The sequence below is a fragment of the Dermacentor albipictus genome, chromosome 1, assembly GCF_038994185.2.
Source record: "Dermacentor albipictus isolate Rhodes 1998 colony chromosome 1, USDA_Dalb.pri_finalv2, whole genome shotgun sequence".
In the NCBI taxonomy this organism is placed as follows: domain Eukaryota; kingdom Metazoa; phylum Arthropoda; class Arachnida; order Ixodida; family Ixodidae; genus Dermacentor; species Dermacentor albipictus.
The window spans coordinates 204035825-204157720 of record NC_091821.1 but is presented as its reverse complement, the minus strand read 5'-3'; the positions used below and the strand labels follow the sequence as shown (position 1 = coordinate 204157720).

At 45.1% G+C, this 121896-nt stretch overlaps 2 protein-coding genes and 2 pseudogenes across 4 annotated transcripts in view; 1 reads left to right on the top strand and 3 right to left on the bottom strand.

Annotated features, from left to right (window-relative positions):
* Positions 1 to 4949: 4949 nt before the first annotated feature.
* On the bottom strand, positions 4950 to 67597 carry LOC135896942 (pseudouridylate synthase RPUSD2-like). 2 transcript variants are annotated; one of them, XM_065425484.2, is made up of 13 exons: positions 67191 to 67597; positions 66768 to 66846; positions 66572 to 66693; positions 60520 to 60620; positions 56755 to 56842; positions 56543 to 56621; positions 43919 to 44060; positions 41831 to 41967; positions 39547 to 39600; positions 35386 to 35477; positions 35232 to 35301; positions 22936 to 23207; positions 4950 to 5101 (listed from the first exon to the last, which is right to left on the bottom strand). In XM_065425484.2, the coding sequence occupies exons 1-13, from the start codon at positions 67371 to 67373 to the stop codon at positions 5036 to 5038; spliced, it is 1485 nt and encodes a 494-aa protein (XP_065281556.1). In that variant the 5' UTR covers positions 67374 to 67597; the 3' UTR covers positions 4950 to 5035. The 2 variants fall into 2 exon arrangements, with proteins under 2 accessions (XP_065281556.1, XP_065281555.1); XM_065425483.2 differs by lacking the exon at positions 4950 to 5101 and adding an exon at positions 10759 to 11444.
* LOC139054940 (piggyBac transposable element-derived protein 4-like) lies at positions 17142 to 18479 on the top strand (annotated as a pseudogene).
* Positions 67598 to 76276: 8679 nt separating the features above from the next.
* On the bottom strand, positions 76277 to 77104 carry LOC139056293 (uncharacterized; annotated as a pseudogene).
* A 44449-nt stretch (positions 77105 to 121553) lies between these two features.
* LOC135896929 (zinc finger protein 236-like) overlaps positions 121554 to 121896 on the bottom strand; it is a 159735-nt gene continuing 159392 nt past the window's right edge. Inside the window, exon 23 of one of the 2 annotated variants that reach the window (XM_070530766.1) lies at positions 121554 to 121615. In XM_070530766.1, the coding sequence (XP_070386867.1) occupies positions 121569 to 121615 (47 nt within the window). In that variant the 3' untranslated portion in view covers positions 121554 to 121568. The remainder of the gene's footprint in view (positions 121616 to 121896) is intronic. The other variant, XM_070530768.1, reaches the window with a different exon arrangement.

The following is a 121896-nucleotide window of genomic DNA, read 5'->3' as shown; positions in this document are numbered from 1 at the left end:
AGCAAACTCCCATTAAGTTGACTTTGGCAGGACATACTAAATGTCTATGAAAGTTCACATTCAGAATTAAATTCAACATCTGTTTAGCAGAAAGTGGAAATATCTTTTTTGATGATGATGTACAGTTAAACGTTAATATAATGAAGTATTTAACTTTTCATAACCTCTTGTCCTGAACACCATGTATTTAGAATCTCAATATAACGAAGTGTGTTTGCATGCGATTTCAATACAACGAAATTTCACTGCCACGGCAAAGGAATGCCGAGACATTAACTAAAAACTTCCAGAAACGCAGATGGTCAGATGATGGAATTACAAGCAGCTGCTTGCAAATGCACCTTTCAAATCACATGCGGCGCGACACAAGCGACGGCCGAAGTAGAGCTGCATCATGTTCAAAATAAAATCTAAGTGCGATAAGATCCTATCGTGTCCTGCACACTGTGTGCTTTAGGTGCGAGTGAAATGGTATAAAATCCAAGTGCAATAAGAACCAATAGTGCCCTGGGCACTGTGTGCTTTAGGTGCGAGTGAAAGTGTGCGATGTTGAGACAAGATGGTGGCTTCACGAGGGCCCCCTTCCCACCTGAGCAAACGGAAAGACGGGAAGGGAGCAAGCTTGTGGTAACGTGATCAAGCACGCGCTAGGGGGCGGAAAGGCGCTAAGTTGGCGCACGTCTCGGCAGTGGCTGTGCATGGCTGTAAGTGCGGCTGAGCACATACGCAGCCACGCAGTGGTTTTATTTAGGCATTAAATGAATGACATAATTTGTGTATACAGAAGAAAGTTTCATGATCCAAAACTGAATCAGGACCTCCTATACTAGTGAATGTAGAAAAATTTAGGCAGCAAACAGCAATAGCAATCACAAACAATACCATACATCACAGGCAAAAAAATAAATAAATAAAAATGAGAAAATTAATAAACTGCAGCAGCGAAAACAAACAATAAAATACAGCGCAGGCAAAAAAGAAAAACAAAGAACAGCAAACCAAGGAACCAAAGTCAAAATTAGACAGGGTAAGAAACAATGGTAATTCAACACTTCTAAGCAGTCGTCGGATGGTTACAGGATGAAAAATAGTAAAAACAAACTACAAAAAGCAAACAAAAAGAAGTCGCATCTCTAGTCAGCAATGTCAAACAACCCCTGATGAGATGCTTCATCAACAAAAGGTTGTGGACAGGTAGGTATGATAGGGAGAGGGACAACAAAATGAAGTGAAAAAAAAAAAAACAAACAAACAAACAAAAAACTAAAAAAGTGAACAAAATGAAAATAATTGAACAGCAATTATGTACTCAGGGCATCTTTGTTGATTATTCGAAAGCATTTGATTGTATAAATCATTCCACACTACTCAACAAACTTGAACATTATGGATGGAAAAAAATGGGTGAAAACTCCACATAGGCAATTTGTGGATCATCTAATGGTATTGTTGAGGACCAATAGTGCGTATAACAGCAAAAGTGAATGATTCTTTGTCTGAAGCAGCGTTACACTTGAAGTGCAGAAAAATCGGGTAATGATCAGTGATGTCGACATTAAGAACCCCTACATCCAGGGCTGGTGATAGATTAGAAAGTTACATTTAACTCAATGTCTTGTCATCGTTTATAGTATGTGTTAGACTTGATATAAATAGCTACACCTCTATGACTGCTGCTTGCTCTATGCAAGTATTCAGACTTATATGAAGGGAGACAAAACAGATTTTTGTCGTCGTCACAAAGCCAGGTTTCAGAGATACTGATAAGTGAAAAAGGATTGTCAAGAGCAGAGAGAAGATGCTGTATGTCGTCAAAATGTTTACGGACGCTTCTTGCATTATTATGAGTAGCAGAGCAGGAGCAGGAGACAGGCGTAAGAAAGCTGTTGAGTTGGTCTATTGAGAAGTAGATAGCCATAAGTGGATGGACTTTAGAGCTGCAACAGATGGAGAATTTCAGATTGAATGTGGTCTGCTAACAGATTTTGGATAGGTCAGCTTCGAAAGCGATGCGGAGCACTTTGCTCTCTGTAGTCCTTCTGGCTTTGATTTGACAGTTGTCAGTTAATAAGAACTTCCAGTTATTCGTCTTTTTTAGGGAGAGTGCCTGAGAAAAAAGTGCCTTGTTTTCAGATGGAAGGTGGTCGTTAATGTAGACAGGGCTATTGGTGGCTCCAGACAATCCAATGTCTTCTAGGCATAGTTTAGCCTTCCGAGCCTTGCTCACGAAATTTGCCTTTTTCATCCAGGAGCAGAAGCAAGCAAGCAGATTCTTTGTACCAGCTTTTCAGGGTGCCAGTTTGCAATCAATCATATCACCTATAGTCTGCATATCTGCACTTAATGAGATAGCATCACATTTTGTGCTTTTAATGCCTTGTTCTCCGCAATCAGAGAGGCGTTTTCCTATTGCAAGCTTTCCACGAGGTCATTCATGTGCTCAGCGCTAACTACCAGCTCAGTCATTTGTTTTTTGATGTCAGTGAAGTTCACACTAGATAGCTGTGCTTTGACGATGAATTCGTTAAAGATAGCGTCAACCAAATCATCAGAACACTTGTAGAGTCTGGCTTCAAGCTCAAGAACTTCTTTTGTTCAGCTTAGCAACAGTAGACACCGCGCAGAATTCAGCTAAGTGTACAGATATGCGCAACATGATCAGTCGCAGCAAGCAACAACCCAACATGCGCTGCCCGCTGCCGGCGCTTTTCATGATAGTGTCGTCCCAGTGCGGGTGGATGCTATCAGCCGCGGGAGCGGAGTGCACGCAAAAGTGCGGCTGGCTTTGCTTAATTCGTGCCGCCAAGAAGATATTGTCGACGACTTCCAAATTTATCAAAATGAATTCCTTTGTGGTTGAAATTGGCTTTCTTTGATTGCTTGATAATTCTGAAAATTTTGCGGCTCCTTTCCGAGTAAAAAAAAATCTATCGGCGACTGTACCTATTTGCATAAAAAACGGTCGAATTTCAATAGAACAAAATTTCAATATAACAAAGTAAATTGCCGATTTTACAAATTTTGTTATATCGAGGTTTAACTGTATAGCACTTTATGGTGCAAGGGTCAGATAAGGCCAGAAAGTGCCATGCACATGGTGATGAGTTTTCAATGAATTGCTTATGAAATGGTGAAATGAACTGTGAACGTTGGATGTACATGGCTGTAAAGAGGGCTAAAATCAGTCGCTGTAACTTGCATAAAATATATCAGTATTAAAATAATGACAATGACTAAAGATTTGTGCCATGAATATAAATGTTTGGTTACAAATTGATGATGCAGAAATAGCTCGTTTTGCTTGTCACAAATGGGCACTGTATATAGAATGAGGCAAGAGCGACAAGCACTGTAAAGTGTGGTTGCCATTGTCCATTTCGTGTAATTGAAAAATTGTCCTGTAAAGCAAATTGCCATTTCTTATAGGTGGCACCAATACTCTCTTCCTTGATTGTTAATCCAACTATCTACAAAGAAAATTTTCCAACTTAATGGTGGAGTAGCAATTTTTTAAACCATTGAATGGGTGGCACTACTAGTATGTTTGATAAATTGGAAGGTGCAGACACAGTTCTGACTCTATTATATTTATGTACAACAGCCAAGACAATGGCATTCAAAGTTTTCAGTTATTTTGAACACTGATCAGAGCCTCGATTAGCTGTGCAAAATAATACAGTGAATTCCCCTTTAAAAAATGTTTTATGATGCTTGTCATACATATATATATTGTGAGTGGTTTTGGCATACCTTATCTTTCTCATCTGTAAGCAATTAAACCTAAATATAACGAAGTAGGTAAAATCAACAACTTGCTTCATTATATTGAAATTTCATTGTATTGAAATTCAACCTTTTTGCAAATAAGTACAGTCGTCGATCGATTTTTTTACACAAAAAACGGCAGCAGAATTTTCAGAATTATTGGGCAATCGAAAAAAGCAAATTTGAATGAGAAAACAATTCATTTTGATGAATTTGGGAGTTGGTGATGAATGATATGGTTTCATGCCATGCCGACGATGTCTTCACATAGGTGGTACGAATTAAGCGAAGCCAGCCACACTTTTGCGTGCACTCTGCCCCCGCAGCTGATAGCGTCGTCCCCACTGGGACGACACTATCGTGAAAAGCGCCGGTAGCGAGGAGCGAATGCTTCATCTGCCTCTCGCTCCAACAAGTCACCGAAACTCACGATTATGCAACTTTTAATACTAAACGCGTGGGAAGACAGCTTAGATGCTGCCACGCTGTCTTGGCACACCCACTCATTGCACATGCGGCAGATTACCTTTTAAGCAGGGTGTGCAGCTGCGTATGCGCTCAGCTGTGCTTACAGCCATACGCAGCCACAGCCGAGACACGCGCCAGAAATCCAGAAATCGCGAAGACCCCCCCCCCCCCCCCGTCCTGGCTCTCGAGCGCGCTTTCTTGTGTTACTGCGAGCGAGCTCACCTCCCCCTCTTTTCCTTTTCTGGTGCAAGAAGGCGGCACTTGTGCATGAAGCCTCCATCTTTCCTTCTCACCCTCACACTCTCATTCACACCTAAAGCACAAAGTGTGTGGGGAGCGATAGGATTTTATCACACTTGGACTTGATACGAAACACGATGAGGCTCCACTTCGGCAGTTGCTCTTGTCGCACCCCGGGCGATTTGAGAGGTGCGTTAGCAAGCAACCGCTTGTAATTCAATCATTACACAATCTGCATCCACGGAATATTCTATTTATTGTCTTGGCATTCCTTTGCTACGGACGCAAAATTTAGTTATATTGAAATCGAATACAAACACACTTCGTAATATTGACATTCTAATTACATGGTGTTCTATGGACAAGATATTATGAAAAGTTAAATACCTTGTTATATCGAGGATGCATAATCATCATTCCAGATCTTTTTGGTGGCTGCTCTCTGTGACCTCGCCTAATAAAAGCATTCATTCTGCTTCCATCCTTTCAACATAATTATTTATGAACGACAACTTCCTTGCAATAAAGACAAAGGCCTGGTAGAACACAGCAGTGACGTTTATCAGTCATCAGTCCAGTTCTCCCTTGCCCATGATGGCCATGCGGCTTCATACACCCAGTTTGATCCCTGTAAAGGTAACATGAATAACTTATTAAACATTCGTGCAAGCAGCAACCATAAAAAGGCAAGTGAGCATACATTTTTTTGTCGGTACTGTTATTAGGCTATTGTTGAAATTTCTTACTCGGGGGACGATCAGATCATAGATTGTTGCCACAAAAATCTGTCACCACAGACGGGCATTTCTAGTTTACAGTATAGTATTCGACTTGTGGTTCCTCTCCTCTGACTCTCAGCAGCCAGATCAAAAGCCACTCTCAGTCTAAAAGAGCTGAAGCACCTCAGTTGAATGCTTGTCGAGAGCACAAACAATGGGCACTGCTGGGCAACTTTCATGACAGCCTGATGGCAGGCTGCTATAGACTGGCTAATTGCGTAGATTCTGGCCACTGTTCAGCTTCTTCATCACAATTAAAACCTGTTTCATACATAACAGGCAACGTTATGAAAGCTAGAAAGAATTCTCCAACTGCCCGCACTCACGATAAAAAATTAGTGCATAACATATGAATCAAAGTCATGCAATTTGATGCAGCATACTTTTATGTCACAATATATGATGCAATCAACTGCATGAAAGGCATTACAGGTCTGAACCTATTTACCCCTGAATGAGCAGAGTGACATGTTTCTGTAAACAGCGGCCACAGAGCAACATTTTTGCTCACGACCCAAACACAGTATGTCATATACTGGCAGCAGAAAGGTGCATTAATAATGTGTGATTTGATGTAACCTTGTGTTTACAAGTTGGAATATATTTAGTTAGCAATACCTTAGAGGTCAAGACAGGCATTAAGTAAGGGGAGCATGCAGTACAATTAAAAATATAATGACAATTGCAATACAAAACATCGGCAAGGAGAGAACAGTAGTACATTTAAGGAAGATGGCAAGGCCAACCATGAAGAAAAAGGAAGATAAGTGCTGCATAAGAACAAAAAAAGCAAGCAAGGGAGCGAGACAAGGAAATAACACTACATAATCACATTGACTCATGTTGTTTTGATGAAGTGGTTCAAGAAGGTGTAAAGGTATGCAAAGGGCTTTTCATGCCAAGGACCTCATAAACATAGTGAAATGATGGCAACAGGAATGAGTGGTTATTCCGTAGAGTGTTGCAGATAATAAACAGCTGCATTATGAAATGGCAAAATGCGTAAAGTGAGATTTCTATTTCTATTGTCTATGAGACCTCTGCAATTCCAGTGTACAATGAAAGCCATGGTTGTAAAATGAAAAATGTACTGATGTGTGTGAACTTAAAAATTGAAGGTGACATGCGTTAGGAAACAATACGCGTTTGATGCACAGTAACCATTAGGTTACCTGTCCCTTTTTAGATGCAGTTACAAGGAGCTTGTCCCTCTTGGAGCGCTCAAAAGAACGCTATTCCTTTGGCGTCGATGCCGCTGAGGTTTTGGAATCGACCTCCATCACCTTCTCTGAGGCACTGGATAATCAAGAGCCAGGCGCCGAGACATGCATCTCGGGCCTTGGCGTTCGGTTCAGTCTTAAGACCTGCAGAACAGCTGTCTGCAGGGCCGTCTTGGATGATGGTGGAGCAGCACTAGCTGCTGCCAGCAAGGGGGCGGATGGAGTTGCTACAGATGTGGCGCTACCCCCTGCTGTGCCATATTGGCATAGCTTATTTGAGGTAAGAGTGAAGGCCTCTTCCTTGCTTCGAAAAATGAAATCTTCTCTTTTGCTGTGAGGGCGATCACCTCCTTCCAACAGGGTCATCATTGTGGATATGCTGGATGATCCCCTCTGCAGTTTACACAGCATGGGGAGCGTTACAGTTTTCAGATGGATGGTCGCTGGCACTGCACTTCACGCATGTTTCTTTGCCCCTACATGATTGTGATTGTGAACAAGGGGATGCTACAGGTTGTGAGAAACCTGCAGATGCTAGCTATGCACCGCCACTATAACCTAATGTACATACCCAAGACTGGATACATTACACATGGTTATCTCTTGCTGCCAGGAAATTTGGAAGTAAGAAGTGAAAAGAAGACAGGAAAGATGAAAAGGGGAAAGAGAGAGACAAAGATTGGACAGGCGAAGGTGACTGCCAATTTGCTCCAGGTGGGTCAGTCTGGAGGCGCCGTCTATGTGAAGCAGAGGCCAAAGAGGTGTGTTAACTCCCCCAAGGGGTCTTAAAGGTCCGAACATCCGGCATCGGCTGAACCCCCAGAGAACAAGTTAAGAACCGCGCAAAGAGCGATGGAACGAAAAATGACAGGCAAAGCATTCAGAAACAGCAAGAGATTGGTGTGGATCAGAGAGCAAAAAGAGGGGGGGAGGACCATTAGAATTACAGGATGGGTGCAAGGAGAAGGTAAGTGCAGTCGAGGACGGCAGAAAACTAGGTGGTGTGATGATATGAGGAAATTTGCAGGCGCAAGTCGGAGTCGACTGGCGCAGGACAAGGGTAATTGGAGATCGCAGGAAAAGGCCTTTGTCCTGCAGTGGACATAAATAGGCTGCTGCTGCTGATGATGATGAGAAAGCCAACAAATTATTAACGCGATAGCGTTAAGGAGCTCGTGTCGCAGAAAAGCCGGTGTCGTCGGCGGCTTTGGCCGTGAGCGATAAATCACGGCAGGCACTTCATAAATAAAAAGCAACTTCCAAGATGGGCTGGGTGGGAATCGAACCAGGGTCTCCGGAGTGTGAGACGGAGACGCTACCACTCAGCCACGAGTTCGATGCTTGAAAGCAGTACAAAAGCGCTCCTAGTGAATGCAGTGTTGCCTTAGAAATGTGCCGTAGAAAGTTATACTGCGGTGTATATCGATAATTATGAGCATGTAACTTATAGAAGTCCCAGTTACACGAGTAGCGAAGTACGTTTCCGCTACATTTCTTCTGCGCTTACCGCACACGCAGAGCCATCTTGCAGCAAACACAGAAGACCCCCTCCTCTCTATGTACGGCGCTGCCCCGACAGGTTGCACACGGGTTGCAGAATCAAGCGCCGTTCCTTTCGTTAGATTTCCATCCATCCATCCATCCATCCATCCATCCACCCATCCATCCATCCATCCATCCACCCACCCACCCACCCACCCACCCATCCATCCATCCATCCCCCCGCCCGCCCGCCCGCCCGCCCGCCCGCCCGCCCGTCCGTCCGTCCATCCATCCATCCATCCATCCATCTGCCTGTACTGATCACGACGTTTGGCTGGCCTAGATCGTTTCCCCCGCGCACGCAAAACGCACAATTTGCGTGCGCGTTAGAATTGAGTACGACCCTAAATCTGCATTATCATATCACCATCAGCATTTCAAAATGGCCGCTTCGCCTGTGCTTCGAGTGCACTGTCCGTATTCCCAGTCTTCCCGTTTTCCACATTTGCTGTTTCAGCCCAGAAGTGCCGACTGCAAAGACATGCCGAGTTCATCACAATGCTGCAATTAAAAGGAAAGTGATCACGTGTGCGGAGACAGACAGAGATCGGGCCACACTACGGGCGTTCCGAGTTCCTGAAACTTGTGCGTGGAACTGGCACAAACAGGAGAAGCATTCTACTTTGGCGGCTGCTACGTACGGCGCAGCCGCGTGGTCCCTATCTTGAAAGCGATATGCGATGGACATAAGAGTCTACGCATCTAGGCACGCCGTGCTGTGTTCTCGTCGCTTAGTGCGCGTTGAAGTGAGAGGTTGCACAAAGGTCAATTCACTTGCTCCTGCTACCGCACTTCTCCACTCCAGCATTTTGAGAGAGTTTCCGTGGTCTTTCCGCGAGACATGTTCATGTTTGATTTTGCGTACATGACACCATGCTTGTTAATTTAGTTAGTAAGCAAATGTTTAAAAGTTTATACGGCCGATAAAAGTACTATCGTTGCTTTTCATATAGCTGTCTGCTAATTTGCTATCATAACCGATGCTTCGCCTTTCGAGCGAAACTGCGACTTTATTTATTGCAACTTTGGTGTATTGGGAGTAAATCTTTGTTCTTCCAAATGAGAGAAAGTTGTATTCCTGTACGAAAGAATCAGGTGCGTGGTTTTGTAAAGGACCTTTCTTTTTTTAAGTCGCAGCAAACGGGTGCGCGTTACAATAGAGGGCGCATTAGGATCGAGTAAATACGGTAACGCATGTCCTTTACTGACCTTAAGGGCTAAAATCGCCACAGGCACGTCCAAAAAAGCTCTGAAGGTGACAGGAGACGGCAGGTGCATGTGTGTATAATTAAGGAATACCGTATTTACTCGCATAGTGATCACACTTCTTTGTCAGAAAAATTGATGCAAAATCAGGGGTACGATCATTACACGGGTTAAATTTCCTGCGAAAAGAAAAACTTTTTTTTTTAATCCCGCATTTGCTGCGGGACACCACAAAAATGGCGGCTGGCGGAGCAAGCAGAATGCGCTGAACGCAATTTTTTTTCTTCTCGTGAGTACATATGTGCATTGAAACAGTTTCTTCCGTATCAGTAATGAATAATATTAGTATCAACAAGTTTGCAGCAATAACGTAGCCATGTCCACTTTGAGTGGACAGAAATAGATGGGTGCACTTAGCTTCCTGTGACATAGAAACACATGGCCGGCATGCTGCGGCTACTGCGGCATCTGTCTTCACTACTATCCTAATATGGCACGTTTCCGCTAAGGGTGGGTGAATATCTTAGCTGTGTTACAAGCATCGGCTTATGAATAGGGTACACATTTAACGTATCAGTGCAAATGTGGCTACTACCGTTGCCGCTCGAGATTTGTTGCATGCCCACGAGTGCAGATGAGAAGAATCGAAAGGCGCCTTTTTTGTTGTTGTTGACCACAACCATTCTAAAGTTTACACATAATAAAAGCAAGTTTGGTTGCAGCTTTCTTTTTAGTCATGGAAGTGCGGAAAGTGATGAAAGTAATGAAATGAGGCATTTACTTAAGAATGTTTGGTGCGTGCAGACCGCTTGGTTTGTCTTGAGTCGTTCACGTAGCATTCGACAGAAGGTAAGCGCGATCAATATTAGCTCGACTTGGCACACGACATATCGCTGCGCCAAGTTCGGGGTGCGATCATTACACGGGAAATTAAAAAAATCTAATTTTGACAACAAAATTTAGGGGTGCGGTCATTATGCGAGTAAATAGGGTACTAACTGCGGCCCGTGACAATTGCCCTTTACCACGCTTAAGCTTCACATCAATACTTCACATATGCTTCACCGCATAACACTTGTATTGAGGCGAAGATGACTTTCAGGAAAATGGCATTATACAACGGGCTATGCTTTCCGAACTTTGAAGCCAATCACGAGGATTGCAATGGCGGAGTCGGTGCCATATCTGACAGCGCCGAATTCTTTCAATGAAAACCCCGGAACCCAACAGCAAGAAGCTTAATAGAGAATGTTGAAGCAGCTCGGCCTAGCGTTGCTGCGGTGGTGGCTACGGCTGCCAGCAGATCTACGTGCTAGAGCACCGGTTCGAGGCGACGAGATAATCAAAATGGCAGTGGCGGTGATATTGATTCATGCCGTTTTGGACCTGCAGTCACGGCAAGAAGTCCGGAAAATTGGACGGTGAAGGGTTCTTGCGTCCGAAATTTCAGACATTCTTATAAATTGACTCTACAGGGTACGTTGTCAGGTTTGGAGATGAACGTGTAAGACAATCGGAGGAACTTGGGGGGACAGGACTAGGTGAGCAGGGTTTATTTACATATTAACATTTTGAACAAGAGATACATTTAAACAGTCTATGCGTGACTCCCAAATGGAGCCCGCAAGACGAACATACAGCAAACGAGCACACAGCTCACGAGTACATTTCGAGCATAGAGCACGACGACGAGCACACTCTAGCAGCCGACAATCGCTGCTTATAAGCGCTTGGTCCCCCCTTGATTCCAAGGGGATGGAAACGTTCGTCCAGTCATTGTAAAAAGGCCGCCTCTCCCCGGGACGGGTTACACACACACACACACACACACACAGGTCCAATGGTCCGGAGCCGATGTCAGAGGGGCTTCGTAGAACTCCAAGCCGTCCCGGGTAGCGCGCCCGGGTAGCACACTGTCTTGCGTCTTGCTCGGCGTGTGGGAAGGAGCCTACAACGACATTCCCACGGCAACTCCCCTACCTGTAGCAGATCAGGTCCGCGTTGGGGAGTTGGGTAACAATAGTTGGCCCGCCGAACTCATTCGGCGCCTCTACATTCCAGAGCTGCCTTTCTCCTTGGTCGCCTCGTGTGTCGGCAGACTGTGACGAATCCTGGGGCCCCCATACTGCAAACACCCTTTTGCCAAGGCGACGCATGGTCGGTTAGCATTGTCGTCCTCGCTCGTTCTCCGAAGGGCACTGCCACCCCGGATTGATCGACGCACCTGCAGCAGGTTGAAATAGCTGCAGGCCAATCCTAACAATGTACATGATGCTGTGAAGCCGTCCTAATTATCGGGCATGTCCCAAAAATCGGGTGTCCGGAAAATTTGTCGTTGACTGTACACTGGCAACTTCTCCAGCCGACGAAGCAGTGTCAAAGACGATTCGTTACGATTCCTCCCTGTTACTCAAGCTAGCGTTTGCGCGACTTATGCTTGCTTTCTATAAAATTACAGCTAATTTTCCCTGATAGAAGCACAAATTCCCTGAGTTTTCCCTGAGTATTTCCAGACTATGCAAAATCCCTTCCTGTTTTTCACTGTTTTTCTCAGGATATTCGATTTGACAATGTAGGTAATGTTGCCTGTCTCTTCTGCTTTGTCAGCAAGGGTATCAGCTGGAGACATTAGATCAGCAACCGTTGATGCAAGTGTTGCTTTCTTTCTTCTCATGTTGTCAATCTCCTCCTTAACAACGCGTTTTTTTTACTACCTTGATCCTTCAAGCTGCTCCTTTCTCTGCGATTCCAGATATGCTTGATAGTGGTGCCTTGCTGCTGACACTGAGGTCCTCAACTCCTTTGTTATCGGAACATTCAGGATACCGCATACCTTGTTGACAGTGTCACATATTGACACTTGTACTTATCTTTATCGGGTGACCATGTTTCACTGCCTAACAAATGTTATCGCACAGCGCAGGACGCACCTGCATGTATCGGAAGTTTCTGGAATGTTATCAGTGGTTGCATCCGCTGTCTCTGTCGCCGAACCTTGTGAATGACACACGGGTCCAAGTGATTACTCTGGAGCATTCAATGACTGATGTATAAAAAGCCAACACACTTGACCCGCTGATCAGATTTCCGACGATCGCCGACTGTGTTCCCCGTTATCATTGTGCTTTAAGTGTAACTCGCTTTTGTGGGCACAAGTTCGCCCAATAAAACGCTAGTTTCACTATTCACTGTTTTGCTGTCTTCACCGTCACTACCACGTGACATCTGGTGGTGGTGCTAGTATGTTAGCACCACCAAAGCCATGATCCAAGCCCGAACCACGAAGACAACACCACCGTTGCCAACGGCCAGCGAGCGAGCCACAGCTTTAAAGGACTGCCCCCGGAGCACGGACGTTTGTCTGAGACGACCAACAAGATTGTTACTAAGTCAACGACCCCAATGGCAGCACCAGCATCCCCTATCGTGCTTCAACAGCCTACAGAGCCACCTACCTTCCGTGGAGCTTCGTCAGAGGATCCAAAAACCTGGCTGGGGACTTTCGAAAGGTAAGGGCAAAATTTTGCTGTAGCCCAAGTGATGGCAGGCCATTCAAAGTCGTTAGCGACCATCACGCGTTGTGTTGGCTAGCAAATTTAAAGGATTCTTCAGGACGGCTCGTGCAGTGGAGTCTCAGACTACAAGAATACAACACCACTGTAACCTACAAGTCCGGAAGAAAGCACTCTGACGCCGACTTCCTATCACGTGCCCCCATTGACCCGCCGTCGCAAGATGACGACGCCTTCCTTGGAATAATAAGCGCAGAAGACTTAGCTGAACAGCAATGAGCAGACCCAGAGCTATAAAGCCTCAATGAGTATTTGGAAGGGCACACCGACATTGCCCCTAAGGCATTTAAGCGAGGATTGTCTTTGTTCTTGCTACAAAACAACCTGCTCGTGAAAAAGAACTTCTCACCAGTCTGCGCCAACTACCTTCTTGTTGTTCCGTCAGTGCTGCATCCAGAAGTACTGCACGCCCTACATGATAATCCGATCGCTAGGCACCTCGGATTCTCCCGGACGCTGTTGAGGATACAGGAAAAGCATTGCTGGCCGCGCCTGACTGCCAACGTCACCCATTCTGTCAAGACATGTCGGGACTGTAAGCGACACAAAACACGACCAACAAGGCCAGCAGGATTGCTACAACAAATTGAGCCTCCTTGCCGACCATTTCCGCAAATCAGGATGGACTTGTTGGGACCCTTTCCGACGTCAACATCCGGAAATAAGTGGATTGTTGTGGCGACGGACTACCTCACCCACTTCGGTGAAACAAAAGCTCTGCTGAAAGGTAGCACAGCCGAAGTGGCGAAATTCTTCGTAAAGAACATCCTGCTGTGACAGGGTGCCCCAGAATTCCTCATCACCGTCACCGACACAGGAACGGCCTTTACGGCAGAGCTCACCCAAGCCATTCTGCAATACATCCAGACAAACCACAGGAAGACAACTGCGTACCACCCACAGATGAATGGTCTTACAGAGCACCTGAAAAGACCCTCGCCGACATGCTAGTAATGTACGTCGACGTCGCGCACAAGACCTGGGATGCCGTCCTGCCGTACGTAACCTTCGCTTAAAACACGGCAGTCCAAGAAACAACAGACATCATGGCATTTAATCTGGTTTACAGCAGGAACCCGACAACAACTTTTGACGCCATGCTGCTGCACGCCACCAACGAAGAGAATCTTGATGTCGCCACCTATCTCCAGCGTGCCGAAGAAGTGCGACAGCTTGCCCGCCTGCGGATCAAGAACAAGCAGAAAACTGACAGCCGACACTACAACCTTCGACGACGCTATGTCGAGTACCAGCCCAGTGACCGTGTTTGGGTCTGGACCCCAATTTGCCGACGAGGATTTAGCGAGAAGCTTTTACGCCGCTATTTCGGATCCTACAAGATCACCCGACACATTGGTGCACTCGTCTTTTCGGCATTTCACTATCACAGCGGCGCCACTCATGACCTGAAATAGTCCACGTTGCGCGACTCAAGCCATTCTACCAGCGCTATAGAAATTTGGGACTTTGCGTAGCTGAAGCAATGCGTGTTGCGTGTTGAAGCAATGAACGACAATCTTGTGGGCATCATTAAGGAGCGTGCAATGGAAGTCGGTGGTAACTCCGTTAGGCAGGATACCAGCAAACTATCGCAGGAGACGAAAGATCTGATCAAGAAACGCCAATGTATGAAAGCCTCTAACCCTACAGCTAGAATAGAACTGGCAGAACTTTCGAAGTTAATCAACAAGGGTAAGACAGCTGACATAAGGAAGTATAATATGGATAGAATTGAACATGCTCTCAGGAACGGAGGAAGCCTAAAAACAGTGAAGAAGAAACTAGGAATTCGCAAGAATCAGATATATGCGTTAAGAGACAAAGCCGGCAATATCATTACTAATATGGATGAGATAGTTCAAGTGGCTGAGGAGTTCTATAGAGATTTATAGAGTACCAGTGGCACCCACGACGATAATGGAAGAGAAAATAGTCTAGAGGAATTCGAAATCCCAAAGGTAACGCCGGAAGAAGTAAAGAAAGCCTTGGGAGATATGCAAAGGGGGAAGGCAGCTGGGGAGGATCAGCTAACAGCAGATTTGTTGAAGGATGGTGGACAGATTGTTCTAGAGAAACTGGCCACCCTGTATACACAATGCCTCATGACCTCGAGCGTACCGGAATCTTGGAAGAACGCTAACATAATCCTAATCCATAAGAAAGGGGACGCCAAAGACTTGAAAAATTATAGACCGATCAGCTTACTGTCCGTTGCCTACAAACTATTTACTAAGGTAATCGCAAATAGAATCAGGAACACCTTAGACTTCTGTCAAGCAAAGGACCAGGCAGGATTCCGTAAAGGCTACTCAACAATAGATCATATTCACGCTGTCAATCAGGTGATAGAGAAATGTGCGGAATATAACCAACCCTTATATATAGCTTTCATTGATTACGAGAAAGCGTTTGATTCTGTCGAAACCTCAGCAGTCATGGAGGCATTACGGAATCAGGGTGTAGACGAGCCGTATGTAAAAATACTGAAAGATATCTATAGCGTCTCCACAGCCACCGTAGTCCTCCATAAAGCAAGCAACAAAATCCGAATAAAGAAAGGCGTCAGGCAGGGAGATACGATCTCTCCAATGCTATTCACAGCGTGTTTACAGGAGGTATTCAGAGACCTGGATTGGGAAGAATTGGGGATAAAAGTTAATGGAGAATACCTTAGTAACTTGCGATTCGCTGATGATATCGCCTTGCTTATTAACTCAGGGGACCAATCGCAATGCATGCTCACTGACCTGGAGAGGCAAAGCAGAAGAGTGGGTCTAAAAATTAATCTGCAGAAAACTAAAGTAATGTTTAACAGTCTCGGAAAAGAGCAGCAATTTACAATAGGCAGCGAGGCACTGGAAGTCGTAAGGGAATACATCTACTTAGGGCAGGTAGTGACGGCGGATCCGGATCATGAGACGGAAATAATCAGAAGAATAAGAATGGGCTGGGGTGCGTTTGGCAGGCATTCTCAGATCATGAACAGCAGGTTGCCATTATCCCTCAAGAGAAAAGTATATAATAGCTGTGTCTTACCAGTACTCACCTACGGGGCAGAAACCTGGAGGCTTACGAAAAGGGTTCTACTCAAATTGAGGACGACGCAACGAGCTATGGAAAGAAGAATGATAGGTGTAACGTTAAGGGATAAGAAAAGAGCAGATTGGGTGAGGGAACAAACGCGAGTTAATGACATCTTAGTTGAAATCAAGAAAAAGAAATGGGCATGGGCAGGACATGTAATGAGGAGGGAAGATAACCGATGGTCATTAAGGGTTACGGAGTGGATCCCAAGGGAAGGGAAGCGTAGCAGGGGGCGGCAGACGCTTGTACTTATCTTTATCGGGTGACCATGTTTCACCGCCTAACAAATGTTATCACAGTGCAGGACGTGCCTGCATGTATCAGAAGTTTCTGAAATGTTATCGATGGTTCCATCCGCTGTCTCTGTCGCCGTACCTCATGTAATCTGATTTTATGTTTGCGCGACGCGAATGGCGCAGAATTTCGTGGAAAACATGTAGGTCCCAGTGATTACTCTGGAACATTTGAAGACTGATGTATAAAAAGCCGACGCACTTGACAAGCTGATCAGATTTCTGATGATCGCCGACTGTGTTCCGCGCTATCGTTGCGCTTTAACTCTTTCACTACCGTGCCTATTCAAATGGATCAGTTTGATCGACGCATTTCAAGTTCAAATTCTCGCGCTCTTGCGCGGCATGCGAGCGCCTAGCGCCATCTAGGTTAGAAAGTGGGAAACACACAACGTGATCCACTATGTTTTGTTGGTTTATTGCTTTCCGGTGCGTCTCCCCGTGCCACAAGAAGTTTCAGATGATCAGGCAAGTGCGTTGATCATGGCGTCATCGCGCGCAGATGCTTCTAAAAGACGTGTTTCTCGCCAATCGAGCGCTTCTGTAGCTGATTTTGTGGATTAAATCAGTAGTAGTGAGCCTGAAGAAGATGTGGAGACATCAGAGTTCAGTACCGAGAACGAGGATGCATCAAATGAAGCCGGAACATCCAGCGGGTGAGTGTCGGCTCCATGTGCGGTGCACATTTCGATTACTAATAAATAGTTATGGGCGGTGCAGCATGTACTCAAAGCTATATTACATATTTTCAGGGTCTCAATGTCATACAGACACGATTCCTTGCCAGCAGCTGTAAAATGCGTACAGTTTTTTCCAAGAAGAAACCCGGGGGTCGAAGTTGGCGGCACGCTCTGGAGTAATGCACGGCACTTCATACGGGCCGTCGATGTCTTCCAACTATTTTTTACTGCAAAGCTAATCAACATTATCTGCGAAAACACAAACAAATATGCGTGGACACATATTTTAGAGATGCAGACATACACAGAAAAGGACGGCTCATGGAAAAATTTCAGTCCCGGTGAAGTAATGCAGTGCATAGGAATTCTGATCTACATGGTAATTGTGGAACTGCCTCACCTCCATCTATACTGGAATACTTCGGAGTTATTTTCGGGTCTCATTCCTCCAAAGATTATGCGCAGGAGCCGATTTTTTTATTCCTTGCTTTTCTCGGTGTCATGGACCCGGAGAAGACTGACCCTGTCCGCGATGGCAAGCTGCACAGTATCGCATATGTACTGCAGCATATGAATGACGTGCCAGGTCAGCTTTTTCAGCCATACCGAAATTTGTGCGTGGACGAACAAATGGTTAAATCAAAAGGACGATCGGGAATTCGGCAGTATATGCGTGAAAAGGGGGTCAAATGGGGGTATAAGCTATAGGTCCTCGCAGACTCAAGAACAGGCTACGCTGTTCAATTCAGTGTTTACACCGGGAAGTCAGAAATACCTAGCTCAAAGGGATTGGCTTATGACGTTGTAACCCACCTGTGTGATGCATATTTGGATCAAGACTAAAACAACTACCTTGACAACTTCTACATGTCCACCTTCCTCTTTGAACATCTTCTTGAAAGGAAAACTCTCTCTTGCGGAAACAACGCGCAAAGATCGTCGTGGATTTCCCTCCCAGTCGAAAGACTCCACTTGGGAAAAAAGAGCAACTCGAGGGGACATTCGCTGGCTGCAGTGCCGTAATGTGCTGTACTTGCAGTGGAAAGACAAGTGCGCTGTAAACATGATAAGCACAGTACATACTGCAAACAATCACGTCACTGCAATGCGAAAAGTGAAGAGAGGAGATCAATGGAAAAAGCTCCCCATCAGGAAGCCACTTTTGATAGAAGACTACAATGAGGGCATGCTTGATGTTGACAAGTTTGATCAACTTATTGCTTCTTATAATGTCTTGATGAAGTGTGTCAGGTGGTGGAAGACACTGTTCTTCCACTGCATTGACATTGCTGTCGTCAACAGCTTCATCATTTTCCAGGAACACAGGGAACATCACCCCGAGACAGAGGAGCTCTCTAGAAAGACTGGCTTTGACCAGCTTGCATTTCAAATTGAGCTGGTAAACCAGATTTTTGGGATGGACGACAGACATAACCACCCTACACGTTTTCCAAAGAAGTCTGAGCACAAGCCCCAGGTCCAAAAAAAGCGCCGTAACTGCAAGCTCTGCTACAAGAAAAACAAAGTAGAGATGAAGACGGCAGTTTATTGTGAGCCATGCGGTATGTATCTGTGTTTCACCCCGACGAGGGACTGCTTTGGAGAATGGCACGCCACTCAACCACGCTAACTTTTTTTTTTTTGAAAACACAGTTTTCTGCAAGACTTTCTGAAACTTGTGTCATCTCTTTAGGACATAATAGGCTACAAAATGAATATCTTCAAACTTTTTCACTATTAATATTTTTTAAAGTAGTACACCTTTTTCAAGCAGAATGGCAACCACACTGTATAAATTTTGACATTACATTCATTTTTTCATTAATTTGTGTAATAAATATATATGCAACATTTGTGTTATTGAATAGGAAATTCTCTTAGCTACATTTTGATACCAAACAATATAAATAAGGCATTAGTGCAAAGCCACCAAAAAATATTTTCTTCCACATAGTAAAAACTGCCCTTTTTCCCTGGTAGCCAAAGAGTTAAGTGCAAATTGCTTTTGTGGGCACAAGTTCGCCCAATAAAACACTAGTTCCGCCATTCACCATTTTGGTTTCTTCACCGTCACTACCACGTGAATCCTCTGTGAGATGTAGCATCCTTTAGGTTCTCCACAGAGACTTGGCCGTTCACGCTGAACCCTCTCTCCACAATAGCCTGGCTATGGCTAAGGGAAAGGAGGTGAACCACCTTCCATATCTCAGTATGGGATGAACTGAACTTGAGCCGTTCCGAGAAAAATTCCTCCAATCTGTCTACACTCTTATCAAACAGTCTCAGCTTGTGTTTCTCTTCTTGCAGCTGCCCAGCATATTCAGCAAGAATAGAGACTCGCTGGTGACTACACAACCTTTTTGCAACGATAAGGGCATCCAAAATTTTCTTGATAACTGCTAGGCACTGCTCTAGCGTGGCGCACATCTGCTGTGGGTCCAGTGAGGAAAGGTTTCTAACAAAGGGGAACCTCAGCGGGCTCTTCTCAAGGATCTTCTTTGTCACACCAACCAAGAGCTTCTTGCAGTGCATCTTAACAGTAAATGAATCTTTCGGGCTGACCTTGGAGTTCTTGAGAATTCTTCTACTGCATGGCTGATACCCATCTTTTCAAGCGCACAGCGGTTGCTAGGGTCTTCAATGTTGATTTTCAACAAGCCTGTGATTCCAGTCGAGGCAGACAGAACTGAAAACTTCACAAACTTTGTGAGCAGCATTTTGACAACAGTTTCAAGGTCCTTTGCTAGAAAGAACACTAGTGGCTTGTCTGCTTGGTATTCCGTCAGGAAAGGCGTGAAGATCTTTGCTATTCTAAGAACAAAGTTCAGTTTTGCTGGAACCAGCAGGTCAGTGCAGAAGTTACACAAGTTCTGGAACCAGGCACATTTCGGCAGGTTCACTTCCTTCTTCTTCTTTTTTTTTTTTTTCAGACTCAATGCATTTTTTCAAATCAGACCACAAAGAAAGGGCTCGCTCAGTCACGGGGTCGTTGTCTACCCAGCGATGGGCAACATACTTAGAGGGATTGACAACCGATATTCAAGGACCTTGCCTTTTTATGGCCCAACACATAGCTCACCCTCGGTAGTGTTTATATTTGCAGCGGTTATTTCCAAAAGCACATGGATATTTATTAAGCAGAATTTTTTTACCTGAGCAGCCTCTAAAGAAGTAACAGTCCCTCCTCCAGCAATGCTAAGAAGTGAGAGCAATGTTGATAGCCGGCCTCACAAACTGTGAAAGCCGCCCATCGTTCTGCTTTCACAGGAGCGAGTGTAACTGTGGTTAAGCACCTATGTTTTGACCTTTTCAACCACATTTGAAAATAAACAGCTGGTGCAATAAGCTTGTGTTGTTGTACAGGCATTTGTTATATTTGTACTACTTTTTTCCCCAAGTACACGCCTACGTCGTGGCTGGCTGGCCCCCATTGTCGTCGTTCTGTCACGAGACAAGCCAAGCCAACGCATTGAAAACGAAGTCGAAGGCAGTGCCACTTTTCTACTTGCTACAAAAGAAGGCTTATCTGCACATTGTAAGTCAGGAAAAACTTATGATAATAAAACGTATACTCGTTTCAATACTAATAATAGGACCAGGAACCGCATACACTAGCAGAAGGTCACATGGTGGACCTCTTATGTAGCTTCACGTTTTTGTTGCGTGGGGCGACAAAGGTCATTTTTTGCTACCTTTAGTGACAAATTAAAGATATAAATCCACGTTGAATGAGAAAAACACGGCTCATTTTAGTCGCTATGATAGGGAATCGTTCCATCATCGGGGTTATCTTGATTCATGTTCCGAGCGGTTGTCTGTCCCTTTAAGGGGAAATGTTGCCTGACCGTTCACTGCTGAGAAGTCTTCGCATTTCACTGGGGAGTCTTCAAACAGTGCACTCAGGCTTGACAGTAGTGTGTCCATGCCCCAATTGTTGGCAGTTACACCTGACCTGTAGGCATTGTGCACAATGTGCAGTTCACAAGTGCTCAAATCGAGACACTGCACCTGATAGTTTTTTTGCAGATGCTCCTGCAGACGTTTGAAAAACTTGACATTGGGTCTATCCATAGAAACTTGCAGGCTCTTCGACAGCGCTAACAGCTTCAGTGCATTCAATAGTTTTTCTTGAATTTCATCCATTGTTGTGTGGCCTATAAAAACCGACGAGAAGTATCTTGTTGCGACTCTTTATGAAGCATCCCAGTACTGGATGTGAATATCCATTTGCTTCTGGTGTAAGTAATCATTAGTGGACTCATCAAACAGGACAAAGTAACAATCACATTTCTCCATCTCCTGTTGCATGGATGAAAGAAAAATGGCCCCAGACCATGGCACACCATGTAATTGCACTTCTTTTCCCCACAAAAGAAGGACTTCGCAACTTCGCTATCTGGGAACATCTTTTTTTAAGAGGTCATTTGTGCAGGATAATGAACTACAGGGGAAGTGAATTGTTACAACCTTTAGCGTCCACAAAATCTCTGCATCTGTCACCAACTTGTGTGCTTTGCATGTGGAATTCAAGTCCGATAACTGCTGGGACCGCATGGACGGGTTGGGCACTCACGCATGGCACCACGTAACTCTTTAAGGAGCTACCACCTGCTGTCTTCATGTTGCCATGGTGTTTCCCACTCTACTGATGACTTTTTTGTGCAGGTTCACCCATTCACGAAATGTCAGAAGTTCTTCCACATGGTCAGCATTTCACGCGATTCGCGCTCGTTAGGTCTGGCGCAGCCCAGTCTTTAGATGAGTCCTTGCTCAGCCACGAATACTAAATGAGCACTTCCTGGGCATGATGGACTTCAACTATGTCCATGTCCACCATTTTCCGTGTAAAAGCAAATGCAGAAGGACCAAATTAGGCACAGCAAACAAGCAACATGTGAGCATCCACAAACTATGACGGAAAAAAACGCAAGATGGCGAACAGAAGGCAGATTCTAGTGGATTGTATGGTGACGTAGATTGGGTTGACAAGTTCCTGCTCCCAACGTTGTCTTGTGCTTAATGAAAACTCGCTAAACGTGTTGTAACTTTGCACAATACATTAAAATGTTTGTTTGTTACAATTAAATATTTATTTACATTAGCTAAAACTTAAAATTCATGATAAACATTTTGAATTCTTGTGAATAGACAAAGCCATTTATTATCACTGCAAAAATCAAGGGTTTTCAAGCACCGCTAAAAAATTCCAGGCCTTTCAAGGCCTTGAAAATGACACTTCTAAATTCAAGGGTTTTCAAGGACCTGTGCGAACCCTGCTTGTGGTTGGTTCCCTTTAGTGAGATTCTAGTGCTAAGTTCATAAGAATACTTTCGAAAGATTGTGCTGTTTGCGAATGGTAGTGCTCGAATGAATCCCATTTACCCTGAAAGAACCCTCAACTGCCACTTCTGCGGCTGCCATTTTTTTTTTCGAGTTCCTTTTTGTTCTTAGTATACATATCTTGACATCAGTAGCCACAAGGTGGCCAGTTAAAATGTCCTGCTTAACAATACAGAAGCCAACCTTTAAATTTGTGAGAAAACTAATCCATGCACCTTCCCACGAAGACCACGAGTCCTAGAACATAGAAATTACATATAAGATGGGTGAAGTTTTATATCAAGACTGCAGAGCTGCCCAATGAAAGAGGCTACAACAGTTCTTTCAAACTTTCACTCATACTGTGGGAATCTTAATATGATGCACTCCTATAGGCATTAGTTAAAGCTCTTCACACATTTTCACTTGTAGTTCTTAGACGACCAACAAAGATGCCACGTTCATTAACGAAGCATTGATTTGCCAAGTGCTTGCTAAGCAGCGATTGCTTGTGCGCCCTGAACAATTTAGAGGCTCAAATTTTTGTGTGTGTATTATAAAAGTAATAGTGTACTTATTATTGCATGTTTGCAACCTAAACTTTTTTGCTTTATTTTAGGAAATCCGCTTACTGTAAATGCTCAAATAAGAGGAATGAGTCCTGTGTCATGGTGAATATTATTATAAGCGGGCATGACGGTAGTATACCATCATACCACACAGCGGTTACTTCAGTGAGTATGGTATATTTACTAAATGACAGTTACCTTGTAGCGCAGGCAGTGCAGATATATAAGAAGATCCTTGGGCTCAGGGTCTTTGTACTTGCAACGACACTCCAAGCATTCTTGGCGACGCACAAATTTCGCCTTGTCAAAAGCTTGCTTCTCCGTCATGGCACGAAATGTCACAGACTCTGCACCTTCCAAGTAGTGATTTAGGCTTTCTGGGAAATGGCTGGTGGCAGGCTTCTCCAAGAGTTCACATCTATCCATTGTGTCACCACCACCACAGCCCTCATCTTCTGGCAAACAGCCATCTTTTTAGAAAGAAAGGAGACAGTATCAGTTAAAAGCAGGGGTGCTACTGCTCAGTTTCACTAGCAAGCAACTTTTTATCCTATATTAATGCAGGTTCCATTTAATTTGAGAAAAATAACATTGACAGTTTTTGGATATATAGCGAAACAGCTAATCTTTGCTACTTTTAAGAGATGCTTGCTAAGGAATGCTAGGAAAGACCAAATGATGCTCTCATCTGGACCTCATTCACATGTTGGTGGTCCAAACATGTTCCACTAGGCCAATGACTCGCACATACAGTGCAATGATGTATTCGAAGTATTGTGCCATATTGAAACCAAGCACGGTTTTAAACCTGCTTCCATCTTTAGAGTCACAAAAAATGCTCATCTTGTATTTAAATTAAAGCCTACAAAAACTAATCTTAACACCATTTCACATTCTGCTTAGTTACTCCTGGGCATTTGCATGCATGCTGCGGTTAAGAAGTTATGCCTTCATATATCACCTGATCTCTTGATCTATGTAAGCACTAACTTTTACATCATTTTGGACTTTGTTTGGCTTAATGCTGGGTGCTCATCTGCATTAAGGAAGAAGTTTAGGTGCACACTATGGTATGAATATGGCTGTGTGCATCATACACACCACATCTGTGCAAATACTCTGATGCCCAAAGCAGAGAAGTGACAATACGTATACATATGCCAAGTGCTACGAGGAGGGGTGGGACTGCCCAGTCATTTTGGAACAATTTTTGAAGCAAGTAAAATTGCATTTTAGAGCAGCTTGGAGCACACAAAATTGCATTCTGGAGCAGCTTGGAGAAGACTAAATTTCATTTTGAGCAATTTAGAGCACATAAGATGTAATTTAGAAGCAGTTTGGAGCAGGCCAACTTGAATTTTGGTGGAATAACAGAATATGGAATATGGCAGCACACTTCAAAACCCTGACGGAACACAGAATAAACCAACACGAGCGCAGTGCTGCAACATCTTAAGCTGAATTTTGAAGCAGATTACCCTGATACTGAAACTGTCTAGTGCACGTAAATTTTGGTAAAAGTGCCTGTAGATTTTTTATTAGTTGTAGCAATCACAAAAGACATGCATTCTGGAATAGTGAGTCCAAAATTTCGAAAAGCAGCCAGAGACATATCTATAAATACATTTTTCTTTAATGTCTCGACAGTGTTGGTAAAGTGGCTGGAAATCCGCTTGACCAATAGACCATACGGAGAAGCCAGAGTTATGAACTACTGTGGTTAATAGAAATCCATTTCCACATAACAGAAATAGTTTCACCTTGCTGCAAGCCAATCAGAATTCAGTGCGGTAGAAGCACGCTTTGTAGCTATAGCGTGGTAGAATATGGAAGAGTGGGTGGAGTGGTGGCATGGCACATGCTTCCCGGTAAAGTCAAAAGCATCAGTGCCATTGCGATTTAATGAATATATTTCCGTGTCGATGCTCATGATGATAGCAGAAAATGCTGTCAAATTATGCGGTCCAACTGACGTGGTAACCCAATTTCTAGGTCACCATATCTCACCACAGGCCCAGAGAGCCGCAGTCGAGCCTGGGCTGATATACATATAGTAAAACTATCCCAATCCGTTTTTATTTCAAATGCGCCATTAGCCATTCGTGATAGGTCGAAATGGCTGAGGCCTCGCCCATATGAATACAAAAACAGATTGGAATAGTTTTATGTTATACCGGCCCTGAGGACAGAGATGCCTGCCCACTGAACCCACTGCAGCATGTGCCTCCCTGATATGTACCTCACTCGCAATGCCCTCAGCCTACTTTTCATTGTTTTGCATCTCAGCTAGGAAACGCTGTGCCACTCGGCCCACTCAACCATATTCTAGTAAAATCTAAATACAGCTGCCCTAGCCATTCTGAGAGCAGTAACGACAGCTGGGACTGGTCATGAGCATGCCGACCACTTGCTGGAAGCACCGAAAAGTCCAGCGTTACAAGCACATAAACTATGAGAAACTGTGCAGGAGGCGCAGTCATGCGGTGTGCGGAACGTGAACGGCTGTACTCTTTGTGGGAGAACGAATCCGCTCGCTGTTCGTGGCCACTGCAGGATCACACATGCTGAAGACGTTCTGGCGCAGTGTGGCACAACTTCGGTCATTTTTCTGTGTTTGGCACAGTTTGGCAAAGGAGTCCCACCCCTGTACAAGGCATGAATTGTAGAGGTTTACTTAACTCTTTCGTTACCCTGCCTATGAAAATCGATCAATCTGATTGGACAATTATTGGCAGATTGGGGCACCTGGAAAAATAAAACTTCGAGTGGAGGTATTGTCGAAGCCAACCTCTAGTGCTCCTAGAGGTTAAGCAGAATGACGCAAAATGTGCGCTTCGGTCGACTTGGCAACATTTTTAAATACCAGCAGTTGTGAAGATAAACAAACTTCTCTTGGTTTGTCAGTTTTTTTATCCAACATATAGGCTGTTTAAAGATGTCTCAAACAATGGTAGGTGCTCATGAGCGCATGCTATTTTGATAATTGTGTTTGACTAACATAAAGTAAAACTTTGTTTTCCCTTATGTGGGCTGCCTTTATCCCTGTGCTTCGACAGCGTATGTAAAAATTATTAGTACAAGGAGTCCTTCCCATCGCGTGAGGTTTTCACTCACACAAGAGCACATAGTCCATTTCACACCAAGCTTCAACCAAAGCTTCACTAGCTGTCTAATCTCTTGCATTTTTTACACCACCTGTGCAAGTGCTCTTATTTATAGTGTAAAATATTGTGCAACATTCCACATTTCTGTACAGCACTGTACAGTACCCCAATAAAGCGTGGGGAGGCTCCAGCGCCAATTGAATGCACACTAGTCCACCTTGCTTGCACAGAAAAATTTATCAAATGCAATAATCAATTATAAGGAGGCTACTGCATGCTCCTCGACTTGACAACCATTGCTTCGTGAGCTTAAACAATTTAGTAACGCACAAACCAGGTGCCCGCTGTAATGAGTAAAAAACAAATGCTCCCTCTACAATAGGAACTTATGCATTTTCAAATCTTTTGGTATGATCAGACTCAGAAAAGCTGGGAACTAGAAACCAGGTGCATGTTTTGCATATTTCAGATTATTTTAACTCTCAGTACTTACAATAAAAATAGCAAATTATTACTTTCATTTGTGCTCCTTGAGATGCTTCTCTGAAGTTTCACATAAGAATTCTCAAAAATTGCCTGAGCAATTATTACTGTTACACATCCATTCAAAACACCATTGATCAGGCTATACGTTCATGTATAACAGTAGAATAAAATGTTAAGACATAAAATCAATGAAAATGAGCACAGTTTAGTCATAACCATAGTGTTAAAGGTACATTACCTAACAAAACATTACCAAAACATAATCTTGATAATTCATGATCACCAGTAAGCCTCTCGAGTCTTTGCAGGAGTATGTTTACCTAGGTCAATTACTCACAAGGGACCCTGATCATAGTAAGAAAATTTACAGAAGAATGAAAATGTTTTGGAGTGCCTGCAGCAGGCATTACCAAACATTAACTGGGAGGGAGCTTACCACTGTTGTTTAAAAGTGTACGATTGGATTCTACTGGTGCTAATATACGAGGCAGAAACTTCAACGTTAACAAAGAAGCTCGAGAACAAGTTAAAGGGTCCCTGAAATGGTTCGGACAAATTTTGTAGGTGCATAGTGTACAACTACAATAAAACATCTGCGCCACAATTTGAGTGAAGCGTCTCAAATTAAAGAAGCTACGGACAATTAGAAGTTACCCTCCTCCCTAGTCATGCTTTTCCTCCTCAACTTGTTCGCCGAGCGATCTGGGCTAAGCACTGCCTTCACTGGCTCTCTGTCACGATATGAAGTCCTATCGTCTACTTCCGGTGTCTTGGAGTCAGTGCGCGAAGCCTCTTTAACCTCTCCGCTAAAACCCCTGCAAGAGCTATCCAAGCAGCATGTGTTGAGAGCGTTCGGTGACAGCATCGAGCATGTCCGGTATTCTGGTAAACAGGCAATCTGTGTGTTTTAAGGGATGGGCGGAGGCCTAAATGTGAGTGGCCTGCATGATGTAGCCACCTGGTGGTGCAGAGATTAACCAGGCGTACACAGATCTAATATTGCTGTAACCAAGTGTAAAAAATTTTAAACATCTAAGATGTTTTCACGATTACACTGCTGCCAAAAATTTACATCAGCAGCAAAGCAGAATACACTTGGTCATTGCTATTCTACCTCTTTGTTTGTCTGGTTCAGCTCTGTGGCACCAGGTGGTTGCACCTTGAAGGCCGCTCATGTTTGCACTTCCGCCCATCTGCCAAAATGCCCAGTCCATCTGTGTTTACCAGAATGCCAGACATGCTAAAACTCTATTGTGGCAGTAATCCTCAGGCGTAAAGTGACAGCTGCAAACATGTAGGTCCTGGTGCTGATTAGATACCAACAGCCTGATGAGCTGCAGCCACACTGCTCGCCTGTTGCTTTGTAGATGGACACAATGCCACAGCTTGACATGTCGCCGATTGCTAGATTTTCAGCCCTTAACGTAATGAGGGCAATCCATGGTGCTTGCAAAAAGAAAGCTCGAGACAAACACTGACTGCACAGCTTGCGTCAACACGAAGCACGTTGCAACACAAGTAGATGACACTTGCTGGGTGCCAGAAGTGCTTCAGTGTAGTGATAAATAGTCGTGTATTCTTTCTGTTACATTTTGTGTTATAGAAACAAATTAACCAGTCTTCCGACTATTATGGCCATAAAGTTGCAAAAATTATCAATCACACACCATGGGTAGCCAATCAGATAGCTCGTCCAACTGACGTCACGTGCGCCAGCTATGTAGCATGTAACAGGGTGGCTGAAAACTCAGCGGTGCCACTGCAATCGGAAGCAATGCACAAATTTAAAATCTTAGATTAAATTACATACTTACAGAAGCACTTAAATGTGTCAAGGATCACAAGGACCTACCCTAATGACTCAGTACATCTGTGCAAAATCGGTAAAATCGTTTCAGGGTCCCTTTAAAGGGCCCCTCACCAGGTCTGGCCATTTTAAGCTGACAAGCGCCATGCATACAATGCATGCTAACAGTCGTGTCTGCTAAGTATTACATCGCTACGCGCCATGAGAAGAGCTGAAATTTCAAACCGAACACCGTTTGCCCTTCTCCTCACAGGCACTGCGCTCCCAGCCGGAGAGTAGACGTATATCGTGCAAGTGCGTTTACATACATCGCACTGCTGTGGCATCGTTCATAGTGACACGTGACTTCGTGAATTATTCAAAGCAACATCTGTTATCTGTTTGTGATCTGTTGCTTCAAGAGATGAATTAAAGTTAAGAGAAATAATAAAATACAGAAACCGAATGTCTGCATGTTATTGTTTTGCTCTGCAACGCAGCAAGAGAGATGTACTTCAGTTTTGTCTGCTTGTTCCCACATTGAGCAGTCCCGCGTGCGCACACAAAAAAAGTATGTCATTTTCTACTGTGTTCCAGCGCGCAATGATGCTCCATGAACTGCTTGTGTATGCCTTATCATAAGAAGCCAACAAACACGTTCATATCCTTATGATACAACTAATAAAAATCGGGCCCCCCCGTTAACCCCCTTTCTTCTCATTTGTGTCTGCCTTAGTATTTATATAGCACTCGCTTAAATCCCTAGTCAGATGTTCTCTTTCACAACGTGCAAAATCGTGTGCTGTGCGAAATGAGACAAACGCAACAGCTCGCGCGTGACTCCATTAACAAAAGTGCGCCGCACAGCAAAAAAACAAGGAAAAAAAGAATAGAAGGAGGGGCCTATGACGTATGTGTCACGCGATCCTCAAGTTCCAGTATGTGAGAACGCAGGGAAGGAATTTCGCTTGTGGAGGCTAGACTGGGCAAGTGGAAGAGTGTCTCTTGACAGTGGCCCTCGCCTTCTGAAATTATGGGTTCATGGCACTGAAATATTTCTATCTTGGCTATTAATTAACCAATGTGAAAAATTTTTGCGGCAGAATGCTCCCTAGAGGGCACGTAATAACCTCTAGTGTATAAGCGAAATTTTCTACGTGGTCTGGTGACGGGCCCTTTAAAGGGCCGCTCACCAGGTCTGGCCATTTTGAGTTGACAAGCAGAGAGCACACAATCGAGCCAACGACTGTGTTTGCAAGGAATTACATCGCTACGCGTTGCAGAAAGGTCTGAAATTTCAATCCAAACGCCGTTTTCCCTTTCCCTCGCGGTGACCGTGCTCCAAGTCGGACGGTGACGTACTCGTGCCCCTGCGCCTACGTACTCGTGTCTGCAGTGCGACGTCACTCGTGGTGACACGCGACTTCGAGAATGATTCAAGGCAACATCTGTTACTTGCGTGATCTGCTGCTTGAATTGACGAAATGAAGTTTAGAGCAATAATAAAACACACGAACGGAATGTTTGAGTGTTTTTTGTTTTACTTCGCATTGAATCAAGAGATGTACTTCCGCTTCGTCTACTTGTTCCCATGGTCATGCACTCACATGCACAAAGTACCAGAACTATGCAATTTTCTACCGTGTTCGAGCGCATGATCATGCTCTGCGATCCACTTGTTCTGCCTCAGTATTCGTGTAGCACTGAATTATACTACTAGTCATGTGTTCTTGTGCACAGTGCCCAAAATCGTACGCTGCACAAAACAAGACAACAGCTCGCGCACAACGGCGTCAGCAAAAGTGTGCAGCGCCGCAAAAAGAAACGAGGAAAAAAAAAATGAAGGCGGGGCTCGTGACGTATGCGTCACATGATCCTCGAGGTCCGGTATGGGAGAATGCAGGGAAGGAATTTCGCTTGCGGAGGCTAAACGGGGCAAGTGGAGAGAGTGTCTCACTTGGCAGTGGAGCCCGCCTGCTGAAATCATCAGTTTGCGGCACTGAAATATTTCTATCTCGGCTATTAATGAGCTGACTTGAATAATTTTTGCGGCAGAATGCTACCCCCCCCCCCCCCCCCCCCAGAGGACATGTAACAACTTCCAGCGTGTAACCAACATTTGCTATGGGGCCTGGTGAGGGGCCCTTTAAGGACCACACAAAGAGCGAGGGAATGAAAGGTGTTATGTGTAACTTTATGAGATAAGAAGACAGCGGTGTGGATCAGAGAGCAAACGGGGTTAACCAATATTGTAGTTGACATAAAGAGGAAAAAAAAAGAAAGAAAAATGGAGCTGGGCAGGCCATGTAATGCGTAGGGCAGATAACCAGAGGGCCATTAGCGTTACAGAACATGTACCAAGGGAATGGAAGCACAGCTGAGCATGGTAGAAAATTAGGCAGGGTGATGGTATCAGGAATTAGCAGGCACCAGTTGGAATCAGATAGAGCAAGAAAGGGTAATAAGAGATCACTGGGAGAGACCTTCGTCCTGGAGGTGGACATAAAAATAGGTTGATCATGAAGATGAGCCTTTCGATTTAACTAAAGCCAGCGTCAAAGCTATAAAATCCAGAGTGTTTCCAAGATTGGAATACTGTTTATATAGATGTTTTACATCCCTATGAAGGAAGAAGTTCTGTGCCATTAATTATCTTGTGTTTCAGCTCTCTTCTGTAACAGCCATGCTGCAAGAGCCCTGTGCTCTGCCTGGCTCTACTTAAACCATGAAAGTGGACACACAGTGGGACACAGTACTAATGATATGATGGGCAGTATCACGAGTTTTCATTAGAATCAATGGGTTGTTGTACACACGTTTTTATGCATCTTTGGTGGGGCCGTACCAATGAATCTGAATTATTCAGAAATTTTATTTATTAAGACTTGAATTATCAAGCTTTGACTAGACTCAACAAATCAACAGCAGCATGATCCATAGCAAACGCCTGTAATACAAAATTAGTTATAAAATCAGGGCTGCTGCAAGGGTATGATGTAGGACCACCTTTGTCTAGTACCTGCACCAATAAAGCTGCTTGACTGACATTAAATGAGGAAATTTATTTATGCACCTGCAACATGGTATTAGTCTTTCCTAGCACATCCCATGAGGCCATTAGCACCCTACCACCTGTGGGCATCAATTGCTATACTGGTTTGCCAGAAAGATAAATTTCGTTACTATATAAAAGGAAGACTGTTTGTTTTCATTGTGTGTACAAATACTAAAATACTAACTAATTTGTTTTCACACTAGTGACTACTGACAATGTTTGTGTCCTCTGGTAATGTTGGCAAAAAGTAAACAACACCTGGATCTGAACCTGGATGCACTGTGTTGGATGGAGCATGCATGCTAATTTTCTAGCAAAGCATTTCTCAGTCTGCACCTATTTGTGTGCTCTGTAATCCCTATGCAGTGCAACTATCAGGAAAATGGTACAAAAAGTCTTGGAGAGTCCAATGCTACTATTTAAGATAATTTACAACCTAACGCTTTTAGCAACAATTTCAATGGGATGCTTGTACAGACACTACCTTTCCAGTAACATTTAGAACAAGACTGTTACATTATGCCCTTTACAATGCAGAGGAAAGTATGTTTTTTTTTCTTTCAGTGCACAAATTATGGCATGAAACTTGCACTATGTGCCCATTAAGTTTTTTTTAGTTAAAAATTCACAGAAACCTAATTCACAAAGTCTTGAGTACTGTATTATGCATGCAATTTGATTATACTGCTATTCATCCAAGTTACTTTGTTTGTAAGTGTTATTCGACGTAATAAATACAATTTCTTAAAAATCTCATGTGCCTCATGACAATGCAACTCGATCTATGTTCGCCTCTGTATACAAACAGAATCGCCTATGTTAGTTATGTACATAGTAGCTGAAAAATTAATGTGATATGATGATTACACCTAGTTGGAGCAACAAGAGCCAAGGCACAGTGCCAGGCCAGTAATGACTGAATCTCGTGTTTTCAGTGGCAAACAAAAACTTGAAATTTTGTTCATTGAATTGCAGAAGTCCTTGTTATAATTCAATGGGTTATAACAAAGTATAATCATAATTTCCCTTGAAATTCCCCTAGAAATCCAAGCATTTAAAATACCCATTTTAAAGAAGTGAAAATTTTAATAGGACATACCGAATCTTTCTCATTTCAGACAAGATTTTCTGATAATTTTGTGTGGATTAAGCTGCAACCTGGAGGCATGCAATTCTATTTGTAAGTTGTCTGAATAAGCCGTTCAAATCACCTGGTAACGTGCCAATCTGGCTACACTGCTGTGTGGGCTCCGTAGCCGGGTTGCACTCTACCATTGTTGCCTTATAACGTCCACTGGTCAATGCAGCCTTAGCCAAAGGAGTGTATGGCTTTCGTAACAAAGGTAGATGCACTATACATGCTGCGCCTTCTAACCATGGCCGTGATAATCCGCTGTACAAGCACAGTCCAGGGAATTCGACAATAATCCACTTAGTGGCTCGTGCTAGTCTCATTTTCTTGGTGAACACTCAGCTTATCTGCACCTTGAACGTGCTGGTGAAGTGCTGCTATAGTTTCTGATTGAGTGCAATGCCACAGTCAGTGGACACCAGCTTAAATAAACACATTTTTGTTGTTTACAAGCGTCCACTTGTGTACGGCGATGATGATTGTACGAAATCAAAGGCTTGCAGCACTCTGCTGGCATACTCACAAAACAGTGCAAGACTTATTGTGCCACTACATGAGCACACATGGCAGTTATGAAGATGGATGAGCATTGACAGCTGCATTAGAGGAAGGTCATCTCACTGACAAAGTTGCAAAAATCTGTCACAATCCTTCAGTGGTGCCCAGATAGATTTTGCGTCGGGTTACTGAGTGGTAACTAACAAGACAGCTTTGCCTTTCCTGGCTGCCAATATAGGGCATGAATGCAGACAATTGTTAAAATGAAATATGGTCCCCCTTCAACTTTGTTAATAGCAAGGTATTAGTGTAATTTTAAAAATGTTGAATAACTGATCATCACTGGTCCTTGCTACCTTGCTATCAAATTTGTTAATAGTAAGGTATTAGTGTAATTTTTAAAAGATTAAATAACTGATCATCACTAACTAGTTAGCTAGCATAAGAAATACTCGTGACTTCTCTACAGGACTGCTGGAAAATAAATTGGTTTAAAAAAAGAAGGCCTCAGTATATATTGTCGGACCTCGATATAACAAAAGTTGCAATCTAACAAACTATTTTCATTTCCCAGTCTTAGTTTAATTGAAAAGAGTATACTTTCTTATGTAAGTTAATGAAGTTATGCAAGTTGCCGAGAATGCTGGGAAGTGGGTGCCAGGAGGCCTAGGATTTGTCGCCTTCCGATGTGCTCCCTACTGACACCAAAAATGTTCTGCTGAGACCTGCGCAGTGGTTGCATTACGATTCCGGACACCATCTTATTTGACAGTTTTACAGGTGCTGACACTGCTGTACTGACATGCGCAGAACTTCACGACGGCGAGATCATTCGTCAGGTTTCTGCTGCACCGCCGGACAATGACTCCCAGTCGAAAGATGACGCACCATGTGCTACGCTGCCGTCGCATGTAGAGCGCGTACAAGCAGTGACTGTGCTTTCAGCTGCCTATAGTAACCATACGACCCTCTCCGAGATTAAGGCTTATCTGATTGCGTGTAAACAAAACAGCGTGCAACGGCGCATTCACGATTTTTTCAAGCCTACTGCCGAGCCCGAATAAGTGCGTGGAAATAAAGGATTTCTTTTTTTTTTCTTAAACTGCTTTTTCGGACACCTGTTTACTCAAACATTTTCGCAGTCCCCTTAGGTCCGAATAAACGGTTGGGGACTGTATATCCCATAAGCCACCAGCAGCACCACATGAGGTGTAGGTTGGAAACCTTCCCTACTAACAGTAATGGGTAAGCTTCCCCTAGTACAGTTTCCTTGAAGCTCTGCAAGTTAAACTACCGTATTTACTCGCCTAATGATCGCACTTGCGTAATGATTGCACCCCTGAATTTTGTCAAAATTCTATTTTTTTTTCTTTGCCGTGTAATGATTGCACCCTGAACTTGTCGCAGCGATATGTTGTATGCCAAGTCTAGCTAGTGATGATCGTGCTTACCATATGTCAAATGCTATGTGAATGACTCTTGAAGACATACCAGGCAGTCTGCACGCACCCAACATTCTTAAGCAGATGCCCCATTTCATTGCTTTCATCACTTTCCGCACTTTAATGAAAAAAAAAAAAAAAGCTACACCCAAACTTGCCTCGGCTTTATTATTTGTAGGCTTCATAATGGTGTTGGTCAACAACATAAAAGGCGCCTTTCGATTCTTCTCGTCTGCACTTGTGGGCATGCAACAAATTGCGAGCAGCAATGATAGTGGTAACATTTACACTGATACGTTAGAAGTGTACTCTATTCATACACCAACGCTTGTAACACAGCTAAGATATTCACCCACCCTTAGCAGAAACGTGCAATATTAGGATAGCAGTGAAGACAAATACCACAGTTTCAGCAGCACGCACGCCATGTGTTTTTATGTCATTGGTAGCTAAGTGCACCCATCTCTGCTTCTGTCCCCTCAAAGTGGACATGGCTACGTTACTGTCGCAAACTTGCCAATATTAACAGTATTATTCATTACTGATACGGAAGAAACTGTTTCAATGCGCGTAATGTACTCACGAGAAAAAAAATAATCGCATTCAGCGCTTTCAAATTGCTCTGCCAGCCGCCATTTTTGTTTTGCTGTCCCGCACTACCAGCGGCAGCTGCCTGCTTGTTGACCCGTTGTCATCCCGCAGCAAACGCGGGATGAAAGATGAAAATTTTTCTTTTCGCAGGAAATTTAACTTGTGTAATGATCGCACCCCTGAATTTGCGTCAATTTTTTTGACAAAAAAGTGCGATCATTATCCAAGTAAATACGGTATCGATTTGAAAGTACTGAAGATAGACCTGTACTCTGGAAGGTAAAGGTTTTACAGTTACATTTCAGAACTGCTTAAGGACATTAAAGTGTGTTACATGTCCATCTGCTCCAGGGTCACTTCTTATACTAATGCAAAGGATCATGCGAAAATTTCTTTTTACCTGAAGTCAAATCCATTTCAGGGCCCAGCCACTTTTTAAGGTTATGTACTTCCAAAAGGTCCTCCACCAACTGAAAATTACATCACAAAACGTCAAAGTGCCACAGAATGTGATCTAAAGAATACAGTTCTCTTGACATGATCGCTAGCAATACCTGTTCTTTCGTTTTCTCTGTGAGGCCACCTTTAGCTTTTTGAGATCCAAAAACTGTGTGATTGTAGAGTGGATCATTAACAATTGGGTAACCTGCAAGAATAAAATCAATCAAAGCAATAAATGTGTGAAAGGTGCAACCACACGTGCCTATCTATATTTTCAACTACCAATTGTCCTTAATGTGTCAACTCTCACCTATGAACAACTCAGTGGTCACCCATCTTATTTTTCTTTGTCTGCCAATTTTAACTTTTATTGGACACATATAAAGCTTTGTCCTTTGAATAACCTCCCTGTCATGCACACGCACTATAAAGATCTGACAAACAAAAATCTGAGGTATCAGTGCATTGTATTTACCAGAAGACTGTAATAATCATGTACAGTGGAATCTCGATGATACGAATCTCACGGGGTCACGAAAAATATTCGTATCAGCCGAAATTCGTATCATCGAAACAATTAAAACTAGCTAAATCAAAGTCATAGGTGAACTCACTCAGACACAAGTACGTAAAAAGGATTTATTTCTTGTAGAAAATTCTCTAATGTCCTCTGCCTCTTTTTCTTTGTCAGGTCAATTAGCAGACTTTGTTCAAATCCATAAAAACGCGTGCACGTGTCGTCGCTGATTTCGTTCGCGCACGCCTCAGAACTTAGCGCGCATGCAGCGTTTCAGCCGCCGGTGGTGGGTCCTTCGCCGTCGCCCACGTCTAACACAATGAACGCAGCCCGAAGCACAGCAGCCACTCCGTCCAATGGCACGCGGAAAATGAAGAAAAGCACAAAAGCAACACAAGTGCCACCGCTTCGAACTCTTCGCGCCCAGTCGCGGCCTCCGCGCTGTCCGGCGCCGCGTCCGCGCCTCCGCACCAAAAGAGAGAGGGAGAAATCGCGTAACTGCGTGCTGTTATCTTTCACTGCCATCGGTGGGACTCATTAGAGAGTTTTAGCCCAGCGGGTTTACGGCCAGCGGAGCGGAGCGGTCTTCGCCGTTGCGCCAGCGGAGCGGCTCGTGAAAAAAGAATTTTAGCCCAGCGGATCACCCGCTCGAGCGGGGTAAAGAGCGGGGCGCTTTGCTGCCCCACCTAGTGGTTCGAATAGGAGTTACTGAGAAATGAAATTGAATCACGCTTGCTTTTATTATGCAAGAAATGTTGAATAAAGATATATTACAAGTTCTCAGTGCATTATTTGTTAACAATGTACTGAGTACTAATGTACGGGTCAGCGCGGCAGTCGCCGTTTTCGATGCAGAACTGCCGGCGTTCATGTTCGCGGCTGCCGTCTTGCATTTCCCATACACGCCCGCGCGCGCTTACGCACGCTCGCGCGCTGCGTATACCCTCCGCTGGGGAGTGCTTTCCAGCGGGCGTAAACGCATCTCCGTAAAACCGCTGGCCGCCTCAGCGTGGTGCGCATGCGCAGTGGCGTCTCCGCTCGCCCGCTCCGCTCCGCTGGCCGTAAACCCGCTGGGCTAAAGCGGGAGACACACGGTCCGATTTGGTGTCCGATCAGGCGTCCGACGCGCCGGAACGGCAGCCGGAATCGAGGTGTTTTGCCGTGCCGAAGCGCCGGATCGGACGTCCGGCGTGCGACAAACCAGGCAGATTTTCATCGTCCGACGCGTCCGACAACCGCACCGTCGTCTGGCCGCAGCCAATGACAGCGCGGCTGGCATGTGACGTTCCCTCCACGGAGGCGGCGCTGGCTGGCCGGTTTCTCGCAGTGTTTTTTTTTTTTTTCCTTGCCTGCTGCAGTTTGTTTCCGACACGAAATAGTTACCAGTTCAGTAAAATTATCTCGACGTGTGCCTGTTATTCAAAGCAACGCCTAGTACATTAGGACTAAGATACTGACGAGATCAGGAGACGCGACGCGAGGGCATTTCGCGGGCAGACAGCACACACCGACCGTCTGAACGAGGCTGCTCGCTTTGCTTGCACGTTTGCCCTTCGCAACGACTGCGTCGAGTAAACCAATCATATTTAATTACGGGCGACCTAAGTGCACAGTATTAATTGTTTTGGCAAACATAAGCGCTCTTCGACGAGCTCGGGTTGGATCGTAAGCGCCGTCGGCCGCGGCGTCTGCCTAGCTAGGCCTACCGGCCATATCGCTGGCTGTTAGCGGAGTCGTCAGTGGACGACGCGCCGTCGTGAAGTGTTTTGTCACTCGTAGGGGCATAACGTTATTGGCAGTGTTCGCGTAAAGCGACGCAGTGTTGTGGAGAGTTGTTTATATTGCGTTTCTCGACGTGGCTCTGAAGTCAAGCTGGAGTGCTGGATCTGGGCGGAGCTTACGCGCCGCTAAATCTTTCGGATGCACGCACCGTGTGTCCCGAATCATCGTATGCCGCATGCCGGAGCATGCGGGGCCGCACGTCGGATCGGACGCCGAATCGTACCGTGTGTCTCCTGCTTAAAACTCTCTATTCTCGCGGTCGCGTCCATCCGTGCGCTGGAATCGTGCCAACTGTGGTCTCTCCTCCGCGCAGCGGCGCAACCTCCTCCCCTCCTTAGCAACCGGCGCGCCGGTCAGGGGCGCAGCTGCGCATAGCAACCGTGACGTCACACAGTAGCGGTAGAACGGGCGCGCGCGCGTCGGCGGTGGCACCGCCGCTCCTTCGCCAGCCGTTTCGTTGCAGTCGAGTGAGAGGCCCGTGTTTGGGCGCCATGCGGTTCGGGGAAGCGCCAGCGGACGCCGGATTCCCCCAACTCCAAACGCCAGAAGAACAAGGAGCGAATGCGCATGCCACGAATGAACATGTCACCAGATGCGAAAGCAAGGGAGGCAGAAAAGAAACGCCAACAGCGACTGATTAGATCGCCGGGTACCAAAGGCAGGGAAGCAGAACGAAAGCGGCAGCAGCGACAGGCGATATCGCCGAACACCAAAGCGAATGAATTGGAGCGCAGACGGCAGCAGCGTCTGGCTTTCGCCAAGAACACTTTCAAATTTCCAATGTCTTCGGTAATTTTCGTATCAACCGACGCGGGTCGAAAATTGATTCGTAACAACCATTCTCCAACACGTTGCAAAGTAATGGGGCTCGGCCGGGACCACAGAAAAATTCGTATCATCCAGAAATTCGTATCAGCCGTGATCGTATCATCGAGATTCCACTGCAATGTCTGTAAGAGGGAGAAACAAAATCTTTAAACAGACCTGCTTGTACTGCCCATCAAAAATATTGCCTCAGGATAGTTTGGCACTACTGCAACAAAAATAAAGACAAAAAGCACTCCCCAAAGATAGGCTTGCACAAAAACACACCCTGCACAATCAGAGAATCTGCGAAAAAATGGCAACCTGTCAGTGCAGAAGCTTTATGGAAGAGCATCCTGCATTCCAAAAACATTAGTATTAACCTGTATAATTAATCTTGTTCTTTTTCGTACTACAAGCATTCAGCTTCAGGAAAATTTGTAACTGCTTGTTCTTTTTATATGTACCCAAACAGGATAGTATTGCAATCATTGCTATTACTACTTCACTTCTGCAATTGGTGTAGGGTTGCCACTTGGCCTGTTTTCCTCTAGTGCAGATGGTTCTTTCCTCACAGTGCCAGCTGCTGGTTCAACCCTTACACATGCCATTTGCTGGTCTTATGGTTCTCCCTAAATCAAAACATTACTTGCGTTGCAAGTGTTCTGTCAGGCATTCATACATGCCAAGCAACTGAATTGTTGCAACCAGATTACTGTTCGGTGACATGAAATTGTTGTGCTATCCGAGGCTGCGAGACTGAGCGGCTTGGCCCGTCCTTTCGCATTTTTCTCCTGAGCTTTCTCTTATGAGCCCTAGCGCAACTTATGTTTCTCTCCGATACATCTTCTCAGCAGCCATCTGATGTTGGTGCTTATCACATCAGCTGGCACGACCAGTCCGGGTTGCGAGAACCAAATGGGTGCAAATTGTTCATTCTCCTGCCTCTCAATAAATTTTAATTAAACAATGTTTGTACTCAACGTTTTACAACATTATATTGTTTCTATTTGGTTTTATATTTTTGCATACAATACTTCTTGCAGAAAACACACCTCCTCCCCTTCTCAGTGCAGTTTTTTGTTTTTTCCTCGGCAAAGGGTGCAATCCTAAACTTATGCAGCTCTAGGGATGACCAGCCTATAAAGTCAATGCATGTATCTTTACTTGCCTAAATACTGCAGGTGCACACGGATTTGATGCATGCGGCCGGTGAATGGCTTGCCTGAGGCAGAGAAAAATAATTACATACTTTCATTACTGCAGTCAAATGCCACTTGAGCAACCTTAAATTCTACAATAGCCAACTATGAGTCGTAACTTAGAAGTTGCACAAGTAAACACAACACCAGTAACATTTCCCACAAGTAATCGCAGCTACCATGCCAGCCTTGTAAACAAGAACTCTCTGTACAATCCTTTACAGGAGTTTACACTCAAGAGCTACTACAGGTTTTCCTGCTCACTTTAATCCAAGTGCCACGGAAATAATGTGGGTGCCAGACTATGTAATGCAAGTGCCAAACAATTAATCCTGACATCATTGCATTTATTAACCTCAGTGCCAGCACAAATAGGTTGCGTGCTATGGTCGGATACAACTTAAGTCTGCAGTGAAGCCCTGCCCATTCCCTTATAATCGCCAGCCACTGTTCCTCCGCGAGGCTGCATATAGTTCATACTTCAATCTTTCCCTGTTACCTAAATAAGGCAGTAACCACAAAAATGAAATGATAAGCAGCTAATTTTATACCTTTTCACTTGTCTATTATAGCGGAACAGCAAAAGCCTAATTCTTTATTGAACTGGAATAAAGTGCTTGCTTCGCTGCAACTATTTATTGTCAAGTTTCACTTCAGTTGGCAGTGAAGTTTCATGAGTAAACCTGGCTCAGAAATAAAATGAACTGTACCACAGACTTTTGAAGAGTGAAATGCTCAGAGTTTGTCCATGTCTGTTGCACACTTCATCGCTCCCGCTGATGAAAACTCTTCAAGAACAGCAGACACTCCGGAGGTACCAAGCACGACGCCATTTTAAGAATGTCACATGACAATGATGTTGTTTGCTTCTGTGATTGGCTGGCAGACTAACACAACCCCACGCGGTTTGTGCACCTTGGTTGCCAACTGCTGTTTTTTCAACTTGTATCCTACTATAGTGAATTTAGTCCAAGCGCCTGCAGCTTCAACCCAAGTGACAGTCAATTTAATCCATGCAAAAAAAAAAAAACAAAAAAAAATCAAGACTGCGAATCAAAATGGCTGAAACACTGATATACAGTTTCTGGAAGATGACCCCACTAAATTTTGTGGTTGCTGCTAACCTTTATCAAATGAGTGACTGCGGTATTGTGCATAGAAATAAATGCGATGTAATGACCCAACTTATTGGTGTAAAGCGGTAAGAGTTTTAAAAAGTGAATAATTTACATGTTTAGAGACTGAATAAAGGCTAAAAGCACATCTGGTTAGAACTTTACTGAACAATTGAGCACCTGTCAGTTTAGTTATTCATTGGTATCACAGAATTTTGGCTAATCATGTGCGCAGCTGTTTGCATTCTGGCACAAATTTACTGTTGTCTGCTAGCCGACGGCTTTCGGGACTTTCTTGCAGATGCATCAAAAATCATCTGCTGGGCTGGAGAAGTGGGATGGTGTAAGATGCCTTCACACTTCAGACCAGGAAAAAAACTTAAAACCACAAATTAAAAGGTTCCTTCTTTTTATTTTGTATTATTTACACAAAAAAATTTATACAACCATACCTTTCCATTTGCATGTTGCAGAAAAGACAAGCAACTACCTTTACGCATAAGACTCTTTACCCAACCAACTCAGCACTGTCTTTTTTTATAACTGCAGACTGATACCTCGAATGCAGAGCATGACATTATTGGTGCAATCTAGTTTTAGTATAAGTGCTCCATGCATGTCTATCGGCCTCAAGCAAAAAGCTAGAGTCATTCATTTTATAAATGTCAGCAGTGACACCAAAAATTAGTGCTGCCATCTTCTGGTAACTGTATTTCAGTGTTTCAGCCATTTCAATTCGTATTTTTGATGTTTTTCTAGCATGGATTAAATTGATTAGCACTTGTATTAAATTAGCTTTGCATAATCTATTTGCGTTTCAGATGAAATACGTTGGCAATAGGATTAAATGTTAGGCACCCAGAATAAAAAGTCTGACATTCAGATTATTTCCATGGCGGTGGGATTATATCAGATGGTGCTTGGATTAAAGTGAGCACGAAAACCTGCAGAAACATAAATAATTGCATCAAAAGATTAGGGGGAAAGAAAACAACTAACTGGGCCATAAGCAACGGCTCACCCTAGCAACACCATAGCACCTGTGAGGCGTCAACTAATCAAGGCTTGTGCCTGCCATGTCGCCAGGATTTAATAGCACTAAAACACACAAAAATGCAACAATTTCTCATCAACTTACACAGCACAACACTGGACTTTCCGTTGTAACTGAGCCTCTTAAACTCTGTCTTGCACTCCTTCCCATGAGCGCTCACACCACAGACTCCAATCTTGTGAGAGATAACCTCTATGGGCTCACAGCAGGTTACTGTGTCACTGCAGAGCATTTGAAAATAGAGTAGCGCTAAGAACACTGCCACAAACTTGCATTATGGCAAAGTGGAGAGGAAAAAAACTACAATAGTAAAGCAGCCTAAAAGAAAACTAATTCAGCCAGTAACCCTGTGCTATTCAACAAAACACCGAAGCCACTTTGCCAATGTAGCAGGGAGACAAAAAGAAAAGGAGCGTCATTTATGCATAACTGCATGTTTTATCGTAATAGAAGGTTGTGTGCAATAAAATACAAATACATGTACCACTTATCAAGCTCTCAAATCAATCTTTTCATGCCTCCCCCAGCAGCTCGCATTACAAAAATGGGATGTCAACTATTTGTGCGTTAACATAAAAGGGAATCATTACTTTCTGCAAATATGCGACTAATGTAGTACACTAATGGAACTCCTGTACAGGTCAGTCCACTGTTAGAGGGAACAAGCAAGCACATGGCTCATGCTTCACACAGCACCATGTAAGGGAAGCAGCAAAATCCAAGCACATGTGCGAAATGGCACTCGTTGAGTCAATCGCCACGGTACATCACCGAAGTGAATGTCTTTCAATCTGCCATGCAATAACACATGAATGCGAAGCTTCCTCCAGAAAAACAGCGTTTCATGTCGCCTGTAATGTTCTGAAAGCTCGATCATTCTTATGCTCTTAGCATCCATATGGCTGGCAAGTCAAGTGCAAGTTTACTCCTTTAAATTAGTTTTCTGTAACCGCGGCTCAAGACGTGTGGTTGCCCAACCGCACGCAGGAGAAGCGACGGGGGACAGCAGACGATGCGTGGCATGCACCGCCCATGCGCCATTTTGTGCATGCGCTTGGTTTTCACTGCTTCCCGTATATGGCACTGCGTGGAAAATGAGTCACATGCTCGTTTGTTCCCTCTGACAGCGGACTGACCTGTAAATACAAGCATCTTGAATTGTACATACTACAAGCATCAAATGGAACATTTTACAGCTGTTTTAAAAAAAGCACTAATTAGGATACTATTTTATTTTAAAAATACAAAATATATAGACAAAACACTATGTTAGGACATTTATGTGCAACCTAAGTTACAGATATGAAATCTTGCATGCACGATGAACAGGGGGCAGCTGCACTTTTATGTCCTAAAGGTGGCCTGCATGTTCAACAATACACTCTCAATTTAAAGTGTTTCCATCGCTTTTTCCTATCAGCCAAAGAATAGTGCACAAGTAGTGTTCAATAAATTTGAAGCTTAACACAGAATCGAAAACTCCAGCACAGAGACATTTTATTATTCAACCCAGGTTCCTTCAAATGTTGCTGCATATCAAAACATCACTTTTCGATATCTTTGATTAGTATAAAGAAACTCTTGATGGACTCCAGCAAATACTCCAGACTCTTGAGCTCATTATCACTGAAACCTTGACATCATCCAAGATCCTTCATGAAATGTCAGTTTAGAAAAAAAGACACTCGAGGCAAGATCCACAGAACAGACTGGGTGTCTGGTAAATTTGAACATTCACTTCTCTGCAGCATCTTCTTGGCCATAGGATGTGTGGACTCTAGCATCGTGATGAAAGAATTAAATTTCTTGATAAACTGTTCCCATTTTTCCTCGGTGGCCATGCTACTTCTAAAAACATTTTCCTTTCGACCGACCATGATATTTGAGGTCAGGTAGTCTACAGCATTCGCTTGTGGCCAATTTAATTTATTTAAAGGCACTAACAGTATTTGAAGATATCACATTGATCCTGTGGGGCCCGAGGTGCCTTCCCGTGCCTCATCCCCCAGTTATGCAAACCTATCTCCACAAAAACTGGACAGCAATGACCAAATATATGAACTATGACTTGCTTCTGTACTTCATAATCTTCAAGGTGCCTCGCTGCTAAACACTAGGCCTGTTAAATGAGAAGATAGTTCTCCAGGCAACAAATATGCAGAAAGAACTCACTCTGGAAAACAGCCTTCAACTCGACACAGGTACTCCTTGGCGACCAGCCGGCCCTTGATCTCATTCTCCAGCTCCCGGGCTCTGTCCACTGAGCGGCTCATAAGCAGCAGTCCAGACGTGAGCCTGTCCAGCCTGTGTACAGCTGCCACCAATACACCACCACTCATGGAAAAGCACTACTGGCACTAAACGAGAAACCACACTCAGAATAAGCTAGAATATGCCTACAATTCACAATTAGTACATTTTCTAGGTTTGCAAGTGCTTGTGCGTATGTGTGTAATTGGCATGATTCAGCCTTGGGCATGAAGAGTGCATTTAGTTAACACTTGTGCAGCAATGCCCCATGATGCTCTTAACCCCTTAAGTGGTTTTATTATATATTTTTACATATATGTGCAGCATGACACAGACGGGGGGCAATGAACGGACAATATGCTTATGTCATCCACTCTTTGTCCCTTGTCTGTGTTGCGCTGCACATATGCGTAAAAAAAATGTTAACTTATCAACTCACCAAACTTGGTGTGTTCGTTTTATAATTTTGACGAAAAGTGACCTTATTTTGCTAGCTTTATTATGGTTTATTTTCAAGCCATAAAGCCTTTTCAACTAATTTGCTTCATGTTTGTAGCGTGAAAACCTCATTTTACCCCTTCACTTGTTATTCACTTCACTTGTGTGTACTTGTTATTGCCACAAACGGTACAGTTGGAAATGAAGAAAAACGCTATTTTACCCTGCGTCGCTTTCGCTCTCACTTTCACTACCAGAGTCTAGCAGCAGATTTCTTTTGCATGTGCGACTCATGCGAGAGCTGTCAGTAGCAGACGCCATCGTTACAAATCTGCGAAAAGGTGATGAAAAGCATGCAATTCCAAAAAAGCGGTCTTTGAATGCTGATAAAGTGCTGCAATCTATGTAGCAAAAAACAAAAACCACAATAAACATGCCTCTGCAGCGCTGACGAAGTGGCTGCCATCTATGTTGTAAAACGCGAAGACTGAATCAAGGCGACTTTCAAGGCCCCAAAACAGTGCTGACCTCTAGTAGTAAAAACAGAAAAGAGCGAAATAATAGTGGATTTCAAATGCTGACACTGCGACAATCTATGTAGTAGTTTGCAAAGTTCGTCCAAATCACTTTGAAAATGGGATTACTTTTGTTCATGAGCTAAGCTCATCCAAAGCAAATTTAATCAGGGTCACGTTGACAGGATCACTGTTTTGGAATGGGTGCTTAGACCTAATTTGAACGACCTGCTGTGGTTGCCTAGTGGGTATGGTATTGTGCTGCTAAGCACGAGGTCGCAGGATTGAATCCCGGACACGGCGGCTGATTTTTTAGGAGAGCAAAATACGAAAACACCCATGGATTTAGATTTAGGTATGCATTAAAGAACCCCAGGTGGCCAAAATTTCCGAAGTAACCCACTACGGCGGGCCTCATAATCAGATCTGGTTTTGGCAAGTAAAACCTCATAACAAAACAAAAACGACCTAATTTGAATGCTCTACATGTAAATGTGACTATCTGAAGCTTATTCATCCAAGTACTGTACAAGACTACATCCTGCCTTCTAGCATATTATAACATTGAATGCTAACACTGTTTCATTATTTTGCAGAAATTACTTTTTACATCAATATGTTGAGGCTCAAAGAAAACTGGATCAAAGGGAGGCATTACGTGCCCAATTTGAGAGGATCTGGTCTCCAAGGGTTGAATAAATTATTAATCAGTACCAGTCGAAATGTCAGGAACTCCAAGTCCTAAGGATGCCATCGAAATATATAGAATTTTGAAAAAAGGTGATTTTTTTTATTGCAGAAAATGTTATTTCGAATCTATACATGAAGCATGTGCTACTTTTTTTGTTGCTTCTATAATCAATACCCCTGGAATAACATTCTGAATCGAGCATCGTTTGAGTGAAATAATGCAATTATAGATAGCATAAAACATTTTATTACTACATAGATATCTTTTGTTTCTTTGAAGTGTCACCTTTGTGATCACTTGATGTGATCACATAGTGCCCCTTATAATTTCATTCACTCATTCACTTTTAAGTAGGCTTGTCTATAACTAAACAGGATATTGGAACTTTCGTGTGGAATAATGTCGTTAAAAGTGCCCAAACCACCCCTTGCGAACGTGGAGTTAAAAGGCCCCCCACGAGCTTTGGCCATTTTGAGCTGACAAGCGCAGTGCACACACTGTGTGCTAACTATTGTATCTGCTAAGTATTACATCCCTCCGCTCCGTGGAAAGAGCTTAAATTTCAAATCAAATCAAATCAAATGCTGTCTGCCCTTCTTGCAGGCGCTGTGCTCCCAGCTGGACAGTCGATGTCAATTGTGCAAGTGCACCTATTTACATGGCCGTGCTGTGACGTCACTCATAGTGACACATGACTTCGAGTATTCAAGGCACCATCCGTAATTTATTTAATCTGTCTGGTGCTTCAATAGACAAATTAATGTTTAGAGAAATAATAAAAGACAGAAACCGAATGTCTGGGTGTTATTGTTTTACTTCTTGCAAGAGATGTAATTCCATTTTGTCTGCTTGTTCCCACATCTTGCAGTTGGACGTGCACAGAACGAAACTGTCATTTTCTACAGCGCTACAGCACTACGATCACACTCCTTCATCCTCTTGAGCCTGCCTCAGTGGTTGTGATTGTGGCACTGACCTATACCACTAATCAGGTGTTCTCGTGCAGAGTGTGCAAAATCGTCCACTATGCAAAACAAGACAAATGCAACACCTCGCACACAAGGCCGTCACTGGAAGTGCGCTATTCAGCAAAAACGTGAGAGAGAGAAAAAGAAAGAAGGTGGGGCCTGTGACGTATTTGCCACATGATCCTCTGGCTATGTTATAGGAGACAACAGGGAAGGAATTTCACTTGCAGAAGCTACATGGGGCAAGTGGAGAGAGTGTCAATGTTGGCAGTGACGCTCACCTCCTGAAATCATAGATTCACACTTCAAATATTTCTATCTCTGCTATTAATGAACTAATCTGAAAAATTCTTGTGTTAGAACACTCCTTAGAGGGCACGTAATAACTTCCAGTGTATAACCAAAATTGGTGTATAACCAAATGTGGCCTGGCGAGGAGCTCTTTACGGAGTTAAAGGGACACTAAAGAGAACCCTTGAATAAGTTCACATTGATAAAGTATTCTTCCAAAACTACTATTTTCATCACTTTTGCAGAAACAGGTTCAGTATTGGAAGAAGAAATTAAGTCCGAACTTCAATTTCTTGAATTTCGTGCCAAAATCCTAGTGTCGGTACGTCAGTGTGACGTCATGGAGAAAAAGTTCTTCAAGCTTGCTAGGTCAAGTCTTTGGTTTCTTCAGAGTGCAATGTAGTACTTTTTTACCAGTGAGCAGTTAGCTAGACCCTTGTAGACACTGTCAAATCCATTATGTCATGGCAACCTGCTGCAGGAACCTTAAGGCACCATCATTACCTTCCTTTCAATTTTGTGCCCTTTCTGGCCCATCAAGCCTCTTTTCATGGTAACAGTGGCTTTTTTGGTATTGTAGAAGCATAATTTTCTAATACATCTAAAGTTATTTTTTTCTTTGGTGTCCCTTAAGTAACTACAAATGAGAGGTGGTGGTGCTATTTTTCCCTGTCAATTGGTGTTTCAACAAATGCTGACAGTATTTAATTCTGCCAAACAACAGAAAACCTACATACACAATGTTTTGTTAATATGAATGCACATGTGCAAGCTCATGTACATTGCCCAATGTTGAGGACATGTTCAAAGTTGCAATGCCACACCACCAGGTGGCCTCTTGTGCTTTCGGCCTGACATTCTGCGAGTGTTTCTGCCAGTTGTGCAGATAACTGGCAACTGTTGAACTTGAAGAGTGCAAGAACATCGTGCAGCTTCACAACAGTGTCTTTATGTAATCAAAACAGTTCAGAGTGAATGGCAGATGGTGCAAAAATGCAACGTAGCATAAAGCCCCCAGAAAAAAACTGAAGTAGCCCCAGCTGCGCCCCTTCGTCTCTGCCTCCTCTCCTAGCAGCTGCAGCAGCGCCTCAAAAGTTGTCAGCAAGGAAACTGTGGACATGAGAGCCACGAGCACTGCCGGGCTCGACTGGCACATGCTTGCTAGCTCGGGAGTTGCGTCTTCAGCGTCCTTCGTCCCAAGGATGTGCTGCCATTGCCTCGGCGCACGTGCTGCGTCGTGAGTGGACATTCAAGATGGGGTGCTTGCTCAACCTTCCAAAAGCATAGTGCGTCACGTTTGAAAGCGCGCGATTTCTCAGTGCCACCGAGCTTACCCGGATGTCCATTTCCAGTGCAGTGGCACTGCGTTCAGGAGCGCCAACGCTGAGTGCGTCTGCATGCAAGCACACTCGCATCTGGCCCTGCTTGCTTGCGGGGATGGTTTTTACCAGTATAAGCATTTAGACGAGTTAAATCTTCTATACAACCACTTGCATGACACGATGTACCCCCTAAAATAGCGAACAAGTGGTAACTGCACCATCGGCACAAACCTGTGAGTTTAAAGCCCCTGAAAAAAAAAAATTCTTTTTTAGGGGCTTCATGTCGTGCATCTAAACACAGTGCAAGCACTTCTGTAAATTGACTGATTGAATACGGCATATTCTTACACTTTAAGACGCAACAAAAATCATGCCACTTGCGTCTACATACATTCCATTGTCGTACTCAGCGTTACTTTTTTGCATTTTTCCTTCTCTCGAACTTCTCCCACTAGACCGCTCCGAGCCGCACCGCCCCAGTGTTCCCTAGCAGGATAATTGCACCATCCCATCTTTCAGCCGAGGCCTTGCTCAACAAATGTCGCACCCTGACTAACTTGATTTACAATCTACAAATCACACGAGAGAGGAGATGCCTGCACACTGACACAAATGGCGCTACTTTAGTTTTTTTTCCTGGGGCTTTAACGAAGCAAGTCGTCAAGCATCCTATATGAACCAGCAAGCAGCAGCATCTTCAGCGATGTATAGACCAATGCACACAGCAGCTTGCATTGAACAGGCAGGAAAAGCCAACAGGTACTTTGCCAAGCACATCATGGAGGACGAGTTTGGGATGGTGTGCACCATTTGTATGGATTGGCTTGGAAGTGTCTGTTGCACTTGAGAAGCACACGCCTACTTTGGCCAAAGCATTTCCAGTGGAGCACGACTGGTTTCGTTGTATGCTGTACATGTAGCGGATTGTTGAACAAAAAGACAAGTTGCTTCATTACATACAAATTAAGTGTCTTATGCATGGGGTCAGTTCATTACAGTACATGTTTCACATAACACCGATTCCCAAGATGCATAAAATCTGCAAAATTTTTTTCACTCAATCTTGCTAGTTCCTCAGTGAAAAGTTTCCAGACTAGTGGACAGGAAACCAAAGCTGCCACATGGCTGTCAAGATCGACAGATTTGTTTCTTTGGTCCACGTAAAGAATTTCCAAACATTCTAAGTCTCTCAATGATCTGAAGCAGTGAATGAAGAACTCGCTCACGAATATTCTTCTAGGCAGGCTAGTGCATTCTGTCAACAGAATAAAAAACATGTCCACCTTTGGAATGTCACTTAAAATTCAATTAAATTGTGTGGTTTTATGCGCAAAAACCATGCTTTGATTATAAGGCACGCCGTAGTGAAGGACTCTGGATTAATTTTTAGCACTTGGGGTTCTTGAACGTGCCCCCACTGCACGGGGTTGCATGAGCATTTTTGCATTTCAGCCCCATTGAAACGGGTGACGAGGCTGGGATTTAATACCATGATTATGTTTTTAGCCGTGCAACACCATAGCCACTAAGCCACTGCAGCTGGTACACAATGGCATTGGAAGGAAACCACATGTGACCATGATGCATTAGTGACCCAATTCATGTCACTGCTTTTGTCCTGTAGTATATTAAAGGGGCCACGAACCACTTTTTATCAAAGTGGACAAAGGCATTTGAAGTGAAAATAGGCTATTAGAGAAATACTTTGCCGTACAAAGTACTTCACTGCATTCAGCAGAAGCAGAGTTATTGGCAATCAAACACGGCCTCCGCTGTGCTCCCGTTCTTTCTTCAATGCCTTGTACTGCGAAGGCTGCGCAGCTGGGTGTACCCACAACGTTCCACCTTCTGAATGTTGCTGTGGCGCGCAGTTTAAATTTCATTTTGGATGTTAACGTAAACGCCATGATTTCCACCTTTGGTGCCTACGATGCGCTAAACATAAGCCAAACACAGCTGTCCTCAGCGAGCCGCAGTGTGCTTAGCCAGTGGACTCTTGGTGACACCCTTTGGCAGCCACGGTATCTACGCCATGTAGCCGACCGCAGCTTGAGGTCAGACATCTGCCAACAGCAGCCATCTAAGGGAACGATGAAATAAAGTGTCCGATGAAGCGTCCAGAAGAGAGTGAGGACAGGACCTTCGGTTGAAAACAAAGCGTTTGAGAGAAAGGTGACTTTGCGATCCACTTGCAAGCTCCACGCACTGCACACGACAGCAAAACTTGCCTGAGATGTTCACAGCAGCATATGCTGCCCACGGACTAAGATATTTCCACATGCCCAAGGGGTGGTTCAGGGCCCTTTTCAAGGCACACTAAAGACAAATACTAACTCGATATAGAAAGTTTAAATACCATTCCAGAAACCTTGCAACTCTTGTTTCATGCCAAGAAAACACTCAGTTCATGAGAAAATTGCATCCGGAGGGTCTGAATTCAAATCTCCCGCCGTCCAACTGGGGAATGGTGACAGTGCATATGCTACCACCGCGATTTGCGGTTGTCAGTGAGTAAAACGGCACCCGACAGACAGCGGTATGGTGTTTTGCACAAAACGCAAATGCCGGGTCATGGAGAAACTGAGCCACAAAGGAGCGGGGGATTCGCCGCTGCAGCTGCTTTTGGTCAAGTGGCGTGGACCGTTCAGGCATCCTGCGTTATCAGATGGAAGTGGAATTCTCTGCTACTTGCAAGTTTGACGTAATAATTCCGTGAAAATCTGCAAGGTGGGGAGAAGTAATTAATAAAGGGAAAATCAGACATCCACCCATTCTCCGCAATTCGTACAAAGAAAACCAATACGGATTTCTCGAAAGAAAAGCCTCGCAGTTGAAGAAAAATTCGGCCTGGTCCGGGACCACTGCCTTTCCAAGGCGGCCGCTCTACTATCTGAGCTAACCAGGCAGCTAGCAGATGGCAAGGCGAAGTTGAATTTGTCAACAACTCGAAGCAAAGGCAAGAGTTTGACATAATAGTTCTGCGGAAACCCACAAGGTGGAGAGAAGTAATTAATACAGGAAAAATCAGACATCCCCCCGTTCGTAGCAATTCATACAAAGGAAACCTATAGGGATTCCTCGAAAGAAAAGCCGAAGGCGAACTGCTATGAATGGGTGGATGTCTGATTTTCCCTTTATTAATTACTTCTCTCTACCTTGCAAGTTTTCACAGAATTATTACATCAAACTCTTGTCTTTGCTTCTAGTTGTTGACAAATTTGACTTCGCCCTGCCATCTGCTAGCTGCCTGGTTAGCTCAGATGGTAGAGCGGCTGTCCCGGAAAGGTGGTGGTCCCGGGTTGGAGTCCCGGACCAGGACGAATTTTTCTTCAACTGCAAGGCTTTTCTTCTGAGAAATCCGTATGGGTTTCCTTTGAACAAATTGCTACGAACAGGTGCATGTCTGATTTTCCCTTGAATAATTACTTGCAGTTTGTGCAAGTTTAGCGAGACAGCAAAATCAACTCAGCACTACACGATAACAAAACTACTCAAACGTTTTTAAAAGCACAGAGTTAAAAAATTAAATTATGGTGTTTTACGTGCCAAAACCACACTGATTATGAGGCACGCCATAGTGGAGGACTCCGGAAATTTCGAACACCTGGGGTTCTTTAACATGCACCTAAATCTAAGCACACGGGTGTTTTCGTATTTTGCCCCCATCAAAATGCAGTCGCCGTGGCCGGGATTCGATCCCGCGACTTCGTGCTCAGCAGCCCAACACCATAGCCACTGAGCAGAGTCGAGTCGAGAGAAAACAGAGTTGAGAGAAAACGAAACCTTTCGACCGCCTGCATCGTTGTCAAGGGAGCATTAGGTGTTTTGTCAATCAGTTCTTTTTTCTAAAAATGAAATAGAACCAGACAAGTAGCACTTTCTTTCCTCCTATAATGCAATATACAATGACGTTTTTGTAATGAGTGGTTGATTACTAGAGACTGAATTTAAATGAGGAGTGCCTAAGTCATTGGCAAGTACTTGACTGTCCCAGAAGAGTCTCTCATCATGGCCTGCATTTACATCAATTTCTCTATTACTAAGGCTCTGCTTGTAATAATATTGACCCCTTAGAAATTCTCGAGCATTAATCTATCACTTGAGCTTAATATTTGTGTTTAGTGTTTCTTTAGGATACATATATACGAATGGTATTCTGAGAGAAACTGTAGCAATCAGGCACCGTGGATCCAAGGTGGCACTTCAGTAGTTATCAAGTATGACTTCTTTTGAAGGTGAATGGGAGGGATGTTCTTTTATGCAGCAACTTTGTTCAAAAAAAGTTAAAAGAGGCGTTTTTCGAATAAAAATGGAAACTTCTTGTACTCAAAAACTTATTTACATATTGATCCGGTGAAATGCACACCAGAAGTGAACAAGTAAACACTCACGTACTGTTTTCATGCTCGATAACTTAATGGTCAGAAGGAGTGTGATCATTGTTTCCAATGATGCGGTGGGAGCACAATGAGAAAAAGAATTCGGAAATGTTTTATATCTCAGCTTAGGAAGCACAATGCAATGTGTACTACCAAGCAAAGTTCTTGACAAAGTCAGCCACGCAGCTAGGGACAAGGGTCGATGATGATGAATATAGTGTTTTGTGGCACAAGGGCCAAGTATGACCAATGAGTGCCAGGCCAATGGTAATGAGATCAAAGTAAAGCAATAAATTACAAGCAATGGATGTGACGGCTGTAAAGGGGCCTAAAACATGGTCACTGTAAAGTGCGTAAGAGCTACATGTAATAAAGCTATGACAATGACTGCGAAGCATGCCAAGGACACAAAAGATGTACTGTGAAAGAATTGCAATGTGCTAAAATTGGTCATAGGATAAAAATTCAAAAAAGCACTACTGCCTTAAGAGAACCCTTGAAGTGCAAGGACCTGAAGGCGTGTGCTGTACAAGGACTATCACAGCAGCATCCTCTGGAGAGAGGATGCGCTGTGATACTATTGGGCTATTAACATGCAAGACCACATCATTCAAGAAACAAGGTTTGCTTGACATACCGGTAGCAAAGGCAAGCCCACGCCAAAAGCTGGACTAGCATAAAAATAAGAGACAGTTTGGCTTACACAGCAAAAAGACTGCGAAACGTCAAAAGATGTTACCAGCTGACAATTCTTGCACACGCAGTTCCCTGTGCTCAGTTCCAGTTTTCTAAGGAAAAGAGGTTTGTTCATGCTACAGGGCTAAGCGAAACCTAATTCATCTTGAAAACTGGTATTGCATCAAACTGTCAGCAGCTCTAAACCTTTCACTGTTAACAGCTACCCAACTGCAAAATTAATATTAATATACAGTGAAACATCAATAGAATGAACCTGGATATAACGTATTATCCAATATAATTAATCTGGCAATACAAAAGCAATTTAGTTAATTGCTATATCTTTAAAATTTTCAAGTCTTGTGAAAACAAGTTCTGAGGATCCAGTGAAAATATGGCATAAAAGAGAAAGAATATTTGAAAGCTTGAAACGTCCTGTCCATGTTTTTTTGTCTCCCTTCTGGCGCATCAAATTTGGCAATTCAGCAGATTATGCAGAGAACAGCTACATGAAAAATACACAACACCTGCCCACACTGTTTACTAAATTCATCGCGATATAAACCACCAATGAGTTTAGACACAAATCATTCTGTACTGTTGGCAAGGACCAACGTGTTGACTCACAATTACCACATTCAATTTATTTAAAGACCAGATGTAGGATTTTGGCAAAAATTTAAATATTGGAAATACAGCTGCGCAATATACTGGCACAGCCTCCTGTACTGTTGGTGAACGGTCATGCTAATGTCAATATTCTTTGCCTGCAGCTTTTTGGATAGTAGCAAAAGTCAACTGCTTAGAACCATTCAGTGACATTTAAGCTTATAAGAAAATGCTGATGACAAATGTGCATGCAACAAGTTGTCTGCTCTGCACAAAGTTTCTTCCAATTTAGATTTGCCAAGCTCAGCAACTTCCAATTCAAAAATATAAACTAAACAAAAGAAAGCATGGCACATTTATACGAGATGTCTGTCACAATAACCAACAAGACACACTCTCTTTTGAGCAGGAACACATTAAAACCAGTCATATCGTGTAGGGCAGCTGTGCACATCATACATATTTTTAATGTACGGTAGTTGAAAACAGTAGGGGTTGGGGGGAGGGGTGCATTACTTTCACTTTTACAGAGTAGTCTACACTATCTACATGACACAGCAAACCACATCAAATAAGTTGAGCAAGCAACCGGTACAGTGTATGTTGCCTGTACAGGGAAATTTTTTTGTAGCTGGCAGGTTAGATTTCATTTTTTTTTTTCTGACAGCCATTGACCTTGATTTAGCACCGTCGCATCCCAGAATCCCAGATTTCTCTGTCTTAATTCCAATGATTGCAAGAAATGCAGTGAGGCTTTTGCTGGTTGCACACCTTGCATAGTGACTTCAATATACAAGGCTGCAGAGAAATGGAAGAACTGTGAGTGCTCAAAAGAGGCTGCTGCTATTCAAGATTCGGCCCAAGAGCCAGATGGAAATCACAAGCCCCATTTAGTGTGACCCAAGGCTACGACTGCTCCAAACGAAGTGTTTAATGTTCAATCTAACAGGCAGGCAACAATAATGAGCTTTACTGAGTCGAGTTTTCAACAGTTTGTTCACTTTCTATTAAGCTTCAAATAAGTTTGCTAGTTCTCCCATCAGTACTGCAGTTGCAAGCGTTATCAGATGTTTTACCAGATCATACATTCCTTATCAGTGGGTCCCCTAAAGAAAGTATCAACAGGTTTCTATTGTACTTGAACATCTACAGGCTGCACTTTTTAAGCTCTTGATGGTTCATACAACAAAATTCCGCTATAGCGTTGGATGTATGCTTGCATGGAATATGAATGTTTGACAGATGTTGTTTGGGCTCGATCTAAAGGAGTGCGTGCCACATGCAAATCTGCCATTGCCACAGTGTGTATATATTCCCTTCTTGCCATCAGAGTAATCCACTGAAAGCAATCCTGTGCACACAAACTGTGGAAGGATTTCCACAAAAGATAAGGCAGTTGATGCTTGTTCTCCAAGTGCACGTCTTCTCTGCTACTTTGAAGTTGTTGAGCCTCTTGCGAAGCCTTTGACCCAACTTATTTGATACATTGCTGAAGCTTGACACACTCTGTCCTGTATAGCTAGTGCGAACATGCCAGAAATAAATTAGAGGCAACCTGTGTGCTGTGGATGCATTGTTTGTAAATCCTGTCTTTCCTCAATATATCCATGTGCAATGAGACGTACTTATACACATGATGTAGTAGTGCAAAGAACAGACACAGACAGGAATCCAACGCGCTCAGTTTTCTATTCTTGTTCTTATACATGACGAAACAAATTCACGTTTAGAAATGTGTTCACTGTGTAGTAGCAAAGTATCGTTGTCCAATTGCAGAAGTCCCACATAATATCAATCAATATCTTGGCAGTCTTGGGAGGGACAGTGGGCGTGCAAGTAGAAATTCAACTGCTTTGCATTTCATGAAGGACAGTATCAAAATATGGCCCAGTGTTTAAAGGTTTGGTATCATTTCAGGAGAGACATGGCACATGTTCCCAGTGTGCTCCCCTGGCTATGCCCCTGCGACTGGCAACTAAAGGTTGCTTGCACAGAGCTTAATCGCAAGATAAATTAATTATTTGCAGAAATAAAAATTGTGCGCAATCACAATTTTTTAAAAATTTAGTTTTCCAGTGTTTGTGTATGTATGTGCCCATTAGTAAGGGCGCATACATATAAGCATTATTAAGCAATAAAATACTGACACTACACTTGTTGGCACAAAGATACCATGAGTACAGGTGGGTACAAAATACTATGGGATCAGCGAGCACATGCGAAACTGCATTCCTGCACCCTCTGGCAAAGCAAGCACCTGGTGTCGAGACATGGCATTGCGCATGTGTTGTCTTTTGTGATTGTGTACCTGCGAATATGCCCACTTCTAGCCAGCTTGTGGTCAGAATTGCTATGAATGCACAGCGTTACACTAGGAGACCGGCACGTGTTTCAGCCAGCAGAGCGTGCAATGCATTGCTGCACGTCACAACAGCCGAAACAGACAATGTGCATCTAGCATAATTTTTTGCACTCATTCAGATTCAGTTTGCATAGGGTGCTGTGCACTTCTTGTCTAGACAACTGTGATACACATTTCAATGTCTTTGATGTCCATTTATGGAACAATCTTAGCAAATTTTATGATGTGAGGTCCTTCCTCTCTTAAACGAACTATCAGCTGCTCACTTATTGACTAGTAATGTGGACACTCACTGTGCAAGTTCTGCAAGCCATGTTCCTTGGCCAGGATGAAAATAACAGAGTTGTGACGATACCTTCCACATGGATGAACCTCAAGAAACAAGATCAAAGAGTAAAGTTAGAGAAAATTACCACTGCTAAACTACTACACCATGCAATGTGACTCGCTATGGGATTTCCACTACTAGAAACGTGCATGAAAAGAACAAAGCTTGCATACTTACAGGTACAGATGGTGGTTTATCAACAACAATCATGTCATCAGCATTATGAAGTATCTTTATGGGTGCTCCAAGAACAGGAACTTCATGCCTGTTAAAAGTTTGCAGATGCTTGGTGGTCAAAATGGAATGGACTAGACCATGAACAGTCAATCAACCTTCAGACACTCGATAGGCATATCTTAAATACCAAAATTATATGCTTGAAGCAACACTTTAATTGAACACAAGACAAACTGAAATAGGTGCGCATGTGTGTGTGGTGTACAGTACAGAAGATGGAGGCCCAAATCAGCACGCCCATAACCAGACTTTAGCTTGCTTCAGAAAGTTGTTAGTGAGCTGCACTTCCTCCGCATCCAAAAACGCAATTTCTGGCAATTAATGTTGAACACCTATTGAATTTAAACAAGACATTGCAACATGTCCAGAGAAGACAAAAGTCATGGACCTGAAAGCCCACTTTGTGCCAAAGTGCTATCTTTGGCATAAAGTGGGCTTTGTGCCAAAGATACAGCACACAGCACAGTGAATAGCATTGGAGAGATTGTCTCTCTTTGTATGATCCCTTTCTTTATAGGTATTTTCCTACTATTCTTGTGTAGAATTAAGATAGCTGTGCAATCTCTGTAGATATTGTCACGTAGTGGTGACGTTGAAGAACACAGTAGCACCACTGTGAACGACAAAACTAAATTTTATTGGGCGAACCTGTGCCCACAAAACAGGCTACACTTATAGCACAACGATAGCGGTGAACACAGTTGGCGATCGTCGAAAATCTGATCAGCGGGTCAAGCGCGTCAGCTTTTATACAACAGTCGTCGAACGTTCCAGACTAATCGTTGGGACCCGCGTGCCTTCCACAAAGTTCTACACCATTTGCGTCACACGATGAAATCTGATAGCACAAGGTTCGACGACAACAGACAACCGGATAGAAGCATCGATAACTTTCCAGAAACTTCGGATGCATGCAGGCGCGTCCCGCGCTGTACGATAACATTTGTTAGGTGGCGAAACGTGGTCGCCCGATAAAGATAAGTACGCGTGTCAATACCCCCCTCTTAAAAAGCATCGACCCGATGCTGCATACAAACGAAAGTAAAGAAAACACCCGTAGCGAAGAAAACAACAAAATTAAATAAGGAAGTTCGTCAGCGTGTGTAAAAGGGTTTCAGACGCACCACGTGGACCACTTCAGATCGTGCGCGGCGCCGCTGTGAATGCGAAATTCCGTCTGGCACGACCTCATAGTCCAGTGCGCCAATACGTCGAATGACCTTGTAGGGTCCGAAATAGCGGCGCAATAGTTTCTCACTCAGTCCTCGTCGGCGTATCGGGGTCCAAACCCAAACACGTCGCCGGGCTGGTACTCGACGAAGCGTCGTCGGAGGTTGTAGTGTCGACTATCGGTCCTCTGTTGGTTCTTGATCCGTAAGCGGGCGAGCTGTCGGGCTTCTTCGGCGCGCTGGAGATAGCTAGCGACGTCAACATTCTCTTCGTCAGTGACGTGGCCGTCGAGCGTCGTCGTCGGGTTCCTGCCGTAAACCAGCTTAAACGGCGTGATCTGTGTTGTTTCTTGCACCGCCGTGTTGTACGCAAAGGTTACGTACGGCAGGACCGCGTCCTACGTCTTGTGTTCGACGTCGACGTACATTGCTAGCATGTCGGCGAGGGTCGCCAAGATATTTACGTAAACGGCCTGTGCTCCGTGATTACGTAATAACTCTATGACTGCTGGTATCTCTACTGAATCAAATGCCTTTTCGTAATCTATGAAAGCCATATAGAGAGGCTGATTGTACTCCGTGAATTTAATTGGTTAATGACATGGATGTGATCCACTGTACAGTATCCCTTCCTGAAACCTCTCTGTTCCCTTGGTTGACTGAAGTGCAGTGTTGCCCTTATTCTACTGGAGATTATCTTGGTGAATATTTTATATAATATTGGAAGTAACCTAATGGGCATATAACTTTTCAATTCTTTAACATCTCCCTTTTTGTGGATTAGTATAATGTTTGCATTCTTCCAGTTTTCTGGGACCCTTGCAGTCAATAGACACTTCGTATAAGGATCCACCAGTTGTCCAAGCATTGTGTCTCCTCCATCTTTGATTAAATCGACTGTTATTCCATCTTCTCCTGCTGCTCTTCCTCATTTCATGTCTTGCAAGGCCCTTCTTACCTCATCACTAGTTATAGAAGGAGCCTCTGTAACCTGTTCATTACTACTTCGAATGGAGGTATCATGGCTGCTCTGGGTACGGTACAGGTCAGTATAGAATCCTTCTGCTGCTTTTGCTGCAACTTCGAGATTGCTTATGACATTAATTTTTTTTTAAAATAAATGAATACCCTGCTTATCTTTCAGTGCATACAGCTTGGCTTGTCCTATGGCGAGTTTCCTTCTCACTGATTTCAGGCTGCATCCATTTTTTACGGTTTCTTTAGTTTTTCTCACGTTATAATTTCGAATATTACTTATCCTTGCCTTGTTGATCAGTTTGGACAGTTCTGCGAATTCTATCTTATGAGTTGGACACTTCCATTCATTGTAGTTTCTTTATTAGGTCCTTTGTTACTTGTTAGAGCTTGCCTACTGGTTGCCTTGGTACCTTGCCTCCCACTTCAATTGCTGGCTCTGAAGCCAGCCTAGTTACGGTTTCATTCATTACCTCTATGTCATCTTCATTTGTCTGTTCTACGGCTGCATATTTGTTTGCAAGTGCCAACCTGAACTGGTCTGCTTTTACCCTTACTGCACCTAGGTTAACCTGTTTCTTCTTGACCAATTTTACTCTTTCTCTCTTTAAATTGAGGTGAATCCTAGCCCACACTAACCTATAATCACTGTACTTTACCCTACCCATCACTTCTACATCCTGCACTATACTGGGATTGGCAGAAAGTATGAACTCAATTTCATTTCTTGTTTCACCATTAGGGCTTTTCCAGGTTCACTTTCTGTTGCTATGCTTCCTGAAGGTGTTCATTATTCGCAGCTTATTCTTTTCTGCAAATTCTACCAGCATCTCTCCTCTAGCGTTCCTAGAATCGACACCATAGTTGCCAACTGCTTGTTCACCAACCTTTTTCCACACTTTTGAATTGAAGTTGCATATGACTACAGTATACCAAGTTTGCACGTTTTGCATCGCTTATTCAACGTCTTCATAAAAAGCAACAAAATTGGTTTTCACCACAAACTTTCTTTTTTTTTTTCCTTTGCCTACTAGGTTATTCAGAGCAGGTGCGTGTCGGTGCAGGCGTAGTCCAATACCTGCGATAAACGACAATTTGCTGCAGCATGTATCAGCGTAGCAGCATTTCCTTCACGACACAGTTTAGCGCAATTGCCGCAACACTTCCATCACTGCAATACCCCACTGGGCAATTGTTCGTCACCATGAGTTAGTCCCAAGCGAAAGCTCGCACATGCAGACACCCCTCTGATCTTCTAGTAAACAGGGAAGCAGCGATTGTTAATGTGTGCTCTGCCCAGTGAGTTCTGGCATCAAAGCAGGATTATCTGAAAGTTGATGGTTTTGATAATTAATTGAGGACTAACTAAGTGCTCATCTTATTGCTGCTGCTGCTGCCTAAAGAGTAAAAGTGGGCACCTACTTTCTCCCAAGACCGTTTATTTTCTAATAAAAAGGCTGGGCAATTACCTTACAACACATCAAACACACTTTTCACTTCGTAATCAAAAATACTTTTACACTTCACATAATTTAAGTCCAATTTAAATTACCATGCTTACCTGTGCAAAGTGTTGGCCAGAAGGTCATTGTCTTTGAGACGATAGTCTGTGCCTACAACCTTATTGTTCACTGTTACAAGGCCAGCTTTTATAGCATTTTCCTGGAACACAAATAAAAAAACAAATCATGCTCACCATGGAAGAACATACACAGGACTCCAAACAAATAGTTCAGTTGAGTAGATACATTGTGACAAAACATTGGCAAGACACATTCCAAACTCATACATAGTGATGTATGTTTAAGGTTCCCACTAATTCTTACAATTATAGTTTTTGCTAATAGCAGTTCCACAGACATTAGAAAAGTACCAACACAAATATCCTCACCTATTTCTTCTTATACAGTACCCAGAAGAGCCATGATACCTCCATTCGAAGCAGTAATGAACAGGTTGCAGAAACTCCTCCTATAACTAGCAATAAGGTCGGAAGGGCCTTGAAAGACATGAAACGAGTAAGAGCAGCAGGAGGAGATGGAGTAACAGTCGATTTAATCAAAGATGGCGGAGACATAATGCTTGGAAAACTGGCGGCTCTTCATATGAAGTGTCTATCGACTTCAAAGGTCCCAGAGAACTTGAAGAATGCAAACATTATACTAATCCACAAAAAGGGAGACGTTAAAGAATTGAAAAATTATGGGCCCATTAGCTTACTCCCAGTATTATATAAAATATTCACCAGGACAATTTCGAATAGAATAAGGGCAACACTGGACTTTAGTCAACCAAGTGAACAGGGTAACTTGAGGAAGGCATACTCTACAATGGATCTCATCCATGTCATTTATCATGTAATCGAGAAATCCACAGAGTACAATCAGCCTCTCTATGTGGCTTTCATAGATTACGAAAAGGTATTTGATTCAGTAGAGATACCAGCAGTCATAGAGGCATTACATAATCAAGGAGCACCCAGGCCACTTACGTTAATACCTTGGAAAACATCTACAGAGATTACACAGCTATCTCAATTCTACACAAGAATAGTAGGAAAATACCTATAAAGAAAGGGGTCAGACAAAGAGACACAATCTCTCCAATGCTATTCACTGCGTGCTTGGAAGAAGTATTTAAGCCATTAAACTGGGAAGGCTTAGGACTAAGGATCAATGGCGAATATCTCGGCAATCTTCGGTTTGCTGATCACATTGTCCTGTTCAACAAGACAGGAGACGAGTTACAACAAATAATTGAGGACCTTAACAGAGAGAGTGTAAGAGTGGGGTTGAAGATGAACCTGCAGAAGACAAAGATAACGATGAGTAGCTGGGCAAGGGAACAAGAATTCACAATCACCAGTCAGCCTCTACAGTCTGTGAAGGAGTAGGTTTACCTATGTCAATTAATCACAGGGAAGCCTGACCATGATTTTATCGTGAATCGATATTATACATGTGAAGCAGTGTAGACTGCGCATGCACTTACATGAAAATGCTAAGTGCATGTAGAAGGATCGACATTTGGGCGAGTTGGTACTGGTTGAACATCTTGAAGGGGCAGCGCGAAAAGACGAAGACAGAAGGCAGGAACACACAGGACAGCGCTGAACTCACAACTAACTTTATTCGAAGGCATTCACACACTTATGTACATAACCCATAGCCACATGCTCTCCCATCCATGGTGTCATTATCAGTGCGCAGGCAAAAAAAACACGCAAACCCATTTAATCTAATGCTACGCTATGAGGAGACTTAAATATCCAAATTCACTATCATGCAAATTTAACGATGGCATGCTTACACAACGCGACTCTTTTTTTCTGATATGGAATGCCTCAATAATCTCCTTCATAGTCTGATTTTTATGCGCGGAAAGTATTGTGGTGTTTTTATATATTGGAGTGCACCCATGCTTAGAGCAATGCTGCGCGACATGCGAGTAGGCATTACCCGTTAGTGAGCGCCTATGTTCAGACAATCTAATATTGAGGCAACGACCTGCTTGACTGATGTATACGTGACCGCAGGAAAAAGGAAGCTCATAAACTACTCCCATTCTACAGTGCACAAACGGGGAAGTATGCTTAACAGTACAGCCTTTCCCAGCACGAGTGGAGGCAGCCTGGGCCAATTTCCTATCGATCTTACTACAAATTTTGATCAACTTGTTAGGGGCAGAAAAAACAACCTTTATATCAAATCTGCCTGCTACATTCCTGAGACTGTGTGATAGCTTATGGACATATGGAATTACAACCAGTTTTTTCTTCTTGTCAGCAGGTTCTAGATTGTTCATTCTTGTGGGTGCTCCTGATTTTAGACGCTTAACGAGCTTCTGTACTGTCATGCGGATAGCATCCTCTCGAAAACCTGCCGCTCTCAAACGCTCCAGTTGTTTTAAGAAACTCTCAGACGTCTTGTGAAAACACGATTTCGAAAGTGCGGAAAATAGAACCGAAAAAGCTATGCCGTTTTTTACTACCTTGGAATGTGCGGAGTGAAAATTTAAAATTGGTTTTTAAAACAAATTTTTGCGTCACTTCGCGTCACTTTCTGACGTGATAGCATACTTAGATTGTCGCATCTCAACAGTTGTGCCTGCATGCGTCACAGGTGACCTTGCGCACTCTGATTAATCAGTCGAATTTCTATACTTTGTATTTCTTACAAACTTGCGATTTGGTGCACACTGTAATGCATTTGCGTACGCTCAATACACCTAGAGTTTTCTGTTATATACCTCCAAAGCGGGTGAAGTCTGCCTATAATGCTATACATAAATGCGTGACCAATGATGGGCTCGAGCCTCTGTCTCCCTGCACAGAAACCCAATGCTGTAACCATTATGCCACAACTGCACGCATGCTTCCCTTGTGCCAAAGCCGCTCTTTGAAATGTCTGGTGCATGTTTCACAAACCACTTTCTCACATTTTTTCCCTGCAAACGCGAGTGCTTTGATATGCTGTGTTTGACTGCACTGCCTCTGGGATCAGCCCATATTCTCTGTTAGATATACAGTTGAACGCCTTTATAACAAAGTGCTTGAGGCGTCCAAAACCATTCATTATAAAGGTCACTTAGTTGTAAAAGTCATGTAATATAACAAATAAAGCAAACAGATACATATGACTGATACCAATGCAGAGTGGTACTGTATCCCCTCAGCTGCAGCTTCAGCAATTGCCAGTAGTACTATTTACTGTGGTTTTAACTGTATGTATTGGTGAAAGTGCCTATAGAGACTAGTTTGTCAGAATAATGAATTATGACAAATGAAACACCATATGTCAAATGTGTCTTTAATCTGTCTTCGCCTTCCAGGGAAGATGCCGAGCACAAGTTTGCCACTTCCTGGCATTTCCATGCATGCAATGCACTCCTTTTTTCCCCCACTTGCCCCTTTCTTCTGAAAGAGTCCTACAACCAAAAGTGGCACCGCAAATAAGCATGGGGCCAGTATTGTTTATGGTGTGGCAAGATATTTTTAATCACAGGGGACATCACTATATATGAAGCAAGCTGTCATGGCAGCAGACCAGACAGAGTGTCTTGTGCACAAAAAATGCACCATGTGCCAGCAAGATGAATCCCAATAAGCAAGCGGAGAGGACAATGTCCCTGTGGCGACCCTGCTAGCCACCACTCACGAAAAATTATATGCCAGACACATAGCACCACTGTAAAGAGGCTGCCAAAACCAGCACAGCACATGTTCATCTTTGCATGCATGATATGCTCCACTACAAAGGGTCAATATCCTTGTTCTGACTATTTCACAAGTACTTTTGCTTTGCAGATAAAGTTATGATTTTGAGCACAAAGAAGGAAGACAAAAAGAAACACTGTTTTTTCAGTTCCAGTCAGTGGCTCTCGGATGAAACATGAGACTGCATAAGAACAATGAATGTGCAGTATAGTGTTCAGCCTGCATTAGCCAACAAGAGTAAGGCACAGAAAGAATTCATACCGCTTTTAAGCTAAGATAACAGACAAGGGCTCAATTTAGAGATGTAAATGCAGCAATGAATGTCTCTTTGCAGTGCAATGTTAAGCATTGAAATGTTTCATTATTAAAAGCTTGTTGTAAATATGAGTTATAGGAGTACTGACACACTCTTAAAAAAGTTTGCACCCTTAGGGGCTTATTTTGTCCGACAACAATAGTCACCTATCTTGCCTGCATTTCCTTTCTTTTATGCTGCACCCGGTACTTCCAGGTCCAAACGGCATGTGCATTACCAGTGTGACATAACATTCTCAAGAGGAAAGTAATGAGGTCAGAGTTTTCGAGAGAGGAAACGCAAGCAAGGCAGATGGCGATTATTGTTGTGGGACAAGATATGTCCCAAAGGGTTTCAAGTTTTTTAAGACTGCAGAAAATTTTAGTCTCATATTTAGTGCCTTCTTGGATAGCCATCAACACAGTAATTACACTACAGAGCTTCAACTACATTAGTGTGCAACAAATAATTATGTTGCCTTTTAATGAGACCTGCTCAAAATGCGCAGCGTAAACAATATTGCTTTGGATGTGAAAAAGGAGACTTGATCACGTCACCAGCTGTCATAGTCTTGTGGTACCTGATATCACTGACGCGTGTACACACAAACACACCACAAACACACCACGGCCATGCTGTCGAAAGCAAAGTCTATTTAGCACTCCACAGGACAAGAGGGGAGAGAATTTCCATTTGCATTTCTTTGAAAGGCACACAATTGGATGGAAAAGTTGGCAGCTTTCAGCGACATGGTCACTGTATGGCCTTCAGGCATCACAGCAGGCTGACTGGCAAGCTAAGTTGTTTAGGATACCACATGACCAACACCTCCACTTTCAGTGATGTGACGAGTCTCCTTTTTCACGAGCCGCATTGCACATAACCATTTAATTATTCGTTGCGCTATCACTCGTGGATCCAGAGGCCCCCCTATCACATTCTCTGCACACTTTGATGAGCCATCAACCCCCCGGAGTGAGGAATTCGGGCATGATACTGTAATCACGAAGCCACGCGCTACCTAAAAAATCAAAGGAGCAGGACAAAAAATTCCACTGTCAGTGCTCCTTTCAGACTTGTCCCTTCGACAAATGTAGGACATATTGTAGTATGGTGCTGCACAGCTCCAGTCTACTGTTGTGTCCAAAATGTTGTGCTCCAGATTGATCACTTTAGTGTGCTGGAATTTCACACAAGCAACAATGAAAAGGACACAGACGAACATGTGCGCTCATATTGCACACATTCGTTCTCGTACTTTTCATTTTGCTTCTGTGAAATTCTAGCACAGTAAAATTAACGATGTCGTACCAACTAGCCTCGGTTGAAGCCTTATTGGATGTTACTCCAGATTCAAGCGACTAAGTTTAGAGGAAACTGTGGGTCTGAAGCAACCTTACTCAGCATGCGCTGCTACATATACCCTCAGGAGCAAATGCTTGGAGACCATGGTATCAGCAAAAACGAAATGCTACTTCTAACACAGCCATCAAACATGGAATTGTGACTGTGTATAGCATTTGTTGCACATTCACATGAGCACTGGAACACTACTAATGTGTGCTTGCTTAGATATTGAAGAACTTTTTCGCTGTGTATATGGTGACCAAGCTTTTGCTCACAACTGTTTTGAACTTCACATTTCACAATGCTACCTCAAGCATAAGAGAAGCCAGTAAATGTCACTAACACATGTCAGAACAGAATGAATACTTTTGATTCCTGTACATGCACCTGCACAGCTGCATTAGCAAACATGAGTAAGGCAGAGGAAAAATTCATACCACTTTCAAGCTAAGAGAACCCACAAGAGCGCTGTACCCACAATTTAGTGCTGTAAAAGCAGCAATGAACGTCTCTCAGCAGTGCAATACCAAAGATGGATTCCCGATTCTTGTATACACTGACTGTCAGTGGAATGAAACTTGAGCTTCTTTCTTCTAAAATCACTGAGTTTCATTTTAAAATTTTGAAGCACTAAAAAGCCTCCGATGGTAAGGTTTCAATAACACGATATATACTGCACCATAATAAATTGTACTGTATCACGAATCCCAAATTGTTTTCCACACATTTGGTTGTCAAGCAGTCGCAACTACTTACATAGACTTCTCTTGAATGAGCTCTGAACTCCCTGGTAAACACATCAACAAGAAGATGTCCTACCCAGCGTCCCTTGCAGAATGTAGTGTAGGTGAAATAGTAAGGGTACACTTTCCGCAGACCTAGAAAGACGCCAGTGAAAAGCGTTACATAAATGCATCACATAAGCGTCACAGCGTAGGGAACTGTTACTTACCATGCTGAAAGTAGTATTCTGTCTCGTCGAATCTGTCGCTGCCAAAGCCGGGTCGCAGCTCTTTTTGCCCTTGCCTAATCTAAAAGCACAAATCACAATATTCACAAATGCAAACCGCCTTGCACGTTCTGGCAGTGATTATTTTAAATGAGGACTGCACGTTTTTCTTCCATTCAAAGCCATCTACGTGAGTACAGCAGTTTGGAACTTTGTGGATTTTGGTTTACGTACCAGTTTCTGACAAAAAAAAAAATAGAAGGAAAACATACACAACGATCAAATATTGATGCAACAACAACAATTATTGATGCACGCTACACGCAGGCGCGCGTAAACGTCAACTGAAAGGGCCATCGACTACTGGCAGCTGTCAGCATGCACGGTTATAACACGAGGTTCAGAACTCTAGATCTGCGGGCTTGCCTTCTTTATGTCCAAGCCAGTGACCGGTTCTTCGGCTTTTCTCTTCACTCCGCAACCACCATCACTCTCCTCTACTATGTCGCGAGGAGACTCATTCAGTGTAGTGCTCATGATTGCACAAACAAAGTTCCTATTATTATATACTCTCGAGAAAATGGTTCGCAGAACAGCGATAACTAGCATGGAGTTCGTAGCCTTTGCAACTGCGAACAACGGCAGTGCTAAGGTGTCCTCGCGCAATCTAAAAGCTACACGGCAAGTTGCAACTACCGCGACTTGCGTAGTACGTCCGTCCACCACACAGTCATGATACTAGGGGACCCCTTAAAATAAAGAACCAACAGGGACCCTATAAACAGCGTCGGCTGGCCGGCTCCATGCGGGTACCATACCCGGGTTCTATCATTGCTATCATCATCATCATTATGAGTGGTCTCGATGGGTCGCTCCGCGAGCATTGTCGCTCAATTCACAAAGTTTCGGCATAACCGAAGGCAATACATACACAAAAACACAAGAAAAAAACAATAACCGCAAAGGAGAAGCGAAATTCGCCCATAATGAAGCACAGAGTGCCACGGGGATACGTGAGAATGTATTTCTATATGGTTTCAGTTTCGATCAAGCGTCCGTGCGCTCTACACTCTTAAAAGGGTTGCACCATTTGGGGTGTAGATTTGTTCCACAACAATAATCGTCATCTGCCTTGCTCGCGTTTCCTTTCTTGAAAACTCTGCGCTCTCTACTTTCCTGTCGAGAATGCTACGTCACACTGATAACGCGCATGCCGTTCGCGACTGGGAAGTACCGGGCTCGCAGCGCTAAAGAAAGGAAACGCGGGCAAGACAGATGGCGATTATTGTTCTGGGACAAAATAAACCCCAAAGGGTGTACATTTTTCTAAGAGTGTAAAAACAGTTGCACACTTTGGGGTGTGTATTTCCCACAGAACGATAACCGTCATCTGTCTTGTCCGCATTTCCTTTCTTTAACGCGGCGAGCCCTGTGCTTTCCAGTAAAGAACGGCATGCGCGTTATCAGCATGACATAGCACTCCCGACAGGAAAGTAACGAGCGCAGCGTTTTCAAGAAAGGAAATGCGGGCAAGACAGATGACGATTATTGTTGTGTGGCAAATATACACTACAAAGGGAGTAAACTTTTCTAAGAGTGCACTCTAAAAGGTTTGCACCCTTTGAGGTGTATATCTGCCACACTCTGCACTCTTAGAAAAATTTACACCCTTTGGGGCGTTTCTTGTCCCACAACAATAATCGTCATCTGTCTTGCCCACGTTTCCTTTCTTTAACGCTGCGAGCCCGGTACTTCTCAGTCACGAACGGCATGCGCGTTATCAGTGTGACGCAGCATTCTCGACAGGAAAGTAGCGAGCGCCGAGTTTCAAGAAAGGAAACGCAAGCAAGGCAGATGACGATTATTGTTGTGGGACAAATATACACCCCAAAGGGTGCAACCGTTTTAAGAGTGTGAGACATATTTATACCCTTTGGGGCTTATCTTGTCCCACAACAATAATCGTCATCTGTCTTGCCCGAGTTTCCTTTCTTGAAAGCTCGGCGCTCGCTACTTTCCTTTTCGAGAAGCTACGTCACACTGATAACGCGCATGCCGTTCGTGACTGGGAAGTACCGGGCTCGCAGCGTTAAAGAAAGGAAACGCGGGCAAGACAGATGACATTTATTGTTGCGGGACAAGATACGCCCCAAACGGTGTAAATTTTTCTAAGAGTGCACACAACGATAATCGTCATCTGCCTTGATGTGTTTCCTTTCTTGAAAACGCCGCGCCCGCTACTTTTCTGTCGGGAAAGTTATGTCATGCTGATAACGCACGTGCCGTTCGTTACTGGAAAGTACCGGGCTCGCAGCGTTAAAAAAAGGAAACGCAAGCAAGGCAGATGACGATAATCATTGTGTGGCAGATATACACCCCAAAGGGTGCAAACTTTATCTACACTCTTAAAACGGTTGTACCCTTTGGGGTGTATATTTGTCCCGCAACAATAATCGTCATCTGCCTTGCTTGCGTTTCCTGAAAACTCGGCGCTCGATACTTTCCTGTCGAGAATGCTGCGTCACAGTGATAAGGCGCATGTCGTTCGTGACTGGAAAGTACCGGGCGCGCAGCGTTAAAGAAAGGAAACGCGGGCAGCACGGATGACGATTATTGTTGTGGGACAAGATACGCCCCAAAGGGTGTAAATTTTTCTAAGAGTGTAGAGTGCACTTCTACACAGTCTTAAAACTGTTGCACCGTTTGGGGTGCAAATTTGTCCCACAACAATAATCGTCATCTGCCAATTGCTTGCGTTTCCTTTCCTGAAAACTCGGCGCTCGCTACTTTCGTATCGAGAATGCTGCGTCACACTGATAACGCGCATGCCGTTCGTGACTGGGAAGTACCGGGCTCGCCGCGTTAGAGAAAGGAAATGCGGGCAAGACGGATGACGATTATTGTTGTGGGACAAGATAAGCCCCAAAGGGTGTAAATTTTTCTAAGAGTGCACTTTAAAAACAGTGGCACCCTTTGGGGTGTATATTTGCCACACAACAATAATTGTCATGTCTTGTCCGCATTTCCTTTCGTTAAGCGGCGAGCCCATTACTTTCCAGTAACGAACGACACACTCTTCACTCTTAAAACGGTTGCACCCATTGGGGTGTATATTTGTCCCACAACAATAATCGTCATCTGCCTTGCTCGCGTTTCCTTTCCTGAAAACTCGGCGCTCGCTACTTTCCTGTCGAGAATGCTGCGTCACACTGATAAGGCGCATGCCGCTCGTGACTGGAAAGTACCGGGCTCGCAGCGTTAAAGAAAGGAAACGCGGGCAGCACGGATGACGATTATTGTTGTGGGACAAGATACGCCCCAAAGGGTGTAAATTGTTCTAAGAGTGTTAGGCAAAGTTACACCCTTTGGCTTGCCCCTTCTGCCACACAACAATAATCGTTATCTGCCTTGAAGCATTTCCTTTCTTTAACGCTGCGAGCCCGGTACTTTCCAGAAACAAACGGCACGCTCGTTATCAGCATAGAACGGTTTGCACCCTTGGGAGTGCCCCTTCTGATAACGCGCGTGCCGTTCGTTACTGGAAAGTTCCGGGCTCGCAGCGTTAAAGAAAGGAAACGCATCAGGGCAGATAACGATTATTGTTGTGTGGCAGAAGGGGCAAGCCAAAGGGTGTAACTTTGCCTAGGAGTGCATGCGCATTATATGACATAGCATTCCCGACAGGAAAGTAACGAGCCCAGCGTTTTCAAGAAAGGAACTGCGGGCAAGACAGATGACAATTATTGTTGTGTGCACTCTAAAAACAGTTGCACCCTTTGGGGTGTATATTTGTCACAGAACAATAATCGTCATCTGTCTTGCCCGCGTTTCCTTTCTATAACGCTGCGAGCCCGGTACTTCTCAGTCACGAATGGCATGCGCGTTATCAGCGTGACGCAGCATTCTCGACAGGAAAGTAGCGAGCGCAGCGTTTTCAAGAAAGGAAACGCAAGCAAGGCAGATGACGATTATCGTTGTGGGACAAATATACACCCTAAAGGGTGCAAACTGTTTTAGAGTGCAATGTTATAAATATTTACACCCTTTGGGGCTTATCTTGTCCCACAACAATTATCACCATCTACCTTGCTTGGGTTTCCTTTCTTGAAAACTCGGGGCTCGCTACTTCCCATTCGAAACTGCTATGTCACACTGATAACGCGCATGCCGTTCGTGACTGAGAACTACCGGGCTCGCAGCGTTAAAGAAAGGAAACGCGGGCAAGACAGATGACGATTATCGTTGTGGGACAATCAAGATAAGGCCAAAAGGGTGTAAATTTTTCTGAGTGCTTCTGTCGAGAAAGCTCTACACTCTTAGAAAAATTTACACCCTTTGGGGCTTATCTTGTCGGCAACGATAATCGTCATCTAGCTGTCTTGCCCGCGTTTCCTTTCTTTAACGCGGCGAGCCCGGTACTTCCCAGTCCCGAACGGCATGCGCGTTATCAGTGTGACGCAGCATTCTCGACAGGAAAGTAGCGAGCGCCGAGTTTTCAAGAAAGGAAACGCAAGCAAGGCAGATGGCGATTATCGTTGTGCACTCTTAGAAAAAATTACAACCTTTGGGCTTTTACTTGTCCCACAACGATAATCGTCATCTGTCTTGCCCGCGTTTCCTTCCTTTAACGCTGCGAGCCCGGTACTTCCCAGTCACGAACGGCATGCGCGTTATCAGCGTGACGCATCATTCTCGACAGGAAAGTAGCCAGCGCCGAGTTTTCAGGAAAGGAAACGCAAGCAAGCCAGATGACGATTATTGTTGTGGGACAAATATACACCCCAAAGGGTGCAACCGTTTTAAGAGTGTGGGACAAATATACACACCAAAGGGTGCAACCGTTTTAAGAGTGTCATGCTGATAACGCGCGTGCCGTTCGTGACTTGGAAGTAGCGCGCTCACCGGAAAACACAGATGACGATTATCGTTGTGTGGCTTAAGACCCAAAGGGTGTAATTTTGTTTAAGAGTGTATGTACCCTCTTAAAATGGTTGCACCATTTGGGGTGTGTATTTGTCCCACAACAATAATCGTCATCTGCCCTGCTGGCGTTTCCTTTCTTGAAAACTCGGCTCTGGCTACTTTCCTGTCGAGAATGCTGCGTCACACTGATAACGTGCATGCCGTTCGTGACTGGGAAGTACCGGGCTCGCAGCGTAAAGGAAAGGAAACGCGGGCAAGACAGATGGCGATTATTGTTGTGGGACAGGATACGCCCCAAAGGGTTTAAATTTTTCTAAGAGTGAGTATTCTAAGAACGGTTGCACCCTTTGGGGTGCATATTTCTCCCACAACAATAATCGTCATCTGCTTTGCTTGCGTTTCCTTTCTTGAGAACTCGGCGCTCGCTACACTCTAAAAACAGTTGCACCTTTTGGGGTGTATATTTGTCCCACAACAATAATCGTCATCTGTCTTGCCCGCGTTTCCTTTCTTTAACACTGCGAGCCCGGTACTTCCCAGTCACGAACGGCATGCGCGTTATCAGTGTGACACAGCATTTCTCGACAGGAAAGTAGCGCGCGCCGAGTTTTCAGGAAAGGAAACGCAAGCAAGGCAGATGACGATTATTGTTGTGGGACAAATATACACCCCAAAGGGTGCAAACTGTTTTAGAGTGTACTTTCCTGTCGAGAATGCTGCGTCACACTGCTAACGCGCATGCCGTTCGTGACTGGGTTGTACCGGGCTCGCAGCGTTAAAGAAAGGAGACGCGTGCAAGACAGATGACGGTTATTATTGTGGGACAAGATAAGCCCCAAAGGGTGTAAAATTTTCTAAGAGTGTTGAGTGTAAAACATTTGCACTCTTTGGGGTGTATATGTGTCCCACAACAATAATCGTCATCTGCCTTGCTTACGTTTCCTTCCTTGAAAACTCGGAGCTCGCTACTTTTCTGTCAAGAACGCTGTGTCACACTGATAACGTGCAAGGCGTTCGTGACTGCACTCTAAAAACAGTTGCACCCTTTGGGGTGTATATTTGCCACACAACCATAATCGTCATCTGTCTTGTCCGCATTTCCTTTCTTTAAGGCGGCGAGCCCGGTACTTTTCAGTAACGAACGGCATGCGCGTTATCAGCATGACATAGCATTCCCGACAGAAAAGTAGCGGGTGCGGCGTTTACAAGAAAGGAAATGCGGGCAAGACAGATGACGATTATTGTTGTGTGGCAAATATACACTCACAAGGGTGTAAACCTTTCTTAGACACTCTTAAAACGGTTGCACCCTTTGCGGTGTATATTTGTCCCACAGCAATAATCGTCATCTGCCTTGCTTGCGTTTCCTTTCCTGAAAACTCGGCGCTCGCTACTTTCCTGTCGAGAATGCTGCGTCACGCTGATAAGGCGCATGCCGTTCGTGGCTGGAAAGTACCGAGCTCGCGGCGTTAAAGAAAGGAAACGCGGGCAAGGCAGATGACGATTATTGTTGTGGGACAAGATACGCCCCAAAGGGTGTAAATTTTTCTAAGAGTGTACACTCTTAGAAAAATTTACACCCTTTGGGGCGTATCTTGTCCGACAACAATAATCGTCATCTGTGCTGCCCGCGTCTCCTTTCTTTAACGCTGCGAGCACGGTACTTTCCAGTCACGAACGGCATGCGCCTTATCAGTGTGACGCAGCATTCTCGACAGGAAAGTAGCGAGCGCCGAGTTTTCAGGAAAGGAAACGCAAGCAAGGCAGATGACGATTATTGTTGTGGGACAAATATACACCCCAAAGGGTGCAACCGTTTTGAGAGTGTAAGAGTGTACACTACACTCTTAATGAAAATTACACCCTTTTAGTTGTATCTCTTGCCACACAACGATAATCGTCATCTGTCTTGCCCGCATTTCCTTTTTTTAACGCTGCGAACCCGGTACTGCCAAGTCACGAATGGCATGCGCGTTATCAGCATGACAGAGCATTCTAGACCGGAAAGTAGCGAGCGCAGCGTTTTCAAGAAAGGAAACGCAAGCAGGAGAGATGACGATTATCGTTGTGCGGCAAATATACAGCCCAAAAGTTGTACATTTGTTTAAGACTGTAACGCCGAACGCCAGTATATATGTATGATGTATATGTATGATGTACTGCAAGTGAATATGTTTATATAACATCCAGGCTGCAAATAAAAGACCAGATTTTTATTGCAAAAGCAATTACACGGACTCTCCAGGCGCATTTTTGCCATCGGCGTCGCTGGGGTGTTCCGTATGAAGTGCAAGGGCGATAACACCGTCGTCGCGCGGCGTCTGCTACACGTACTGAGCGTATACGATCGCGACTCAACCTCGGGCGCGCAAGGTAAGAAATACGGGGGAGGAAACGCGCCGTCTTCACGCGCAAAGTACCGGGGGAATTAGAGGTAGGGGGGGGGGGGGTGTACTTCGGCAGTAACTGCGTATGGCGCGGCCGCGCGCGGTCACGCGGGTTTATCTTGCAGGCGATCTACTTTGGGGGTAGAGTCCAGGTGGGCCGACGGCTCGTAGCTTTGCATGTGCTGTATTCTCGCCGCTCAGTTTGCGTTGAAGCCCGATAGACAGCATGAAGATCACTTCGCTCGCTTCTGCTGCCGCGCTTGCTCACGCCAGCGTTTTGATAGGGAGTGTCCGCGGTAATCGAGTGTGATGTGTGCATGTTCGTCTGTGCACGCTGACACCATGCTTGTTAATGTAGTCAGTAATTTTGTTGGAACGAATTCTGAGAATATATGGCACCGGTTTCAAGATATGTGCCGTCAAACAATTGCGATAAAAATGCACTGTTATTCCACTTACATTGCTATGAAAGTGCTTTTTTATGCACTGAACACAAACGTAACTGGAACGCCAATACATTTCGTCCAACACTTCAAAATTTAGTATCTCGAACCTGCTGTAGTCCTGAGAATTCGTTCCAAGTTGATGCCCCTTGCGAACTCGCCTGATATAATGCGTAGATTGAAATATCTTCTGTAGAGTGATTAATCAAAAACGTTAATTAGTCCAACAATGTTAATTATTGAATTAAGCATTTTGATTTCTCGAAGAAGCAATGGTCACCTCGTCGTGTAATTTAGCTCAGGGGTTAGAATTGTGCTATCTCCTACAGGCAATTTTTAAAATTTTGGTGCAGCTAAAAAAACACCTGGTATAAAAACAAATACATATATAAACGAGCGGCCTACCAAATTTTGCTAATTAACACCGGGACAAGCGTGGACCTACTGTGGCTAACAGTTGGCCAGGTTGGTCATTCAGGTGGGCCCAATGTCGCTGGCCATAACGTCGACCAACGCGAGCCCAGTGTCAAAGCCCAAATATGGGCCGCGCTCGGCAACTGACCAACGGCCCATAGGCCGAGTTCGGTCAGGTCGGCCAGTGATTTCGGGCCAACGTAGTGCCGAGCACTTTTGTGCCATTGCGAAGCGAGTGTTTACAACATTATACGGCCGATAAAACTAATATATACCCTTACTTATTATGGATATGCCTACAAATTTCCTATCGCAATCGATGCTTCGTCTTTCGGACGAAACTGTGAATTTTTTATAGCCTCGTAGCGCCTCTACTGATGATGATGATGAGGTGGTGCCTTTCACTTTGAAAATAAGCAAACAAGAAAAAAAGTAAGGCCAGTTCCACGCACTGAAAGCTGTCAAAACAGCGAAGCTGGTGGTCGTTTTCGTAAGTTCGAACTCGTGTTTAGTGCGATTTTCATTGAAGTCTTTTGTCTCCTTGTCGTCGTTTTGCTAGATCCGAGCCAAGGAGGATACATAAAAATTGCTGGAGTGGAAGCCGCCTATACGCGCCTATGGGCAAGGGTGAAGCCGCGCCGAACGGCCGGCGGCCATCTTACCAGAGGCAAAAGGCAGCGGCGCAGCCGCGCCTTTACTTTTTCGCGCTGCTCATGAAGGCGCTCGCATTCAGAAACCAATGAAAACAAGTGCTTCTGGTTGTAAACGGTTATCTCCCATAAAATGTAGCAGCCGACTGGCGTGAAGAAGGCTATGTAACTGCGTAAATCTAAAGGAGAAAAGCATAGCGCAGCCGCCCTTTCTCGCGTTTACAAAGCAACGCTAACGAGCGGTTCCAGTATTAAACGTCTATTTTTCGTCAACCAAAGGGAAACTGCCATGTACAAGGCAGTTTGCCAGCTCAAACATTAAGCAGAAAAGCTTAGCATTGCCGCGCTCGTGCTTTGCCGCGCTGCGGATGACGTTGCTCGCATTTACAGAGCAACAAAAACGAGTGGTTCTAGTTATATACATTTATTTTCCATCAGCTAGCAGAAAACTGGAATGTAAAAGGCAGTGTAACTGCGCAAATATTAAGGAGAAAAGCGTAATGCAGCTGCGCTCGCGCTTTTTCGCTTTGCTGATGTAGCTGCTCCCATTTAGAAAGGAATGCAAATGTGCGGTTCTAGCTGTAGTCGTTTATTTACCATCAACCAGCAGCCAACTGATATGCAGAAGGCAGTTCAAATGAGCAGATATTAAGGAGAAAATTTCACATACAGTCAAGAACACCATAATAGACACCCTACTGGTGATTGAAAATAATCACCCTCGACAAAAGTGGTCTCACTTTGTTTTTGATCAGTTCACGGTTTCGTTCTTTCGTCATGTGGTGTATTCACACTTTTATATATTCTTCAGCGATTTTTTGCACAAGATATAAATATGGTTATCAAGTGGATCAAGATCAAGGATGTGGTCCTCCAGTTTCTGGAACCAGTTTTTCTCTGTGCAGGTGCCCAGGACTTCAAGGATGAGGTGTTTTGATCTTACCGTCACCATTTTAATAGTATCATATTCTGCCTGTAGCCGTCGCAGCCCCTTTTCAACTGCTTCACACAGGCCAACGACGTCTTGTGACGGTGAAATAAGTCCACCTCGGCTCTTTTGCCTAATTAAAGGTGCCAGTTCATCCGAGTGCAGGGCTGCGATGCACAGTTCACATGCTACCGTTGAACGAACTTTCTTAACGACGAAACTTGCAATGTACGGCACTACAGCACCGACAAAAGCTGACAGGCTTTCTGGGCAGTCAATGTGATGGGTATAGTTGTGGTCTTCGGCCTGCAGGATTGATGACCTGCGCATATCAGTAAGCATGCTGCTTTCACCTACCAAAGCTCCTGTAGTTGTTGGATTTAGAATTCAGACTATGTCTTGGGAGCAGTTTCCGGAGCTTGATGAAGTCACTTCTGTCTGAACCAACAGACGCTTGTATGCAGCCATGAACTGCGCAGCGGTTGGGTTGTTGTTATGACCACCTCGTGCACGTATGGACCCGAAGAAGTTTTCGGCGTGATCTTGGCTAAGCTTGTGCGTCAGCAAGTATTTCAGCTGATCCTTGCGAACAAGCTCATCGAACGATTTTTCTGTGCTGGTCATGCACACCAAAAATCCAACGAACCCAGTTTTCTTCAGCCCTTCTATTACTGGACGCCCTGCAGGGTCTTCTTAGCCCTTGTATATAGGCACGGGCCTCGGAAAAGAATAGCTTCCAGAGGGCTTCATTCTGCTTGCGAAGAGGTGCCTTATAGGACCTTGCAAGTGGGTTTCGAGAGTTCATGATGTCGAACAAGCGATCAAAAAGCCTAATGAACTTAGCTGTTGCAGTGGCACCCTTGAACTGTGGCAGCTTGAGCACTTGTTCGCAGAAGTCCAAGGCGTCAGCAACTGAAGCACTCAACGCTTGTACTGCATATCGTACTTTCATTTTTTGCTTTTCCCACTGGACATGCACCTGTGTGAGCTTGTTTCCAAGCCGCAACCCTTCTCCACGTTGCAATGCCTCCAATGCCAGTATATAAGCCCACTTCGCGTGATTTCCTTCCATGTCAATAAGGTGGCTTACAGTTGCCAGTGAGTTCCGCACAAGCTTAATCATGTGACAGGCATCTAAGATAAACTGAATGTTTTGGTGCAGTCAGCAGGGTTGACAAAGCTTGTAGAAAACCGGTGACAAGACAGTAGAAGCTCAGCGCCTAAACATTTCGCCATAGTGAAGTTAGAGGAGGCACCATCAAATGTAAGAGAGATGACATTAGCCTGCACTGACTCAAGCTTGTCAATACACTGCTTAGTCAGCTCCGCCCTCTCGGCACCAGTGAGTGTGTCGATCAAAAAGTAAGCGACAGGCATCTTGATTCTGGCATTTACACCAACAATCACGTACACACACATTTCTCGCTTCAGGGAGACTGTCGTCATCTAACCCTGTTCCAAAGTCCACATACCCGACAATTTTGTTTCCAACAAGTTCTACGTGTTTTCTTATGGCCATGTCGTCCACGATCAGAGCGCAGTAGAATGGCTCATTCCGTCATTGTGTAAATTTTTGAAGGAAGCAAAATGGTTCATCTGTAAAGCCAGGAGCTCCGTGGACTGAGCGATACCATTGCCTAAGTGTCCGCTGTGAAGGAAGGGCATCATTGAATTTGGACCTGACGTAGTCATACGCGGCCGGGGAATAAAAATGCAAAGTCAGCGCGAACGCGCGGAGCTCGGGTGTGTATACACCCTTTTGCTTGTTGCCCGCTCTGTTCAGAAGCTGTTGAATATCACTTGAAAATGAAGACGTGAACACCTGTGATCCTTCTTCTGAAAGGAGTTTTTGATCTCTGATTTCCTTGATAATTTCTTGCGCTGTCTCATTTCTCTTTGTGAGTCTTCGCTTCGTTTGCTGCAAAGTTTTAATTTTCTTTTTTAGCTGAGTTATTTCTTCCTCAGAGGCACTGACTTTTTCCTTGTACCATTGTTTGGTGGGTGAAGGCACAGGTGGCTCTTCTTCAGCTTCAGACTTTTCATGCTGCGGTGAGCAGTTACTGGCTGGGGTGTCTTCATGCTTGCGGCCTGGACGCTTCCTTTTCACCTGAAATAGACGCCATATGTACATCTGATGAGTCTCAAGTCAGAGAAAAATAAGAGCAGTTGTAAAGCTATGCCTCATTTGCTACCAAAACTTACTGCTTCATAAAGGTGGATGTATATTATTTTCTAATTTCGCTTAAGCATATTTTCAAATCATTAGCCTGTTTATTTTGTTTAGCATCTGAGCTTGCATATTAATTAGATCTCCTCGCCTCACCACCGACGCGCGCTTACTGAACAGATTTGCAGACTGAAGCCGCATCTGCAGCCTACGGTTATGAGTAGCAGTTTTCGTACTTTTTATCCTATGAAAATGAAAAAAAAAATTGAAGCTGTGCAAAATCTAGGCGCAATAGCGGTCTCTATCCAAGGTCATGGTTTCAGCCTAGCTGAGGCGACCCTGCTAGACGGCAAATTTGATGTAATTTTCATAGAATGTCATTCAAAGGTAATGCCCTTCATTAGCTGTGGCAATGGTATATTTAATGACATTAGTTGAAAACGACATCCGCGGTCTAATGAGCTCGAGAAACTCAGTCGCATTTCTCGCTTTTGCAGCTGGCAGGGCACACAGTGTTGATTTTTATCCGGCTTATCACGGTCACTTCTTAACGAAAACGAGACCGCCACAACTACAACGCGCGACGTTCCAACATACTCACGGGCTTCTGTAGATGCTCCGGAAACCCAGGGAACACAGAAGGAACACTACCCGCACGCAGTCGCGTTGTATGTCCGGTGCGGTCGAAGCACTCCGGCGCGAAATGCACACAACAATGGCGATCTCCATCTTTCGCATGCCACCTTTCACGGCGAACAGCCCGCTCCCACAGGCTCCGCAGCTCCGGATCTTTTGGAAACCTGTCGGCAATTCCAGGACTATTAGTCGTTGCACACACACACACAACTTATCAGTTGACATCCATTGGCAACGCGAGCGTAGTGGCTCAATGAACGTGTTCTCGAGTACTTACAGGTGAAACGTGAGGCCACAACCCTTCAGCCTGTTCGCACATCCGTAGGCAACGCAAGAGGCAACCATAATCAAATCGATGGTGTTTACATGCCCCTCACATCAACTTGCACTGCAGACCAACTCACGAAAACAGCAGCGCGAGCCGGTGCCGCCGGAGCCGAGCGCGCTTTCTGCCTCTGGCAAGATGGCGGACGGAGGCTTCGGTCGGAGCGCGCCCTCTCCACTCCAGCAATTTTTATGTATCCTCCTTGATCCGAGCTTCGGTTCCGGATTGCGCACACTCTTCAGTTGCGTGAGGTTGTGCTCAAACCACAAGTCTATTCGCAGCTTGCAGCTTGCAGCTGTGGCCGCACTCACGGTCGAGGATTTCTCTCTTAAACCACCTATCGGAGCCCTCTGGGTCGACGTCTCTGCTCGGCCTGCACTGTAAAATAATTTACACCCTAAAAGTGAAAAAAGGTGTAAATGCGTCTATAACTCACACCCTTATAGGGCGTTATCTATATAACGGACACCATAAGCGTGTGAGTTATAGACAAATTTACACCCCTTTTCACTTTTAGGGTGTAAATTATTTTACAGTGTACTATCCTCGAAGTTGGTAGCGTGCCTCTGCTGGTGCTTGGCTTGGGTTGCCTTCTTTTGAAAGTGGGGGCTGGCTTGCCTCAATCGGTGCTTGGGTTGCGCTTCCCGTTCCTGATCCTCGATAGTAGCGGCTTCCCTTTGCTGGCGCTTTGCTCGCGTTTCTCGCTCTCGAAGCTCGGGATTTGTGCGACGTCGGTACTGCTGCTCGTGCCTTGCGGAATCCATGAGGCGAAAGGGGCTCGCGCCGACGAAACACCTGCACATATACCCCTCTCCTCCCACCTCCCCTGGAGCGCCTTCTGATTAGTGCGCTCCCATCCTGGTTGGGCCCCGGATGTATGGATGGATGAATCGATGTTATGAGAGTCCCTTTTGGAACGGGGCGGTGAGTTGCTCCATCAAGCTCTTCTTATTTTATTGCCTAATGTCCCACCTATGTTAAAGAAAACAAAAAAGAAACCACGATTAATTCCCATAACCAAAGTTTCTGGACCCCTATTGTGAACTTTGTTTTTGTACGCCTCCGTTGTTTGTCGTGTGTCTACTTTTATTCTACCAATCTTACAATCGCCACTTACTAATTTCTACTGCGGACATCTGTACTTTCCTCTTGCTTTTACTGAACCCAAGGGCTTCAAGGAGGCCAGTAATTCTTAAATCGACCGCTGGGCAGGTATCTTCACATTCGAATACAACATGCTCCATCGTTTCGCTAGCTTTACTGCAGCAAGCACATGCTTCTTCTTCCTTCTTATATCTCGCTTTATAAGTGCGTGTTCTAATGCATCCTGATCTCGTTTCGAAAAGTAATGAGCTTCCCTTTGAGTTATCATAAATTGTTTCTTTCCTGATTTCGTTTTTTCCTCTTAAGTGGAAAAAACTCATTGCAGGTATCCTTTCCATTGCCGCCACCCGTGCGATTATCTCAACATCTCTGACTTTCCGCTTGACGTTCTTTGTTGCTGCGTTGCTCATCATACAGGCCGCATACTTGCTGGTAAGCTTCCTAGTTATTTTTCTCCACTGTGAATTAATGTTATTCCTACACAAATACCTGAGCACTCTACCAGCCTATTTACTTTCTTCCATATTCCTCAGTCGTTCTTCATAATTAATTTTACTGCAAGCTTCCCTCAGTACAAAACTTGTCCAGCCCATATCACCCTGCACAGCTTCATTTGTAGTCGTCCCGTGAGCGTCCGATGCGAGGCGTCTTACTGATCTGTGGTTGCCATCGAGTCCTGATTGTTCCCCTGAATTCAAGCAAACAACCGCATTTCCAAATGTAAGTCCTGGAACCATTACACCTTTCTACGTACCCCGGAGCATCTCTTACCAATAGTATCCCTATAGCGCTCTGTGTTTCATTATGGCCGAATTTTCTTCCTTTTTACTGTTATTGTTTTTTCCTGTGTTTCCACATATCTATTGCCTTCGTTTATCCATATACCATAGTATTTATATTCTTTTACGTGAGGTATTTCCTGGCCTTGTAATGTCACTGTCTGTCGTTCGGAAAGCTCCGATGCATGAGACTGGCAGCCGAGATCGTGAACTGTTTGGTGTACATCCCTCCAGACGCGACTAGTGAATTCGCGGTAAGCGCTGGGTTTTTTCATTTCCTTATTTTCTTTTTTTTTCAGACTACTTTTAAGTGCTGTTCAATTCCGCCGACAAGATATCGTGTATCTAGCCGCGTTCATGGCCGCTTGCGTACGCGAGACTACGAATCCGCGATGTTAGCAGCACCATTTAGAAATACTATGCCGTGCCACCTGCCGCGATCATCAAAACTCGTATACCGAGGATAATTCAAGCATGTTTTCAGGCATTTGAGATATACTATTGGAGTTAAACTGACTCCTCTACCAACATATGCCTCATGCTGACTTTCTAGTGAAAGCCCCCCCTAAAAAATTGTAGCACTAAAGGAAGAGAAAAATTGAGAAGGTTTGCAGTAGCACGCAAACAATAAGAAAAAATAACGTAATGAAAACAGTTGCAAAGTTCGCATACAGATTTTCATAAGAAAAAGTCATAGTTCGCGTCCAGTCATTTCTTCTACATTTTCACTTATATTCGTTTTCGCGAGTTTCCGTTGGTACTCCTGTAGATCGATCACGGGCATGTAGTTACATCTGTGAAAGGTCGTCGGTACGCTTGTAGGGTTGGCCTAGTTGAGTTCACGGCCGTCTACGCACGTGCGATTCCAGAACTACGATGCCAGAACCATTTAGAAATCGTTCTATATTAAGTTACCCATCGCGATCAGGAAAACACATCTATCACGGATAAATCAAAGAAGTTTTTAGGCACGCAGGGCCCTTTGGGCTGTACTCGTCGGCGATAAGGTAGCTTCGCCACCTACGGCATTACCTTAGTGAGCTATGTCGAATGCTCGGTTGCCATAGTCAGAAGTTCGAATCCTTCTATAAGGGTCCTTTTTAATTTTAATTTGACGATGGGGAGCCTGAAATTCGCCTCCTCCAGTGCACTACATCTGCAGGCTTGGAGTAACGCCTCACACCGGCAAAAGATGCCGAGAGCGAGTGGGGCTATACTGATCCAGGTACAACCAAATTAGGAAGGTCCGCTAAGCTTCAACAAAGACACTCCCTCACCAAAACAGGATTTCACCTCCCTAGTGCAGTATTCGGCAATTACCTCTCAAATGATTCCTACAATTAACGCATGGCCCTCAGTCCCCAGCAGCTGCAGTGCAACTGACCAAGGCGGCGGTCAGACCTGTAACGCAGCAGAGCGTGCTAAGAATCTCTGGGTCCGGACAGGTAGCCAATAAAAACTGACCCTGTCAACCTTTAATTGCTGAACTCTGTCGAGTGAGGCCAGCTTAGCAGTACTCTGAGGAACTATCAGACATGATTTGGGACATCATCGGCCTTAGTGAGATTAGAAGAACTGATGGCTTACACAGTGCTGACTAACGGCCATGTACTCTGCTATAGAGGTCTCCCAGATAAGAAGCAATACGGGGTAGCATTCCTAATCCATAAGGACATAGCGGGACATTGACGAATTCTAAAGCATTTATGACAGAGTGGCTGTAGTCGTAATCAAACTTAATTAGAGGTGTAGATTAAAGGTAGTACAAGCCTATACGCTCCAACATCCAGTCACGATGAGGAGGAAGTAGATCAGTTTTATCAAGATGTTGGATTAGCGATGAGAAAAGTGCAAACTCAGTATACTGTAGTAATGGACGACTTCAATGCAAAAGTGGAGGAAAAGCAGGCTGGTCAACAAGCAATTGGCAACTACGGCGTCGATTATAGGAACGCTATAGAGTAGAGATGCTGGTAGAATTCGCCGAAAGGAGAATAAGCATCGAATAATGAACACCGTTTTCAGGAAGCGTAACAACAGAAAGTGGACCTGGAAAAGCCATAATGGTGAAACAAGAAATAAATAAAATTGACTTCATACTTTCTGCTAATCCCAGCATAGTGCAGGATGTAGAAGTGATACGTAGGGTAAAGTGCAGTGATCATAGGTTATTGAGGGCTAGGATTCACCTCAATTTGAAGAGAGAAAGAGTAAAATTGGTAAAGAAGAAACAGGTCAACTTAGAGGCAGTAAGGGTAAAAGCAGACAATGTCAGGCTGGTACTTGCATACAAATATGCAGCCTTAGAACAGAGAGATGAATATCACATAGAGGTAATGAATGAAACCGTAACTAGGCCTTCAGAGACAGCAATTGAAGTGGGAGGCAAGGCACCGCGGCAACCAGTAGGCAAGCTCTCCCAAGCAACAAACGACCTAATAAAGAAACTACAAAAAATGAAAGTGTCCAACTCAGTGGCGTAGCTAGGTCGTCTGGCACCCGGGGCCCATACGTCTTCTGTCACCCCCCCCCCCCCCCCTCCCCGGGTATAGCCGGCGGAAAGAGGGGTGTCTTCAGACGTATATGAACCCCCCACCCTCACTGGCCCTTTGCACCCGGGGCCCACGGCCCCCCGGCCCCCCCTGTTGCTACGCCACTGGTCCAACTTAAGAGATCAGACAGAATTCGCGGAACTGTCAAAAGGGATCAACAAAACGAAAATAAGTGATATTCGAAACTATACCGTCAGAAAGACTGAAGAAATAAAAAATGGACGCAGCCTGAAATCAGTGAGAGAGAAACTTGGCATAGAACAAACCAAGGTGTATGCTCTAAAAGATAAGCAGGGTAATATCATCAGCAATCTCAAATATATAGTAAAAGCAACGGAATAATTCTATAATGACCTGTACAGTACCCAAAGCAGCCACGATACCGCCATTCGAAGTAGTAATGAACAGGTTACAGAGGCTCTTTCTATAACTAGCAATGAAGTTAGAAGGGCCTCGCAAGATATGGAAGGGGGCAAAGCGGCAGGAGAAGATGGACTACGAGAAGATGGAAGAGACATAATGCTTGAAAAACTAGCGGCCCTTTATATGAACTGTCTACCGACTTCAAGGTTCCCAGAGAATTGGAAGAATGCCAACATTATACTAATCCACAAAAAGGGAGACATTAAAGAATTGAAAAATTATAAGCCCGTTAGCTTACTCCCAGTATTACAAAAATATTTACCGAAATTGTCTCCAATAGATTGGAGATTATTTGGAGATCGGAGATTCCCTTGGTTGGCTAAAGTCCAGTGTTGGACTTTAGCCAGCCAAGGGAACAGGCTGGCTTCAGGAAGGGATACTCTACAATCGATCACATCCATGCCATTAATCAGGTTATCGAGAAATCCGCAGAGTACAATAAGCCTCTCTATATGGCTTTCATATACTACGAAAAGGCATTTGATTCAGTAGAGATACCGAAGGTCATAGAGGCATTACGTAATCAAGGAGTACAGAACGCTTGCGTAAATGCCTTGGAAAATATCTACAGAGCTTCTACAGCTACCTTAATTCTACACAATAAACGCAGGAATATACTTGTAAAGAAAGGGGTCAGACAGGGAGACACAATCTCTCTAATGTTATTCACTGCGTGCTTGGAACAAGTATTCAAGCTAATTAACTGGGAAGGCTTAGGAGTGAGGATAGATGGCGAATATCTCGGGAACCTTCGGTTTGCCAATGACATTGTTCTATTCAGCAGCAATGCAGGCGAGTTAAAACAAATGATTGAGGACCTTAACAGAGAGAGCGCAAGAGTGGGGTTGAATATTAATATGCAGAAGAGAGAGAGAGAGAAATTTATTTACAGAAAGGCAGAGGAACGGCCTGAGCTATAACTTGCTCTGGCCTGCTACTTTACTCTGGGGAAAAGGGACGGGGAGGGAAAGGGCTGATGAATGATGATGGTATAAGGAAGAGATGCGTATGTACAAATTCACAGAGTTGTGGTATCTCTAAAGCCGTGCGTCCAGCCCAGTGGCTTGGAGAAAAGCTATAGCGGCTCTTGTTACCAGGGCTGCGCTGGTTGCATTAGGCCAAGGACCTAAAAGAAACTCATCCGATAGCGGTCTCTCATGGATCTTTGCAATGGAAGAGACAAGTTGCTGTCGTTCTTGCGCGTACGCGGGACACACGCAAAATATATGTTCAAGTGTTTCTGGCACCTCACAGCATTCACAGTTTGTGCTAGTATCACTGGCACCTATCATATGTCTATAACGGTTGGTGAATGCGACACCAAGGCAAATCCGGTGCACCATGCTCGTGTGGCTTCTTTTGAACTTGTGAGGCATACGAAATTTCATTTCTTGGTCTCTTTGTGTAATCGCTTGTGTCGTCGATCTGGTTGGGTCCAGTGTTCCAACGTAGAATTGCGGTTTACGCGACGAAGTAAGGCGTTTGTGTCCGTTCGTGAGAACGGAATGCGTACTTCACAAGCATTGTCTAAAGCAGTTTTCGCTTCAGCGTCTGCCTGTTCGTTTCCCATCACGCCACAGTGTGAGGGTATCCACTGAAAGGTGACATTGTGGCCATTTTTAGTTGCGTGGTCGAGACCCTCTGTAATTTCTATAGCCATAGAATAATACGGGCCCCATCTGAGGACACAGTCAATCGTTTAAAGAGCTGGCTTGCAATAGCAGAATATCGTCCATGCGTGAGGAGGCTCCTCGGAGAGAAATCGAAGTGCCTCCTGGATAACAACAAGTTCTGCGGCAGTTGATGTTGAGCTATGGTCTAGTTTAAAGCACCGAGCGATGATCATATGTGGAATGACGAAGGCTGCAGTGGAGGCACATCGTGTGACAGAGCCATCGGTATACGTACACGTGCACAGTATCTCCGTATTCTGTAGAAATGTGCAACAGGGTGAGTTGCCTGAGGCCAATAGATGCAACGAATGACTTTTTAGTAATTCCAGGGATCTGCACTGTAACGACAGGTTTAGGCAGAACCCACGGGGGTATTCTCGGAATACAGTCGGGAAAAAAGCTTGACGGCAAAACATTCGGATGGCGCGATATAGTCCTTGAAAAGCTAGATCCTGGGTGGGTGGTAGGGAGCGATGACAGAGGATGGTGCCTGTGTCGGGTCAACACGCGAAGGTACATTCGAAGAGGCTCGCAGAGCAAGTATACCCGAATAGGACAAGCACGAGCTTCCGCTATTGTCCCATTGGTTGACGTGCATCGTGGGAGGCCCAAACATGTGCGCAATGCTTGAGCTTGAATGCTCTCCAGCGCGCGCACACAGCTAAGTCCCATGCTTGAGAGCGCGAGCATGCTGTACCTTGCAAATCATATTGACCGCAAAAAAGACGGGGACATATATGAAGAAAACACGTAAACAGCACAGGCGGTAACTTTCAACTGTTTTATTCATAGCAGCCAGTGGGCATATATAGGCAAAAGGAACATGCGCAGATCGCGGCAAACAAGAATGCACATCAGCTTAGCGTGGCAACCAATTATCAAAAAAATCTATTTCCGCTTGAAACAACCTAATGGAGGTATCGCTAACACAATCTTCGCCTTTCTTATTTATATGGTAAGCCTCCATCAGTTCACGTGCAGTCTGGTCATGGCTTCTGCCCAGAATCTTTATCTCCTCAAAAAGAGGTGCACAGCGACAGGCATTGCAGTGCGCAGGTAAGTGCGCCAACTCATCTTTCTTTAACTTTTGCTCATGCTCCCTGGCTCGATCATTTAGGCACCGTCCAGTCTGCCCTATGTAGGACTTGCCACAGGCCAGGGGGATTTCATACACAACTCCTACATTGCATTTGGTATACGGCTTGGCGTGGTTCTTACCACAACCTAGCCTTCCTTTAGGATCACGGGAGGTGCGGGGGCAGAGCCGCGCCAGCTTAAAAGGGGCTGAAAAGACAAGGGGGACTCCAAACCTGCCTGCCACCTTCCTTAGGTTGTGAGCGACCCGGTGGATATACGGTACTACTTCAGGTCTTATGGCCATAGAAGTCATCCTCACCCTTGCTTTGCCCCTAGATCCTTTTACCTTCTGCAGGAGGGTTTCCACCACTGGCGTTACCATCGAGTCAGGGAACCCTGCCGTCTTAAGACGGGAAATCTGATTGTCAAAGGCAAGCTGCATCTTGTGCACACACGATTTGCGGAGAGCCGATTCTAAGCAGAGCATCGCTACTCCTCGCTTATCAATCTTTGACTGGGAGGAATCGATGGTAACGCCAGTGGTGGAAACCCTCCTGCAGAAGGTAAAAGGATCTAGGGGCAAAGCAAGGGTGAGGATGACTTCTATGGCCATAAGACCTGAAGTAGTACCGTATATCCACCGGGTCGCTCACAACCTAAGGAAGGTGGCAGGCAGGTTTGGAGTCCCCCTTGTCTTTTCAGCCCCTTTTAAGCTGGCGCGGCTCTGCCCCCGCACCTCCCGTGATCCTAAAGGAAGGCTAGGTTGTGGTAAGAACCACGCCAAGCCGTATACCAAATGCAATGTAGGAGTTGTGTATGAAATCCCCCTGGCCTGTGGCAAGTCCTACATAGGGCAGACTGGACGGTGCCTAAATGATCGAGCCAGGGAGCATGAGCAAAAGTTAAAGAAAGATGAGTTGGCGCACTTACCTGCGCACTGCAATGCCTGTCGCTGTGCACCTCTTTTTGAGGAGATAAAGATTCTGGGCAGAAGCCATGACCAGACTGCACGTGAACTGATGGAGGCTTACCATATAAATAAGAAAGGCGAAGATTGTGTTAGCGATACCTCCATTAGGTTGTTTCAAGCGGAAATAGATTTTTTTGATAATTGGTTGCCACGCTAAGCTGATGTGCATTCTTGTTTGCCGCGATCTGCGCATGTTCCTTTTGCCTATATATGCCCACTGGCTGCTATGAATAAAACAGTTGAAAGTTACCGCCTGTGCTGTTTACGTGTTTTCTTCCTATGTCCCCGTCTTTTTTGCGGTCAATATGATTTGCAGTAAATACCAACTAGGCCAAACTGAAGTTCTTCTGATGCTGTACCTTATATACCCTACGAATAGTGCTTGGTACAGTTGGAGTAATGACGACTCCGAGGGGCCCCATCTTGTTCCTGACACGACGCGAAGGACGTGAACAAAACTCCTCAGCTTTGACTTCAATGCGGCGAAGTGTGTTGACCAAGATAATCCACCGTCTATGACTAAGCCAAGGAATCTGTGGTGTGTAACCGTAGGTATCGCTACGCCGTTAACAATTATCGGATACCTGGTCATTCGTTTTCGAGTGAATGTAATCACGGAAAATTTTTCTGTTCAGAGTTGGAGGCCTTGACGCCGAAGATACTTAGCTGTGATTGTCACTGCACGTTGAAGCCTAGCACGCATTTGGGGACGGGTGGCTCCAGATGCCCATATGCATATGTCGACGGCATATGTGCTAATCTTCACCGTGCTAGGAAGTTCGGATGCAAGGCCAATCAATGCAACATTGAAAAGAGTTGGACTGAGAACTCCCCCTTGTGGAACACCTCGATGTATATGGTACTGTCCGGTGTCGCCATCAAGTGTCGACATATACACCGTGCGGCCACTGACGTAGCAAGCAAACCATGCATATAGTCGGCCACCGATGTCTAAATCTTCCAGTGCATCAAGGATTGCATAATGGAGTACATTGTCATATGCACCCTTAATATCCAGAAAAACAGCTCCAACTAACCAACGGCGACTTCTTTCCTGCTCAACAGTGGAGACCAAGTCGATAACTCCGTCAATCGAAGAACGGCCTCTTCTAAATCCGTGCATAAAATCAGGAAAGCAATTATTTCTCTCTAGAAACCATTCCAGTCTTGACAAGACCATTCTTTCTATTACTTTGCCGACGCAACTGGCTAAGGCGATCGGTCTGTAGGAAGAAAGCTCGTTGGGGCACTTTCCAGATTTAAGCAGCGCTACAACCCGACTGCATTTCACAACAATCTGGAACATTTCCTGTCTCCCACGTCGTATTATAGGAAGATAGGAGAAGACGTCGTGATTCGGTGCCAAGATGGCAGAGTGCAGCGTACGTGATTCCGTCTGGTCCTGGTGCCGATGAGCGTCGAGAAACCTCAAGCGCAGCGTCAAGCTCTTGCATCGTAAACGGTACTTCGAGTCGCTCATCAGGTGACGGGCGTGCGATGGTGACAAGGGATGAAGTCACTGCATTAGATGCGTCCACAATGAGTTTACAGTAGTCATCTGCTACCTCCAATTCGGTCCGGCGTTGATGTAGAGCCACCGCACGGAATGGGTGTCTTTGTTGTGGAGTTGCCTGGAGACTTCGTATGATCTGCCAGATCTTAGATAGAGGCTGTCTTGGATCTAGGGATCCACAGAAAGCCCTCCAACGCTGTCTGTCAAGCTTCTCCAGATGTCGAAGAACATGTCGTTGAGCTCGGCGACTGTTCGAAAGATCTGACGGTGACTTTGTTCTTCTGTATCGCCGTTCCGCGCGGCGACGGATCGCACGAAGGGCGTCATATTGTATGTCGACCGATGACCTGTGCCTCGGTATGCTGACTTCTCTAGTTTTGTCCCGCAGGGTAGAGGCAATGATGTCCTCTATTTCGGATGGAGATGTCATACTCTGACAGGCGGTGTCGACAGAGGTCTTAAATGAAATCCAGTCTGCTTGACGAATGCAACGTGAGGCTGCACGGCGAAACCAGTTAAAGTGAACGTAAGTGGGGAGGTGGTCACTAACATGAGTCTCTAGATCTGTCGACCAAGATGCTGAAGACAGAAGGCTCCTTGATACAAACGTTAGGTCAAGACAACTGCTGTAGGACGTGCCACGAATAAATGTAGAAGGCCCGTCATTGAGCACATTTAGTCCCCGACTACACATAAAGTTGGCCAAATATTTGCCACGAGAATTCGTCGAAGTGCTACCCCACAGGGGATGGTGCGCGTTAAAGTCACCAATCACAATATGAGGACCTTGCGATGCTTGCAGCAGAGACATCAGGTGCGAGCAATCGATCCTCGCCCTTGGGTGGATATATCCTCCAATCACTGTAACCGTGCGACATCTGTGTTTTATGGAGAGGCATACGTAATCATTAGTAGTATGCGATGGGGCGTCATGTCTTAAATATGTCGTGACGTATACAAACTAATATTTTGCTCGAGGTTTGGTCGTTACGAGACCACATCTGGACATATCCAGAAATACGGAAAGAAGAATCCATTAGGTTCACAGATAACAATAACTGGAAATTGGTATTTAAATACCCGCTGTCGGAAATCCGACAAACGACCACGCAGACCTCGAGCATTCCATTGCATAACAAGCGATTGACGCATCCGTTCTTCAAACATTATCGCCATACTTGCTTAGTGAAGAACCACTAGCAGTGGTTCCAAGACTTCAAGTAGCTCCTGCTAGTAACAGCGCAACATGTAGACAAGGGACGAGACAAGAAGACACCACAAGCGCTGCCTTCTGTGTCTGCTTGTCTCGTCCCTTGTTTACATTTTGCGCTGTTACTAGCAGGATGGAAAACCAACAAGCACAAGCTGCTATTCTAGCGAAATACATTTCAAGTAGCTGCACGGCAGCCTTGGCAGCCGGGGTATTTAGACCGGAAAGAATCCTGCGCATGGAGCCCATCAAATTTTTCAACATACTCGTGACGTCAATGTCATCCATCTTTTCATTTTCTCCAGTGCGTGTAGGAGCGGTGCATAATGGCGTTCCCGCAGGCCTGGATGGTAACGAGGGCCACTGAGTCTCCGATATGTTTGGTGCCGATGATGAGTCGCCTTGTACTTTCGCGGCATACAAAGGATTTGATGCACGTGCTTCTTCATTCCTGAGACAAGGAGGGGGTGAATGCTGCACTTGAGCTGTCGTTCCTCCGAAGCGAGGAGGGCTGCGGTCTCGTTGATGTCGGTTTCCTTCCTGATCTTTGGGCACTCTTTTGACGTTGCGTCGTGAGCACCAGAACAATTTGGACACTTCGCAGCAACGTTGCAATTGCTGTCTCCGTGTGGTCCACCACATCGTTTGCATGTTACTGCACCCTTGCAAACTGCACTGGCATGCCCAAGTTTCATACACCTGTGACATCGTAAAAGCGTCGGCACGTAAGGACGTACCGGATGCCTCACATATCCAACCTTGACGTGTGTTGGCAAAGTTTCCGATTGGAACACTAATTTCACACATCGGGAACGTCCAAAACGGTGAAAGCTGAGCACAGGAGCTGACGATGATAGTAGTTTGGCCAGGTCAGTGTCCGTAATATCAATGCCCACATCGTAGATGTGGACATTGATGTGGACAAGCCACATCGTAGATGTGGCCTGTCGTCGCTTCCTTGCCGTATGTGGGGAATGCGCGAACAGGGATGCTTCCCAACTGAGTGATGTTTTTCAGTGTCTCCAGTATTGTCGGTGTATTGACTTCCACCGAGAGGATGTTCTTTCGAGCGTTTATACGTATTTCTTCTACTTGGCCATGGGCAGTTCGTTCAAAATATTCCGACAGGCTCGCTGAACCCGCTGAACCCAAGGGCTTCAAGGAGGCCAGTGATGTCTAAATCGACCGTAGGGTAGACGTCTTCACATTCTAATAAAACATGCCCCGTCGTTTCCCTAGCATTACCGCACCAAGCACACGCTTCTCCCTTCTTATATCACTTTATAGGTGCGTGTTCTAAGGCATCCCGATCTCGCTTCGAAAAGTAATGAGCTTCCCTTTGAGTTATCATAAATTGTTTCTTTCCTGATTTCGTTTTTTCCTCTTAAGTAGTTACTCATGGCAGGTTTCTTTTTCATTGCCGCCACCCATGAGATTATTTCAGCCTCTCTGACCTTCCGCTTGACGTTCTTTGTTGCTGTGTTGTCCACCCTACAAACCGCATACCTTCTGGTAAGCTCCCTAGTTCTTTTCCTCCACTGTGAATCAATGTTTTTCCTGTACAGATACCTCAACACTCTCCCAGCCCATTTACTTTATTCCATATTCCTCAGTCGTTCTTCATACTCAATTTTACTGCGAGCTTCCCTCACTTCAAAACTAGACCAGCCCATATCACCCTGCACAGCTTCATTTGTAGTCTTCCCGTGAGCGCCCAATGCGAGGCGTCCCACTGACCTTTGGTTCACATCGAGTCCTGATTGTACCCGTGATTTATAGCAAACAACCGCATTTCCAAAAGTAAGTCCTGGAACCATTACACCTTTCTACGCACCTCGGAGGACCTCGTACCTATTGTATCCCCATAGCGCTCTGTGTTTCATTATGGCTGCATTTTCTTCCCCTTTACTGTTATGGCTTTTTCCTGCGTTTCCATATATCCATTGCCTTCGTTTATCCATATACCAAGGTATTTATATTGTTACCCGAGGTATTTCTTGGCCTTGTATCTCCACTGTCTGTTCACTGTCTTCATTGAATACCATAACACCTGATTTTCTAACACTAAATTTCAAACCTAAATTGTTGCCTTCGTGTTCACAGATATTAGCCAGACGTTGCAAATCACTTTGCTTGTTAGCTAGCAACACAATGTCATCCGCATTAAATAAACCTGGGAGTTGCTGCTCTATTACTGTACCCGCCTGTTTGTATGAGAGATTAAACCCTATATTACTTCCTTCTAGCGCCCTCTCCATTCTCACCATGTACATCATAAACAGCAGCGGGGATAAAGGACACCCCTGCCTCAGTCCCTTATTGATATGAACTTTCTGTTCGCTCCTCATCCCTTTCCATTCAACGCAAACGGTATTTTCTAGGTAAATCTCTCTCAAAAGCAGTAGACAATCGTTACCTAAGCCTTCCCCTTCCAGAATATCCCACAAAATGTTGCGCTCTATGTTGTCGTAGGCACCTGTAATATCCAAAAAGGCAACATACAACGGTCTGCTCTCTGCTTTTGATATTTCAATACACTGAGTAAGAACAAACAAGTTATCATCCAAACGCCTACCTATTCTGAAGCCCTTCTGAAGCTCTCCCAAAATGCGATTATTCTCTGCCCATGCTTGAAGCTTTAATTTGACTGCCTGCATTGCTAGCCTGTATATTACCAATGTCACCCGCCGTGGTTGCTCAGTGGCTATGGTGTTAGGCTGCTGAGCACGAGGTCGAGGGATCTAATCCTGGCCACGGCGGCCGCATTTCGATGGGGGCGAAATGCGAAAACGCCCGTGTACTTAGATTTAGGTGCACGTTAAAGAACCCCAGGTGGTCAAAATTTCCGGAGTCCCCCACTACGGCGTGCCTCATAATCAGAAAGTGGTTTTGGCACGTAAAAGCCCATATATTATTATTATTACCGGTGTAATGGTCAACGATCTATACGAGTGAATTCTGTCTTTCTCCCCCTTACCTTTATAGACCAGAACACGCTAGTCTCGCACCCAGACTAACCGAACGCATACTCTCGCAGCCGGGTTGCCCGGTCGACCGGCGCCGTTTTGTACTGGGCTGCCAAAGTGTGTTCGCCGGCGAACAGTAGACATGGCAAGCGCCAGCTCTAGGGCTCCAAAGTGCGGAAATGTGCCCGTTCACACGGATCCAAAGTACAAGAAGTCATCTGGGCATCATTGCGTCGTGTTTGGATGCCAAAACAACCAGCGGAAAAGGAGCAGGTTGCTTAGCGCTGTTTGCGAAGAGCACAACACACGTAGGGAATCGTGCCGGTTCAGTGTTTTCAGCCTGCACCGATTTCCATCCGCAACGAAGAATGCCAAGCTGCGCCACCAGTGGATAGCTGCAGTGAATAGGAAGAACTACCAACCCAGTGAAAATGCACGAGTGAGTATTCAATCTGTGTATATTTTGGTGCCACGTTCAACTTTGCGCCCTACAAACGTAATATGTGTAACACGCAGGTTTCCTCCGAGCACTTTCTGGGCAACAAGCCTACAAAGCAGAATCCCGCGCCGGTGCTTCGCCTTGGCTATAACAAACAGGCAAGCCTTATCGTGTTTTCATTCAGGCAGAGCTCCCGACGGTTAAACGGAACAGTTGCGGTTAGCGATACTTGCAGCGCACGGAATGACCATTAAGCGTGAACGACAAGTTGTAGGCCTTGCTGTTGAGCGTTATTGCTAATGAAAGTAAACCGAAGTCTGCTCGTCACGTAGCATGCGTCCACAAAAACGTAAACGACGACTACTCGTCACCGAAGGTGTTCTTGCAGCGCACCTACCTTTACGAGCTGGTGTTGCAGGTGTCATTCGTAACGAATTCATTTGAGCCTCCTGAGCTCTAAAGTGCGTGCGGGCTGTTATGCGGGGCAAAGCGCAAAATATTTCCGTTCATATGGCGAGGAAAATAAGGTGCTTAATTATTCTTGTATTTTGTAACAAAATTTTGATCGTTCTCACTAGTTTTCTTTTACTGTTTTTTTTTCTAAGGGAGCGCCAACAATCCGATGGCCTCGCACAATCGAAACAGGTCTGGTACCAGGTAGCTGCAGTTGGTGGGGCTAATTTCTTGGAATGCAGGTGCGGTTGTTGTCTTGTACCAAAGGGGCCCTGATGATGCAGCTTTAAGTAAGGATGGTAATTTTACGTGCCCTGTCATGGTTTGTGCAACTGTACAACACCTGCATCTGTCATGCTCGCCCTGTTATACGGGCTTTGACTGCACATGTAGTTGAACATTATAACTACTGTAGTTCCTCATTTTCCAATGAGTGCAGGTTTAGCATCATATGCTGCTTGTTCGAGTGCTGTAGGCTTTTGTTCTGGATGTTGTACTCTTAAGTGGTTGCACGATACAATTGGCCTGGTGTATTTTCTATTTCATTTTGAGAGGACTTTATATCTTCGCAACAGTGATGGCATAGGAAATAACTACAGCCCTTCTTACTATAACATCTATTTTGTTTTCGATGTGCAGGTGGTGAAGGGCAGGCGTCTGCAAACCAGGCAGTCAAACGACCTCGCCAGTTGGTTGCCAAACGCGGCCAACCCAGTAGAGACCATGACAAACAAGACCAAACTGAAAGTGCAGATGACAGTGTTCTGCGTGCTTTAATAATATATGGCACCAACACAGTGCTGTAAATTCCTTCGCAGGTTACGTGCCAAAAAGCTCACACGTGTTCTAGCATATAGCGCACGGTTTGTACAAACGTAATAGCGTACCTACCCGATGTATTCGCTACTGCAGTCTGCACAGCACTCAGTGTGTCCATTGTGCACTTGCATGAGGTCTTGAAGTTTGATTGAATCTAGACAGCGAAAATGACAGGTTAGAAAAAACGCGAAACACGCCTTCCGCCCAGCTAAAAAGCCCAAGTTTCGCTTTCGCGCCGGGTCGCATCTCCCGGCGTGGCAGCCCAGTCCTGCTACTTCGCGGCGCTTGGGATAGATGGCGCGACCGGCGCTCATCAATATGGCGGCGCCCTTTGAATTCACGGTGTTCTGGTGTATAAATTAAATTCATTCTACTTTGTCGCCAACTGTCTGGTATTCGTGTATCTTTTAAAGTTTTTTACACTGCTTTCAACAGAGCTTTCTTACTTTTTGGTCCTAGTTCATTTATCAGCCTAACGGGAACCTCGTCTAGCCCTGTGGCTGTGCGCTTGGGAATTTTCTCTTCCGCTTTCTTCCAGTTTAAATTTGTCAGCACCAGCTCCTTTTCCACTTGGGTCTCTTTCATACTCTTTTTTTCTTCAAATACAATCTCGTCATTGCCTTGGAAAGATTCGGCTGTTACTTTTCGGGTGTAATTTATTGCCGCTTCTCCTTCCAGTCTGTTTCCATCTTCGTCTAGGATATGTTGCTGTATTGTTGTTGACTTCTCTCCTAATAATTTTATGTGGTTCCAAAATATTCTAGGTGCGGCCTTCTTTTCCTCACGTATTTCTGACAACCAACGTTCACTTTCACCTTTTAATTTTGCTTGCACCAGTATTTGAACCATAGACTTTTTCTCTCGGTATATTTCCCATTTACTGGTTGCTTCATCCTGTGGCAACTGCGCCTTCTTTGCCTGCCTGTGCTCTCGAGATACTTTCTGTCGTTCGGCGATCGCTTCTCGTATCTCCTTATTCCACCAGCTTTTCGGTTTCTTTTTTCCTTTCCGACGAACATGTTGCTTCTCTTTCCGTATTTCTGTCGTTATTACACTTAGTAGCTCACCATATTCCCACTGTTTACTTGGCGATTTGCCAAGTTCTTCCTCGACTATAGTGACTATATTTGCTATTTGTTCGGCGTTCAAATTTGGACTGGCCATTTTTCTGTCCTTCCTCTTTTTCCCAACTACATATCCCATTTTTAAAATGATGCGTTTATGGTCACTCCCTATGCTGCTATGCCCTTCCTCATCAATGACCATTTCTCTCAACTTACCATGAATTTCTTCTGTCATCAGACAGTAATCAATGGTTGATTGCCGGTTTCCCACTTCCCACGTGATCTGCCCTGCACGCTTAGGCCCTGTGTTCACGATAACGAGGTTATGTTGCTCACAAAGGTCTAGCATTGACTTCCCGTTGTTGTCGGTATAGCCATCTAAATACTGTATGTGGGTATTCATGTCACCTAGTAGCACAATTTCAGCACCATTCCCGAAACCCTTAATATCAACGCTTATGCATTCCACTAACTCTTTATTCTTCTCTGTGCAATTTTTTCCGGTCCACAAATACGTAACGCCCAGCCAAGCTTCTTTCCCACTCATTGTACCTGATAACCAAAGATGCTCTTGACATTGTGAATGTACTCTTTTCCATTTGGCTCCCTGATGGATGAGCATTCCGACTCCCCCTCCCGTTCTTTCCCACTTAGTTCTGTTGCACCCTTCCCAAACATAATTCTCAATAACTGGCGGCTCTGCTGAGTCTATAAGGTGCGTTTCTGTAACCGCATACACCCCTATTTGTTCTCTATGTAAATGCTCCTCAATCTCTGTCCACTTTTCCTTTCTTCTGCCGCCCTGCATGTTTATGTAGCCTATTGCATGGCGAGCTCTTTTTCTTGCTTTCCTCCTTTTTCTGTTTTCGACGGCGATGCTCTTCTGATGTTCCCCTAGAAGACCTTCTTCATTACTATCTACTCTGACCTCCTGAGCGCCAGCGGGCCCCCTAAAAAAGCAACAGCGCGACCACCAAGTCGCCAGCCCACTTCTCGTACCAGCCTGTAATTGAAGTGGATCCCGTTTCGTTTAAAACCACCACAACTTCTCACTTCCCTGTTTACTTCGACAACCTCGAAGCCTTTCTCTCGGCTCATTTTCCATATTGCCTCATTACAGCCACTACGGCTCTTTGTATGTGACTGTCGCGTACAGGCACCTCCGGCACCGTGCACAACACGATCTGCACCTGAGGTGATAGCTCGCGCAAGTTGTCCACCCCCTTCGCCAAGCGCTGAGCTAGTCCTGGCCCTTTCCGGTTTAGGACGTCATTTAGCCCAGCTGCTACTATGACAAGGTTGCGCACGTGGGCATTTTTTGCGAGCTTTTCTTTTGCTAACTCCATGACAGAACCCAGTGTCCGCCCTGGAAATGTCCCTACCGCCACCTTTTGTCGCCTTTCACCCTCTCCCCAATTGCATTTGAGCACCCAGCCAGGTTTGAGTCGCCAGCGATAATCACCCCTTCCCTCTCTTCTACATCGCCCTGCTTCCCTTTGTCCTTTTCCGCGTGATTCGGACTCGACAAGGGGCGTTGTCCCCTGGGCTCCTGCTTTTTGCGCGTGGCGGGCTCAAGGTAGGTGCCGCTCTTTCCAGCGAACCCTTCATCACCCTACATGCGTTCCACGTATTTCGCTGACTCCCCCTCGCCTGTCGCGTCGGGGGTCTGCGTTTCATTGTCACGCACATTTTCGTTCACAATGGCGATCCTGTTCCGCTTTTCCTCGGCTGCTTCAAGTCTCTTTTCGACTACCTTCCGTGCATCACGCTCCCTGTTTAGCTCATTTTTGAGCTCTTGCACCTGTTTGAGAAGCCCTTCCTGGAAAGCCTCCATTTTCTGCAGCCTAGTATCGACATCACATTGTGTGCTGGTTGATTCGATGCCCTCTCCGTTCTCATCCGTCTCCTCATCTGCCTTGAGGGATCCCCCGCGCACTGTTTGCTTTAGCGTCTTTCTCGCCATGTATTGCACGGCTTTTTGCAAATACTACAATACTATAATAATGCTACTACTGATGCAAATGCTATAATACTATATCAATGCAGAGCGCGTGCCTTTTAGCAAAGACCGATACGCACAGGATCCAAATCCTCAAAATGTCGCAAAGCAACTCTCACCACTGTTTCCAAAACAATCAATGCCGCGGAGACTGAAGGTATGACACGCTCTCGCACGCGCTCAACCACGCGGCCACGCTCTCACTTTCCTACCGAAACACGCACAGTGAAACCACTAATAGCTACTTGCCTTGCCACTTGCAAGCTACCATTTAAAGACTACAAACACTCAACGTCCCACCCGGCTGCACGTGTTGGAGCACGTGGCACGAAAGGACTCTCTAACCATCCTGCAAAAACAAATGTACACGAAGCACACCCGCGCACCCGAAATACGAGAGACAAAAAAAAAACAAGGAAAGAAAAAGAAAACCACCCAATTACTACTTAAAGGCAAAAAATCAGCAAATAAAAAACAGAAGCAAGCTCAAAGCATGCAGAAAAACTTATGATTTCGGCGCCGTCACAGAGCCCTGAAAAGCACGTCCATTCGCCACAAAATCTAAACAAGACACCTGATTTTAACATAGCGCCCTCTGGCGGCGAAGTCCGTAACATGCCCCCTGCGCGACACCGAACGCTGAACGGCGAAGGCTCGACTTAGAAATACAAAGGTGTGCTCCACGAAGAGTGGACGACTTCGGGCCCTCAACCCAAGACCCACACTGCCACGGATACAATTCTGCCCCGGTCTTTCATTGACGCTTTTGGCAGTGACCTGCTTTGCAGTGTTGTTGCCCTCCACTTTTCAAGGCGTCGCTTAGTTCTGGACGCTGTTTAAACCGCTTGATAATTTTAAAGTAGTTACACTCTACTCTGCGCGGCGCCTTCCTCCTCTATTCTCATTACGCGCTGGTTGTGTGCGATGCAAACGGCACGCTTTTTCTCTTTGGTTTCCGCGGACGGGCCGCAGCAGTCGATGTAGGCGCGTGATTCCGGGCCAGTTGCGCGCCCCATTGGTGTAGAAAATGTTGCGGAAAAATGGTGATAACAGCATGCTGGTTTCTTTCCTAAAGCCGTATGAATGGGGCATAGTGGTATAAAAGGAGCTTTGAGGCGAGTTCCATACTCCAGACAGGCACGTACCCAGGGGGGAGGGGGGGGGGGGTACGCCACCACTTTTCACACACATTCCTAAAGCGCCGCGAAACTAATGTTGAAACTTGACAGCAATTCGGCGGTCAACATTTTGCTGCCTTTTTCACTCCTTTTGGATGGCGGTAGTTATCGGCATTTTTTTGGGGGGGGGTGGGTGGGTGGGTGAAGGCCAGTTTCCCCATTGATTCAGTACCCACGTGATTAACTCGAGATGCGTTCAGTTGTCACCATCTTTTCGACGGTCACGCGCTTCGCTGTTGCTTCGTTAGTGCAACCTTCTTCGTTAAGACTGATTCAGGGACCAAGAAAGGGATTTGGTTCGTGAACATCTGGTCTGTATGCACGTGGAACGAGTTGCGGCCAGAGAAAACGTCAATTGCGATTAGCTTTTCCTTTTGCTTCATTATTTCCTCGAGTAATGGCTCGCCGCGACGCTGACAGATTCTCGGAACCATATACCCGCGATATGGGTTAGATAAGGTGAAAAATAAAATAATGCGAAACAGCGTCCATCATCAAACCCTGCAATAACCGTTAAATCCATAAGCAACATGAATGCAATCCGATACCTCGTCTGGTTTTTGTCTAATTGTAGAGCACTTTTCGTGCAAAATTGCCACCCGGGAACAAGAGCCGCAAGGCGTTGAGAAATTAAGCGATCTACTAAGGAATCCTTGTCGGTAATCGAGGCAACAGCCAAACAGGAAGAAAAAGCGAAAGTTAACAAATGTAACCGTTGTGCATGAAAATATTTATAGATCAACATCTTTTTATTTAAAGAGGATTTTATCTAAAGAGGAAGTAGAAAAAACGCCGCCGGAAGTGGAGGACAATTCCTTGTGTTTTGAATGACACTTCTACAACTATCAGTCGAGCCGCCTGACGTAGCCACTTCCCTGCTGTGCTTATGTAAGCGTCTTTCTAAGCTTCCGCGGTGGGCGTAGTACGTCTAGAATCGCAGCGTCCTGAGCCCTACGAGGTTGTACTGGACTGGTAGCCACGCATCGTTACGTAACTTCCCAAATAACAATACGAGTCATTTGCGGCACTTGGTACAGCATAAACGAGGGATCCAAAAGAACTGTGACGGTTCCGCAAATATATATTTCTCTATAGTTCTTGCAGAGCTAACTCAAAAACCGTTACTATAGTCGGATACAAGTGAAGTTTGCAGTGAAGCCCCGCCACGCACCCACAACCACCAGCCACTGTTCCTCCGGGCTGCAAATAATTCGTACTTCAAACTTCTTCTGTTATAAGGCGGTAACCACAAAAATAAAATTATTAGCGCGTAATTTTGTACCTTTTGCATCGCCTATTATAGTGGAATGGCCAAACCCTAATTCTTCATTGAACTGAACTAACATGCTTGCTTTGCTGGAACTATTTATTGTCAAGTTTCACTTTAGTTGGCAGTGAAGTTTCATGGGTGAAATGGGTTCAGCAGTGAAATGAACGGCACCGCAGACTTTTGAAGAGTGAAATGCTCAAACTCCATACACTTTGTCCATTTCTGTTGCACGCCTCATTGCTTCCGCCGATGAAAAGATTCTTCAAGAACAGCAGACGCTCCGGAGGTATCAAGTACGACGCCATTTTGAAAAGGCCGCATGACGACGATTTTATTTGCTTCTGTGATTGGCTGGCGAAGTAAAACAACCCCGCGCGGTTTGTGTGCCTTGACTGCCAACTGCTATTTTTTTTTAAGTTGTATTCTACTAAAGTAATCTTTATTTTACACTTTGGCTCCTTTACTTGTCCTTGGCAGTGTTCTTCCTGCGCTTCTTTCTTGCGCAAGTTCATTTGATGTAGTTCCTTGTTTGCCAAGTGAAGGAGAGGTGTATCGCACTGGGCGTACCTGTAAAATTTTTTTCATTTCTCCTTTGTGTGTTTACGCTGACGAATGGTGGATGTTATTCACATTTGTACTAGTAAAGTACCCCCCTCATTTGCATAAAAGTTAGCTTGGGTTGCCCCCCCTTTCCCGAAAAAAATCCTGCGTACATGCCTGACTCCAGACATTTATCTGCTACATGATAAGATTATTTACTTTGTGCATCTGATCTAGTATACTGCTTGTGGCACATCCCTCTGTGTTCGGTCTCTTTTCTTGGCGGTTCTTGCCGACTGAATATAACAGTTGACGACGTACGTGCTAGGTGATGGAGTCCCAGCAGAACATTCAGCATACTGACGACAGCCCCATATGTTTACGCAACGTACAAATTGTCGCAGCAACAACGCTGATGAGCAGGCCGGTGTGCTTTGATAGCGGCAATAAGAAAGGCGCCTTACATCGCAAACACTTTGTCGGAACAAAGTTATTTCGACCACTGCTGTACAGCCACTGCTTCTTGCGCAAGCCGTCACGCTTTCCTTGCGGTATCATAAAAACTGCACAACCATCTTCAGGCTTCTTGCTGCCGTTATATGCGCTACGTACAGCACGGCACAGCGCTAGCACAACACAGTTACGCAGCAAACACAACGTGCAACGTTCGCTGCGCCAAGCCAGCCACGCTGAGAAAAATGACGCCAACGTAAAGGAACACAAGCAAAACGCAACGCGCGCGTGTTTCCAAGGGCAACAGCAGGGAGACCAATCTAAGACCATATATAAGATGGAACTTTGGGCGAGCTGGTGATTCAATATCGACATGTTTGCACAGCGCGAAAGACGCGAGGACTGAAGGAAGAACACAACACAGGCGCTGACTTCAACTAATCTTTAATTGCGAAATCGCCAGAACTATATACATGAGCAAAAGTAATGAAAAAACAACTTTTGCATTAAGTCACACATGAACCCATATTGCATCACATCCAGATACTTGAGTGCGTTTTTCTGAGGGCAATAGACGGCATGCTTATGCAAAGGCCGCCCAGCCGCTGCAGCTTGTCAGCCTCTGATTTCACGTGTAAGTTGTTCTCGGTCTTTGGAAATTACGACGTAGTTTTCAAATTCGAGGTTACAATGGCAGTCTCTGCAGTGAATGCCAAGATGACCTTCCACGGCGGTATAAACATTGTAAAAATGCTCTTTCAATCGCTCATTTAAACATCGCTCATTCAATCGCTCATTAAAGCGGATAGAAATACGTTGGCCAAACAGGTAGATGTTCAAATGAGCGATTGAAAGAGCATTTTTAAATTGCTTATACCGCGGTGCAAGGTCATCTTGGCATTCACTGCAGAGACTGCCATTGTAACCCTGAATTGGAAAACTAGCAGCTGCGTTGTAATTTCCAAACATCGAGAACAACTTACACGTGAAATCATAGAGGCTGACAATAAGATACAGCGGCTGGGCGACCTTCACATCAGCATGCCGTCTATTGCCCTCACAAAAAACGAAATCAAGTATCTGGCTGTGAAGTGTGACTTAATGCAAAAGTTATTTTTTCCTATTATTTTTGCTCATGTATATAGTTCTGGCGATTTCGCAATTAAAGATTAGTTGAAGTCAGCGCCTGTGTTGTGTTCTTCCTTCAGTCCTCGCGTCTTTCGCGCTGTGCAAACATGTCTTTAGACCAATCGTCGTGCAGAAAAACAGGCGCAAAACCGATTCCCGCAGAAGGGACGAGCAAGGGGCCAGGAAGTCGCGCGGCGGCGGCCGAGTTCAAAGAGTGGCGGTACTTTCAAATTATGAAGGGATTTAAACGCTGCCGTCGCCTGCACATCATGACATCACCCTCAGAATCATCGAAGCCGAGCGCTACTGCTAGCGTTGTCTCAGACACAGACTCGCCAAGCTCGTCACATTGAAGCACCATATGCTCGAGTGCTTCATGCTATAGTTCCGACAGGAGCAGTACAATTAGCACACAGTCACTGTTTTACCGAAAGCACGCTGCTGCGTCTGAGTGTGCAGCGCCCCTGCTCTATAGCCTCGAAAAGAGGGGCGCTCCCGGCGCTATTTTCGTATAGGCGGACGACCTTGATAGAGCTCTTGTGCTGGCGGTAGAAGGACTGAGTTTCTATGGCCTAGTGCCAGATGCTACGCCGCCTCCTCCACGTCCCGGACTTTGTTGCACTGCCTTGGCGTAGGCTCCGACCGATTCCGCCAGTATGGGGTTTCGTATGAGGCCGTATTTTTGCTCCAAGTGGTGTACCCGCCGAGCCCACTACGTGCGAAGACAGGTTTCCAACAAGTAGTCGAGCACTCTCCTCGCCCACCTAGTCGTGATGCATATGTAAGAGCGGTTATAGAAGGCCAGCTTGCTTGAGACACCAACTAAAACGCCTTGGACGGCTTCGTTATAGCCACATTGCCATGCCATCCGACCACTATTCGACCGACTTCTCCCTGTCGCCTCTCAAGCACACCATGACCTTTCGCCGAGAGGCGCACCATCGCGTTTGCAAACGTCAGAGGAGGAACATGAACCAGTTTCCACAAGTATTTGATCATGACGAAGCGGTTACATCCCCATACGCAGCTTTAAGACCAGATTGTCCCAGTTTCTCTTCGTGGAGCCCGTACAGGTCCTCGCCGCCGCACAACTCCAAGGTACTTGATTGATGAGGCGATTTGTAGGAACTCTTCCTCCAATCGTAGAACAGTGCGTTCTGTTAACTTCCCGGCCAATTGAACCACTGTGGTTTTCAGATAGTTGAATAGAAGACCAAACTTCTTCATCTCAACCGCACATATGTCCATGGAGTAGGCTCTGCAAGTCGCGATGAATCTTTGCCATAAACAGGAGGTCGTCTGCGTATGCCAGGCCTGGAATCCGGTGGTTATCGTCAATACCGCTTTACGTGTACCTCAGATCAAAGCTCAGTCCAGATTGCAGGAGGGCTCTCTCAACGCTCGACATGTATAAGAGCGGCGAAAGGGGGGCAACCTTTGTGGGGATCGAGGTGCCTAGCCGCACCTCGTCCCCCAGCTCGAGCGTTGTCCTGATGGGTCCGCACCGAGTTCGCTACATGGGACTTTTGCTCCCGCGACTCCTCGTTCTCGCGCTTGGTGGACTGCAAAGCGGTTTGCCCTAGCGCAGCGGGCGCGCGTACTCGATCGGTCTTGCGGTGAGCCTTTGCCTGTAAGCGCCGTGACTGTCGCAATGTGCTGTAGCTGGGGTGAATAAACCCGCGTTTGTTAGCGATCTCACCATATATAGGTGTTCTGTGATCTGACTCTGGAGCCTTCTCTGCGCCGTATCAGAGAGTCGACGAACCTTGCCGTAGCGCCTTTGTGCGTTGTGGAGTGAAGGAGCATCGTGCCCGTTCCTGACCGTCGCTCGTAGGGTGAGCCTTGTGCAAAGCCATCTCCACACCTTGACGCAGTCCTCTGTTCACCCTGGGCGAGATCGGGTATCGTTGCAATGATACTTCGGAGCGCGCGTTCGGTTGCGCCGCGCGTGCCGAACAAAGATTCCCGATTGCGCCCTTGGATCAAGGACCTGTCTTCCTTTCTTGCTATTTCGGCAGTCCGGACGATGAAAAATATGCTGTCTTCAAAGCGCCGTTCTCGTCTGAAACCGTTCTGTAACTCTGTGAGACGACACTCAGATTCTGTCCAGCCTTCAATCCATGCCTTCAAAGCCCGACTCTGTATAGAGGACGCTTGTTACCGTTATGGGTCGGTAGTCTCAGAGCTTCTCTGTTTCCCCTCCGCATTTCAGAATGAGGGACAATCTGCCCTGGCGCCAGTGGCTATAGGTATTGTCATTCCAGTTAGGATTCCCGTGAATAAATCGGCCACCTGTTCTCTTGAGTTGGGACCCTTTCACGAGGCGGGCCGAGATGCCGTCCTGACCAGACGCTGTTTGTGTGCTGTAGGGGTTGAAGGACGGACTTCGGGATGAAAACAAACTTTGAAAACAAACCAGCGTTTTCGTTCTGCACTAGCTAACATTGTATAACAGGAAGATGATAATACTTGTTCTGTAATATGCATTGTATTTATTTATGTATTTCTGTTTTGTAACCACTCCCCTCTTTAATGACTTTGGCCTTGAGGGCTCAATAAATGAAATAAAAAAAATATACAGAGAAGTGAGAGTCAAGTAACAGTCGTACAGTCATTACGGACCGGCAGCAACTCGGACGCTGCGGCCCGCGGCAAGAAGTTCGAGAGAGGTCAATCAGGGAATGCTCTGGTATGCTCCTCTGCTGCTCCCGGTCTCCGTCTTTTAAACCCTTCGATCTCGGGAAGACGCGTCATGTTCGGCCAATGGGAGAGCCCGCTCAGATGACGCCATCCTCGGCCAATGGAAGGCGCCCGTGCGGCGGTGTCACACCCGGCGGCTCACTGCGGTCTTGGCTTGCTGACTTGCAATGCTCCGTCAGCCTAGAGGGTAGGGGGTGACGGCGGACGAAGGCGGACACGCTCAATTACAGCCGTCATGTTGTCACGGCGCATTACAGCCGTCTTGGTTCGAGACCCCCTTTTCTTCAAACAGTGCAGGGCTATCCCCTCGCTTTCTGGAATACAAGCAGTGAATAGTTCCCCGGCGGCACACGACCTGGGGGCCGCCAACTTGTTTGCACGTGTCTTGCCTCAGGAATGTGGCATCCCTGCTTCTGCATTCCTCAATTAGCTGTGCTGCGATTCGATGTGGTCTGGGGAACTCGAAGTAGCCTCAGGAAACGGCGCACTATCTAACAGCTCGTCCTCGCCCCGGAAGTTCTGAATGGCCGGTGAACTCAATTCGCTGGCCATGAGGAACGCTGAAAGAACCTGCAGGGTATTGGTGTCGAACCTCGAATGACGAACTTCGGGATCCTGGGCCCTGGAGAACAGACGTCAAACAAACAAAACAACACAGCGCTGCACCACGTGCAAGCGCAGGCTCTTCACCTCTGACTCGCCAGGCTATTACTAAGTCAAAATGAACCCTGATCTTTTATTTCCCCAATTTTGACTAAACAGTTCCAACCACCTTTTCAAACCGCTATCCATTTCTCCCCGAATGCCGACAAAACCAGAGTACTATTGTTGTTGCAAAACAAAAGGGTCGTTGACGTTGCAAACAACAAATGAAAACAGCCGAACATACCTTAAGTGGCTTAACTACACGAACAGCATGTTTCCAACCCTACCGCAGTGGCGTACTTATCTCACGTGCCGGTGCCACTGAACAAACTGGTCAACCTCACAAGCATGTAATCACAAGCGCGCTAGCCTTGTGGTCACTGTTCAGAACGCATACCTGTGTCGTAGGCAAACTCTTCATTACGCTTACTCACGTTTCTTCCTTTAGTCCCTCTAGGACACGTGACTTAAACGAACAATTAAACTCGCGGGACTTACACACTCCGCAGAACCCTTAAAATGATGCGTCTTCTACTAACTCTTTCCACGCACGCTCACTAAAGAAGTCAGAATACGGCTGCCCTCAACACCCACGAGCAACCCAGTCATAAATCTGCTTCCTTCCGTCCACGCAGGACACGCGCTGATGGAACTAAGAACGCTTCTCCGTGCAAATCATGCACTCACTGAAAACTACACGGTTAACCTTAGAAAATAAAAAAACGCTTATGAAAAAAAAGAAGGTTAACTAAAACACACGCGCGTTACGATAGGCCTCTCAACAATAACCTTGACCCTCAGGTTACTCACACACACAAAAAAAGAAAGCCTATTTACTCATTAACTAATACTCGCGAGACTACATGTTTACAAAAAAACGCGTCTTTCAAATCTCGAGCTTCTCGAACGAAAACACAAACAAAGCTCAAACCTTACACATTGAAAGACATCCTAGTCTCAAATTGCGAAAACTTTCCGATGCTTAAAATAAAAAACAAAAAACTTCCATTTCTATGGAAGCGCTCTTGGCCTCCCTTTCCAAATGGTTACGTCTGACTCATACTTTGAGTCGTACTCGAGGTGGCCGCGGTTTGAAAGGTACTCTGGCTATCGAGGAACAACAAAAAGGCTGACTCACTATCAGCTCCCCCAAGACGTTACGGTCTCCTGCCAATTTGCGTCCTGGCGCCCCGCTTTCCTCACAAACTCGATTGACCGCGTCGCTACTCCCCACCTGGTCTCGTCCTGCCACCTTGCGCGTCTTCGAACTGCACGCTGAGATTTGAAAAGAACTACGGAAGGACGAGGAGTTTAACTGCCCCGTGCCCTTTGTCCGCGTCCGTGCAGAACATGCTTCGCAGTCCCCCTTTGACCGGTGGATCGAACGTTTTGGATGCGTGAACATCGTCCGTGACGACCGCACCTTTTCCCTCGCGCCCTGCCCTTTTGGGTTTCTCGCCATCTTTGGCGGCGCTGCATTAGTTACCGTCTTTCAGTCTTTACCGCGCTTCTTTTTACGGCGCTTTCTCTTTGCACTCGCTTTCATGTCGCCTTCTCGTGCCTCGTGCTGGCCGGTACACATTTCGTCAGCCCGGATCGGTCTCTTACCCGCACAGTCTGAGTGATTTACATTTAAATCTACTCTCACTTTGCCTCGACTGGCGGACAGCCCAACCGACTCTTGAACAATGCAGCAGGCTTTACTCGAGTTAGACAACTCGCACTCTTGCGAACTGCCCTCTACTGCATTGCCCAGCTCACGCTGTGCATCGGCACACAACCCGTCGGTATCGATCGCTGTCTCACGCGCACAGTCCGAATGATTAACAACGGAATCATCCCTATCTAGGCTATCTAGACTGGCGGAGAGCCGCACCGATCCCTGAACAATGCAGTTGTTCTCTCGTGAACTACGGAGCTCGCCATCCCGAGAACTACTCTCAACTGCATCGTCCAGTTCGCACTTCACTTCTGCACGCAGATTTGGCTCTACATGGGTGCTCGCGTCTGTCGGGTCAGCAGTACCCTTTTCTTCGCTAGCAACCTCGCTAACATTACAAGCGACGCACACGCGCGGTAACTGTGCCAATTTGTTCGCAGCTGGCCTAGCTGTCTCTACAGTCATCTGTTGGCACAGCACCTCGTCGCTCTCCTTGCGGCCTTTAACGGCCTCTGTTGCCACTAAGGCATCGTTAGCAGCTAGCCTTTTCCCTTCACTTATGAATCTGCAGCCAATCTCACAGGCACTACTCTTCTCGTCGGCTTTTGGCGAAAATCCGCTCGATGCTGCCTCATTCTTTCGCTCTGTACTACCTACAGAAATCTCAGACAGCCGTTGTCTCTGTGCCATTAACTGATCACAATACTGTATCTCTTTGATATATGCTGCCTTCTCTCTCTCATACTTTTGCTCACGCTCACGTTCCTGATACTCACGTTCGCGTTCATTCTCACGTTCGTGACGCTCACACCCAAGAGTAAGTTCTTGAAGCTCATGCTTCCGTTCATTCTCGCGTTCTTGACGCTTACGCTCACTCTCACGTTCACGACGCTCACGCACGCTGTTAGATATGGGGCTGTTTCCTGTGCCTTCTTCGAGTTCCCCAGACCACATCGAATCGCACAGCTAATTGAGAAGCGCAGAAAACACGGAAAGCACATTCCAGAGGAGCACCCGAGCAAACAAGTTGAAGGCCACAAGTTCACGTGCAAACAAGTTCGTACGCCGCCGGTGGAGCTATTCGATGCTTGAGTTTTCCAGAAAATGAAGGGATAGCCCGGCATTGTTGCAAGGAAAGTGGGTCCCGAAACAAGACGGCTGCGATGTACCGGGAAGGCCTGGCAGCGTCGCCCCCACCTGGCTTTTGTGACGGCGAGTTGCTAGTCAGCAAGGCAAGGGGGATCAAGCGATCAAGGAAGGGGGACCAAGCGGCGACTCTCTCCGCCTGGTGTGGCACCGCGGCACGGGCGCCAACCATTGGCCAAAAATGGCGTCATCTGAGCGGACTCTCCCATTGACCAAACATGACGCGACTTCCAGTCCTCGAAGGGTTTAAAAGAAGCATTCCAGAGAGCCCAGAGCATTCCCTGATTGACCTCTCTCGAACTTCTTGCCGCGGGCCGTAGCGTCCGAGTTGCTGCCGGCCCGTAATGTCTGTACGACTGTTCATTGACTCTCACCTCTCTGTATATAATGTAAAATAAACCCTCCCAAGTTTGGTTTTCATTCCGAAGTCCGTCCTCAACCCCTACATCTGGTTGGCAGCGGTGAGATCGCCTCCGAATGCATAAGCTGGTGGCAGCGCTACGGATCAACCTTCGTCGAGAGAGATCCTACGGAACCGGGAAGAGCGAAGAAGAGAGAGCCTTCGTCGAAAGAGGTCCGAAGAAACTGGGAGTAGCGAAGAAGAGCGAGCCTTCGACCCAGGGAGTCCGGAGGAACAGGGAACAGCGGACAAATGAACCGGATGGCAGGGTGCTGCAACCGTAAGTGAGCGCGTGGTTTTTTTCCTTTCGATTCGCCAGACTCAAATGTGGTGTGTTCATTTTGATAGTTCTGGGAATCGGGAGTTTGTTGCATTGTGTGTTTGCACAAATTAATTAAGGAAAACAGTTCTAACCACGTAGCAGCTCGGCGTCCTCCTTACAGAATTTGTCGAGGGATCAAATACATAAATAATAACTGCATTGCAATTGATGCTGCAAACGAATTTTCGAATGCTACACACTGTCAAGACAAGTGAAATATGTATTTTTTCATAAAAGAATATACTCGTATGTCCCAAAAATTGTGCCCAAAATAACTAATATCAATGCTTTTATGTTTTTTGTCTATTTAATAAACAACGAAAATATTACACGAACTTTAGAACTATATCAGTTCGAAACCAGCAAAGCAGTGCATGCCGCTGATATGAAAAATGTCGTGAAATGAAGAAGTTGAGGACAAATATTTTAATGAAACTTTGTCATTCAAGAACCTTGTTTACATTTTTGTACAGATGCAACAGTCAGGAAAAAATATAAATGACGCTGTCCTTCGTTCCAATGTATTGCGCAAAGGAGCTGTCACCGCACGTGTATTGTAATTGCGCCGAAATTATAGTTGCAACAAAGAGCACATATAAAAAGCAGGAGCTCTGCAAAACATACGAAGGCGAGTCAAATGAACGTGAGCCAATGCGAATATGACAAACGGGGCACTTCAGTTCAAAGTAGTCTCCATGAGCATTGAGACATTTGTCCCACGTACTAACGAGTCGCGTGATTCTCGTGTCATAAAGCTTCTTGGGTTGCTGCTTCAAAAAGTATGTAACTGACTCCTTCACGTCATCGTCTGGCACGAATCTGATTCCGTTGAGCTGTTTTTTTCGATTGCCCAAAATTGTGGAAGTCGTAGAGCGGCAGGTCTGGGCTGTTTGACGGCTGTTGCAGCGTTTCGCACTTGAACTTTGCCAGTTTGTGGGATCGCGGATCCCCGCACAAGCACGGTTCTCAGTGACTCTAAACAAGCCATCCAAAATTTCTCAAAAGACTCACTCTGTCTCCCCGCCGCGCACATCCTCCGCGGTTGCACTCTCGATCGACAGAACTATAAGCTTAGTGTGGGTACCTGCTCACGCGGGGAACTCTGGGAACGAAGGGGTCGACCGTTTAGCCCGAGGCCTAACTAACCGGGAGGCCGGCCCCTCGAACCCAGATGCGCTCGCAGAGGCCCCCAAATCCTATGCTGATATTACCAACTTCTACAAGGAGACGAGACGCGTGTACCCGCCTCCCCACCCCGACCTCGATCGAGCGCAAGCCACCATGCTTCACAGACTGCAGACGGATTCAATCCTCAGTCATTCTAGGCTTTATCTAATCACTGGAGGGGATTACGACCCCGTCTGTACTAAGTGTGACAATGAAGTGTTCGCCACTCGGGCACACAATCTCTGGGGATGCGAGGGTAACCCTCCCCCACAATCATTACTGCCAGCTCCCTCCGAGGAGGGTTGGAACCAGCTGCTGACAAGAGCAGACAGAAAACGCAACTCGCACTCGTCTCGTGGGTCCAAGACGTCGCCCCCACCTGGGAGCCACACTAGGCCTACCTGTCCCAACTAAATTCCTACCCTACAGTGGCAAATAAAGTTGTTTCTCTCTCTTGTGTTAGCCACATCAACAACGCGGGGATGGGCATTGTCGTGGAGCAAGATGACCCCATTCGTATATTTTCCACGTCGTTTGTTCTTGATTGCGACACGCAGCCGATCCGGCGTTTCACAACATCGGAAACGATTGATAGTGTCTCCAGGTTTAGCAAATTCGATCCAGTAATGGCGATCCAGTTCAGTAATGGCCTCTGACGATCGAAAAAAATAGTCAACAACACCTTTCCGGCGGAAATGACGGCCTCTTCCAAGAAGATTTTTCGGGGCGGTGAATTCGAATGTTTTCACTAGCTGTAAGCAGTGCCGTTGTGTTTCAGGCTCGTAATAGTGGCGCCAGGATTCGTCCCCGGTCACAATTTCAGACAAGAAGTCGTCACCCTCATTGTGATACCGGATCATATGAGTCAAGGCAGCGCCGAACCTCTCCGTCTTCTGGCAGTGGTTCAAAATCTTGCGCATCCATTGCGCACAGAAAAGCCGATAACGGAGATGTTCATGAGTTATGGTGTGAACCGAATGATGACTGAGCTCGCACTCTCTGTCAGTTCATTGATGCTTATCCTCCATTCTTGTCTAATCAGCTCATTAGCCTTTGCAATACGTTGGGGCTGATTGCACGGTGGCTTTGGCCCGGTCTTGGATCGTCTTTGCAACTTTCACGTCCTTCTTTAAACCATTTGCTCCAATTAATGCTTCACAGTGGCCAATGAAATGCAATGTTCAACGTACACGGCAGCCATGCGGCGACTAATATCGTTTTTGGAAACACCTTCAGCTATCAAAAACCTGACGACACCACGCAGTTCAACTTTTGGAGCGTCCATTATGTCCCGCAACCATGTTCAACCAAGTGTATGAGAGCATTAAAGAGCATTTATCCTCACACCTGCGTGTCGGTTTTCGAAGTGCGAGATGCCTGTGTGCTACGCGCATGCCTCGCAGATAATGAACCGAACCAGTATTGCGCGGGGTGGGTTTACTCACTTTCATTTGACTCGCCCTCGTATACTAGAAATGAGAAGATACGATGGAATATACCAATGCGAAGATACAGCTTGACCAAGGGCAAAAAAAGTGTCACTGGAAACAAAGTTTACTGCACGTATACACAAAACCTCACTACAAGATATTTAAATATACGTATAAGTCTCCAATAATTCTACACATCTAAGAAAGTCACGGTATATAACGCGTCAAACAAGACAAATAAATATTATGCAAAAAAGAGGTGAGGCGTGCAGACAGGAGACAAGATGTAGGGAAGTGGACAACACGAACGCCGGCTATCAACTGAAGGGAGCACTGAGGCGAAAAAAGAAAGAAGACACAAAACTCATCTGTGCAAGCTGGTCAGGAATGGTATCACCACGTGTCAGTCGGGTACATGTGCCGGTCTACGTGAGAGATAACTGTTAAGGCACTTAATCTCTTCCTTATGTAAAATAATCGAAGGCTGGCTCACGCACGCACTTCCACCATTATAGATATGCCATGCTTCTACCATAAGACGCGTATCTTCATTCTTATGCCTGTACAATATCGCGCATTCATCTAACTCTGGCGTGCAGTTACAATCTTGGCAATGTAGCGAAAGATTAGAAGGCGATCCGCCGGTTAACTACCTTTTATGTTCCATTAGCCTCTGATTGATACAACGTCCTGTTTGCCCCACGCAGAACTGGCCACAGCTAAGGGGAATTTTATGAACCACACCCATACGACAGTCAGTAAAACTGTTGTTCTTATTGTGCGTCACTGGCCAAATATCTGTGTTCTTTTTTTGCCTTTTACCTGCTCCTTTTTCCTCTGTACGGCAGCGCATATCTTACCTATAGCTTATTACTTTTACTTATTACTTAGTACTCCCCAAGATCTTCGAAGCGTTGCTAAACTTTCAATCCAAGCATTCCAAAGTAGTCAAAAATGCAATTGCCATGTCATGCCTTAAGTCTTCTCTCACCAGATCCTGCATACACAAAATGAGCGCCAGTTTTAATGTGCAGGTCCGGCGCCTATAAGCAAGTTATCCTAGTACAGCAGTGGCCACAGCGGCTGAGCGCCTAAAGAAGTCGGTTTCGAGGGGGACGGACATGATCACAGAAAGCAGTAATAGCAAAAAAAGAGTAGCGACTATCCCGTACATTCATTCAGTGTCGCACAGGCTTAAAAAAGTAGCAAGTAGATATGTTGTTAATGTTGCTTTCACTGCTCCCAATAAGCTAGCTAAGATATGCGCTGCCGTACAGAGGAAAAAGGAGCAGGTAAAAGGCAAAAAAAAAAAAGAACAGATACTTGTCCAGTGACGCCCAATAAGAACAACAACTGACTGTCGTATGGGTGTGGTTTATAAAATTCCCCTTAGCTGTGGCCAGTTCTACGTAGGGCAAACGGGACATTGTATCAATCAGAGGCTAATGTAACATAAAAGGTTGTTAACCGGTTAATCTTTCGCTACATTGCCAAGATTCTAACTGCACGCCAGAGTTAGCTGAATGCGCGATATTGTACAGGCATAAGAATGAAGATACGCGTCTTATGGTAGAGACATGGCATATCTATAATGGTGGAAGTGCGTGCGTGAGTCAGCCTTCGATTACTTTACACAAGGAAGAGATTAAGTGCCTTAACTTTGATTTAATTTATCAGAGACTTAACTTAGTTATCTCTCACGTAGACCGGCACATGTAGTGCCCTACTGACACGTGGTGATACCATTCCTGGGCTTGCGCAGATGAGTTTTGTGTCTCTTTTTTTTTTTCGCCTCAGTGCTCCCTTCAGTTGATAGTCGGCGTTCGTGTTGTCCACTTCTCTACTCTTGTGTCCTGTCTACACGCCTCACCTCTTTTTTTGCATAATTGTCTTGTTTCTTCCTTTCTATGTTGCGCTAAACCAGTTTTAGAATGCAATACCAACTCGCCCAATCCTCAACCCTAGTGTACCTCTAGCCGCCAACTTGTGACGCTAAGTTCAGCACTACCGCGCCCCGCGACTTCTGCAACAATGCAGTCAGAACTTTCCCTCTGACGTTACGCCGAACAGACTTTCTCGCGCCTGCGGCGCTGGTACTGGCCGGGTCAGTCATCATTACCGGCGGCCTTTCAGCCACTTGAGGTTCAACCGCGATTGCTAAGGCGCTCTGCCTTCGAGATTTTCAATATATGCGGCCCGGGCACCACTACGGTCGTTACTGATCTCACAGAAACATCTATGATGTTACTTACAAGGTACATCGGCGTAACGCGCAAGAAAGCTACGATCCACCACCACTTAGCTGGCTGCTTCACCTACTTCACCGCGCCAGCAGCCAGCATCCGAGCGTAAACAAATTCGACCCCACTCCGCTTGCCGGCATGCCTAGGGACACACGCCTACAACACGCACTAACTAACCTCCTGCGTAGCACCTAGGCAGGGTCATATGGAGCAAAAGCCCCCAGACTTTCTCTCGCGCCCGCTCTTACTGGCGCCTGGGCACAAACAACGTACTGGCGATCCCTCAAATGAACATCTCGTGACACCGCGAAGTTGAATGGTGTTTTACCACATATTGTTGAAGCACCGTAAACTTTGTGTGCTCGACCCGAACGCACGAGAAAAACAGCGAAAACAGGTATGTACTACTTCTGATTGTTAATATGTAGGCTAAAACAAACTGTAATATAAATTTAATCAAGTCATCTCTGTTGAAGGTTATAGAAAGGAAACTAAAATGTTGATACTTCGCGGAGTAACTTTGTGACACGCCAACTGTCACAAAGTTACCCGACTCGGTTTTTATTTTAATTATATGTTTTGTTGATTTTGCAGCATTTAAGAGAGATGAGGAATTATAAAAGGAAGCTTGGTGCATGGCCGTACCAAAATTATACCCAAGAAACGTTGAATAATGCCGTTCAGTTGGTCCTTTCAAAGAAATTGTCATTGAGGACAGCATCTGAAAGGTTTGTGAGTACTATTAAAACAACTTTCTTTTTCTTGTTTTTAGGCCCTTACCCATGCATTACCATTACCTATGTCTTATGTGTTTTGTTTTTCCTCTTAGGTTCAATATTCATCGGAAAACCTTGTGGTTGAAGACCAAAGAGGCTCGGGGTTTAGTTGTTCGACCAGCTCAAAAAGGTGGTTGTCAACCTGTTTTTACAGAAGAGGAGCAGAGGTTGATTGCTCATGCAATCGCAATGTCTTCATTTGGCTTCCCAATGACAAAGTTTGTGGTGAAGGCGTATCTCTACCGAACGGGAAGAAAAGTGTCTGCTTTCAAAGATAACTTTCCCGGTAAGAAGTGGGCAAACTCATTCATGAAACGTCACAAGGATATCCTCTCTGAATGCGTGTCAAAAAACATCACATATGCAAGGGCCTCAACGGATGCAGAAGTAATTGACACGTTTTTTGGCCATCTGGAGAAAGAGCTAGATGGTATTCCGGACGAAAACATTTGGAACTACGACGAAACAAATGTACAGGATGATCCAGGGAGCCAAAAAGTGGTAACTAGAAGAGGAGCCGAGTATCCAGAAAAAATTCAATGCATCAAAAGCCTGTACTTTGATTATGGTTAGTGGAAGTGCTGTGAGAGAGTTGGCTCCACTTTACATCAATTACAAAGCAGAAAAGCTTTGGTCGACGTGGACAGAAAATGGACCAGAGCGGGCCCGGTATAATCGAACGAAATCTGGTTGATTTGATCCAACTTTTCGAAGACTGGTTCATGTCACCTATGCTCCCCATATTGAAAAAGCAAGATGGTCCAAAAGCTCTAATCAGGGACAATTTGAGTTGCCACATTAGCCTCGAAGTGCGTAGTCTGTGTGAAGAAAATAATGTAAAGTTCATCGCGCTACCACCGAATGCGACTCGTCTACTGCAGCCTCTCGATGTCACCGTTTTTCATAGCCTAGAAATAATTTGGCATTCACTTTTGGCGGAATGGAAAGAGTCAACCTCTGGAAGCCGCTGTACATCCATGCCAAAAGACAAATTGCCCGGTCTACTAAAAAAAATGACAATCAAATTGGAGGAAAGTATTACAACAAACCTGAAGTCAGGATTCTGGAAGACCGGGATTTTCCCCCAGACAAGACCGAGGTTCTCCAACGGCTTCCTAAATCAGTCCTCGAGAAAAGCTTGAAATCCATGACAGACGTTGTAGGGGACGTCTTTTTGGAGGAATTAAGAAAAGAGGTGACTGGAAAGCGGGCCACCAAGAGGAGGAAGATGCTCAACATCCCAGTGGGGAAAAGCATATCGGTTGCTGAAGTAGAAGAAGCCAGCAGGATGGGAAAATCGACAACCGGAAAGAAGGGCAGCTCTTCCTCCGGTATCAGAGCTAGACGACCTCGGAAGGTCTTCTCTTGAATAATAATAATATATAATATTTGGGGTTTTACATGCCAAAACCACTTTCTGATTATGAGGCACGCCGTAGTGGAGGACTCCGGAAATTTTGACTACCTGGGGTTCTTTAACGTGCACCTAAATCTAAGCACACGGGTGTTTTCGCATTTCGCCCCCATCGAAATGCGGCCGCCGTGGCCGGGATTCGATCCCACGACTTCGTGCTCAGCAGCCCAACACCATAGCCACTGAGCAACCACGGCGGGTGGTCTTCTCTTGAGGACGACAGCGCAGAAGAAATCAGTGACAGCGAATCGTCTTCAGATGGTCAGCACGGTGACAACAAAAGGTGGTTGGAAGCAGATACAAGTGATTCCGAGGTACTCTCCGGAAGTCTTCACAACCTATTGCAAACGGACACTCAGACCACTTCCGCGATTTCAAATACTAGCAACGTCCCGAGGGTCCGCGATGCGGGTTCCGGAGAAAGCACCCTCTAGGGGGATGACCTTGTTGTAGCAAACTTCAAAGGACAACTTTTCTCGGGAAGAGTGATGGAAGTCAAACTTGAGGGGTACATCGTCAGCACTATGGAGAGGACCAAAAAGAATTGGAGATGGACGGACCGCGAAAACACTATGTTGTACTCAAAAGAAACTTTGTGCACAATTGAATCCCTTAGGCCGGTAGGCAAGCGAGGCATCTTTGAGGTAAAAGATCTTCATTGAGGAAGTACATGTATGAATAATTTGTAATACAATTGTAACGTTGCCAGAGCAGAAACCAATTGTAGATAACGCAAATAAACTTTTGATGGGGTAACTTTATGCCAGCCCTTTTTTTTCCATTCATATTCAGCTAAAAACAACATTGTCACAAAGTTGCCCCACACGATGGGGCCACTTTGTGACAGCTTTTAACCTAAATATAGGCGTTTGTATTAAAGATGCGGATTTGTAGAACATACCGTCACGTGAGGGAAGGTTTTAGCAACGTTATGCCAGATTTATTCGCCTTTATGTTGATAATTGTTCAGCGAGAGAATGAAAACGTACGAAATCTGTCACTAAGTAACCCCATTTTACGCTAATGTTGCTGTGTGTGTTCGTTGTTCGTGTGAAATGCTGCTCATATACTTGCTTCATGTCAAAGTCTTACATAAACATGTAGGAGCTAGAGGTTGCTGAGACTGCATGTAGCTTATCCAATATAGTAGAAAAAAAAAACTTATCATACTCGTATTTCGACCATATGGCATACTAAAATCACATGGTGATCGAGATAAAAAAGCAGGGTAAAAATGCAGCACAATGTACGATGGTAGCATGCAGCACAAATATGATACGTCTCTTTAACAAAAGTGTAGCGTACGAGATGTCTAGTATCTCTCATACAGTGCCCCAAGCCTGAAGAAGCATGCATAGTTAGGCAGATCTCGGAAGAAAGCGTGACCAACTGCATGGCGTCGCTTTATGTAGATGCCAGCTAAAGTCTAGTCTGCCCATTGTTTTATCGATTTTTTTCCCATGCGAGCATTCTGAAAACTCTAGTAGGCATGCAGCTGTATGGTGCTCACCCAAGAAGGTTACAAATGTAAAATATGTATAACCATGATATAACCTCCTTGTGCTCCCCCTAGCAAAAATCCCAATACACATTTGTATTAGTCTAAATAATAAAGCGTTCATTTGTGGCGATGCTTTTTTGGCATCGCCATTCAGTATACAAGTGGATGTGACCTCGAAGGTGCCTGGAGTGAGGAGAGACGTGTGGCATGACCTCTTGGATATGGATGATGCGAGAAACTAGGCAAGGCCAGAGCATTGACTGTCCTGTTGTGTGGCCTCAGTCCAATTTTCCCAAGTGGCGTTGTGGGAGATGTGGTAGAATTTCTTCAGTAGAATGGTGATGAACGTGCTCAGGGGCAGATCCAATAAGTGTGGAGAGTGTCAGGGTAACCCCCATATGCCATTCTGAAGCAACTTCAACCTTACCTAGAATCCAGCGACTTCTTTCACAAAACAATGTTTGGATTCCAGCCCAACCTTTCTACCCATGACATCCTTCTTTAGCTGAAGGAACAAATCCTTGAACACATCTCTCCACACAACATCGGAGCGATCCTAGCATTCAACCTCAAAGGCACTTTCGACAATTTGGCTCACCATACCGTCCTTACAAACCTAAGTCTCACCAACTGCGATCATAATACTTACAATTACAAACGCACCTTTCTAAGCAACTGCATGGCCACAATAGGCATCGACTCGCTCAGAACCCCGACGTTACCGACTCACAACAAAGGATCCCCACAAGGTGCTATTCTGTCACCCACCCTTTTCAACATTGCTATGATGAAATTACCTGACACAGTCAATGCAATACCAAGATTCAGGTATGCAATATATGCCGGTGATATCAGTATCTGGACCACCACTGGTTCCAAAGGAATGAAACAATACGCTCTCCAACAAACGACCGACGTCGTCCAGCAATATGCACCGACGTCGTCCAGCAATATGCAAAAACAAGTGGTCTCCAACGCTCCCTCGAGAAGTCAGAACTATTAGTCATTTGACAGAAATCGCAAAGAAAACTCAATGAAATACGTTGTTCATGATGTAAACAACTTATTGCCTAAATTAGTGGCTACAAATATTCAGGGATGCCTTAATTTCTGCAGTCGTTAGTTGGACTTTATTAGGCAGGTGGTGTAGCATATTTATAATTTCTCTAGCGTGCAGTTCATGATCTGGTCAAACATCTCCTTTAGTTTTCAGGTTGTCAAGGGCTCGCCGTGTCATAGAAAATGCTTTCGGGATATTGGTGAACTACTTCCGGTGTTTGCACAGTCATCAATGCATCTCCAGAGAGAGTGACTGCCATCGTCAGTGTGGCATGTCTGCTGCACAACTTTCTTGGCAACAATGTCGTCACAACGCCAGACTTAAGTGTCGAAACAAGCCCTGTTGGGTAACTGCTGTCCGAGCAACCAGCGTCGCATGGTAGAATTGGTGCCGTTGTGCTGTAGTGCGTGGTAAGCTTTGTTCGTTCTTCAATGACATCAATTTGCCCACTTGGATGTGAGCATCTACAGAAAACTTCGGAAGTGAATGCAACTGTCAACACTGAAATGGAATGTACATTTTAGTTCTCCTGTATTTTATTAAACTTGCATGTATCGTTTCATAACCTTCAGCATTTACACTTGGCATGACAGATGCCTTGGTTTGGGTATCGCCTGCATGGTCACAGCGACAAGCTTGCCAAAGTGTTCACAAGCATCATGGAACAGCGCAGGTTGTGCTGGCTCCATGTTTACAGTTATTTTCTCGAGCACCTTTTGTCGCTGCAACCATATTTCTTCAGGTGGCAAAAGGGCATTGCAATTTCTCTCTCTTTTTTTTTTTCGGGTTGGTACTTTATTTAACATGGATGTACTTGGTGGTGCGAAGAGGTTGGTGTTGGATTCATTCTCTCTCTCCATGGTGCAGCCTTCATCATCTGGGACAGCCTCGTCCACTGCAGCGCCGCCTCTTGCGTCTCAGCAGCGACATGCCACAGGAAGCTGTAACAAAGGGGTTAAGACACAAATAAATTGCAAAAGAACAAAATGTCTTGCCTGCAGCAAAAACAAAACATTTTACTGCAATTACATTAATGCTTGGCAGGACCAAATTCATTCTCGTAATGCGTAATATTGGATGCATCCGAATGTGGCTACAAAACGTGCAGTCATTATTGAACACAACTGAATCGCCCTTCTGGGCACAAGGTGCATCTTGAAATATTTAATATTTCAGAAGATTGGCAACAAGTTGCTTCTTAAAACATACCATTTCTGGCTCGGCCATCTTTTGCCGAGGTTGGCCCATTAAAGAGCGGCGTACTTCAGTTTTCACAGCATCAAGGAATTTCAACGCCTTGAAGAATTTCCATCGGCCTACATAGACGTCGCTGGCGAGTTGGCCGCTCTTAGTCTGCTCCATTTTTTTTCCACTACAACCGGCACATTCTCCTCTTATTATCAAAAAAACTTTTCAGCGCCTCTGCAGTAAAGTACAGTAATTAATAACACTCGCGTGGCATCATGCATTGCTACTGAACACTCTGTTGTCACTATTCTGGTTGAATCACTTCTTGCAGCCTGGGCATCTATATTGTAGTGATGCTTTTACCCATATTGCCTCTTCATATTTTTCATGCTTCGTAAGTGGTCAAAGTGACGCTACACCCACAAGTGGGCGATGCACGACTAGAAAGACTTATGATAGAGCAGAAGCACTGCTGCAAAATAAGGCCCCTGTATTGTTTTCAATGTCTGCCACGGAACAGCAAATGCATTGTCTCAAGTTGCTGTAATATCGTATTGCTTTCCCAGGCACTGGAATATGTCAAAGTACTTACCGAGGCTGTATGACCCATAGGTTGGCCAATTCTCCTTCATCTCTTCGATGATCTGTTCCCAGATTGATTGTTTCTTTTCAGTGTCCACATAATCTGCATGGCTGAGGTTCCACAATGGAGGAAACTTTTCCACGATGTGGATGAAATAAAAGGCAGCATCATTGCACACATTCATTGTTAATTAGAAGCTGTATAAATGTCGAATGTCACTGCGAATGACATGAAGTATGAAGCACTGAGATCAACTGAACCATATGCCAACAAACAAACGACTAATGCTGATTGCCATGTGGCTGCCCTCGAGCAGGAGAGAAGTGTACTCGTTGCCAGACACTGCATATTTATAAGTCATAGCTGCAGCTTTACCCTGCCAGAATTCGGATGTGAAAAGGAGGTTGGCATTAT

Excerpts from the sequence above, each read along its gene's own strand:
- LOC135896942 (XM_065425483.2), bottom strand. The coding sequence starts at position 67,373 with ATGCTAGTTATCGCTGTTCTGCGAACCATTTTCTCGAGAGTATATAAT. Across the intron at positions 66,847-67,190 it reads CTGGCTTGGACATAAAGAAG|ATTAGGCAAGGGCAAAAAGA; the intron begins GCAAGCCCGCAG and ends TTGTGCTTTTAG. Across the intron at positions 23,208-35,231 it reads TGAAATGGATTTGACTTCAG|ATGGCTGTTTGCCAGAAGAT; the intron begins GTAAAAAGAAAT and ends CTTTCTAAAAAG.